Source organism: Rhipicephalus sanguineus, chromosome 3 (genome assembly GCF_013339695.2).
Source record: "Rhipicephalus sanguineus isolate Rsan-2018 chromosome 3, BIME_Rsan_1.4, whole genome shotgun sequence".
Taxonomy (NCBI): Eukaryota; Metazoa; Arthropoda; class Arachnida; order Ixodida; family Ixodidae; genus Rhipicephalus; species Rhipicephalus sanguineus.
Window position 1 is genome coordinate 147,886,277 of NC_051178.1, and position 110,960 is coordinate 147,997,236.

The 110,960-nt window shown below is 45.2% G+C and overlaps 6 protein-coding genes and 1 long non-coding RNA gene across 8 annotated transcripts; 2 read left to right on the forward strand and 5 right to left on the reverse strand.

Annotated features, from left to right (window-relative positions):
• Positions 1 to 5,682: 5,682 nt before the first annotated feature.
• Positions 5,683 to 10,177, reverse strand: LOC119385123 (uncharacterized). The gene is made up of 3 exons (XR_005182096.2): positions 10,041 to 10,177; positions 9,584 to 9,772; positions 5,683 to 6,044 (listed from the first exon to the last, which is right to left on the reverse strand). It is a non-coding gene; the product is annotated as an uncharacterized LOC119385123 (long non-coding RNA).
• A 5,575-nt stretch (positions 10,178 to 15,752) lies between these two features.
• On the forward strand, positions 15,753 to 23,469 carry LOC119385954 (protein ABHD1). The gene is made up of 5 exons (XM_037653313.1): positions 15,753 to 15,971; positions 16,815 to 17,093; positions 19,205 to 19,471; positions 20,551 to 20,673; positions 22,870 to 23,469. The coding sequence occupies exons 1-5, from the start codon at positions 15,753 to 15,755 to the stop codon at positions 23,383 to 23,385; spliced, it is 1,404 nt and encodes a 467-aa protein (XP_037509241.1). The 3' UTR covers positions 23,386 to 23,469.
• Positions 23,470 to 38,028: 14,559 nt separating this feature from the next.
• Positions 38,029 to 70,100, reverse strand: LOC119387417 (transmembrane 6 superfamily member 1). Its single transcript, XM_037654806.2, has 9 exons — positions 69,445 to 70,100; positions 68,860 to 68,931; positions 67,554 to 67,683; positions 65,345 to 65,427; positions 49,952 to 50,052; positions 49,438 to 49,536; positions 48,920 to 49,018; positions 47,142 to 47,261; positions 38,029 to 43,726 (listed from the first exon to the last, which is right to left on the reverse strand). The coding sequence occupies exons 1-9, from the start codon at positions 69,671 to 69,673 to the stop codon at positions 43,523 to 43,525; spliced, it is 1,137 nt and encodes a 378-aa protein (XP_037510734.1). The 5' UTR covers positions 69,674 to 70,100; the 3' UTR covers positions 38,029 to 43,522.
• A 1,822-nt stretch (positions 70,101 to 71,922) lies between these two features.
• On the reverse strand, positions 71,923 to 85,815 carry LOC119387419 (repulsive guidance molecule B). Of its 2 annotated transcripts, none has more exons than XM_037654811.2 (6): positions 85,792 to 85,815; positions 81,509 to 81,730; positions 79,348 to 79,526; positions 76,062 to 76,648; positions 74,450 to 74,531; positions 71,923 to 72,579 (listed from the first exon to the last, which is right to left on the reverse strand). In XM_037654811.2, the coding sequence occupies exons 1-5, from the start codon at positions 85,805 to 85,807 to the stop codon at positions 74,498 to 74,500; spliced, it is 1,038 nt and encodes a 345-aa protein (XP_037510739.1). In that variant the 5' UTR covers positions 85,808 to 85,815; the 3' UTR covers positions 71,923 to 72,579; positions 74,450 to 74,497. The 2 variants fall into 2 exon arrangements, with proteins under 2 accessions (XP_037510739.1, XP_037510738.1); XM_037654810.2 differs by lacking the exon at positions 85,792 to 85,815 and adding an exon at positions 84,323 to 84,537.
• A 46-nt stretch (positions 85,816 to 85,861) lies between these two features.
• On the forward strand, positions 85,862 to 92,006 carry LOC119387418 (protein disulfide-isomerase A3). Its single transcript, XM_037654809.2, has 10 exons — positions 85,862 to 86,149; positions 86,259 to 86,346; positions 86,411 to 86,534; positions 86,601 to 86,708; positions 86,795 to 86,921; positions 87,004 to 87,117; positions 87,197 to 87,297; positions 90,438 to 90,862; positions 91,554 to 91,630; positions 91,740 to 92,006. Exons 1-10 carry the CDS (start codon positions 86,016 to 86,018, stop codon positions 91,903 to 91,905), a joined length of 1,464 nt encoding a protein of 487 aa, XP_037510737.1. The 5' UTR covers positions 85,862 to 86,015; the 3' UTR covers positions 91,906 to 92,006.
• LOC119387420 (14 kDa phosphohistidine phosphatase) lies at positions 91,509 to 103,683 on the reverse strand. The gene is made up of 3 exons (XM_037654812.2): positions 103,396 to 103,683; positions 101,261 to 101,410; positions 91,509 to 92,447 (listed from the first exon to the last, which is right to left on the reverse strand). The coding sequence occupies exons 1-3, from the start codon at positions 103,666 to 103,668 to the stop codon at positions 92,229 to 92,231; spliced, it is 642 nt and encodes a 213-aa protein (XP_037510740.1). The 5' UTR covers positions 103,669 to 103,683; the 3' UTR covers positions 91,509 to 92,228.
• On the reverse strand, positions 101,838 to 102,573 carry LOC119387421 (14 kDa phosphohistidine phosphatase). The gene has a single exon (XM_037654813.2). It carries the CDS (start codon positions 102,501 to 102,503, stop codon positions 101,916 to 101,918), a length of 588 nt encoding a protein of 195 aa, XP_037510741.1. The 5' UTR covers positions 102,504 to 102,573; the 3' UTR covers positions 101,838 to 101,915.
• Positions 103,684 to 110,960: the final 7,277 nt, after the last annotated feature.

A 110,960-nucleotide genomic window follows, 5' to 3' on the forward strand; every position in this document is an offset into this window, starting at 1 on the left:
GATGTCCTAAAGGAGTCGAAAAAGTTGAGGCGCTGACAAGGCCGGAACTGGGGGGGGGGGATGAGGATGTTCTGAGCTCTCCCCCCAGAAAAAAGTCCCTTGGAACGGCCCTGGGCCCTTATCACCCACGATAAGGCTCAACGAAATAAAAAAAATTCATCACAGCACTGGGACTCGAACCTACTGCCGCTCCGAAGGAGAGCGCCTTAACCATTGAGCTAAGCACCGACGCTTTCTCTCCCGTATGCATCTAAACCACATGAATGCGTCCTACCAACAAAGGACAAAAAACTTTCATCGCAGCAACGGGATTCGAACCTACTCCCTACCGCTCCGAAGGCGAGTGCCTTCACCGTTGAGCTAAGTACCGACGATTTCTTGGCCCGTATGCATCTGACCCACATGAATGCGTCCTACCAACAAAGCAGGCCCGTAGCCAGGAGGGGGGGGGGGGGGGCGAGGGGACCCCCCCTCCAAAAAAATTTTTATGATACATGGTGTTTTATCGAAAATAATGAAAATAGGCGTTTTTTCTCAAATACTCAAGGCTTTCAGCAAGCGCCCCACCCCCCCCCCCCCCCCCCCCCCCCCTGAAAAAAATTCCTGGCTATGGGCCTGCAACAAAGGACAAAAAACTTTCATCGCAGCAATGGGATTTGAACCTAGTCCCTCACGCTCCAACACCGATCGCCTTAACCATTGTTATAAGTACCGACGCTTTCTTCTAGCTTTGGCGATCGAACCTTCAAAAATCGAAAAATATTGAATTTCCAAAGGTTATAGGCTGACCTCTTTTGAGAAAAATTCGCCCTAAACTAGTTTCGGCGAATCTTCAAAAATCGAAAAGTATAGAATTTCTAAAAGCTACAGGCTTAGTTTTTGAGAAAAATGCGCCTTAAACTACTTTCGGCGAATCTTCAAAAATCGGAAAATACGGAATTTTCAAAAGCTATAACCTTTGTTTAGAAAAATGCGCCCTAAACTAGTTTCGGCGAATGTTCAAAAATTGGAAAATATAGAATTTTCAAAGGCTATAGGCTTACCTTTTTGGGCATAATGCGCCCTAAAATAGTTTCGGCGAATCTTGAAAAATCGAAAAATATGGTATTTCCAAAGGCCATAGGCTTACCTTTTTTTTTTTTTTGAGAAAAATGCGCCCTGAACTAGTTTTGGCAAATCTTCTAAATGAGAAAAATACGGAATTTCCAAAGGGTACAGGCTTACCTTGTTTGCGAGTCGACAAATGCGCCCTGAACTAGTTTCGCCAAATCTTATAAAATCGAAAAATCTGGAATTTCCAAAGGGTATAGGATTAAGTTTTTGAAAAAAATGTGCCCTAAACTAGTTTCGGCGAATCTTCAAAAATCGAAAAGTATGGAATTTCGAAAGGGTATTACCTATTTTGAGGGTTACCTATTTTGAGAAAAATGCGCCCTAAACTAGTTTCGGCGAATCTTCAGAAATCGAAAAATATGGAGTTTCCAAAGGCTGTAGGCTTACCTATTTTGAGAAAAATGCGCCCTCTACTAGCTCCGGTGAATCTTCAAAAATCGAAAAAATATGCAATTTCCAAAGGCTATAGGCTTATCTTTTTTTGAGAATAATGCTCCCTAAACCAGTTTCGGCAAATCTTCAAAAATAGAAAAATATGGAATTTCCATAGACTATATGTGTGCTTTGAATGCGGTATTTGAATATATTTCAAGTATCCCTTGTCGACACAATGCTTCCAAAGCTGCTGGTACTCAGATGCTTTCTTTATGGTCTACTAAGCTAGGCTGTACAAAGTTTTCGGCTGATTTCTCAATTGATTGTGCGAGGCTGTGATCGATTATAGAGAGCCCCTTCTCGCAATCAGTCTGTTCTCTAGGTTGGTTGAAGTGTTTCTCTTTTCCTAATTAAAGTTTGTAAGCCTGTAAATATTTTGTATAAAGCTGAAGGTGGGCTGATGGGTCTGTAATCCTTGGTCTTTTTAAGTCTCCTTTCTTGCATATTGATATAGTATCTTGTTGTTTTTTCAGTTCACTACTTCCCTGCAAAGTCCACAATGAGCATTCTTTTTTTGTCGTTTCACTGCCCCAAGAAGCAAAGGCCAAAGAGGTTTTCCCTTTTTTACTGCTTCTTGGGTTACAGTGGTTTCAGCAATATTTTACGAGTAGGTGCAGACATCCGTGGTCGATAGCGTTCCTGCCGACAAAATCTGTTCATAAAGTTTTCTACTACTACCTGGAATTTCGCGAAACATAGCATCCTTTCCCTCAGGGTGTAAAAACGTCGTGTACCGACTTACCTGATGAGGAAAAATGATCCCTGCAATGGACTTGCAAAAGTGGTCGTATATTCGAAAGCAATAGAAAAAGGGCGAGCACTACAAATGCATGAGAATTCATGTGCACAGAGTTTAGCCCTGTTTCACGTGTCGTGGTGGTGTGAGCCGTGCACACACATCCATCGGTCGGCGAACTCACTCATGAGTCGACTCACTCAGACACAGATTGAGCCGTGAGTCTGGGTCTGAGTGAGTGTCACTTGTCCCGTTAATCGGGTTGGCAATCGCCGGGCGGATTCCAAGGGCGGACGTATCGGCCCCCCCGAAACGCACCACGAAAGCGCGGATAACTTAGAGTTGGTCCTTTTGGTGCGCCAGCGAACGCCGGTTGTGGTCCAAAGACCGAGTCAGAGCCGAGAGTCAATAACACAAACGAAAACGAAATATATTCTCAGTTAAGGCAATACAAATACTACAAACACATGCACACTCGGCTTGTACCAGTTACAACTTCACAATATAACTCGGACGGTGTTAACACAACGGGAACTAAACAAACAGATCACCTGCCACAAATGCAATCGCATGCATTACAACTATTCAAGGACAGTTAAAGTCCCGAACGTACAACGGCGTATCCAGTCCACAATTCTTGGACGGTAATCGAATGCTTCTCTGCTAGGAAACACTCACGCCAGCTCCAGCGTTGATCGTCGTAGCTCAATCGTCGTCGTAACCTGTCACGGCTCACACGGCGTCGTCCTCCAATTCTTCCAAATCGACGATCGACTGACCGCACCGCATCATAAGCACGCCTTCTTTGGCTAATGAGGCCGCGCTCAGCATAACTTCACCATATCCGGGCCGACTGACTCACTCCTTCTCTCCTTCACTGTCCGTCTGGTCGTCGTTTGCGCGCTTTTATCCCCTCTCTCCCGGTTTCTAGAAGCGTCGGGAGCGTTCTTCGGCGTCTAGTACAGCCAAGGCTAGGGAAAGGGTGAGAGCTTTCTCGTAGGTTCGAATCGCGGCGGCGTCGCTCGGCGATGCGTCATGCTTCTCTTCCAGATGTTTCCAGGCTTTTGCCGGGCGTTAGATCGCGTTGTCTGCGTCTGCCTCGAGTGGGTGAGCAGGATGCGGCGCGTCGGCGTCTTTTGATGCTTGTTTTTTCGTCGTTCGAGCTTCTTGGGCGAACGGCTCGCGCCGTTTTTTTCCCGCTGCCGTTTGAAAGCGGCCGCGCGCGCGCTTTATTAAGCGCTCGTTTGTGACAGTGAGTTAGGCTAAGTAATATTTTTGTTTTGAGTCTGAGTCCGAGTGAGTCCGGTTGAGAAAAATTTCAATGAGTCTTAGTCCGAGTGAGTCCCAATGAGGAAAATTTTGGCGAGTCTGAGTCCGAGTGAGCCCTAAGGGCAAAATATATTTCATGAGTGAGTCTGAGTGAGCTCCACATTTTTCCCGAGCTATGGTCCTATCTACTCAACTTCAGCATTACTATCAGCCTTATGATGACTCACATTTATACTGACGTCTACTCAAGCATACTTCAAAGCACTAGAGTTTATACGCCACTCAATATTTATTGATCAAAGGTGCGAGTCGAGTACGGGGGGGGGGGGGGGGGGGGGGAGGGGGGTTTGACTTCCCTCTGGCAAAATCTTTCATTGGATGTTCTTGATAAAATATGCCGCGTGAGTCATCTCTTTCGATAAAAAATGTTCTTACGGCATGGTAACCATTGATAACTCGTATTTGAAGGTATAAGACGAAAAAGTGCCGATTAGAACACCAGTTATATGAGATACTGATGTTAAAGAGCACTGACACTGTGGTCGAAAAAGTAAATTATAGGCTGATGGACTCATGAGTTGACTCACTCAGACTCAGATCTTGCCGTGAGTCTGAGTCAGAGCGAGTCCGAGCGAGCAATATTTTGGTGAGCTTGAGTCCGAGTGAGGCCGGTTGAGAAAAATTTCTGTCTGAGTCCGAGCGAGTCCGAATGAGGAAAATTTTGGTGAGTCTGAGTCTGAGTGAGTCCTAAAGGCAAGATATATTTCACGAGTGAGTCTGAGTGAGCTACAGATTTTTTGCCGACCTACGATTACATCTGGCCTCCCAGTCGCTCTGAAAATCGAAAATTTTCTTATTTGAAACCACTGTGCTTACTTTACCATCAAATGAAGGATATCAACCGTTGGGCAAATAAAGTTTATACAACGAAGAGCTGGGCCCAGACATACAGTTTAACGACCCCTTACTAACCTTCCACGAAATCACCTCTCACTACCGCAACAACAGATGCCAATACCCATTACCACACACAAAGCTCGAACGTGCGCAAGCGGTAGCCTTTCGAATGCTACAAACAAGATCGTACCTATCACGGGGCCGACTGAGCCATTATAACACAGAAATCACTCCCCAATGCCCAGATTGCAGAGAACTCTATTGTTCACTCTCGCACATGCTATGGCAATGTCCCGCGTTACCTCAGGGACCTCTCACCAGTGAGTCCGACTGGGAAGAGGCACTCAGGAGCTCCGAGCTCCACCAACAACTCAAGGCAGTCCAGAGGGCCCAAGAACTGGCGGAACGCCATCACGTTCCCGCCCCGACTCGGGCGTCGCCTACGGTAGCGGCTGCTAGGGTGTCCCCCCTGGATCCCCCGGCGGCCTAAACTCCTCAGGACCGATGAATAAAGTTCTTGACTGACTGACTGACTCAACTCAACTCAACCTATACAAAATGAGAACGGATGCCAAACACAGCACGTAACTTGTTTCTGTACTGATTCATCTTTACTGATCCTAAAACCAATTTTTACTTTTTTGTTTAGCTGTGTATGGTTAAGTATTACCTCGTTCAATTCATGGCAACGTGCCCCTATGCAATGCCTGCAGGGCTTTTGGGGTGCCTGAATAAATAGGTAAAATCTATGTGACTACTAACGCCCATCCGATGTTTCAAAATAAGGCAGCGCCTCCGACAACCAATATCTACACCAGGCCAATAAGACAGTTTCACACCATTCACACAGTGAAACCTGTATATCTCTGCTGAGAGCGCAGAATGCATGCCATTGTGCCACGCTCTTGTCTCTGGAGACACTAAACTTGCAGACGGGGCATGAGTCTGCGAAAACACAGCAACACTACGACCCTGCAGCTCTGATGAAGCTTAGTGTCTAAGAATGACGAAAATTTTGTATATTAAGCGCAAGATCTGTAGCTCTTCACTGCGAGGACTAGTAGCAGTCGCGAGGAGGCTTTCCTTCCGATGCCCTAATTGCATAGACTGTACACCACTGAGAGAACTGGAGCAGACGATCTGCTGTGTTTGCAAGGCTACTACGTAGCCGACCGTAGCCGACGCAAGTCTTCTCAGTGTCGTCTTTTTTTTCTGCTGGAGAGATTCCAGCGGGTACAGTTCTGCCACCTCACTGAGTTCAGGAGCACCACGCACAGGTCACAGACTGTTCTTGTAGCAAGAGGGCAAAGGCCAGTTCTTGAGGAGCAGAGGCCATCAGAGTTCGCACGCAAAAGACACTTCATCGTGACACAATCAGCCAACTCCGGGTGGCACACGAGTCAAAGCACACACTTGCGGTCGATGTGCACGTAGTGTTCCAGGCCAAGACAAGAACCAAAAGATGTGGTGAAGATGAAGTTTGTCACATGTCACTGTTGACGCCGCTCATGTTCACGATGCTGGGGTCAAAGGGCTGCCCCTTGAACGGCAACCCGTCCTTGCCCCAAGCTTCGCGGAGAAGGTTCTCCACTTTCTAGAAAAAGACGACGTGCGGAATTCGGCTTTCAGCAAAGGCAGGCGACAGAGGGAAGTTACTGTATTATTTGCGTCAACACAGAAACGTTCCAGCCCGCCCATACTTAGAAAATGTGTTGTTCCCAGGGCTCACGGACTGAAAAGCGACAATTTAGGGCTAACACACATACTGTACAGTAGCACATACAGTGGACTGTACAATGCGGATACAGTAGACAACGTACAGTAGACTCTCGTTAAACGGAACCTGGAGGGACCAGGAAAATATCTTCCGCTTAGTGAGAGATGAACAAGGTTGTAGAATTCAAGTACGAAACCAATCTTATTTGAGACAGTTATGTTTTAACAGCGATTCCGTCTCAGATTTCTGTTTATTGAGTGTCTACTCTACTTTTGTTTCCACTGTCTTCAGTTCATGTCACATGGACATGGTTTCGACTTGAACACTTACATCACTTACATAACGGCAAGATTAGTAGCAACATGACTCAGTTATGTTGAGCCGTCGTGCATACCAATCGTTATACGAAAAGCTTTTATGACGTGTTTCAATCCGCGAACATCGTACACATCAGTGTACATGATGCGATCCTTTTTTTTTTCTTTTAAACCAGATATGATGAGCGATATCTTACACTTTGGCTAATTTTGCTTTATTCTCCATTGATATGGTAGGATGAAAGGTGGGGAATGGTTCCAGGGCTCGTTTTCTTTGTTAGACAGAACTAAGGAAGTTTTTAAAAAATGCTGGAGCGGAAGCTCTCGCACGCCTTACTGGCAAACGTGAAGCCAGTTTTCGCCCACCCTTTATCTCAGAAACATGCTCATTTCATGTGGTGCCCGCTTAGAAATCATCAAATTGTTTCACTGTGCTAATCTAAATGCTAGGTTAATTTTAAAATAACAATGAAGTTCCCAATGAAAGTAGCGCACGGGGATGAGCATCGATGACTTCATCTCTAATAATATTTTCCAAGACTTACGTTTCTTGAAGAAACCAGCAACTCAAAAACGCACGTTTAGCAGTGTCTGTCCTGAAAAACTTGCCATATTAAATTTGTAGGGTGTGAGAGGAGAAAGCTCCATTAAATTTTTTTCACTCAAAACTAGTGTTTTATCCTGCCCCTACTAAGATGGTACCAGCAGCCCCCCACGGCCGCCATCTTAGGGTGGGTACGGCTTCACTCTTGAGGCATACTTTCCACTACAGCAATTCTTTTTAAATCTCCTTGGATACAGCCTAATGAAACCAACAGAAAATGAAGCCAAGGAAAGTACAGGGAACATTATTTGTAGTCTTTTAACTGTGGCGTAGTTATTATGATATAACTGTAAAGAAATTAAAGTTTAAGTTTTTAAAGGCGCTACATGTTTCCCAGCTACTGTGGCTTGTTTTTCCACGGTCCTGCGAAAAACGCTTTCCAGGAAATCCTACTTTACACAGGCATGTGTGCACAACGCATGTGAGAGAAAAGTAACTTGGCAGGGTGGTAGTTAGGGCTAGTTGGTGTTGGATTATTAACGAGGCTGAAGAGCTAAAAGGAAGGCGATGACTAGGGCAGGCAAATGACAGCCGCTAACTTGCAACTGAGGCTTATTGCAAAAAACAGAAAAAATATATACACGAAAGGAACAGTGGTGCTGAACGCCAAGATCAACACCTGCAATGACTAGAAGCTTTAAACAACCCACTCGTCATGCAACTCAAATTGTGTGACGCCTGGTTGTTATTTCACTCTTTTACCACACTACATTACATCTGTTAACATGATTCCTTGCCCGACATGATGCCGGTGTAGAGTCTTTTTGCGAAGAAGTTTCAAGCACTGGCGTAGATCTGTGATAGAATATTCGACTGCCACGCAGAGGGCCCAGATTCAAATCACACCCGATTCTGGATATTTTTTTTCATCTCGCGTGATAGTAGTTACGGACACCGACAGCGGCGGACAACTGCACCACCAGAACTGGGTGTTGTTGACATCTCATAACAGCTTTCGCTGTAAAACATTAATTCTTTTGCACTGAGGGGGACAGAAGGTTTGCTCAAAGACTTCCCTCCCGTTTCATCTGCGCAGCTTCCACGATGATGCGGCTGTTGTTTGTCCGCCCAAATCCACGTCGTCCTTTAGCACTTCACCCTCGTTAAAGGGACGCTAAAGTGAAACAACGAATAGGCTTAGATTGTAAAAGTAAACTACGAGAACTGTAATATCGTTAATTTCACCAGCATAGGTGTATTAATAGGGCAGAAAATCAAGATCAAAGCTTAAGCTTTAAATTTCGCACCGAAATCGTCGCACGTGACGTCACGAATTTGAAAGTGTATTTTTCATATTTTGGCGACAATGGCTCAACGAAAATTCCTGAAACTTGGTATGTTAAGTCCATGGCCCCTTCAAAGGGCAGTGTACTTCATTTTTTATTGCGATAGCAATTATATGGACAGTCTCGGCTGATTTTTGCCGTCGCCGGCCGCCGTCATTCACCGTATATATATATATATATATATATATATATATATATATATATATATATATATAAAAGCCACAAAGAAAAATAATTCAGAACTTTCCGACACGCGGAATCGAACGGGCGACCTCTCGCTTTCCAGCGAGCGGCGTTAGACGGTTAAGCCACCAACAGTACCGTCCTTCAGCCTGCTAACGGCGAGCTATTTATATACACCATGTCCGTCAGCATACTTTCTTATTCGCCACATAGATGGCGCGATGTGCGCGCGATGTGCGCGCGTTGCGCGCTTTAAAGATCATCGCCCCACTCCTGCGAACGCCGTTAGTCTTTGCCCTACAGGGCGTGGCCGCCTTCGTGCGTTTATCTCGAGGAAAGAAGGGGGCGGCCGGGGGGGGGGGGGTGCAGTGGGCGGTTGTATGTCTTGTGCTTTCCCCGCGATGTCCGCGCTGAAGCCACAAATCGTACGCAGGTCACTTCGCAGTGGCCGCGTTTGCGAAAGGAGCGCGCTGTTCAAACAGAAGTAAGTAACAACTGTGACAGTTCGTGCTCGTCCTGTGTGTACATGTTCGTTCGTTTCGTGCGTCCTGCTTTATGTTTGAACAGTGCGCTTCAAGTGTCGAGCTGCAATGCATGATAGTGCGCGCTCGTCCTGTGTGCGTTCTTTTCGTGCGTCCTTGGGGCTCGAGCGAAGCGCTGGCAATTTCGAGCTGCTTTCCGTTCTTCGCATTACATTCCAATTTATTGCTATCGCATTCATTGCTTCGCCGTGGCGGCGAAACTGACTTTTTTTTTACTGATTAGGAACTACGTAGGGCCTAGTATATGCCGACAAAATCTATGTCTTCATGACGTTCGGTGAGGGAACTTCAAGGTGGCGTCGCCACGCACATTTTGCTTTGGCGCGTCTTCCCTCTTACCAAGCGTCTTCTTGTGGCAAGCATGGTGATTTTGGAATTGTGAAATAGTGATTTACTAATAGTATGAGAGAAATCGTTTTTTTTTCTTTAGTGTCCCTTTAATAATCAGAAAAATCTAATGAGAATCGAAGGCTTATCGCTCGACCTCTTCTTGTGGCGTCTTGCGTCCGGCCTGCTTGAGCAGGCTGTTGTAAGTCAGCTCCTGGATCTTGGCCTGGGTATCCGAGTCCGGGCTCCCGAAAGGCTTGGTCGGGTCGATGGCGCAGATGTTGATCTTGGGCTCATTCACGAGCAGCCGCTCCCACCACAACTCGGTAGCTTTCTCCAGATTCACCTGGGAACGGACAAGGGTTGGTTACAGAGCACCAAACGGTATGACCTCAACAAAATACAGTAACACTGGTTCGAGCAGCATAACTAAGAACGAGGTCAGGTCTAAAATAAGTTTCCTTGGTAGGCTCGATTTGAACCCGGGCCCCCGCGCTCCGAACGTGAGCGTCTTGACCACCCGGCTACGCACCCATGCTTGCAGAAAGTGAACATATATGAACAATATGAAGAAAACCTCCCATAGACAAACGAATAAACCAAAATTAACTTACTCGCCGGGCTGGAGACGCCGTGCCGATGCTGCCCAAAAACAACGATCCAGAGAAGGCCGCCACCAATATTCGCAATGTCCACAGACTGTCACGTCACCAAGCAGATGACAGGAGAACACCCTGGAGGAGCGTTAGCAGACGACGAACCGGCGACCGCTCCCTTGTTCGGCTGTGCTAGCGTGATTGTTAACGCGTTGGCAGAAAAGAAACACAACGACTTTGCACGTTTCGTGCATCAACGAACAAACCAGGTCTTCACTGACGAGATAAATTTGATTCTGTTGTGCGAGACGCGAACTTCTGTGAAAATATATGTGGTGAAGAATACGTGGTGAAGATATGTGCTGAAGTCGCGCTGCAAACGATGGCCCACAGCGTACACACTTCATCGCCGCTAAGTTTTCTGTATCCACGTAGGTTAGTGAAATGTTCGTGTCTGACCTTTTCTGTTAAAACTTACGCTGTTTCGTTTGTATATGTAGCATCCGTCGGTGTTTTTGTAGTGCATATGAAACCCATAACATTGTACGCGAGGAGTCGCGTGAGCTCGCGATGTCCTCTTCTGTATTGAATAATATCAGGGCCTTCGTAATAAAGAGGTGATACACGAAACAACCCGCTATATATTTTGTCAGAAAAGAGCTGTATGAATCGTGCGAGCGACTTTCAGTCATTCGGGGCTACGGTCGCTCCACGGCTGTCGTGAAGTACGACCAAGTACAGGGCGCATTGCGGGCTCAGACTTGCACTCAGAAGACGCATTTCGATGGATATTAAACGTGAATTGATGGAATCTGTACATATCCACTTTAATGGACCCCAGCTGGCGAAATTCAGCAGTGGTCATTCCCAACGAAAATGGTAAGCCTTTGGAAATATCGACTTTTGATATCGAAGTTGTTAGTCATAATGTTTATAAACAGCAAGGAAGCGATGTAGGAATTCGATAGCATAGTGTGGCTAAGATTTAGAGGGGGAAAAAAAGTGTGGGAAGGCCACATAACAAGTCTCTGTAGCCGACATCTTTACTTCTTGCCTCCTGTATTGTTTGTGTATTAGGGCACCCACCCGCAATGGAACTTATAAATATTTTAAGAAAGGATATCCACATATCAATGGTGTCACGTATTCGGGGTTCTGGGTTATATGTTTGAGCACATATTCAGGGGCCCAAGAATGTTGTATACAGATGTAACAGGCAAGACAACAGCAGTCAGAATTTGCAAAATGTGTGAAAGCGACAAGGAATGCTTCGTCTTGAGCGTCTATGAGTCTAATGGGTAGAGCGTAGGGCTTTTGTACTGGAAACCATGGTTCTATCCCCCATTCTGACACGTATTGGCCTCGAGGAGTTACGGAGTCGCCCTCTATCGGACGCGCCGCGATTGCGTGCTAGGCAGGATGCCGCCGGCGCGCTCCCCATAGGTTTTGCTGTCGGCGCTCTACAAAAACACCTCGCGGAAGCCCTCTAGGGCATTTCTGTAAGTACTTTCGAAATGAACTGTGTTCTTTACTGTCAAGATAATCATTTTCGACGAACTGAAAGCGCAAGATAGTCTACAGTCACTGTCTCTTTGCAGAAAACCGAGCACCCGCTTCACGCTGTCACCGCGTTGGAGACCCCTGAACCGGCTTCTTGCGTGAAAGGTAGTCACTCGCTGAGTGCAAACTATGTGAAATATCTCGTTAGAGTAGACTGCCTGTATAACCAAACGGAGCATAACAGAAAGAAGCCTCAAGCCAGCGATCGCACGGGTTCGCGACGACTGACGGTGCCTCTACATGTATGAGCGTCTGCATGTATGTTCGTACTGATGGTTTCGCTTTTGCTACGAGCGCGTTTTGGCACCGCGCTGTGAACTTTAGGCCGCAAAACATGAGAATTTGTGAGTAAACAAACAACTACTGTTGCGCGGACGCTATCAGAGCAGTTCAAAAACAATTTCCTTACAACTGCGGCTTCGGTGCGCATGACAACTTTGTGATCTGCCGTCCCGACGATTCAGTGTTTTTTTCTTTTTCGGTCTAAATTCGGGTACGTTTCAATGTCATTTGACAAGTTGTCTCGCACTGCGTATTGATCGGTCTTCTCAGAGGGCAAATGCCGCTGCTTCTGTTTCTTTATTCAGCGCATTCGTTTCGTTTGGTGCTCACACAAAACGTGAGCAAATGCGACGCCCTTTTTTAATGCTACTTATTATCATTCCGTTTGCATTCCAGTGAACTTGCCGCTCTCTGTGATCAACAAATTCATAGACCAAAGCTTCACCACTTCGAGATTGCTGGTGGAAGGAGAACCAGTCTACGAGATCGAGCATGTAGTAGCATGCGACGCCTAGGAAAAGAAAGAAAATACAGTAACGCGGGAGAATCAGTACATCGACTGACAAGAAGAAGATGACTTTCGCCTTCTAGTCATCTTTAACGAATGCATAAGGGACCCTGTGCGTTTTACAGCGAAAGCTGTTATGAGATCATTTCACCGGCCGTTTTTGGTGCCGTAGTTGTCCGCCGCCGCCGCCGCCGGTGTCCGTAACCAGTATCGCTCGAAATAAGAAAAAAAACTAAATAAGAAAAAAACTCCAGGATGGAACGAGGTTCGAACCTGGGCCCTCTGCGTGGGAGCCCAGTATTCAACCTCTGAGCCATGCCGGTGCTTGAAACTGCTTTGCAAAAAGGTCCTATACAGGCTTCATGTCGGGAAGGAACCACATTAGCATATGCAATATAGCGTGGTAGAAGAGTAAAATAAGCACCAAGCGTCGCACAGCGCGAATTATGTAACCAGGCGTCATACAATGCGAATTGCGCAACGAGTAGGTTCTTGAATGCTTCCAACCCATTACAAAGAGCTCTGCCATAATTCTTCATCGTCATCACGCACATCATCAACGAAGTACGCATAATGCCTTACATGCGTTTAGCAGGTACCACGGCTGTCTGTAAAATGACGAAAAATGGCACAGTGCCTACTGCCCTACTTCTCAAAAATTACAATGATTTTTAGCGTAGTGGGTTCCTCGCAAGTGCACTTCTGTTGGTTGCCAAGGAAGCCCATAAGGCTCCCATGATCCATTTCCTCAGGGTCTCAATAAAGTCAATTCTCTCTCTCTCTCGCTCTACGTTTCTCCGGTTAAAGTGTGTTATAAAGCGTGGTGGGACAGTTAAATAACGACCGGGCGTCACACAATATGCATTACGTAACTAGTGGGTCGTTTAAAGCTTCCAACCCATTACAAAGGGCGCAACCATAATTATTCATCGTCATCAACCGCCGCATCAACAAACTGCACATAATCGCTTACATATGGTACCTCGCTTCTCCGCAGAACAACGAATAATGTCGCGCTTGGTGCTTCCAAACTTCCCAAAAATTACGCTTTGTGGCGTAGTGGGTACGTTGCTAATGTACCTGCCACAGGAGAGTTTATAACGCGCTCTAGAAAAGCCGCTCTTGCAGCTTTCGCTGTGACTGTGCTGCGCTTTCCGCGCAGGCCTGGCGCTTTTTTAATTCAACGTATCTAAACAATGACTTGTGCATCTGCAGCCGATTTTGTGGACGCTGAGCACGGGGCCGACGATCAAGAGGTCGCATTGGAGGGTTCTGAGATGGCATCGCACGTGGTAAAATGTAGCGTTTTTACCATCCTGTGGCAGATAAGCATCATTTGCCGGCGGGAAGCACGCGCGAGCCATCGTCTCAGTGCGCGCTGTCTGCTACTCACCGAACATCGCAGGCCCGACGAAGTAACAAAAGTCTTCGTCGCGGAAGTGCTTTTTGCACACAAGACTCGTAGCGGATGGCTACTTGCTGGTTCTCACCTTTACAACCCATGCTTCACGCTGTTTCTTGTCCCGCGGTTACCAGTGCAGGCTGACACTGGGCTCCCTTGCGTAAGCGCGGCGCTGCGGCACCGAGCGGTAGAGCCCCATGTTCGTCGCCTTCGGAGGCAGCCACTCTATCAAAATGGTTTCAATTGAGTAGAAAATGAGAGAAAACTTCCGAATTTGAACAGACCGCAGCGCATGTGGGACTTGAAACTCGTTTTCAAAGTACGCGGCAGTGCGCCACAAGCAGCCGACGCGGCCGCGGAGACCACGTGATCCTGCCAAGTACGTCACGCCGACGGTGGCGCCGGCGTTTCCAGTGGTGGGCCTCGAGGCCAATATCCTGCATTGAAAAGGCTCGAAACGAGGTGTTACAGAAACTTTCAAAGCAGATACATGGGCAGACCTATTTAACCATATCGACCCGCCACGGTGGTCTGGTGGTTATGGTGCTCGACTGCTGACCCGAAGGTCGCGGGACAGAATCCCGGCTGCGGCGGCCGCATTTTCGATGGAGGCGAAAATGCTTGAGACCCGTGTACTTACATTTAGGTGCACGTTAAAGAACCCTAGGTGGTCGAAATTTCCGGAGCCCTCCGCTACGGCGTCCCTCATAATCATAACATGGTTTTGGGACGTTAAATCTCAAGATTTATTATTATTTAAAGATACCAACTTAGGAACCTAAAATCAAGGCTTCGAGGGACACCCGTCTGGTCGGGAAGAATCATTAAACAAGGCTGCGTAGACTGTGAACAAGGCCCGTTCTGGGTGCCGAAATGTCAATAAATTGTTTTTCCCTCTTGTGGTCGGCGTCCTCGCCTTTTGCTCAACTTAGGAACCTAGATACACATGAGCAAAAAGAATGTTTTGCTGTTAAAAGCAAATACGGGAAACGAAAACGTATGCCATAGCCATGATTATGTGGCCGTGAACATTGTTGGAGAATGATAATGATGACGATGATGATAATCGCGGTCGCAACTGAGCGCTGTAGCAAGTGCAAGTTAGTTAACGTTTAAGATCTTTCAACACCGTATTGACCTACTAAGCCGTTCTACTTAGCGATATTACAGAGCTTGGCAAACGTCGAAACTGTTGCGAATTCATTTTACTGAAAGGCAGGTGTGCAAAGACGAATTCGAGTATGAACGGAAGGGGCAACACATTACTTATATCTGTACTTTCCTATTATTCTATTTCTTCCATTTATGTTTCATTTTTACTTCTTTCATATTTAAAAAGACAAAAGCTAACTTATAATTTAAGAATTTTCTTTTAATACTTCCCGGTTCTTGGTCAATCCCCAGCAAGGGTGTGTGCCACGGTTTCAAGGGACTACTACGGCTTCTACTACAAGTGTACCTTTGTGTACCTCTAGTGTAGCTCTAGTGCAGGGGCCATAGGCAGAGGCGTAGGCAGAAATTTTTTTCAGGGGGGCACCTCCTTGGTCTAAAGTGGGGGCCGGGCAGGCAGATGTGGTCGAGTGCTCTTTATTTCATGGGAAAAAAATTTCGGGGGGTGGGAGGGCTCGGGCCCGGTGTGCCACCCCCTGGCTACGCCACTGCTCTAGTGTACCTCTAGGTTCAGTACGTGCTTGCTGGCCTGCCTTTCAGACCAACTTGCTCTATACATTAAGTAAATCGCTCTTGCGTATACCTTCGCGGCCGGCCTTTGGGCCTCATTGTATGCGGACAGGCTTGCACCACGTGTTCGCGAGTCCAAGTGTAGAAGAGGAAGGAGAGTTCGAAACCATGCTCGCCTCGCGCCTCTGCCGTTCCATCGAGAGACTTCGGGGCCTCGAAGCCGGCGCCCCGACGCCGCCGCCGTCGGCCGCACCGGCCGCGCCAAAATTGCTCTCCGCGAAAACGAAATCGGTCGACCATGCTGTCCACGCTGCAGCTAGTGTGCCTGGTAGCCTTCGCGATGTACCTGCTGTACTACTATACGTGCGTGGCGCGCAAGCCGTGGGTCATCTGCGGCTCAGCAAACATGCGCACCTTCCTGCGCGTCAACTGCGGCTCGCTGGTCGAGGAACCCTTCTGGCCGCCCATCTGGTGCATCGGATCAAACTTCCAGTGCCTCGTCAGCCTCATCGTACAGGTGGGACGCTTTACTCTGCACTCAACTTATCGAGAGGACGCCACAGTGTACGCTGAAGGTGCAGGCAACGACTTTATAGCCGTGTTGTATCAGTGACTTGAGGGAGTGGATCATAATAAACATCAATTTTGTCAGAAAAGCGCGAGCCATTTCAAGATCAGCTTTCAGAGATTCTGACAAGAAATTGTGATGGTTTTTTTTTCAGATGCTTTTATAAAGAAGGGAAGAATCAGTGCTGGAATTATAGGCTCCAGGACACAGTCATGTGCCACACCGCTATGGGGAGCTTCCGATGAAACTTGGCCACCTGGGGTTACCTAACGGGCACCTAAATTTAACTACACGATGGCTTTTGTATTTAACTACACGAGGGCTTTTGTAAGCTCGCTAATCACTTTCTTCTTTCGTTTCGTTCTACATCGGCTCCTCCCTGCCCGGCTCTTTCAGTTGGTTCAAACTCCGGCATTGTCTTCTCGGATTCACGCTACCACAAGTGGTTGATCATAGTTGGAATTGTATTCGGAGCCTCATCTACAGTGCGTAACGTAGGGTATACCACGACGGGTTAAATGAGCAAAATAACGTGCAAATGTGTTACTTTCTCTATATGCAACCCCTTCCCTTCTTCCTTTAATCACTGCAGTGATGCAAGACAAAGAAACATGGTTAATTTGTCCTCTTGTAGCGGACTCATCTGCATGCTTTCGACAAGTACCACAGATTGGACAAGCTGGTGCATCTCGGCATGCTTTTGTCACTGATAAGCAGCGAAGAGCGAAGTTGTGATCTCTCGGAACCTCGGGAAACTGTCTCTATGAAAGTTTCCGGATTTGCTTCATACAGAACTTTCTGCCGCTGCTGCCTCTGCGGCGGCAGATGCTGACGCTTTCGGACGGCGGTACGGTGGCGTTGGACTGGATCAACGAAGAATATCCGCCACCAGTGGTGCTCTTCCTGACGGGCCTGTCCAGCGGCAGCCAGGTGTACTACATGCGCTCGCTGGTGCCCTTGGTGGCGCAGTTGCGTTGCCCCTGCGTGGTGCTCAACAACCGAGGCCAGAACGGACTGCACCTCAACAACTTCAGGCTCGTCTCGGCGCTAAGCACCGGCGACCTCGCCGAGGTAGGACAACAGGCATGGGCGTCCGGAGGGTGTGTGTGGGAGGGGGAGGGGGCAGCCGCCCCCCCCCCTTCCCCTCCATGGAATTTCGAATATTTTAACACGAAAGTGTTTTATGCCGGGGTCCACCACGGCTCCACTGACGCATTTCCGTCATGGATATGACGTTATAAAATATACAGACTAACGTATGGCAAAGAAAAGCTATAAGAAAAAGTTCCGTCATTGGGAGTCGAACTTACGACCTATCGATCGCCAGCGCGCAGCGCGAAACGACTCCGCCACAGACGGCATGTTCTCTTCTATGCCAACGGCGAGCTATTTATGTACACCATTCGCCGGTGGCGGTACTCAGAGATCGGCGGTACAGCGTGTTTTCGTTATCACTAGCGAGACGGCGCGAAGGGCTCGAAGAGCGCGCTTTAAAAGTCGTCCCCCACGCGGATTAGCGCGCGCCTCGACAGGGCGTGGTCGCCCGTGCGGGCGCTTATCTCGTGATCTCGGTGGTTTGTACGTTTTGCGCTCTGCCTACAAGTTTCCGTTGGGAGCACGAAGGTCACCTTGCTCACTGCAGCGGCCGCTTTTGCGAAAGGAGCGCACTGCTCACACAGAAATAAGGTACAACTGTGACAGTTCGCGTTCATCCTGTGTATGTCCGTTCCGCGCGTCCTTTCTGCTTGAGCAGCGCATTGCAAGTTTCCAGCGGCTTGCCGTTCTTCGCGTAACATTACAATTTGATGCTGTAGCATTCATTCCTTCGCGCTTGGGGCGAAAGAATGCACAACAAACGCTCAACTACGTCTGTGAAGACACGTTTCACTTTCGTGTTATACCGATTCCTATGACAGAGGGATCAGCCATGTTTTTCTGTGCAGTGGCAATAAGCGCCACAGCTTGATTAGCACACTCAGGTCCGCATATCCCTGTGAAACGGCCTTCAGGATTGCGAGCCAACTTTGAAAGTTACACACTATTAACTAATCGTGCCGGTCATGCCACGGCAGTGATAGAGCGGCTGTCTGCCCTCTCCCCACCCTTCCCTCTCCTGCGGATGCTCGTGAAGCGTAGCAAAAGTGTAAAATGCTCAGATCAGTACCCCGTGTAGAACGATATACCGCCCATAGCGAACTACGGTGTGATATGTGTACCCTTGTTGTAACTACCAAAGCAGTCAATCAACTTCGGGTCTTATGCCCTGTGATCTAAGAAACAGGTGGTCATTACAAGTCACTGACAAACGCAAAACAGGGCAACCGTTTCAGCACATGCACAGATCCTAAAACCTAGAGTTTTGTATTGTTTTGCAGATCCTTTTACTTGCCCAGCCCGTGTTCCGATTTCAACGGCTGGGTTATTGGCTTGATTAAAGTAGTTCGAACTTGCTGAAAGTGTGCTTTGGGAGACTACAGAAACCAAAACGAAGCTTCGGACGGGTTAGTGTTTCGTCACTTTAGCTTGCCTCTATATCTTAAACCTGTCACCTTTTAGACCGCTGCGTTAGCTCAGTAGACAGAGCTAGAGCGCTGCGCTGCTGATATAACGGTCTCAATACCGCTCCCGTCACGGCTGCAGCCCGGTGAGCCTTGCCTCATAATAAGATCCTCCTTCCCGAATAGGGAGTTTCCAAGCTGCATGTTTTTAATCGATAGTATATGGCTGAGTATAGCATGTTGGCGTACAATGCAAGAACGCTGCCATGGTAGTAGCCAGCATTTTATTAGGGGTGACCATTCTGTATGTGCGTGTTCGTATTTATTCGCGCACATATACACACATGAAAACTGAACCTTTCGGGGAGGGGACGCGTGAAAGTCCCAGTACCCTCTGACTACGCCTATGAACGCTTCATAATGCTACTGCGAAATGAGCGTATACATGGCGACAGGCCCGTAGCCAGGAATTTGTTTTCAGGGGGGGGGGGGGGCACTTGCTGAAAACCTTGACTTTTTGAGAAAAACACTTATTTTTATTATTTATTTCTGATAAAAACACGTACTTCACCAAAATTTCGGGGGTGGGGGTAGCCCCCCCCCCCCCCCCCCTGGCTACGGGCCTGCATGGCGTCATGAATTGGCGCTCTGATGGTAATGGTGTCATTGGTGTGCATATCGCAGGTGGTGGCGGCGGTGCGGCGGCGCTTCCCGGGAAGCGTGGTGGTGGCTGTGGGCTACTCGATGGGCGGCATGCTGCTCAGCCACTACCTTCTGCAGACGGGCGACGCGTCGCAGATCGACGCCGGCCTGTCCGTATCGGCGCCTTTCTATTTGCCCACCAGCTACGACAACCTGATGAGCTGGTCATCGAACTTCCTCATCAACTTGTACCTCACCAACTGCCTCATGACGCTCATCAGGCGGAACGTCCACGTCATGGGCGCAACCGTAACACTGTTTTTTTATTTATTAAGGCGAAAGCCTTAGAGGCCTCTTCAAACGCGATAATTGACCGTCGGCCAGGGCGGCGTCAACACGAGTGTATGAGTGATGCAAAGAAATTATCATCGCGTGATGACATCACCTCGTGACGTTATCATGACGTCACAGATCGCCCAAATTTGTGACGTCATCATGATGTCACTGTGACGGCACATGATGGTGTCATCACATAACGTCGTCGCTTGGTCGAAGGTGTGCCGATCACGGAGGCAGGGCAAAGCCAAGTGAGGTGCAGAAAGCTTGGAATGCCTCCGATCCTAGAGGCAGTGCTAAACCATGCTAGGTGCAGAAAGCTTTCACAGGGGGCCGTCGTGGGAGGATCAATACAGCGATTGAGAAGAAAAAGATGGCTTTCGCCTTCCAGTCGTCTTGGAGGGACCCTGTGAGTTTTATCATTGGCGAATGGCAGCTATTAGAAAAGGGACGCCCAATGAAAAGGCATTCATATAAACGACACAGGACTGTGATGATTGATGCACCAATGGCGCAAGGTACCACTTTTGACAAAGCCCGAAACACGTGTTAATAGTGAATTGGCAGTGGTAATTGAAATTTGAGTGTATATGGTTGTAAAAAGGCCTAAAGTCAGTCTCTGTATATGTGTGAAATGTCAATAGGCTTTAGGTATTTCATTGTGAATATACCTATCATTGGCGCATCAGGAGGGGAGTGGGTTGGGCGGGGGGGGGGTCTCATACTCTCCCCCCAAAAAAAAAATTTTCAATTTTGCATGTGTATATGTACACGCACACATACAAACGCACGCACGAACATACATTAAGTCTGGTTGAACCCCCCACCCCCGAAAAAAGTATCTGGCTACGCCCCTGAATATACTGCACACGGCACCGCAATGACATCAGAGCACATGTATTCTTCAGTGTGTGTGTGGGGGGGGGGGGGGGGGGGGGGGGAGGGGGGGGGAAGGAAACATTGGCCTGTTCGATCTTTTCACTCCGCTACTTTTAACGAATCGCGAGCGTTAGAATGTCAGTGGCACGTTGAAGATTTAATAATGTGTGCAGGATTTGATCGACGTGAACCAGCTGCAACGGTGCCGCACACTCTACGACTTCGACAACCGCTACACTGCACCGGTGTTTGGGTTCCGGAACGCCATGGATTTCTACGAGTACGCCAGCCTCAACGTGAGTCTATAAACTCGCTTTACAAGCTGTATGCGTGGCTGCACCCGCAGTCACTAACATCGGAAGTCCATCGATTCACTATAATACAAACAGCAGAGATTGTAAAATTACTCAAAAAAAAGTAATAGAATTAATTACAAATTAGTTTTCCAAAATTATTTCAAAATTTAATAAAATTACGTTACAGATTGCAGCTGGCCGGAAGTAATGACACTGCGTTGTTATTACTTTTGAGAAGCAATGAAATTATTTTAAGGAACGCTTATCATTCATGCACAATTCATGTACTGTCGGCCGCAAAAGTTTGCGGGATGTGCAGCGCGTGGCGGAGCGACGGAAAATTGCATTGCTGCGTCACCTACCGTGATGCGGCGGGTGTTGAGGCTATCGGCCTCGGCGATTAGCGACGGCGCGTTTAGCCAACGTGCCGTTGCCGGATCTAATCGCGGAGGCTGCGGCCGATAGCCTCAACACCCGCCGCATCACGGTAGATGACGCAGCAATGCAGTTTTCCGTCGCTCCGCCACGCGCTGCACATCCCGCAAACTTTTGCGGCCGACAGTACACTTTATTTACAGAGCGTGTACATAGAAATCTGAGAGAGCTTTGTTCAACGTCCCGTGCTTGAGGTTTAGCACCTTTTTTTGTCAATTTTTATGCCATAATGGAAGCAAGCATGCTATATATCAGAGTAATTTTCGTGAAATAGTTCGCTTCAAGCAATTAATTACATTACTAAATCACCAGCCCACAAAATTAAAATTACAGCAAGGTTATTTAATTACTGTTATTCACTGCGGCCAAGTCTGACACATAGGCTTGGCAGCGGCGGCCGTATTCCCATGCCAAAATGGGAAAGCATTCGCTTACGTATTAATTTTGAGTGACGCGAGTAAATACATGCGATCGAAACTTACTCATTTTTTTTTCACCATAACGGCAGCTATTTTACCCCAGCGTTGCTTTTAATCTATCAGGCGATCGGTCAGTGAATTTGCTGCGATTATTCCGTCCAGCTGATCCAACCGCCTTCTTAGCGATTACCATGCGTGAGAAGTTTCACTGGTCATGTCGACGTCACCGCTGGGTGACGTCGACATGACCACAGACGTTCAAGGCCTCGCTTGCACAGATGCGCGTGTAGTAAAACGAAACTAAGGGCTCGGAACAACGTAACGCATGTTTATACAGTATGTAAGCAGCGTCCTTCTTGCAAGACAATCTGGGGCCGGGTTCCGTGCTATTTCATGAGTCTCGTCTTCATTCGCACTGCTGTAAAGCCACATCGAGTGACGAAATGAGAAATTCGTGACGGGGTGTCGTTGGAGCCGACGTTCGACGTCGAGTCCGCCGACGTTTCGAGAAGTCCGCGTGTCGAAACGTCGGCTCCGGCAACATCCCGTGTTCACGAATGTTTCATGCGTTCAAGCTTCCGTCGTCCCCTGAACATCCGCTTTTTTTTTTCTTTTTTGGATTTCCACTTCTCGTGACGAACGATAAGGATGCATAACAAAATTTGAACATATGTAATCACGAAATGCACCTCGGTCTTGTGGCGAACATGACAACCGGCTTAGCATGGTGATTTATTTTGAGGGCGATAGCGAAGGGCAAGAAGACGACAAGGAAGCAGCGCCCTCCTGCTTCTTCCCCCCTTTTCTCTTGAGTGCTCTAGACGAGTATCCCATTGCGGTGTATTTTATTATCACATAATGGTTATGGCACGTGAAACCGGAGAGGCTTTTTTTTTTGTTTAGTAGTAGTAGTGGTGGTGGTGGTGGTGGTGGAGGACGTTGCGCGGGTCACGTGACCAGAGGGGAAGTGGATAAAGCAATAAATCAAACGAGATGATGATGGTCGAAATGTACTAAAAAAATAAAAAAAATAATAAAACGATGATGCTCGAAATAATAATAATAACAATAATAATAATAATAATAATAATAATAATAATAATAATAATAATAATAATAATAATAATAATAACGGTGGTGGTGGCCGAAATGTGTAAGCGCACGTATTTCAAATCTAGCCGCGCATTTACGACATCACGTGATCTCGCTAGCCAATCACATACACTCGCGCGCTGACAGCTTCGCTGTCCGGCGGTCTTCACGACGTGGAACTGGCTGAAATTTTTTTTTTTTCATTTTTCACTTTACCTCTTTGACTGTGCTGATGTTTTCACGCGTGCAGGGCAAGCTGTCGACAGTGCGGCGACCGTTGCTCTACCTGCTGGCGGCCGACGACGCCTTCGGCTCACTCGAGACGCTGCCGGTGGCCGAAATCGAGCGGTCTCCCTGGCTGAGCGCGGTCGTCACTCCTCGGGGCGGCCATCTAGGATTCGTCGACGGCTGGCTCTGGCCCAAGATGCCCTTCTACGGAGAGCGCTTCGCGGCTGCCTACGTGCGTGGCCTGCTGGCACTCGCCAGGGGACCACTGGGCCCAAAGGCGCTACACTCGCTCGTGCACAGAAGCACTGATTCGCTATCGCCGTACCAGCCGGCCGTAGAAAAGCTGACGGCCAGCTACACCATGTCGCGACCGGAGGACCGAGAAGTCGCTACGGCAGAGAAGCCGTCCCGCGAGAACAAACGGAACCAAGATATTATACGAGCAATGGTGACCACGCATACGCCACCAGGAGCGGTCAAGCACTCGACTGCGGCTCCTGCTCGAACCGGACATGGCGCCTGCGCTGCAGCATATTGAGTGCGGAAGAGACAGGTCCGAGGGAATTCGCTCGATTGATTCGAATATATCGCGCTCGTGGAGAAATTAAACCGAAATTTGGTATCGGCGCAGCATTGCAAGTGTTTGGTGCAAGATATTTTCGTCGTGACCTGCGTTTAACAACGGATAAGCGATGATACATGTACTAGCTGTCGCTTAGGTTACCCGAACGACGCATATGTAGTTCCATGACATTAATTATATGTCTTGCTGTGTTTTTTTTTTTCTATAGCACTGGAGCGACTGCTCATGAAAACGGCGTTATATATCTCGCAAAATTACCTATTTACCAGGCTTGTCGAGGTGTCTCGATACCAGCAAATAAAATCGAGATATCACCACTATATAATCATAATGTCATGTGCGCGGCAAAATGCGCGCACTGGCACACACAAAGTGCACGAAACAAAATGAAGGCTGCAAATTCAGCAAATACTTAGCTGTCGTGTTGCGTGTGTCTGAAGAGCGCGAGGACATATCGTGGCGCCACCATGCGGAGGCATCCCTGTGACGTGCAAGGTTGGATTGTTCCGCCAGCCCTCTCCCGCACAGCCCGCAGCCGCTTTCGAGTCTCCTTTTTAAATGCGAAGCATTTCTTGGCGAATCCAAGGCACTTTGAGTGTTTCTGTCTACGTATCTATCTAGCCGTCTACGTCTCGGTGCTCTCGTGAACGCCTCCTTAACTTGGTGTAGACCAAAATTGACATGGGAGGGTAAATATGATTTGAAGAACATGACTGTCTGGTCATGCATGAATAACGTGAAAATCCTGTCGCGTACGTCGTCAAACCCTTCCCTCCAGACACCTGTGGCACATACCCGTTTACCAAGGGCGGCGATGTACGGGTATGCGCCACAGGTGATGGAAAGTTTATATCCACGCAACGCAGGAACGGCGAGAACAGACATTGGTAATTTAAATGCGAGAGCATTAAGAAAAACCGACATCGGCAGCGCTGACCCGACGAATAATAAGAATTATGATCCCAGCAGGAACCAAACCCAAGCATTCTGAGAGGCAATCAGGCATTCTACCAGAGAGCTATCCCAGGTCTAGAAACTGCTTTGGAAAAACACCCCATGCAGGCGTAATGTCGGTGCAACGTCAGTTGTGGTTCTGGTGCTTGCTATAATTTTATCACAAAGCAATAAGCACTATATATGTACTCCTACAATACAGGTGTCATGTCAGGTTAACGTCTGTGGTTCCTGCGTTGGCTCCGCTTTTATAGAAGTCTAATAAACATTACATTTGTATTACTATGATTCAGCAAGGAATTCAAGCTTTGCCTGACCCCGCAGGAATACGTTAACAAAATTTACGTATGATATTCACATTATTCCACCGTAAAGCGCACTTCGTTTCGATAATACTGACGTATGTGCTCTGACGTGAGTGCGGAGGTTAGGTTACAAAATCAGTGAAATACTGCGGCGGCTTCGTCACTGACTACGAAATGCTAAATAACTGCTCCGGAAAAATATTACGCTCCTCATAATGCCTTAGACAACGCCCTGACTGCCGACGTCGTGTGCTGCGACCGCCTGTATGGAAGCCACGAAGGCCGAGCGCGCTGCTTTCGTATAAGGTAATGAACCATTTTGTGACGAATTGAAGCACCAAATGGGCTTTAGCGCGTGCTTGTGGCAAATACACATATTTTTGCTCCAAGAAATGCGTGCAATCGCGTGCAGCTTCATTCATTGTAAAGGTTTGCGTCTAAAAACTGGCTGTGGTTGACACGACAAGCATGCGCAAATTTACATTCCTGTTTAGCACACACATCTCTATGAGGCACGACGCAAGCGGATTCTCCGTTTTGTGGGAAGCAACGAAGCATGCTTAGAGCTGCATGCAGCCGCAACCTTTCTACTGACATAATTGGAGGCAAACGCAAGAGAGCCATACGCATGCGCGTGGCTCATTCGGAGTTGTAGCTAGATAACATTTGACATGAGCCCAAGTTTCTCTGCGGCTCGATCTTAATATTACCTGTTCCCCCTTACTGCGCAAATTTTCTACGGTCGTCACAGGGTGCACTTTCGATCGCCATCTAGCCACATTATACATAGGGATGAAAATTTTCGATGGTTGACTCAGTTCTCCAGCTCAAAAGGGCCAATCGCGAACGAAAAATACGGTACCGATCAAGCTCGACTGCGACAGCAAATGCATCGTGTGCCAGCCGGTCGTATTACTTTGTGCACTTGAATGAGCATGCTGCAAGGTGTGGCTTACCGTGGTCTAAATGGCAATATTAAGTTTCAGGGAAAATACCAGCGTCAGTGCGTGGAGGTTACGTCGGCGAGACAGGTAACTTTCAGCAAAGACTCAAGCAGCACATACATGATGTAAGAAAGAAGGTTTCATCGAATGCGCAGGCCGAGCACGTAGAATCAACTGTATATACTGTGTTGTCAGTCAGCGCTTGTTTGTGTACGTGTCTCTCAGTCCTTAGTCCGGGTCGCGCTGCCCTCAGGGCCTCAGCAAATTATGTTTAACTACCAACTCGCCCAACTTGCCGTTTTATAAAGGAAAGGGAAAAAAAAGACTTCTCCGCATAGGCGTGCGCAGGGTTCCCCTTCAGGGGGGGGGGGTGCGAAGGTTCGTCGCAGCACCCCCCCCCCCCCCCCCGAGGCGAAGCGCCCCCCACCCTATTATGTCAATGTGTGGGGCTGACTTTGTTCCCCCCTGTTAGGCGAATATGGGGGGCGGCCGCCCCCCCCCCCCCCCCCCCCCCCCCTGTGCGCACGCCTATGCTTCTCGGCTTTATCTTGAACCTCTAACAATTCAGAGAACGGCGCACACGCTTAAACGTATGACGGCAGCTTCCCACACCTCTACGCATGTTGCTACGTCGTATTAACGCGATAGCGCTAAAGAGCTTGTTTCGCAGAAATTCTCGCGTCGGCATCGGGGTCGGTGACGGCGTCGTTGGTTGTGAGCGAAAAATCATCTTGTCCGTGACCGAAAAATCGCGAAAGATGCAAATAAAATAAATAGGAAATCTTCGGGTTCGAGTGAGAATCGAACCCGGGCCGTCTGCTTAGCAAGCAGGTGTTCTACCACATAGCCACAATATTGCTTTTTTTTTCATGGTATTTGTTGTGTCAGTGCGCGTGCGTCAGTGCGTGCGTGTGAGTGCAGCGCAGTGCGGGTGAAAGTGCGCGTGCGTGTGACTGGACAGACGTCATCACTATCGCGATTACTGCCCTTATAAAAGGCAGCCAACTTATGTTCCCGGTCACTCTTTCTGTTGACCTGTTTCTGTTAATAAACCCTTGTTACTGTGCAAGGAAAGGTGTTGCGTCATGTCTGCTGAGGTCACAACAGTATTTATTACAAATGTGCGTAATTAGCATACATATACCGAACAAAATACTCAAGGCAGCCTCTACCAGCGCACAACAAGCGTTACACAGAAAGAAGTATAAAATAATCCTGTGTCCTAAAACCATTACATTTCATGTAGAGTGGATACCAGTCTGGTTGAAACTAATTGTTGATAAAAGTCTTTTAGCTGAAGAGCCATTTGCATGAAGTGCAACCGCGATAAGGTTCCGCGTGCCTGTCTAGCATGCAAGTTTTCCATAAACTGTGCATACCCATTGAAAGAGCATGTCAACAGGCACTTTTGTGTGGCACGAGGTAAAGTGCTATAAGAGTTTAAATAAAGTTGTTTTTTAAAAGTCCTTTGCAGAACTTCCCAAAAGGGTATAGCGTCTTTACAGCTGATGAAGCAATGTTCTATATCTATAGTTTCCGGAACTTCACGGAGGCGACAATTAACTGAAGACACGAAGATGACGTACGCGCGCCTTGCAGGACCTCAATAAAGTTTTGCAACCAACCAACCAACCAACGAAGATGCCTTTGCTGCCTAACCAGGTCTTTACAGGCAGCATATGTGTATGCACTATGTAGAAGAATGTCTTGGATATTGGTGAAATAGGCATTTTCTTCAACATATAGTGAGCGGTACAAAGGTGCAGGAAATAACATCTAATATGGCATTATCATAGGCGTGCGCAGGGTTCCCCATCAGGGGGGAGGGGGGCGAAGGTTCATCGCCCCCCCCCCCTACTGAGTCAATGTACGAGGCAGATTTATCGCCCCCCCCCTCTTAGATGACTAGGGGGGTCAATGTATGGGGCAGATTTTGCACCCCCTCTTAAGTGACAAGGGGGGGGGGGGGCGCCCCCCTCCCCCCCACCCCCCGTGCGCACGCTATGGGCATTACACAGATCTTTCCTTGAACTAGAGAATAAATAATGCGTTTTTGACAGTCAGATTCTCTGATGACTAATTCATACAATTCACACATGAATCTTTGCAAATATGGAGGCGAGGCACAATTAGCAGACACCACTGAACTTGGTAAAACATCTACGAGATTCACTTGCAAAAATGTTCGAAGCAGCGGATGAGCACAGTACCGAAAATAGAAAAACCGAGACACCAGTTGTCTAATAAAGAGGTGCACCAACCCAAGACCACCTGCACAAACTGGTCTAAAAACATTGCCATGCCTCATCGACTCATAACTTCAAATAAAAGTAGCAAATATCCGGTGAAACTTCCGAACGTAAGCCCTGGAACAATGTAACATTCTCCGTAGAGCTACGATAATTGTTTGAAACTGATTCAGAAAATAACACTATATGAATGTTATGTAGTGAAACGAGTCTCCTTAGCGCATGTAATATTGCGTGGCAGAAGCGTAGAATAGCACCAGGCGTCAAAACACGTGCGCTCAGACATATTTATCATCATCAGTAAACAAAGTGAACACCTGCGATTCGCGTGTTGCCTTACGGACGCGTAGTGGGCCCTTCGCTGAGTCGCAAAAGGAAGAATTGTGGCGTAGTGGGCACTTAACAACTGTACGTGCAGTAGATATTCCAGGAGAGTTTGAGACGGCCAATGTTACGCGCACAGACGTTCGTTTCCTTGCGGCACCGCGGAGGCATGCACCGAGAATCGAAGCGAGGCTAGCAATTGAGAAGGCTACGCGCACGGCCGGGGCGCAACGTAATATGCATTACGTACGCTGTCGCGTTCTACTCTTGAAGGCGAATAAGCTCAAGCGTCCTCCAAGTTTGTTTGTTTTTTAACATACACAACCGGACCGTCTGTGTATTCATTTTTCGTTGTGAACAAGGCTCCCATGCGAAAGCTGAAACGTCTGAAACAGGGGCGTAGCCAGAAATTTTTTTTCGGGGGGGGGGGGGGGTCAACCATACTTTATGTACGTTCGTGCGTGCGTTTGTGTGTGTGCGTGTATATACACACATGCAAAATTGAAAAATTTCGGGGGAGGGGGGGTTTGAACCCCCCCCCCCCTTGGCTACGCCCCTGGTCTGAAACATTCGGCATTCGGGGTCGGTGTCCATTTTAGCCATGGACTTGAAATAACAATAAAAGAAAGACAGGTGACAGCGGCATCGCGCTCTTGCAAAGCAGGGAGGGGTAAAAGTGAAAGCTCACGCCTGGGTCCTTCGCGTACGTAGCGTACTGTGGCACGGAGCAGAAAAGTACCCTGCCGCCGATAACTTTTACTGTCCTTTTCCGCATTGTGTAGCCTCTAGGGGTCCGAACACATGAAGTGAGAGCAAAACAAAGCTCTTCAAAAGGGAAAAATTACACCATCTCCCGCTAAAGGGGACCATGAGGCGATGCGAAGCCGGAGCATTTGCACGATCGCGTTTCGTTGGCGTTCGTTGGGCATGCTACCGACCTCGCGTCGTGGAACGCGAAGAGGGACGCTACGCGCGTCGTATCTTCCATCTAGCCCGGCCGTTAATTCTCATAGGGCGAGCGGGGAACGCGGTCGACAGGCGGGCGAGAGGGGGGCAGCGTAGGAGAGGAGGGAGAAGGGGAGGGGACGCGCATGCGCTCGAGCTCATCGCGGCGTTGCGCAGGAGAGAATTTCGGCATGTCTAGCCCGCGTTTCAGTGGAAGAGTGGAAAGGGGCGAGGAGAGGGGTATGGGAGAGGGGGAGGGGGAGAGGGAAAGTGGAGAGAGGAAGGGGAGAGGAAAGGGAAAGTGGGGAGGGGAGAGGGGGAGGGGAGAGGGAAAGTGGAAAGGGGGAGGGGAGAGGGAAAGCGGAAGGGGGAAGGGGAGAGGGTGAGTGGAGAGGAGGTGTGTGGAGAGGGTATGCGCATGCGCAGTAAGGGTGGTCACGCCGCACACCACCACCACCACCACCACCACCACCGGATTGAGCTCCGCCTTAAGATACTTCGCATCTAAAACGCCGCGAAACCGCGGTTAAAAACAACGCATTCAACCGACCGCTTCCCAATTCTCCAGGGCAAGCAGTGATGTTCCGTCCTACGCCGAAGAATTCCCATTCCAAGACACGAAAATTTCCTATTTCGGGCATTTTTCCCTGCATACTTCGAAAAAAATCCCAGCATATTTCCCTGCACTGTGGCAGTAATGCGTGTGAAACACGAACAAACACACACGCACGCACACACATATATAATGGATGTGTGACATGTTTACGACTGTTCAAATCATGACTGCCTGCGTTCCTGCGCAGCACAGAATCATGGCCTTCGTAACCTCATGTCCTGTACATACATGGGTTTTGAGTCGAACACCCGGAGTGAACAAGAAATCGCTCCGTATACATCTCTTGCACTGACGTCACCATGGCCAACATTTTGGGGTACCAGTTGCTCGAACGCGCCGAGCAAGAAACGTTGAGGCACGCCATGAGATTAGTGCCGGTGCCCCCAACCCCAAGCATCTTTCATACCCAAAGCCTCGCGTGCCCCCTTGGCCAACGCCTCCTAGAACTTTGCCTTGGCGCGGCTGGCGAACAAAAGAAAGCGGGGAGAGCACAAAAGAACGCTGTGACCGAACGACTGGGTGACCCCATCTGCACTGGCACTCTCTAATGAGATAAAGAAATCACGGTGATCGCCATGTTGTGACCCTAGAGCAGAGATATGTGACGTCTCTTGCAAGCTATGTATAATTATCGGAAACAAATTTAAGGACTCTGCCTTTGCGTGCTGCATGCGCCAGAACCGATTGCAGAAATTGATGAAGTAGCGCACAAAATACACAAGCTTGGGTAGCGTAAAGAAGCTTACGTAAAGCGGGCGATTCAAACAGTGAATTAAGAGGGATCCCCAGAAATGGCAGAAAGGTAGACTGGGAGCGACAGAAAAAGACAGCAGAGAGTTAACTTTGTCTACGGTAACCCACGCCGACCAGAGCGGTAGGAACTATAATGACCTGACTTGGCTCAAATAACAAAGAAATGACATAGAAGTAACAGGCAAAACGACTGAAGAGATTTGAAGGGACCGAGTGAAAGGGGGCAACAGCTTCGCTGTCAGACTGCTTTCACGGCGTGGAACTGGCAAAAAAAAAAAAAAAAAATTCCTGCATTCTTTTCTTGATACTCGCAATTCCTCCCAGTGAGCCTGTTTGAAGGCGCCGATTCCCGATATGCGCTGCGGTTTAATCACGTGATATTTTCATATTTCGAGCGCTTCCTTATTCAGCCGGGAAAAAAAATGAGCACTCGATTAGTAAGCTCTTGAAAATAGCGCAGAGAGATGATGTCTGCATATGCCTCATTGACGTTTTAAATATTGTGAGCACCTGTCGAGTTACAAAATTAATTATAATTAAACCTCATTAACGAAAAAATTCGTAGTAATCACACTAATGTGCAGGGAAGAATACGTACTAGGTTTGCCTCGCGTATCACAGTTTTTTTTTCTTTTTTTTTAAATCTTAGTGCTCGATAGTTGGGACACCCTGTATTGCATGTAGGTCAAAAATGCATCCACAATCAACTTCATTAAAATGGGATTTAAATTTCAAAAGTCAGAAGATTACAAGATTTACAAAGGCTTACCTTTTTCGTCAAGAATGCACCCACAAGTACTTTTATGAAAATGGGACGAAAGTTTGAAAAATCAAGAAACGTAAAATTTCCAAAGGTTATAGCAGAGTCCTTCAATTGAAGGACTCTGGCTACAGCTATGCTTGCCTTTTTGGCAAGAAATACAGCCACAATTGAATTGATTAGTAATATGGGTTGAAACTTTCAAAAATAGAAAATTGGCAAGAAATGTTTCACAAGGTAGATTGTGATGGCTCAGTAAAGTTGAGATTCCAGGAATTTTCTGAGCCTTCATTTTCGTTTCACCGCTAAAGCGCACTCACTGATACCACACAAATGTGCGCATGTCTTACAGTAGAAGCGCCAGGTGCATATATGCTGTGCTTCGTGTGTGTCTGGTCTCTGTTCACCGTCACTATGTACCCATGGTGATCTGTTGCTGAGCCCCGTAGAATGCTTTAATCTCATGGCACCAGCATCACAACACCCTACAGCCCGAGGGTGCATGCCATGTGCATCGTGGCACAGTTCTATAGCGTCCGAGTGCTCCGTTTGAGGAACCTGTGTGATCTGTGTTCAAGTATGCCCAGTACCAGAGAATTTGTCACAAATTTTTGAAGGACACTTGACACCAAAATTACAAACCACATACATGGACATTTCCAACCGATTATTAGTGGCGAACGTTGCCTTTAGGATATTTTAATTTGGAGCTAAAGTAAGTGTGGCTGCTCATCTGAGTTGGCAGCACCTCGCAACATCACCACTAATAGGACGTAGATCAGGAACCCCGTGAGACGTTCCACGAGTAAAGCAGGTATTGTCAACGTCAGAAACAAGTTTTGGGGTTTCTTATAATTTTAGGTGGCATTTAGAAGTGATGTCATAATTAAGGATGCTAGCATAAATTATGCAATACATTAGAGCATTTACCATTCAGTTTCTGGATGACCAAACACAAAGCTACTAATTAAAGCATAAAAGTCAGAAACAAGAATTTTGGTGTCGGGGGCCCTTTAAAGTGGTTAGCATTTAACACATTCAAGGCAGGCTGCTTATTTCTATATACCTTTTATTGAATATTACACAACACACTCAAATAACAAGTGATTACACCAGATATCAAGAGTGTCATGAATGTATTGTATATGCTGAAATGACCACATACCCTGAGGCCTGAGGAGAGACTAGAGTTGCAAGGGGCACTAGAATGTGCAAATGTAAACAAGCTGGCTCTTCAATTTCAAAAATTAAGTAGAAGTGGTGGGAGGCATAAGGTGGTTAAATGTGCAGATGCAGTTAAGAATGAAGAACAAGATTTAGATAGTCTGCAAAACTACTCAAGAGGGCCTTTGGTTTGAGAGCTTTCATCTAAACAGATGAGGACAGAAAAATATTTTCACTTGGCTTGTAATGTACTTAATTTTTTCAGGCTTGCTACACTTAAAAGAGTTAAAATCTACCAACTGCAGAAAGCAGATTTGTTTTAATTAGGCCATCAGCATCCACTTCACAATCATTTAATTCAGTCAATAAATAACTAAATCTGGACTCTGTGAACTGCATCTATAGGGATAGCAATATATAAGACACTGATTTATGTAAACGTTGTTCACTTTAGAAATTTTGCAAAACCTTGTGAAAACTGACAATTTCATGCAAGCTGTGGACTAATATAAGAGATTATCCCATTTATAGATGCTTTAACAGATCAAGTTTACTTAAATGTGATATCTACTTTTATTGGAGGCATACTTACCATAATTTCTGAGATTTTACGTACCAGAACCATGATATGATTATGAGTCACACCGTAGGGGAGGGTGCCAGAAATTTCGACCCCCTGGAATTCTTTAACATTTGCTTAAATCTAAGTACACTGGCCCCTAGCATTTCATCTCCATCCAAATGTGACTACCGCAACTAGGAGCAATTTGTGACTTTCGGGTCAGCATCCAAGCACTGCAACCAATGTACCACTGTGGCGGCTATTGTAGGAACATTACACTGAAAATTTATGCTTACATATATATATATGTACATACTGTACATGCACCTCCACCGAATGCAACAGGCGGGTTCTTCTAAAGAGGTTCGGCACGGCGCCTGGCACAAGGGTCACGAATGCGAGACAGCGTCAGCACAGAAAACAGACCGAGCGTGCAACGCACGAACGTCACCGTCTTCACTCTCGCTGGCACAGAGCGGGCGCCGATGCGCACCGGTACAATACATATATTTTAGCTATGAGGACTTGGAAAAGACTGAACAACTTCATAAAAATACAGCTTTCTGCAATCGGCAGAATTTAGCTCTCAATGCAGCAACTTTCATTAGAATTAATTCAACAGTTGCCTAATGAAATAATTTCTTCACTTCACATGTATTCGAATAGGAATATTGGTACAGGCCCCTATTAGTTAATGTTCCATAATGAGCTTGTTTGATGAAGGCATTTCACAAACAGAATTACAACTGTGAAACTCACAGCCAACACATGTACTTAATACAACAATTCTCAAATCTATATCAGCATCAACATCCTACACAAGCCACTGCTGTACATCATTTCGCATTCAATATGCAAAAGTTATTCAAGTGCTGTATACAACATGCGCGTTTTGTAAATGGTACCAAAAAGACTGTACAATATGCTGTACCCAGTTTTAAAAAATGAGCACCAGAATTATTTTCTTCTTTTAGCACTAGCATGTTGTAGGCTGCCTAACAACACTATGGTCGCAGAAATTTAAGGCACTAACTTTACAGTGAAGGTTCAGATAACCTCCACGCAAATGCTATTTGGTTAAAATTCGTTTGAACCCATTAGGATATGTGGTTGAAACTAGTTCGACACATTTTGTATGTTCTATCAACAATTTCTGTGCATTTGTGCATGCGAAATTCTGTGGCATAAAAAGCTAGAAAAAGTTGTTGCTTAGTGCTACGTAGTATATGCCTGGTTGGCTATAACAAATTGTTATATAAAAACTACAGGGTGATTCCACGTAAGATCGAACAAATGATGGCTGGTCGACCTCTCAAATTTATTTGAAAATTTTATATATTATTGCCTGATGAGTGGAAAGAAGAGATCCGCAATTTGTTTTGCCGCCAAAAATTTTTTCGAACCACAGGAAATCAATAATGACGAAGAGGTGGAGTGGAGCGCTCATCCGCTCTGCTGTTTTGGCCAACTTTCGTTATGAACTGCACAAAATATATTAAAGTTAGGTAGCTGAAATTTATTTACCTAAATATATGCATGTTTTTGCTTCTGCTCAGGTATTTTTAGTTTTTATGTGTAGTGTAGATGTTTTTATAAAAAACCTCAAAAATGGCCCAATCGGCAAAATTTTCTTTACTTTGAAGGTCTTTATCTCAAAAAAGCCTTGTAGCAGAGCGACAAAAATTCTGCATTACGTTCTTCGCATGCTTATCTACCAAACTGCCAAATCTTGTATTTATATAACTTTTCAGTAAAGAGATATGATCGGGCTAACTTCAAGAAAACACCGAACAATGAAAACTTCTGACGACAATTAAAAAAAAACCCATTTTTTAAATTTCTTAAACTTTGTCCACTTATTCTCCTCCACATCAGCTTTCACAATCATTAAAAACATGTTGCATAATGTCGTTTCACTAATAGTTACGGCCCCTCCAATGATACCCTTTGGCAAGGATGGGCAATTCCGACTTCTTGCCCAGCAAGTGTATAAAATGCAGGCAGGATTGAATTTCTTTTTATTAAAAGGTCAGCAGGTACCTAAAAAGGTGTCGCCGGCACTGAAGACGTAAAGTTTGAAATTATTTGGTCACTGCAGCGGCCACGAGCTCGGAGCTACCGAGTAGGCGCGCGCGCACCCGAGATGCTCGTTGTAAAAGACGGCGCAGTGAGAGCTCGTTCTCGCGCCCTCAGACCGATTGAGTTCGAAACAGCAACACCTCTCGGGTGACTTGAACGCACGTGCACTGGAGCTTCGCTATTCTATCCGCCCTCTGTTCGCATCTCAGCTAGGCGCTGATAACGCGGCGGAGATGGAAGCAAGATGAAAACTCTATAAGGGAGCTATATGAGCGCTCGCTTCACGCACGCTGCTGCCACAGAAACTGCGCTGCGCCAGTTGCGATCAGTGGAAAGCATGAACGTGGCGCTCCAGTGGCAAAGCAAAGTATGAATTGTCAAAGGAAAGAAAAGCAGAACTATTGGTAACCGGATGCGCTTGTCTATATTAGATGTCGGCAGCAGACGGCGTGAACTGGCCGCGCGTTCGGTGCGCTGTTCACACTTCATTCGGCGCGGATAGTTCTTGTGCTTTGCTCTTACTCTACTCCTCCTGTGCGTCTCATGACGAGAAAGTATAGCTCTGAATGAGTCTATTGTGGAGACTACCTTTCGAAGCACAAGAAGCTTAAAGGAGTACTGACACGAATTTAAAAAAAAATTCGGATTGTTGCTCTAAATAAAAATACTGGTGTCGAGAAACCTAAAACGACTATTGTCGTGCCTGGGGATGCATCCTATATATTTTAATTAGCGCCACCTTAAAAAGACACTTTCGGTTTCGATATCGAGGGGGTGGCTTCTCAGTGTCGTTTCATAGCAGTGTGACGTTACGGAGATACAGAAATTCGCGACGTACTAGCGGGAAATCCGTCATCTGCTCGTGGTGCAATAGACAACGATGAGTGAATTGTCGTCCAGTGACCCCGACAGTGATTTCTACGATTTAGGCTGCATGCAGGACGCAGAACTCGCGAACTCGGAGGAACTGTCTTGACTTGTCGGGATAATGTCCTTGCAGTGTGGCTGGCTTGCATATGCTCAGCGACGAAAACTTCAAAGTCAAATTAAAATATTTTATACGTGTTCTCCGACTCCAGTGTGTGGACAGCGTGGACACTGCATACCAACGAAGCAAAAAATGTCCCTTTTGCGATGTCTCAAAATCGTGTCAGTACTCCTTTAATTATTGCAAAGAAGCCAAAATTTCGCAGAGTTACCGACCTAGACATAAATGCTTTGAAGGGACGTTTAACGCCCGAAAGATCAGTGACTGTCAGTGAGACGGACTACTTGTGCTACGCGTGCTTTTGCTACCACTGCAATGAAAGATCTTCACGGAACGCACAGTTTAACGATGACATTCTTATGCCCCCTGAAAATGAAATCGACGCAATTAACCAGATCACTGCGACTACCGGTGCACGTGCGTCCAAATCACCCGAGAGGTGTTGCTGTTTCGAAAACGAGCTCTCACTGCGCCGTCTCTTACAACGAGCATCTCGGGTGCGCGCGCGCCTGGTCGATAGCCCCGCGCTCGTGGCCGCTGCAGTGACCAAATATTTTCAAAATTAACGTCTTCAGTGCCGGCGACACCTTTTTAGGTACCTGCTGGCCTTTTAATAAAAAGAAATTCAATCCTTTTTCAAAATTGGCTAGCGCGAAAATCGACAAGGACTGAGAAGGAACACTGATGTACGGGACAGGCGCTAGTGTTCATCAGTGTTCCTTCTTAGTCCTTGTCGATTTTCGCGCTAGCCAATTTTGAAGATTATGAACCAAGTAGCCCAACAACGTATACTATTAAAAATTCAATCCTGCCTGCATTTTATACACTTTCTGGGCAAGAAGTCGGAATTGCCCATCCTTGCCAAAGGGTCTAATTGGAGGGGCCGTAACTATTAGTGCAACGACATTATGCAACATGTTTTTAATGATTGTGAAAGCTGATGTGGAGGAGAATAAGTGGACAAAGTTTAAGAAATTTAAAAAATGGGTTTTTTTTTAATTGTCGTCAGAAGTTTTCATTTTTCGGTGTTTTCTTGAAGTTAGCCCGATCATATCTCTTTACTGAAAAGTTATATAAATACAAGATTTGGCAGTTTGGTAGATAAGCATGCGAAGAACGTAATGCAGAATTTTTGTCGCTCTGCTACAAGGCTTTTTTGAGATAAAGACCTTCAAAGTAAAGAAAATTTTGCCGATTGGGCCATTTTTGAGGTTTTTTATAAAAACATCTACACTACACATAAAGACTAAAAATACCTGAGCAGAAGCAAAAACATGCATATATTTAGGTAAATAAATTTCAGCTACCTAACTTTAATATATTTTGTGCAGTTCATAACGAAAGTTGGCCAAAACAGCAGAGCGGATAAGCGCTCCACTCCACCTCTTCGGCATTATTGATTTCCTGTGGTTCGAAAAAATTTTTGGCGGCAAAACAAATTGCGGATCTCTTCTTTCCACTCATCAGGCAATAATATATAAAATTTTCAAATAAATTTGAGAGGTCGACCAGCCATCGTTTGTTCGATCTTACGTGGAATCACCCTACACAGCTAAAGAAAATGTGAAGAAAGCTTAGCCTTCTAGGCTCACTGGGGAAAGGATTACGTCTTTTTGAAACTCTGATGACTCGCTTTGTTTATAAATCTTTGGAATTAACTAATGAAATGAAAGCATTCATGGAGACAGCTCTATGTCTAGAGTTTTAAAGGTAATGGATGTAAATTAACTTCAAACAGTAGAGGGAACATAATGCGCCATTGATGCATCTGTGACATTGTGAAGTGCACAGAGCTCAAATGCTTTTGGTACGCAAGGCAGATAGTGGTTAGAAACTTTGAATCTACCATTTCTGAAGCGTCCTACTGCTATTATCATGCATAAATGTAATTCCAAAAGAAAGAATTAACAGTTTACTAAAAAAGAGGAGTAATATACGACAGGAGAATAAGCAGATGGGCTTGTTCCCAAGTTTATGCAATAAGATGGAGGATGGCTGTCGACATTGCATGAGCTAATGAACACAATTATTGATAAAATCCTGTCTTGAAGTTCGCACTAAAAAAAACAGGCGCAACGCTGTTATAGCACAGACCAGAGTTCATACACGGAGCAAGGCGCAATGCATGCAGTAGTCATGCAAAATGCAAGAATGCCAAAATGCCATCATGTAAGCATAACACAGAAGTGTACGTCATATTGAAGCAACAATTTGGCTTGACTGCACACATAATGCAAACTGCAATAGTTTTGCGGAAAACAAAGGATGTGATCTTTAGGATAAGTGCAACAATAGAACAACAGATTGTAGAACCCCAATGTTCTTTCATGATGACGGCAAACATTTCGAAAAATAATAAAACATCCTGCCTCGGTCTGTCAACAATGAGTCAATCCATAGTGGCAGCCTTTCGTGTTTTCATTTAAGTTTATGAAAGGCACCTGCCGAAAACAATGACACATATGTTAATGCATTGATTTGGTTGCTTGCACTGATTTGCAAGCTAAACTTAGAGATAGAAATACATCACAAGTGATAAATGGAAACAATTAGGCCCATTCAGCTGCTCATAAACAAGCTCAGATGGAATAAGTAGCACATAAACAAAAATATGAATATATAAGAGAATAAGCTACGCAAAACATTTCCCCACTTAAGTGGCTCAAAAGTTCCAATAAAACACGCAGCGAAAATTAACAAAATAAAAACCAACAAAAGTTATTACCATTTTACATGACTATAGTAACTTATAACAAAGTGCACGTGAATGCAAGAGTAGAAATCTTCACTGGGCACTATAATGTGCGACAAAAATTACATCTGATGATATTGTAAACAGTAAGTAGACCTAAGTAATATGACACAGGGTTACACAGCATTAATGAGTATGAACCACGCATAGCTATAACTATTTATTCTGGCTCCATCAACGTATTCTGAGATGGATCAACTTGTTTCAAAAGAGTTGTCAGAATGTTCCATGCCTAATTAACTACAGTACAATTCAAACTTTCAACTAATTCAAATAATTTCAAACTTTTGGTTGGCCTGCTATGTCATCAATGTATTTTAACGCCGCCTAATTCAAACTGCTTCATTGTATTACTTCCGTTGATTCATGCCTGTTGCATGACCATGCTGGAAAATAACTGCTGTCTTTGTAACTTCCAGCTGAACGTTTGTGTTCTTATGTCACTAACAGGCGCAAATAAAGCCAATTTCCTGTCTACACATGTCAAAGCAGCCAAACCACATGCACCAATAAACGCGTGCTGATTGAGGAAGAACGAAAGAAAGTGAGACAGTCTGGCCTTGATCTACTGCGTGCGGAGCAGTTAAGCCATTTTTGCTGCAGCACACAGGTGTCATGCAGAAAAGCGTACTAAGACTGGCAAGAGGCTACCAGCTGTCACGGGACGCAGTGGTCACATTATGTCCCTTAATTACACACCCATGTACGCAGCTTACAATAACGTGTACCAGTATAATCGCTGACGTCCAACTACTTTACTAGCACTTATTAAGAGCTATCTGTGAGGTTACTGCGGTTGAGACCAACAGACAAAAATGCACACCAGTTTTATTGTCATGTTACCCCAATTTAAGAACCTCCAGAATTTTTTAGGTGCACAAGTTGGCAGGTATGTATCTGCGAATGTTTCATTACAACACAAGTTGGTATGTTTCCGCATGCCATATTTATGGAACTTATCATGAATCAAACAAAATTCTAGCGACCCCTCGAGCTTGAATTATTGAGACTACTGTATACAGACGCTAGCCCTTACACAGTTAACTGAAACAGTTCAATGTCAAATAAATACAGGATGCCACATGAAACACGATATTCAATGATTACATCCCCTAATTGTAGCAATAATTTTACTGACCAAAATGACAAAAATCTTGACCTTAGTGGCTAGCTGTGTGGCATAGGCACAGAATGAACTCACCAATTTTAGCAATGAGCCTTGTACAGTTCTCTGGCTACGGGTGATTCAATCACGCTAAAAAGTTTCAGCAGTTACATTGCCTTTTACAAATGAGCCTCAATTTAGATTTCATGCTTAGTGCTAACAACATGGCCAATGATTAAAGCATCTGTGTGCTACAATACATTAGCAATGGAGTAGGTAGTGGTTTTGGTTGGTCTTTAATGCTTCTCCATCTTGCTCATCCCCACTCATCAGATAAGTGCTATGAAAACAAGATATTACTCTCAGTGTTAAAATGAAAAGCCTTATACCAATAAAAGTTTATCTAACAAAGCTTTTGTTGCTGTTAGTAACAAATGTCACTGAATTGAGGCTCAGCTGCACAGTGATGTACAGCGTCAACATTTTGATAAGCCTTGTGCAGTTGGTGGCTAAGTACATGCTAGTTAACCATTAAGAAGAATAGATCACAACAATGTAGAAACTATAATAATAATAATAATAATAATTACTAGTAAAAATCCACAAATATATTATAATGCGGACTCTTATCGGACTTACACAAAATCAAATTTTTCCGAACGCTAGTCTCCAAGCTTTCCGTTTTCTTTTCCTGTTCAATCTGCAACAAGTACTTCAGCTTCAACTTGGTAGCAATTATTGTCACACCTTGTTTGAGTACTTGCAGCTATATATAAAAAAAACTTTCAAAATGCACTTTTAAGTGTTTCATATATACACAATAAATAAATCACAACCACTAACATACCAGAATACTGCACAGTAACAAAGGCAATTTCGCTCAAGTCAATCCACATAAGCATTGACCACACAGTCACTGCAGTGCTCATATGACATACACCAATTTGTTTTGTACAGTAGCATGTGCATAAACATGGGAGCTCGATATCACGGTCTAATTAACATCTGTTCAGAGCCACACCACAGGGTGCTACCGGCACATATATATGAAATGCACGATTCATTGCCTGACATATTCATTGTGGCAACAGTACTCTCAGAATTAGGCTTCGATTCCTGTACATCACAATCAAACCAGCACGTGGGATATTTCTGCATCGCTCTCAAGCTCAAGAAAAATTACAGCAGAGCTTGCATTCAAGAACAACTTTTCATCAGCATAGACCTTTAGCAAAAATACCTCTTCATGAGTGCTGGAAAGACCTGCATTTTCACAGTCGCACAGAGGCAATAACCACTATGACTCGCAGATTACCAACACTGCAGCTAAAGGGACTGACAACTGGCCAGAACGTGCGAGAAGACACTGGTGGAAGTGGAAACACTGAATTATAGTGGCAGAATCGAGCATTTTTTTCAGGATTTGAATCCTTAGCTTCACGGTCTGTTGGTTTCTATAGGTTGTGTCTAACAAAAGAAACAAGCCTTCGATCAATCCCCCTCTTTCGTTCATTCATATCGAGGGTCTTGTTTCGGCAGACTTGATGCATTAGGTAATATTCAAGGGTTTATTGGTCAGCTTCCTGCTCGTAATAAGATTACGTACTACGTGACGCCAGCTGTCAACAAAAGAGTGTTCCACACTCGCCATCAAGGCTGCGAGCGGTGCTACCACTCCCAGGATTACACAAACATAAATACCCAATCAAGTAGATGAGAAAGCGACCACCACTGTAGCTCAATTGGTAGAGCATTGGAAGCATTATCCGAAGGTTGAAGGTCCGGCATCTACATGCGCCAAGTTCATTTTTCATCCACTTTAATTCCATTCCATTTATGTCATAATTACTACACTACAGCTAAACCATACAAGTAATGTCTCCTATAGCTTCCTTGGCTTCACTGTCTGTTGGCTTCGTTAGGTCGCGTCTCATAAAAGAAACGAGCCCTTGATCAATCCCCCTCTTTCGTTCACTCTGTGATTAGACACTCTGACCTGTAAGCTCTCTGTTGCACTCAAGACTACAGATACCATAAATTGTTGGTTGTCAGTCCCTTTATTATCGAGCTGTTAAGTGTGACACATTCAAACCAGCTGGTTCACAATAGCTGATATACAGCAGTTGGTTCACGCAGCTCTGACTAGGAACTCTGCTCAACGAAAGCCTAAGGACAAACACAAAGGCAGATAATCAGCCTAGCCCTGTATTTTCCTCATCGAGGCTACACAGAAGTCGCACTAATAATTCTTACTGCCTCAACAGCAGTCGGAGCAAAAACAGCACTGGGGCCACACAACCATACTGTTCACTCTCATGGCTACATTATGTACAAAAAGGATGCGTAAAATCAAACGGAAGCCATGGCATTCACAGTTGCTCAAACTTGGGATGTCCAATATATTTTTTGCATAATTTTGGAGTGGCATAGCACCAAATATTACTCACCACATGATGCATCATATTGTACTAGGCCGAATAGTATTCATCGAGTTTTATATTATGTGAATCTTATGCATGATAATAGATTACACTGCGTGGTAAAGATGCCATGGCGCTGCACTGATTTGATTGAGATGTGTACTATGTGCGTGGTACTTCAGGGGCCTCTCCGATATGGCCGATTTTCTTTTCAGTGAAAAAAACAATTATAAGAGCAACATTACAACAAACAATGATCGAGAGGACAGTCTAGCTGTCAAGAAAAAACAAGAGACTGCGCAGGTATCCTACAGATCTCATGTATATCTTTAGTGCAAACACGCAGACAATGGCTCGATAAGCCTCAAAATGTCTATAAACAATGGCATAAACCAGAAAACAAAGCAACAGCCGTAATACTACAAAACTGGCGTATGGAACGTACTTAGCGAGTGTGACAAATTCTGATCCATTCTTGCTCCGTCCATTCTACACCATGAACATATGTACTATTGCCACAGGTCCACATATGACCTTATGTTTAAGAATCCTGTTCTTAGAGAACAGTAAACGCTTGCAATGAGAGTGTTTTCCATTTATTATTATTACTCATTCTATGACAGGCAAAACCAGCCTGTATTGACAACTGGAAGCAACATGCATGCACAACTGAAGTCCAACCAAGCACGAGATATTTATGTGCACTTCAATGACAAGCAGTTGATCATGCCGAAATTATGGCTCTTCAAATCACACAAAGCCATTCTGTCTTCCAATGGCATTTAGGCTATTTCAGGAAGTTTATGTTAACTTATGTGATTGCTTTGCATAGAGTAAACCTCTCTACACACGTGGTAGAAAAGTGAAGCAAGTCTCAATTGCACCAGGCCTAAGTAAAACAAGTAGAAGCACCAACTAGGACGGACACTACAAAGCATCTTCCACACTTTTCAGTGCTCAAACAATAGAAAAAACAAAACAAAATATACAACATTGGCTAACCTGTCAACTGTTGCTACGTTTTCTTGATTTCATGCCATCATTTGGAAAGGTTTGTCATTAGCCTGTGCCAAGGGCAGTGGAAAGGGCAAGCACAAAGTTTGGACATGCCACAATTGCCACTAAGATGGCTTGAAATCACCGGGCATAGGAGTATAACATACTACGAAGGGCTAGGACATGCGTCGATCGCTGTGCGAACGTAGAGCAGCAAAAAACTGAGGATCGGTGTTGCACCGGTATGCTAGGAATTGGAACCCCAGGGCCAGAAGGAGGTTCACAATCCAGAAGAAAAGCCATGAGCCAGGCTCGGGAGGAACCCGCATCACGTATGGTGTACGTGGATGAAAAGATGCACCAATGTGTGACACTTGTCCCTGCATCAAAGGTGAGACATTGGTGATCACAGAATATGTGGCAGTTTTGTGGCAAATTAAGGAAAACAAGGGAAAGATTAGTATAAGGAAAAGCTAAAGGCATGAGCAAGAGGCAATAGTGACATGTGTAGTCAAGGTGTCGGAACGAAATGTTTTTCGTTTCGGTTTTGGTTTCGTTCTACCGCAAAAAGTTCCGTTCCGTTTCTGTTCCGGATCGAAAAGAAAAGGTTCCGTAACGGTTCGTAACGTTTTTTTTTTTTTATGCAAAAATTTGAAATAAAGGCAATCATAAAAAACATTCGATTTGTGACGTAGTTACTTGCCCTCCTCTTAAGAAAGTGGGTCAAGGGTAAAACACGTTCTTCAGAGAAGCGGAAGTAACTGTACCACGTATTCCCACCAACTAGCACAAACCAGTATTCATTTCAAAGTCATAGTATTTATTTTCTCACAAGATAAATACGAATTTTTTTTAGTTGGCCTAATTCTTTGTGTCAAGGGAGTGAGCACGATCTCAGAAGCAGCACGTCATTGAGTGTACTCTCTGATGTGCGAGACCGCTGTTCTGATAAAAAGATAGCCAGGCCTGCGCGGAATACACAGCCCCGTCACAGCGAAAGCTGGAAGAGCGGACTTTGTAGAGCCCGTTGTAGAGTCTCTTGGGGCAACTAATACAAGTACACATGAAAGGTACCCACTACGCCATAAATCATGGCAATTTTTCTGAAGCAGCGAAGTTCCCACTATGCCATTCTTCTTCATTCTTCGGAGAATCGTGGTACCCACTACACATCTGTAAGGCATTATGTGCACTTTGTGCTGTGGCTGACGATGATGAAGTATTATGGCTGGGCACTTTGCAGTGGGTGGGAAGCAGTGTTGTGGAATGGGCGTCTCCATTCCATTACAATCCCATTCTGGGGAATTAGAACTTGCTGCAATTTCATCCCTTTCAATTCCTCAGAATGAAAAAACTTAGCCCATTCGGACTCTGGGAATGGCCCGGCAGCTCAATTCCATTCCTGCAATTCTTCAACGTAGGAAAGGCATCTTGATAGTTTTATCGAGTTAAGAATTAACGCCCCATAAAGCTGATGTCATCAGGTGCATTAAGAACTGCAGAAGTACGCAAAACACGTTACCAAGGCCGAGGGATAGTTGTTTGGTGACATATCTCATGCAGTACAACCACCCTACTAATTCCCATAGGGGCAGTTCTCCGCTACCTATAGTATTTGAATAGTCAGCGTGCTTTAACTAATGGTGGCGTTTTAATATTGTTTAAGCTCAAATGTGTTAATGCTAAAATGACAACATAGCGTATTTATTTGCTGACAAAAGTAGTATTCAGGAAGACTAAGCAGTTTTGCCACGAGTCCTGGAGCGGTCGGGAATATCGAGAAAACTAAGATTTGGTTAATGGGGAAGAAAACCCTCTAGATCTTCTGGTATACTAGTTGGAACAGTGCACTGCTCGGGCACCTTGTGCCTTTGCATCGAATACGGAACGCTGGGCCACACTTCTCGTCAGCACTCACGCTTGTCAAGCGCGCCTCGCAAGCATGGATGGGGTGAGAACTTTCTGCGTTCGCCTGTGCGCAGGTATGCAATGTTTTCCTTGTCGCAACGGTAATTTACGTGTGTCAGATACTAAACCGCTCGTGAGATAAAGATCAGGCTGTGCATAGAGTATTCACCACTTTCGTGTGGAGGTATCAATGTGAACCAACGCGCAGAAATAATTTGTTTTCTCCCTTCTGTATCTGCTGGAAACTTATGCCTCGGTTTGTAGTACACACGTTGCTTATAAATGTACCGTGCTTGTAATTAGCCAAACCATTTTAAAAATACTGCTTTATTGTTAATTTCGAGGTTTTGACTTACTAATGTTTGAAGTTTGAAAAACAGGACGTAGACGAAAACGTGCTCTATTTCCGGAAAAAAATGTAATTCTATTCCCATTCCATTCCGTGCAAAAGGCGCTTAATTCCATTCTCATTCCATTTCTCCAAGTGTTTTCCCCATTCCATTCCGGGGTCCCGAAAATGTGGAATGATTCCGGAGTCATTCCAATTCAGGTGGGGCAACTCCGCAACACTGGTGGGAAGCATTAAAGCACACACTCTTTGCGCTATTAGCATTGTCTGATGACTGGATGTTATTTTCCTCTTCTGCCACGCTATATTACATATGTTAACGCGAGTCCTTGCCCGACATGACGCCTGTATAGAGTGTTTTCGTGAAGGAGCTACAAGCACTAGCGCGGCACTCTGGTGGAAGATCCGACTGCCACGCAGAGCGCGCGGGTTAAAATCCCATCCGATCCTAGAAATTTGCTTCTCATTTAATTGTGTCTTATATCACGCGATAGCGGTCACGGACACCTGCGGCGGCGGACAACTATGGTGCCAAAGTCAGCTGTTGTGATCTCATAACAGCTTTCGCTGTAATAAAATTCAGCGCCGACAATGGCCTCTCCACTTTGGCCTGCGTGAGAGGTGCGCGAAAGTCCACTTGCGTTAATATAGACATCTCTGGTTGCCACTGTTCTCATTTTTCGCACAATTTCAACATATCTTTGCTTTGGAATTCCTGCCTGAGGTACGCGCTAATAGAGTATGCATAACTGCTCACGTTGCATGAGCTCGGTTGTTCCAGATTGCCAAGTTTTCTCGTGAACCAAAAAACAATTGAAAAAATTGAAAAACTCCGGAAAACGAAAAAAATCGTTTTTTTCGTTTTTCGTTTTCGGTTTTCGTTTCGTTCCGACACCCTGTGCGTAGTTGTTCATGTTCTTTCCAGTGACTTTTTTCACCAGCTAAACCGAACGTTACGAAGTCATTGCTTGCCACCAGAGGCACTATAAGAAGCTTCTCAAATGCTATCACCAATTGTTATCAGATTGCACTGATGATGTGAATAGAAGTGTGCATTCTACAACTCATGTAAGCATCGGCAACTATGCTAGAATGCATGATGATGCGCGTGTAAAGAGCCCTTCAATTCGCCTGTGCATAAAATTTCAACCAACCGACAACTCTGCTCACCACTTCTGTTATACTGCTACTATTCTTGCTTTGTTGAACACAAGTTTGTCAAACAAAGAGTTAAATGTATAACTTGCGCTTTGGGTTGCCGTATTTGTCACTGTAACAACAATGCAACAACAGGGTGAAGAAATAAAATCATCAGCCCCAATGCTAGAGGACAGCAGGATAACGTCGCTTGAATAAAACCATGGTGAAAGGCACAAATCCACGAGAGACAGAGGAGAGAATAGGCAAGCAGCAAATCGGTGGTGTTGAAAGCAAGCATGCACGGTTGTTATAGCAATACTGGAAGACTCGCACATCTACTCTGTTGGCTGTCTGCTAATCCTAGGAAACCTAGCCTATGAAGCACGTGAGAATCACACCTGTAGTACAGCACCAGCAATGAGAAGGCTGAGATCTGGCATCCACTGGCAGCCGGGCACAAGTAATGCGTAGGCACTGGCAAGTTGCAGAGGAAGATGATGAAACAGATACACAAGCATCTGCAAATAAGAAAGTCGGTAGGGAAACATGCATGAGACCACTGCGACATGTGGTCATTACAGGCCAAACAACAACTAAAAGCACTGAAGGGAGAACATGATACACCAACAGGGGCGGCGCCAGTGGGTGTGCGGGGGGGCAGCTGTCCCTCAAAAATTACCGCCTGCCCCTCCTTTGGCCCCCCCCAAAGATCAAACATACTCAAAACACAACGCATAAGTCCCCAGCCTTGCTGCCCCCTTGAAGGAACTCACTTGTTGTGGGTGCCCCCCAGTAAAATCGTGGCACCGCCCCTGTACTACTATCAGCTACTGTCAGCGACGAAAAGACACAAAGATGGAGTACCCGCAAAAATTAAAGCATGAAAATTTAGGTACACTTGATCGTGTGCACATGAACACATTTGGACAAAAGGAGTGAATGTCAAATTCAAAACGATAGGTTTGTACTGGTTCCTTGCAGAAAAGGGACAACAATGAGCTACAGAGAATTGATGTGCCTATAACAAGGAACAATTTTATAGACACAGAAACCATTTGCAATCAGCAAAGATCAATGAAAAACAATGAAAAATTGAGAAAGCACCTGACAGAATAATAATTTATCAAGTGCCAGAACTTTATTGAAGGGCCAGTAAACAGGCTCCCACTTTTCTTTTACACCCCCCAAACAAGCTCGCCAATTCGTACAGTAGAGCGCGGCAAACACATTTTCCGAATATTACAGCGCTGTGCGCAGCGCAGACCCTCCATTCCGAAAAACAATTTTCGCGCCTGTTTCCTTCGCCTAACCAATACCCCTCGTACGCACAGTGACGCAAACTTGCCCATGGGCAACTAGACGTAGCACTGAGCGCGTCGATTGGTCAAAACCAAGCCTCAAAACCAAGCCTTCCTGTTCCCACCCACCGCTTTGAAACTGCACCTTGTTTCTTGGCCCTGTGGTGATGTGGTTTCAGCCACGCAGTTGTCGGGTTGTCGCGCATATATTCCTCGCTCTGCATAGCACCTGCACGCACTTGGCCTTCGACATGAGCAACGCGTGGAGGAAGCGTTGTTCACTTGTGGGCTGCAAATCGAGCGGAGAGAAGGGGAATAGCTTGGACGGGTTGCACTTGCTTGGGGTTCTCCACGCTTTTCTCTCGCGCCCCTTCGTCGTCTTGGAAAGCAGGCATGCATTCCTGCTGCATTGTGAACTGTCACAAAGGTTTAAAAATACCGAAGAGCCGAAAACTGCCCATCAAGTTACGGAGCACGTGCGACAATGTAAACAATAAACAACCAGGAGCTGCAGCAAGCGGAGTGCACTGTGACTGATCGAGCTCACCGATGACGTCAATTGCTAACGTCGTGTCACGTTGCCGAAGTGGGCGGAGTCACTACAACGGGCTACGCCTTCCCCTCCCTGTGGCAGAGAAGGGTGGCGAGGCCGCGCAAAAGTTTTGAAACCAGCTGAAACGGATGTTCTAACCCCAGTAACTTCCTTATTAAAGCACGTACTCACAAAATTCTTGCAGCAGCATGTTCACATAGCAAAAGTGCGCATATTTCTCTTCATTACAATTTTTGGACCTCAGGGTTGTTTACTGGCCCTTGAATCACGTGTGACGAGAGTATTAGTGTAACAAGAGAAACTGCCAGTTAACCAAACCACTAACCTGCATCTTTGGAAATGGTGCCGGGTCTTTGTGTTGCAGATACGGTTCTACAGTTGCAACATAACGATTGATCCAGCCAATGTTTGTTCCTAACACCGCCTGTTAATAAGATGAAAGCGTATATCAAGTAAATACAAAGTAAGAAAAGATCAAGTAGTCACCACCTCAACATCAGCAGCAAACAAGAAGATTAAACACTGCCATCCCATCATGTATAATATGAAAACATCATATTGAGGGAAAATGTAAGTGGAACGACTCAAAGTGCCAACAGCAAAATTTGAAAATTCCAATTTGGGAAGGTTATAAATAATGGCAAAGACTGCTAGATTTACATTCTTTCTTTCAACGTACCACACCTTCCAAGTAAAAAACAATAGTAATTATGCTACGTTGCTACATAAACAAAACGATACCTGCTTTTGCATTTGTGCTTGATATTTGGATCTGTATTTCGAATGGTCACTGCAGTTCAATTCCATAAGATAAATAGAATGATTATTGTCAAAAATTCTTACCAAGCCTCTGAATATGGTTATAAAGCTTGCAGCGAAAAGGTAAAGAAGAAAGACAATATCTTGCTTGCGAATGAATAGGTGTTCCCTAGGGCCAGACACCTGCAACAGTAAGCCAGAAAGGCAAAATTTCAGGTAGTTAAAAGTTATCAAACAATAGAAGTTCGCCACTGAAGATTATGAAATTTTCGGTATATATCACAATTAGTTTTTAATACTGTTTACGCATTTAATGTCTGTCTCTTTTTGCAAATTTTACCCAGCATAGCCAACCATTTGTGAAGTGTCTTGTACAGCTGTTTATGCAAAACATTAAAGGGGCCCTGCAACACTTTTCCAAGTAATCTTCTAATGGCTTCATTATAAGAGCTTATTGCCTCACGAATTGACTGCCGCAAAAATGTTTAGAATCCGTCAAGTACGAACGGAGTTACAAGGATTTGCCGCACGCTTTAAGCACTTTCTCTCTCCTTTAAAAAAAGGAAAGGACGAAAAGAAAGGCTTTATACACACATACCGAGTAGGTGATCCTCTGATGTCTCAGTTGGTAGAGGAAGCAGAGAGAAGCAATGGCCACCAAAAGGTAGAACACAGCACCCGGCGTGATACCATGTTTTCCTGGCGACAGGAAAGCAACGGGATACAATGCTCAAAGCAAAGTATGTGTTAGGCTGAAATAGGCCCACTAAACCATAACAACTGTTGGGGTTTCATATCCCAAAAGCACGATATGATTATGAGAGAGGCCACAGTGGAGGGCTCTGGAAATTTCAACCACATGGGGTTCTTTTAATTTGCACCTAAATCTAAGCACACGGGCCTCTAGCATTCTGTCTCCAGTGAAATGGGGCCGTCGCAGCTGGTATTCGATCCCGCGGCCTTCAGGTCGCGTCAAACACCATAAACACTAGACCACCTTGGCAGGTGCCCACTAAGCCACATCCATACTAGTAAAGCTATGTAAACAATCAAAATAATATTGTAACACAGCGCTTGAAGAGCACGAAAGAAGAATGAAGAAGTAGAACAGGCGCAAGGGATTTGGTGATCGGCGGCATCTGACCGTCCCTTGTCTTTTGAATGCCACTTCATTGACCTTGTTGTAAATAAACCCATATCATCCGTAACAATATGCATAGAGTAACTTTGTTAAGAGTCAACCTATTTGTATTGGGAGCTTCACCTTTCATTTATTCAACATTATTATGGAGAACGATGACCCCGTGTGAAGAAGCTAACAGAAAAAAAAGCTTTAGAAGATAAACATTGCAGCCAAGATTGCAAGCCGATAAGGATCAAAAGCGTTTTCTATTCTCAGGAAATGTTAAATTGCGACATAGTATGGAATACATGATTATAATAGCCTGGCCACTAAATGAAAAGTAAATTGTTTGTACATAATGCAACTCACACGCTAAGCATCTCAAAGCATTAACTAGCATAGAAAAAGACGTCAAGGGTGTTAATTCTGTCTTTCTATGTATACATCTGTGCATAGAGCATTGGGATACTGCACTGGATGTTATAAGGTCTGTGGAAACCACGCCCACCGGTTTGGCGAGATAGCGCCACATGCTGCGCAGAGGTGGTGCGCGTGGCCCTGCTGCACGGCTTAAAAAGGGACAGCCTGCGCACTGCCGGGGGGAGTGAGGCCGGAGCCGCCAAAGTGAACAGTCGATGCGTAAGCCATGAAAATAAATGTTTTTCTGTTGTTCCTTGAGACCTCTGTCATCCTTGCCATAACTCCGGACGGGTTGCAGCAAGCTCAGTACCCACAGTTGGCGCCCAACGTGGTTTTTGCTCTCGCCCGTAGGAATAGCACGGTGGACGTAGGTCCGGTCCCTTGTCTTGTTCGTTGATTCTCCGTGTAGCGCATTCTCGTGTGTGGTCTTTTGTTGCGCGGTACTTTTTTCCAATGGCACAGGCGGACGGAAAGCAGCTCCGGTCTGGGATGGTTCAGGATTCTTCGCAGGCTGACCAGCTGCTGGCACAACAGCTGAGCACATTTCAGCGTGTCGCTGAGTTGTGCAACACGATCATGGACCGCATGGGCACTCGGGCCGGCGAACCACAGCTCCTACGTCCGGCCATGCTACCCACGTACGCGGGTTACGACGACCCGAAATCAGTGCTTGACCTCCTAGAGGAAATAGACAGGTATGTCAGAGCGACCGGTGCCTCGGATGCGCACGTGATGGCTCGAATCCTGCCGTTGGCTTTACGGGATGCCGCAGGACGGTGGTGGAGGCTACAAACGCCTTTCACCACATGGGCAGAATTTGAACAGCGCTTCCGAGAGGAATTTCTGCCCCCTGGGTACGAGCTGCGAGTCCAGCGTGAGCTCGAACTAAGAACCCAGCATCCGGACGAAAGTTTGCTCGAGTACGTCCGGACGATGCAGAAACTGCATCGCCGAGCAGCACCGACTGCCTCGGAAAGGGACCAAGTAGCTCGGGTCATTCGACAGAGTCATCCCAGATTAAGGCCATTTCTTCATGGGCGCACATTCGAAACCCTTGAGCACCTCGCACGGGAGGCCCGCGGTGTACAAGACGCCCTGTTAGCTGAGAGCACTTAAGTGCCACCGCCAGCGCCGCAATCTGCTCTTGAGCCATCACTGGCTTGGCGCGCCCCCGTAGCCAGTCCCTTATGCGACCTGACGAGCCCAGGCGCATTCACGGCTATCTCCTCCCGCGCCCTGGACCCCTTCGCACATGAGCAAGGGCGGCACGGAGCCCCATTGAATACCGTATCAGGGGTAAGCTGTCCCTGGGAGCAAGTGTCCGCGGAGCAGCATCATAGTGCAGAGCGCTCGCTCCTTACTCGAGCCATACAAGAGCATAGTCGGTCGGACCCCCAGTCCCGATATGCCGGGTTGACAAGTCCTGCGCGAGCCGACTGCGACAGGCGCCCCTGTGATGGGTACTCCGGGGGCTACTCCGCCGAAAGGCGTGATGTCAGTGATAGGTTAACTGGCCAAAGCAGACATACGCATGTCATATGCTACCAGTGCGGTCAAACTGGTCATGTGAGGCGGCAATGCTTTGCGCGCCGTAGCGCGAATGCAGGAGGTTCGAGAAACTGCTTCCGCCGGCGACACTAAACACTGGTGGTGTGTCGCAGCCCATGGCCGTCAATGCCAGGGGTGTGGAACGCAGTCCGGGGCGTGTAATGGAGGAACATCAAGCTGGTGAGTCAGTCATCGTTCCCTCTGTTTGCCGCATAACGCAGGTACAGTCTCCAGAGCCAACGATGAAAGTTAAAGCGCTGGGCATTACCGTACCTGCTCTTCTTCATACCGGTTCAGGAATCTCTCTCGTCAGTGACGTGTTGTTGGAGAAGTGTAAAGCTAAAAAAATGAAGTTTCGTAACACAACTGTTCAATTGCGGATGGCATCAAACCACGCATCAAGTTCTGAAGGTTGTGTTCGGTTACGGATAAGCTTTAATGGCAAAACGAAGTGCCAGCGATTTGTTTGTTTGCCTGGTTTATCAGTGCCAATGCCTCTTGGCCGAGATTTTCTTGCAGACGAGGGGTTCACACTCGACTTTCCTACAAGAGGCTACTGCCTTCACGGACAGTCCGAGACAATACCCTTTGCGGAGAAGATAGACTTCGGGCCTGTACCAAGACGCGCGGAAGGCGTGGCAGCCATGCACACCACTCTGCCGTCAGCAGTCATGCAGTCCCTCAGCGACTTCACGGGAACGAACCACCAACGGAAGCAGCTAGAGGACGTGCTGACACCGTTCTCGGGAATGTTTACGGAACGTCCTGGGAAGACCGACGTCCTAGTGCATCGCATCAATACCGGCGACGCCCGGCCATGGCGTTGCAACCCGAGACCGCTGAGCCAGCACAAGCGAGCCGTTCTCGATAAAGCCCTGGACGAAATGATCGACACAGGAGCCGTACGACCCTCGGACAGTCCGTGGGCCTTCCCTGTGGTATTGGCCCCAAAGAAAGATGGTACGGCACGTCTTTGTGTGGACTACCGCAGGCTCAACGCAGTCACGGTGAGAGAGTCCTACCCTTTGCCAGCAATATCGAGCATAACTTACGCGCTGGGAAACGCAAAGTTCTTCACCACTATCGACTGTTCTCGTGGGTATCTGCAAATCGAGGTTCACCCTGACGATATCCCGAAAACGGCATTCGCATGTCATAGAGGCTTGTTTGAGTTTGTGCGCATACCCTTTGGTCTTTCCAATAGTCCGAGTTCCTATCAGCGCATGATGGATATGGTCTTGGGTGATACAAAGTTTAATTATGCACTTTGGTATCTTGATGATGTGACGGTGTTTTTGCGCACGTTTGAAGAGCATCTTGAACACTTGCATATGGTGCTACAGCGCATGTCAGCAGCCGGTCTAACTGTTCATCCCGGAAAACTGCAGCTCGCTACTAACAAAATCAACCTTTGTGGGTTTGTTGTCGACAACGGCGTACTAAAACCAAACCCAGATAAACTGAAGGCAATTGCAGATTACCCCCCACCCCAGAATACTAAGAGCTTGCAAAGGTTTCTCGGAATGATTGCTTTTTATCGTGACTTCATTTTGCAGTGGGCAGACATCTCCCGACCACTAACTCATTTGCTGAAGAAAGGCGCGAAATGGCTCTGGAGCGGTGAGCAACAAGCAGCTTTCGACACGCTTCTGAAAGCGATCACCAGTAACGCCTCCCTTCAGCTGCCAGATCTTAACAAACCTTTTGTGTTACAGACAGACGCCAGCGATTACGGACTTGGCGCAGTACTTTTACAAGAATGCGCAGGCGCTCTGAGGCCCGTTGCTTTCGCAAGTCACACTCTGACCGGGGCGGAACGCAACTACTCGGTAACAGAAAAAGAGTGCCTGGCTATCATTTTCGCATTAAGGGGATACTGAACAAAATTTTCTCCGCCGAGATAAATGGCCCAATTGAAAGATTGGGTGCTGAAATTTGTTGAAACAACCTTCATTTCAGCCAGAGACTAGCAGAAAATAATGAATTTAATGCATTTTTCGCAAATTGGCGCGTCTAGCGGCCGCGCCGCGAACTAGAGAGGAAGTGACGCGAAACTCGGCGGATACTGACTTGCCAACCGTGCTCGCTGCAAAATCGCTTACCAATCGACATCGCAAGCCGCCACCCGCTGCCGCGCGTCTCTCTCAAAACGTGTTCTCACGGTTGGGAAGGTGTTCATGAGAGGACAGGTGGAGAAAGGGAAGGTGGCACGGCAGGAGAGAGCGTGCCGGTTGCCCCCCTCTTGCTGGAGCATTCGACGTCACGGCCGTCGACAAGCGCACTGGCGTTCAAGCGCCGCGCTCTCACAATCGATTAAAAATACGGCCAACTGCTCGAAATTACGTGAAATAAACGTTGTTTATAGGAACAGTCGTGTCGTCCGACTCGAATGCAAGTGTTTTCGTAGCTTTTTCAAACTTTTGTTCAGTATCCCTTTAAAGAAGTTTGACATGTTTTTGGACGGGGCTCAGTTTGTCATTCAGACTGATCACCAAGCGCTCTCTTGGCTGAAATGATTGCCTAATCCCTCGGGACGATTGGCCCGATGGGCGCTTACCTTGCAGCGCTACGACTATGTCATTGAGTACAAGAAGGGCAACACTAACACAGTTACTGACGCACTTTCACGTGCACCTTTGTCTGTTGAACCCCAGGTCGAGCCGGAAACAGTGTGTGCGGTTACGACACCAGCTGTGACAATGCAGTCACGTTGGGGTACTTTGGTGAGTAAACAGGAGCTCCTTGCAGCACAGCAGGGCAATGGCCTTTGTTGTAAGGTGTCAGAAAAGCTAGCGGCTCGTGATCCAACTGACACCGGAAGCAACGAGGAGACCGACTGCTACCTGCTCGGAGAAGGAGGCCTCTTGTTCCGGTACTTTCCTCAGGTTGACAATGGCAGTATGGAGTCACCGTTTCGAGTTGTTATTCCTCGCAAACTTCGCACATTGTTCATAAAGTACTACCATGACAGTGCTTTAGCTGGTCACTCTACAGAGCAGAAGACTTACGAGAAGCTGTGTCGTACGTTAACCTGGCCAGGGTTGAAACAAGATGTATTACGCTACGCGCGTTCCTGTTCAGTTTGTCAAAAGGCGAGACCACGTGGGGGTTTACCGTTAGGAACAATGCAGTCAGTTGAGAGTACATCGCCATGGCAGATTGTTGCATGTGACGTAATGGGCCCGTTTCCCATGAGTCCGCGGCGAAACCAGTATCCGCTTGTTGTGACTGACCATTTCACGAAATGGGTTGAATTGTTTCCTTTGCGCAAGCTCACTTCGCAGAAAGTATGGGACTGCCTTCTCGAAACCTTCACGAGGTTCGGATTCCCTGCCCAGCTGATCACGGACAACGCGACGTACTTCACCAGCAAGGTGTTCACGAATTCCTGTGATGCCTTGGGAATTCGTCACAAGCGCACGTCTGTGTATCACCCGCAAGCCAACATCACGGAACGGGTAAACCGAAATCTGAAAGCTATGCTTGTCACGCATACTGAGCGTCATAAAGACTGGGATCTGAAACTGGCAGAAATAGCATTCACAACTAGGACGACAGTTAATCGCTCAACAGGTTTCACTCCTGCTCAACTTAACCTGGGCAAAGAATTGAGCTTTCCGCAGGACAGTGCTTTGACATGTGCAACCGCTTCTTCAAGGCCTTATTCAAAGTTTGCAGGCGACCTGAGACAGAGGCTGACCAACGCGGTATAACAAGCCAGAGAGCACCTCGATGTGTCCCGAATGGAACAGGCAGGACAGTATGACAAGCGTCGACAAAACGTTAGCTTTGAGGTTGGGGACTTGGTGTTGAAGCGGACACACCCGCTCAACGACGCCTCGAAAGGTTTTGCCACTTCCTTAGCTAACAGGTGGGACGGACCGTATAGAATCACCCAGAAATCCAGGCTCTCGTACATGCTGAAAGATTGTTTAACTAATCAAGCGTGTGGACCTATTCATGTCTCAGATCTGAAACCATTTTTTGCACGACAACACACAGCAGCTGCGGACCCGGACATCCCCCACCAGAGCTCAGCCAAGCAGTCACAGACACCACCAAGCAAGTGGTACAACCTGCGTCCCCGGTGACGATGCAGAAGGGGGTCGGGGAGCTAACACACATTCCCTCCGCCTGTGATGTCTTTTTTTTCTTCTCCCGAGTTCTAGCTCACCTCAATTTTTCCTGAGGAGGAAGAATTTCGTAAGCCCTCGGAAAGGGCCTGATATTTTGGGACTTTATTGTCGTCTATTTAAACCGTGCCTGCATGGTTCAGTCTGGTGGTTACACAAACGCTAAGCTCATTTTTCTTTTTCCGGGGGGGGTTTGCCTGCTTCGCCTGCAGTATGGATCGCCGCCAACGAGCCCATGGCCGACGACGCCACCCGTATGCCAGGCCTCCGCCCTCAGCTTCTCATCGGGCAGGGTCGCAAAGTACCCGCCCCTATCCGCGAGCCTGCCGGACCTGTGGAATCGTGCGGCCACTCGACAACGTCGCCACGTGGACCGTACTATCGGGGCAAACCTCCGTGGGTTGGGTATCCCGGCTGCCCACGGAGAACCAGCCTGAGGTTCCCCGATCTCTTCATGGCAGAGACGTCCCAGAACCTTTCCGTGGACTGACCCACGGAAAGGTTCTCATTCCCAGCTGGGAATAAAACACAGTCCAGGCTGGAAATGGTATTTGAAGCTTGAGGCTTTCCAATTCCAGTTGGCAAAAGGAATTCCAGCTGCATAAAGATTGCTCTACATACAAGTAAAAGCAGATTAACACTTTCGTGAATGCACCTATTCCCATCGATAGTCTGTTATCAATTACTTCAAGTTCAAACATTGGCGCTCTCTGAGCACTTATGGACAGCTAACGCCATTTAAAGGGTAAAAGAGACCGCATTTTATCAGTTTCACTTTTGAGTTTCTTTTTTTCCACCGCAGGGGGATTTTTAAACCTCCTTCGCAGTCGGGAAGGTGAGCGCTCATGGTTCCAGTTATGGCGTCAACGTCGCTCACAGGTGCTCCATGAAAACGGCAAATTTCGATGGATTCCAATGAAGCTGAGCGTCAATTCCTGGAAGATGGTAGCAGCACAGACACGGAAGACGACTTCAATTCGTCGTACTTCAGTACAGACGGCGACAGTGTTTGAAACCGCCCCGGAACACCAGCAGGTATCCGCCGGCAAGTTTCACTCTCTGCTCGGACCGTTCTATCGCTGCTGCGTGTTGATGTAAATTTATCTAGTGCGTACTAAAAGTCACAGCTCTTATCTGCAAGGTGTCAACGTCGCTTGGGTGGGAGCATCTGGCGCCGGCTGCAAAAGGAGCAGAGTTCTCTCCGCGAAGACGGGGCGGAATGGACCTTGACCTAGTGCTCCAGAGTGCCGCGCGGTGGCTTCTTCGTGTTGTTTTTAACCGCAGGAGTCGTCAGAGAGATATGCAACCACACAAATAAGTATGCATGGATGCATATTTTCGAAAAGTCGAAGCACAGTGAGATGGACGAATCATGGAGGGAGGTCATTGAGGAGGAGACGCGCATGTTTGTCAGACTTCTGGTGTATACGGGAATTGTCCAAGTCCCACGTCTGCATTGCTATTGGAGTAGACGACACGTATTTCCAAGCCTTCTTCCCCCGTCAGTGATGCCACGAAAAAGGTTCGAAGCGTTGCTTGCCTTCTTGAGTGTCTCTGATCTGAAGAAGACGACCGTCGCCTCCCATGGGAAGTTTCTTGTCTTCTCTACTGCAACACATGAACCATTCATTCGCGCTATTTCTTCAATCGCGTCGGAACCCTTCCGTGGATGAGAAAATGGTGAAATCTGGAGGTCAGTCTGGTATTCGGCTGTACATGAGGGACACATAAGTCAAATAGGGATGCAAATTATGGGTTTTGGCAGATTCAAAAACGGGGTACACTGTTCATTTCAACGTATACATCAGAAGGCACCTCAGGGTGCCCAGCACCAACCACAAAAAATTGAAAAATACCAGAACTGCAAATTATGCTACGAAGAAAGGAAAGTTGAGCAGAAAAAAAATGTCTTCTGCGAAACATGTGCAGCCAACCTTTGTTTCACCACGTCGAGAAACTGCTTCGTGCGGTGGCATGATAGGCAATAGTGCTTATATTTTTGTATCTAGGTAAATAAATTTGGTATTTACAGAGCTTATATTTGCAGTATTATTTTATAAGAACCTTGTGTTCAAAATGTATATTTTGATTTCTTTTTATGTTTACCATGTGCCAAGTAGCATTGACATTATGATTTTTTTTTCGTGCTGTTACATTTTTCTTTGTTTTGATAATTATTTGATAATATTCAAAATAAATCTGTTGGTTGAATGTAATACTATTGGAAAGACCAATTCTTCCTTCATCATTTGATACCCTACACTATAGCATTAATTTTTGTGGCAGGAAAAAAATATTTCCTGGACTACCCCAAAACAACCTACTTTTCTGCGGTCACGAAAGTGTTAATTATATAATGCTGGCCATGCATTTAAAGATGACTTGGAATATTCTTCACACAGTAAATAGGACACATTTCATAACTGTTATCTAAAGCGCCCCTTACGGATGGGCTGCAAAATAATAAAAAATAAATTAATGGCTGGGGTAAGACGCACTTTTATTTGACATTTGCAGTAGATGGGCACACAGTAGACAGGGCATTACAAATGTTACTACTGTAGACATCCAACCAGTTGCTTGAATTCTCAGTTGCTCAGTGAGTTTTTGCGTTATTAGCTAGTGTTTAAACAATAGCGGTTACTTCCTTGTGAAAAAGAGCCTTATTTTCAACATTTGCCATTGACTGCCACGATCTTTGCTAGCTTGCTCTCCAATGCCACGAACTTTGCTAGCTTGCTCTCCAATGCCGTGGCCATCAAAAGCTCCGCACTGTCACGAGTTTTTTGGACATCTCACTAGCACTATTCTCGTTTCATTTCTTGGTGCTTGCTGACATTAAAGGGGTACTGAAACAAAATTTCGCGGCCGAGATAGCCTGCTGGATCGATTCCCGTGTACGTGCGTGTACCATCTGCAAAATATCGACAGCGAATAAAGCTTGGAAGGTATTTTATATGAATTTTGAAGTTCGCGAGCACGATCCAGCATTATAGGCCGCACCTAGTGCATTGACACCCTCGGAGGTGACCCGAGGTGACCCCCCTACTTCCCCTACGTAACCGTTGCAGCCGGTACAAGTTACGATGACGTCATAGCCGCCATGTCTGTTTTGACGCGCTTCCCGACGAATCGCTTCTCGCCAGCGGGTCAAACCTGAAGTGATTCACCACGTCGAAAATTCCTTCGATCCCCGCCACAAGAAAATCGTTGCCATCAGACGACGATGAGCCCAACGACGACAGACTGCACGGAAATGCGTCACTGTTCTGTGTGCTCACGTGACGGAGCGTTTCACTCGCTAGGTGGTGATAGTTGCACCCGGCGGCTCGTCGTTTTTGGAGCTCTGTCAAACCGAAACTGAGGCTGTGTCAGTAATGAGGAGCTTGTAATTAATTATCTGTCGCGCGCTGCAGCAAACGATGTGCCGTGTTATGACTAACAGGCCCCCAGCAACACACTGCAGCAAAAAAACGCGCGGCGAAAATTTTTGTGTCAGGACTCCTTTAATGCTGAGATCAGTTTCGATTTTGCCCTTGAAATTTGATGATGAATATCTCGAACTACGTGCAACTTTCGTGATTTTTAAAAAATGGGTGTGCCATCAATTCGCACGCACTACAATTTTCTAATATAAACACCTGCCCTCAAGCCAATAATTAAAAAGTGAATTAACGAGTTTTGGTCAATTAGTGGCAACAGTGTTATTTTAACTGCAGCCAGTGCTGGGCAGTATCGAAGATACATGTATCTTTAGGTACTATCTTAGATACTCTATGGGTATCTTGTATCTGTATCATGATACGTCTCGAAAGACGAGTATCTGTATCTGTATTTCCGATACATTCGATAATGTATCGTGTATCTTAAGATACAAGATACTTCTATCGCAACACAACCGTGCAAAACAATTATCGCTGGCCAAGCTCCGCTTCTCAAGCTGGTACTGGTGTCACTAAGCCATGTGAATAAGTCTAAGGGCAGTGGCGTTATTTTATTTTTACGCCAGAGTCAGCCAGTGAGGGTAGAAAATGAGGAAGACAAGCACGCGGACATCTACGCCCAGCCCACACACCTTTTGTTTTCTAGATTTTTTTTTTCTTTTTATTTGCGCCAATGACATGACACTTACTCTGGGGCACTGTCCTGCGCCACGTACTCCAGTGTGTGCAGCGTCTATCGCGCAAGTTCTGATGTTGCTATAGTGTCGTTGTTAAAGATTCTCTTGCGTTTGCTTCGTAACGAAATATGATGCGCGCAAGAGTGCGGTTGCTTTGCGTCTCGTGACTTTTACATATCAGCGATTTGAAGGATCTCGTGGATGTAAGTTTGACTTGCGAGCAATGAATTAACTTATATGCAAATAAGATTCCAACAGCTTTAGCATCACTGGTACTGATGCTAGATCTAACAGAGCAACCGTTTACCTAACAGAAAATATCTTGGCATACCGTATTTTTCACTTCCATCTACATTTATTCAAAGAATTTATGAAATCATAATATGTTTATCAGCACAAGTGCTTTCTTAGCTGTCATATTGCATCACATACATTACCTAGGTCTTTGCACTGTTTTTCTGGTCTAGTCACTGCAATATGTATTTTGTAACGTGCTCCCAAAATAAGATTTCGGCTTTATTCTTCTGTCTGCTTTATTTCTACTACTGTTTACACATTTAGACGTTGCCAAGGCGATTTCGAAAACAAATATATTATTATGTGGGTGCGCCTTGAGTATACAGTACAAAATATTCTGCTTACCGCTTAAGACAATAGCAAAATTGAGTTTGCATTATAATAATGGAAATCATTAGGAGCCATCTTAAAGATGTTAGGAAGGGGATTCGAGAAACATTGTTTTACTGAATGCTCCGTTTTACTCATGAGCGTCCGAACGAGCCGTTTCAGGCAATTTTCCGTAGGCACTGAATTTTCTATTGTCTCAACAGGTAAGTGTACGAGACTTCATGCTCATAGCTATTAAGGGCACCGTCTGTATTGTGTTTCTGTACTCATTCAATGTGAATGTTTGATACAAAACCACCTCTCTATTTTACTTATATTTGTTTTCCTGTTTTAGGCAGTCTTAAATATTTTTCTTATTACTAATCGCCATGTAATAAGAGAGAGAATAAGAATAAAAGAAAGGCGGGGAGGTTAACCAGGGCTGAGCCCGGTAGGCTACCCTGCACTGGTGAAAGGGGGAGGGGGAAGGAAAGTTAGAGAGGAGGAAATGGGAGCTATGAGCGGCAATAGTGCAAATAGCGGCAGTGTCCTGCGACGCTTTGTGCAACTATACAGTACGTCTGAGACATTTCTGTGTTGCACATGTTCTCTCGTTGAAGAAAAATTGTTAAAAGATTGCAGGTTAGCGAGCATGTCAACAAAGAATCCCTTACGCCAGCAGCTAAGTAGAATCATGGAAATTCATTGCAGTTTTACGTCCATCTACGTATACACCAGGGGTCTCAAACTCAGCTTATAGCCGGCGGGCCGCAGTCGCGAAATTTAGCTCCAAGGGCCGGGACAGTGAAGATGGTGGGGTCGGAGAGAGTTTGAACAAAATGACGTTGCCATTTGAAAGGATCCCATGTGTCATATATAGGTCATTTCTGAAGGGGATTTGGAGTCAGGATTCGAGAAACATCGATACCGATGTACACAACGAGTGAAATCTGGACGCGTATTGAAATGTAGGTTTTTTGTTCCACGGTCATGTTTCACCACATGGTGACCACATGTTCCTCACGAAAGAAATGCTTGAGACCAGTCATGTCTGTGTAGCTCACGAACATACTTATTTAGAAAATAAAAACAAATGGGACGGAGACGGTCATGTGTGCCGGCCGGGCCGCTAGCGAACGGTCTCAAGCCCCGTATACACCATGCGTTCCCACCTCCTTCCCCCTCCAAAAAAAAGCCGCTATCAGCGTTGTTGCTGCTGTACGCCTGTTCGGATATACGGTATTGTGCAAACCTTCTTTTACAGACAAGGTAAAAGTCCACACCGGTATTTGCGCCGTCGTGCGAAGGCTTCCTACTGACGTTATTGTGATTGTATGGCAACCCGCTAGCTGAGCGGCGACTCCCATCAAATGCAAAAATGACAAGCAAGAACCGCTGTCAGCGAAGTGTATAAAGAGTTGTCCTGTGAAGAAGCTAAAACAAGCCCCAATAAGTTGTTTTGGAAGGAAACTAATTCACTTTGAGCAAGAAGGGCAAAACTTTTGAGATAATAACAGACATTTCATTCAAGTGAAACAAAATAGGTCACAGGTAAGAAATTTTCGAGCAGACATTTTCGTGCATAGGCGTTTGCTGCTACATTATATGGATCTATAATAACAAATTTGAGAATGTATCGAAGTATCTTGATACAATTGCCAGGTATCGTATCGGATACAATTATTGCAGCAGTATCTTGTATCTGTATCTCCAATACTTTTTGCCTGAGTATCTTGTATCACATCGCGATACAATTTCAAAGTATCTTTGCCCTGACTGCGGCAAAATTTTTCCGCCTCGACATAGATTTATGTGCAAAAACGGCAAGAGGCTTAGTGTCATAGGATTTTTATAAAATATCTGTATTGTCTTAAAAAAAGACATGTATGCTCAAAGTACACTACACGCTGGTTTGTGTAAGTAGCCTTTTGTCTGCAATAACCCAGTGCCGTGTAATGCTTGTGCCTAATGGTGCGCAAGCGTCTATGCAACAAATGCCAGTAATTAAATATGTGCAAGTGAATTCATTTGATGTTTATTTGGAGTAGTTTAAGGTGGATATAGATAATCGTTAAATATAACCTACAGTATAAACCACAGTGCTCATCAGATCTGGCTAAGGGGCACCTTTGCTTTGCACTGCATTGACTGCAATTAGGTGTATGACAAAAATATATTGTGGTACTGTTTTTGAAAGCTGTATTGATGCCGTTCATGTATTTAGTAAAACTATACATTTGCCAGAATTGCGTTTTATGGGTCATTATGGTTTTAATTTTCACTATCTAGAAATATTTTTTTCAGGTGGTATACAAAGATATGAGCAAACAGATTCCACATCTCAAAATGTATTCCAGAACGTGCTACAAGCAATCAAAATAATCCTGCTAAGTTTTACCACCACGTCGTTTGGCTGTGCGCAATTCACTGTACAAACAGGTCCTGCAGGAACCAGTTAAGATGCATGCGATAGCAGCGAGTTGAAATCTGATAATCATTTCATTTCCAGCTGAAAATATTTCCATTTCTAGCTGGATTATGAAACTGGAAATTTTTCCATTTCCAGCCTGGAAAAATTTCCAGTTTCATAATCCAGCTGGGAATGGGAAACATTTTCACCTGGGAATGGAGGTACACTCATTGGTGGTACTCTTCAGGTTGTCAACCTTCAGTCTTGTACAACGCCCTTAGCTGGGATCAGCATCTAATGTGAAAATAATGTTTATATATCCTACACAATAGATACATCCATGTGCTTATCCTGGAATAACCCCCCAAACAATTGAGATATACAGGGTGTTTGTTTTTTTAGACAATACAGATTTTTTATAAACATCCAATGACAGTAAGGCTCCTGCCGTTTTCGCACACGAACTCCACGTCGAGGCGGAAATACTTTGCCGCAGTGAAAACGATACTGTTGCTACTCATTAACAAAAACTCAACTTTTTAATTATTGATTTGAGGGCAGGCATTTATATTACAAAGTTGCAGTGCGTGCCAATTTATGGCATACCTATTTTTTAGAAATCACGAAAGTTGCACGTAGCTCGAGATATTCATCATAGAATTTCAAGGTCAAAATCGAAACTGATTACGCCCAGCACACATGAAGCGCGACTGTTCTGCTACGTCAGACCGGAACTACCCGTCACATGGGAGTGACGAAATTTGAATGACGGCGCGCTGCGGCCGTATGTTTCCGTGAAAAGCTGCAAGTAATCTCACTTGTGCCCACACATTGCCTTACTTTTGAACATAGTGTTTGATGCTTATCTGTTTCTTTCGAACTGTGCACAAGAAAACCCCAATATCAACCTTTTCTTTGTCTGGGAAGCACAAAACTCAGAGGCAGCCACTGCGGCCCTTCTTCTTGCAGACACGCGAAATAGTTATTCGTGCCTCTTTACAGTTTAAGAAAGAATCACATAAGCACCGCCCATCGCACACAAACATTCAGCTGTCTACTTGTGTATTTCAGAATGCTTGATGATTTTTCTGGCCAGATTCTGCTTCTCCGCGTATTCATTCGAATTTCGTTACTTCCCTGTCACGTGCCGTCCCGGTGTTCCGCCACACTCAGTTTTGATTTCAACCAGGAAATTTGATGATGAATATCTCGAACTACGTGCAACTTTCGTGATTTTTAAAAAAATGGGTGTGCCATAAATTTGCACGCACTACAACTTTGTGAAACACCTGCCCTCAAGCCAATAATTAAAAAGTTAATTAACGAGTTTATGTTAATTAGTCACATCAACGTCTTTTTCGCTGTGGGAAAGTATTTTCACCTCGACACAGAGTTCATGTGCGAAAACGAAAGGAGCCTGACCGTCACAGAATTTTTAGAAAAAAATCTGTATTGTCAAAAAAAAGAACACCTTGTATATATACCCTATAAGACACACGACGTAGGCAACACGCTACTAATAGCGAATAAAGCTACACTTTAAAGATGTGGTCATCTGATTTCATGTTATTCAGACATTTAAATCGCAAGGCACTACAGAACTGTGTATATTCAAAGTCAAACAAACACACCTGTTGCAACTCCAAGCAAAAGCACGAGTGTGCTGTTGACGTTTGAACCGCACCAGAAGAGGGCGACACTGTAGAGGTTACCACTGCACAGATGTAGACAGCAAGATATGCTATTAGGCCAGAGAAAACTGAATGAATTAAGCTTTGCAAAAGATAGACAACATAGTTGAAGCCTCCTGCTCTGAAATGGCTGCCCCTGCACTGAAGGCTATAAGCATAACAGTGTATAACCTTGGTCTTGTCAGTACACCCTTGAAGGTAAACAGAGCAAAAGACAACTGACTGCTCTGTGTTTCCATATGTGCATGCATCTCTAGTATTGCTAGTGATACTAGGAGTGCCCAATAAACTTTGCAAGCTCGCCTCTATGAAGAAGTGCTTCGGGTCTCCCCTCAGGGAAAGGCCTCAAACCATGATTTGGACTGCCCCACGTTCTGTTACTGCCAAGAAAGCTGCAAATTTAGAAAGTAATGTGTTGCAAAGCATATGTTTATTGAAACTGCTGCAAGGTGTGCAAAAAAGAACCCAGCCCAGTGGTTGTAGTCTGCATAAAAAGCTTACTTTCAGTTTATGAAGTGCTGATTTTATTAACTTCATTATGTCGAGTTTTAACTTACATACTTAATCCAACATCTTGTAAAGTCTCATAAATATTGAAACAAACTTCACATTAGCTGCAAGTTCGTATGTCAAATTAGCCTGCTTCAGATGCTATAACAGATGCAGCTTCCATAACTGCAACATCCGTTCTTGGTGCAGAGTTAGAGATTTTTAAGCTTTGCACATGTTTATTTTACATACCAATTTTTGAATGCCGCTGTAAAAAATGGAGCCTTATATAAAAATTTTTGCTTCCTACAGATAGAAGAAGTCACTTTCCTTTTAAAAAAATGCCACACTCAATATAGTTAAATCAGTTCAGCAGTCGCCTACAACAAAAGCACTTCTGTGTTGCCTGTGAATTCAAACGAAATCAGAGTTGGTTCGGCGCATAATGCACAACTCCACCTTAGAGCATTGAAACTAACCAGAACGCCGGCACAAGGGGCTTCTTAAATGGGACCCAGAAATGAAGTTCCGTATGCCTTACAAGCTAAAGCGAAACATCACATGCATGATTCACTGCATTCATCTTGGTGTGGCATTCACAAGACGCTATGCCCACTTGATCGGCTACAGTGACACAGGTCCCAATTGTGGTCGTCATTTACCAGAAACACCTGAACATATATTCTGCACCTGTCCAGCATCAGCACGAGAACGTCAGAAACTGATCTCCTCAATTCGGCAATATCATAGCAGACCATTAACCGATGAGGTTGTGTTAGGTCCTTGGCTTGACGTCAACAGCACAAGTGTGGTTATAGAAGCAGTCGTAGCTTTCTTGCAAGCCAGTGGACTGGATGCAAGTCTTTAGATTTGCCCTAATGTAACAGAACTATATTCTCATCTCCCTACCTTACCATCACCATTCATCACTCTTTCGCTCCCCTGTCCCCCTCCAAAGTGTAGAGTAGCAGGCCAGAGCAAACTATAGCTCAGGCCGACCTCTGTGCCTTTCTGTAAATAAATTCTCTCTCTCTCTCTCAGAGTTTGTTCTGAGCTAAAGCTTTCGTTAATTCTTTAATTGTAGCAAGCACCCTAATGTTGTTAATCATAAAGTTAACTAGCAAAAATGTTATTCATAGTAACGGTTTACACTTTGATGTCCCACAGCTACTATAAAGCTCAATTAATGAAAATTAGAATCTTGTTACAGGTCCCCATTTTTTATAATCATCTTATACTTCTGAAACATCCACACTACTGGTGCTTCCCTATTTTTCTGAATCTATGTTTTGTTGTTCAGGGGTTTTACATTTGCTGTGAACATCTGTACCGGGATTGTTGTATACAGAAAAAAATCTCTTGCGGCAAGACACAAGCTACAAGTGACGAGTCCTATGAAAAGCATTGACTACCTGAGGTTCTTTAAAATGCAACAAAGTATAAGTACTCGAGTGTTGTTGCATTTTTGCTCCATCAAAGTTTCAACTGTTGTGGCTGGCAATTGAACCTGTGCCCCTCTTTCTCACAAGTAAGGCAGCAACGCAGGTTTGTCGTGGATTACCATTACGAATAGTAGGGCAAGACAGCTACGTAAAAAAGGCACTAGAAGCTTCATCGAGAGAAGTGTATTTTTTTTAAAGCAACCACAATGTTTACCTACTCCCAAGTCAGTGCAGCCAGCATCATCAGGTGCATGGCATACATCACAGTCCCATGCCAGTAAGATGCCATGGCTCCATGGCTGCACCGCAGGTATGGTTCCCCAACCTTCAGGTACACGTTGACAAAGCCTGAACCAGAAACAGCAAATATCAAGCGTATTTAATAACAACCTATGCTCAATCAACGTTATCTGCATACAAGAAACAATGAAGTGATCGGTCGCATTTTAAATCTCAAAGCTACACAGCTCACTTTTGGGGTTGCCATAGAATGCCATAGTCACAAAGCCACCAGTAGGTACAGTAAAACTAAGTCGATACATTCCTGATTTCTTAAATTTTCCCAACTCTTGCGCTCCGAGATCCCCTTCTCGTTCAATTCCCATACTTTGTGGTCTGTAAAGGAACAGTTTTCTGGGACCATATATGGACAGCAATGAGATGCAGCAATCTTTTGTGGAAAGTGCATCTTTTGCATCGTTTACCCATCACTGATTGTCACTGTGACAGTAGTTGCTGGTGCTGGAATAGTGCATTGGCTCTACGCAAACATGATTTTACAATGAAGATTTTCAGCGCTCTTAAAGATCTAATAGCATAATGTGATCAAATGATGCAATCATTACGGTAGCGGCATATTGCAGCAGTTACCTGTACTTGCAGTACCGTAATGCAACATGCATTGCTGCTATAGAACCATTTTGGTGCAAAGTGCATTCCTAAAATTTTGGTAGTTCCACAGCTTATTTCACTGCTAGGACTATGTGAAAAAAATATGAAATGGACTAGCAGTCAGTGAAAACAGTATGTGTTTTTCAATTAACACGTATGCAGAAGCTTCAATTTTTCTTTCTGACTTTTTTTTTTCTGGTGTGTCATGCGAATTAAATACAGATTAAATTTATCACAAGTCATGTAAACTTACTTCTTTGCTGTAAACATTCAATGGTTTGCACAGGGCAGCCTGTCAGTGCTGTCAAGTGCGCTGCATGCAGTAAATTGTACTGTGCGACAATGCACAGAAGGCCTACGTATTACAAGAGTATCTGCCACGGATTTGAGCCCAAGCATATTGGCGTTGTGAAGCTGAAGAGACTAGTAACTACATAAGATTTGCTTTCCCAGGCCTACGCAACCAGTTTCGTTTATTTAATGGTTTAATATATTCCACAGTACAATATGCTCGAGTGCTCAAGGCAGGAATGATGGCGACTGTACAGCTTAGTTAGCCAAAAAAAAAAAAACAGAACTAATGATTGTAAACAAAGGTGGCAGCACATAATTGAATTCTATGCAGACACAAACCTGATATGATTCCATCTAGCTCAAGGCCCACTGTAAGGGATGCCACACTCGTAAATGCAGATATCGCCAAGGCTGCGCAGTAAAAAATCGAAAATAAACATTTAGTAATGAAAAGATGGAGTTATTACAGGTACGTGCGCAAGTAGCAAGCAACAAATTGAACGCGAAACGCCAACACGGATGCAACAATTAAGCAAGGAATTACTACGGCGAGCTATCATTGTTTAGGAGTTCCACTTTTGTTATTTCGGATCGCCGTAGCTGTTGGCGTTTTTAATTGCGCCACTGACAATCCAAGGCTTTGTTTTTAAACGTGCAGCAAACATACACGCGAATCACACGCGCGCTAGTTGGCACGCCCAGTGACGCAATCGGCAGGAGCTCGCGTTCTCGCAGGTGTGCTGAAACGGGAAACCCAAACAAGTTGCGCACATGCATCTGTCGCCGTCTAGCTCGCCTGGGCGCGCGCGACAGAGCGTGAAGCTGGATTGAACCAACGTGCAGCTGCCCGCATTGAGAAATGACGCAATGACACGCGGTCAGCACTGGCGCTCAAGTAAAATTACATCGAGACGTCACACTTACCGTAGAACCATATCTGTTCGCGTTTTCGGCCGCCCGCCAAGGGGGCCTTTCTTCCCGTGGCCCAAAATAAGAGGCCGGCTACGGCCACAAGCACCACCACTACGCCCAGACACACGGGCCAGGCGCTGTCCCATTTGAGTAGCTGGGCCACCACATTGAACGAGTACGTCGTTGGCACGGCGAGAAGGGACACGCCGAACACTTTTGTCGCAGAAGAGAACGAAGACATGACCTGGTTTCGCGACGGTTGGCGTGCGGTCTTCTGGTCTTCGATGGTAGCGCGCCCGTAGTGAACGGTGCAAGGCCTGTCCAAAAAAAGCCTTCGACTTCCGCGGCCGCTATGTTTTCCTTGCAGGTCCCGCAACACACACTCATCAGAAAAGGCGGAAGAAAATAAACTCCCCGCAACCGAGAGGAACACAAGCGCAGCAGCCGACGTCGCCTCGAGATCTTGGCAAGGGTTCAACTCGTTCAGCACTCACTTCTCTTCACCGCGTCGCACTGACGGCAGCAACGAAGAACATTATGCCTCCATCGGGGAAGTCACAAAGCGCCCAGCTCAATTACGGAGTTATATATTGTGCCGTTAAATTGTTACGCGTCGCCCACATCAGCCGCCGCCGCGTGACGAGCTGCGCTTTCCTGCACAGCGCGACCCACAGTTACCAGACGCCGAAGTTTTGCCGACTAAATGCACTTCTGTTGCTCAAGGGTTTCGTCGAAACGTTGCAAGCGCAGGAGTTGCAGTGCTGCGCAACGTATTATATATATGTAGATGTAGATCCTGTACTGCTGGCTCACACCCACTCAGGTTGATTGGCCAAGAATCGGGTAGCTTAGAAAAAAAACATGGCTGATCCCTCTGTGAAACGTGTCTTCACAGACGTAGTTGAGCGTTTGTTGCGCATTCTTTCGCCCCAAGGGCGAAGGAATGAATGCTACAGCAACAAATGGTAATGTCACGCGAAGAACGGCAAGCAGCTCGAAACTTGCAACGCGCTGCCCAAGCATGAAGGACGCACGGAACGAACATACACGGGATGAGAGCGAACTAACTGTCACATTTGTAACTTATTCCTGCGTGAGCACCGCGCTCATTTCGCAAAAGCGGCCGCTGCAGTGAGCAAAGTGACCTTCGTGCTCTCAACGCGAGACGTACAAACCACCGCGATCGCTAGATAAGCGCACGCACGAGCGAACACGCCCTGTCGAGGCGCGCGCTAATCCGCGTGGGGGACGACTTCGCGCCATCTCGCTAGTGATAACGAAAACACGCTGTAACACCGATCTCTGAGTACCGCCACCGGCAAATGGTGTGTATAAGTAGCTCGCCGTTAGCATTGTGAGGAACGTACCGTCCGTGGCCGAATCGTTTCGCGCTGCGGGGTGAGGGGTCGTACGTTCGATTCCCGGTGACGGAACTTTTTTTTCTTTGCATACTGTTAGTCTTTATATTTTACAACGTCATATCCGTGACGGAAATACGTCAGTGGAGCCGTGGTGGACCCCGGCATAAAACACTTTCGTGTTAAAATATTTAAAAACTACAAATCAGAATAATTTATTTTGTATAACAAAAAGATTTTTTACAAGTTAATTTTGCTAGAATAATAATTTAAAAAAAAAGGAAAAAGGGTGGGTGGAACTAATTCTTATCAAATAAGAAATAAATTAATATAGAAAAGAATCTTGCTGTATTTTGCTTTTGCTTAACTTTGGAACTGTGGTCATCGTGCAAATCTCTTTGATTGGTCTATGAAATCTCGCATGGCCTCTCATACTTTCCCGCTGCTGTGCCCAAGGGTAAGTGCACCTAGAGATAGTAAATTTGAGGTTGTCAGCTCTAATCCCATGATGCATAACGACGTTTCTAGAGATGTCTTTCGTAATGTAGAAAACTTTTGACAAGAGATCAGAAAGTCTTCTATTGTTTCCTTTTCCCTACAATAAGAACAAAGGTGCCAAGCCGGCTCTATATAAATAAAAATAAAAACATATCAATTGCACAGCACTGCGAGAGTCCTGTTTTCCTCTTCTTTGTCTTTGTGTTTTTAGTGTAGTTTTAGTCCTCATTATGTATTAATTGCAATGTGTGTGCGCCTTTGCACGCATCTCTCGCACCAAGTGCATATGTTATTTCTTGCATATGCATTACTTCGTTATAAAATGTTTCCGTGCTTACCACCCATGTTGCTCAGCAAAAGGGTTGTAACTACCAGTCTGTCATTTTCTTCTGTTGAGCTTCTGTCACTGTGCACGCTGAAAGAAGCATCGCAACAAATCCACAGCATCCAGAGCCTACGCAGCTGTTGGCAGCTCACAAGCAATAAAGTTGTCAGTATCCTTGTATTTGTTGTAATGTTTTGTAGTAACAAGGTTTGACAACTATAAAATAGCTTTTGATCATACACACAAATTCCCTTCCACAAACTTCGGTACAAGAACATAAACGAACAGAGACACATGGTCATAAGTTACATATTTATTGCCTTAAAAATATATACATATACATATATATATATATAGATACATATAAAAAGACTGTCAGCTAAACTAATCCTATCTCAAACACACGATGATTAAAGGAAGTAGATTCAAAAACACTCCGTTGATCGCTTGGCAGGTTAGCTGATCATGGCCTACATTTTTCTACTGATCCATTTCATTTTCCAGCCTTTTTGCCCCACGTCTTTCGCTCGAACAAAATGCCACAGCCATTGTCATCTGGATCAGCCACTTGGCACAACAGATATATAAAGAATGGAAAATGAGATGGGTCAAAACAAAACACAGCCCCATATGGTGCCCTCTTATGGCACATAAATTATCATTGAGTGGATCGTTACTCACCATTGCTACTTCGTTTTGACAGAACGCAAAAAAACAAACCTCCAGAAACACTGATGAGCACACACCTCGCATACTGTGCACAGTGACACACATGACTTCATGCAATGTCAAAAAGTTCCTGAGAACAGCCGGTGCAATGGCTGACAGCTGTAAACGGCAGTCCTTTAGGTGATGTGGAGAGGTTGATTCTGGCTCCAGCTACACTTCCACGATGAATATGCAGGGGTTGTAGGTAGAACTCGTTGTACAGAAATAACTGTCATCTTGCCAGCTTCATACATGTGCCTGAAAGATGAGCATTCGTTTTATGTCCGTGCCTAGTCCAGCTTCTAAACAGCGGCTTTTTCCTGCACCCCTAAAGTTATACGAAGGATTTAGAACATAGTCAAGTGCCTTTCTAACATTTTAACTGTAAAATACACATAGCAAAATTCAATAATAAACACATGCTTGTAACCTTAGCCCTTTGCGGTCTGTTGTCCGCAGTGTCCGACAACACAACACGGCTGCAGCGGTCCGTGATTGGGCACTGCTGCACAAGGTCTTTCATGATTGATTCACGTGCATACTTTTTTCATTACATTATGCACCATCTGTAAAAGAGTAAGTAAACTTCTTTTACTTGAACTTTGAGTCTTTTAGCTTCCGACCAGAATGGACGGAAGGAGGGAAAAGCTTTCGAACCACAAAGAGTTAAAGGAATAGTAGTCCTAAGCTTTCTGGATGATTTGTGAGAATAAATGAACACGACCCATTTCCCTTTCACCTAACTACAACGTGTTGATATACTGATGAGCAATGTCTAGTCATACCTAGCTTGCTTTACTGAAACTGTATTGCAGTTGCAATTGGTAGGTAGGCAGCCAACAGCCTACAGAGCAGAGCCATACTGCATACACATGACATGGTGGACGAAACCACTCCGTTTGAATTCCATGCATCATATTATCAGGGCACTCGTTATTGGAAACACTGCACATTGCAACAGTCGCTGATAATGCTGCTCCTAATTGCTGTGTATTATTTCTAAAGGTGACACAAGAAGGCTGTTATTTGCAAGCTATGCACCTTGTCAACGAAGGCTCCCTGGGCACTGCCATAATCCTCTCTGGGCTGTTGTTAATATGCATGGCCCCCAACAAATGCACTGCTGAATCTCTGATGTCAGCTTTTGTACTCCAGTAGAACAGTCCAGAGAGGAGGTGATCCTTCTCTCCGTTGAAATGTCTATAGGCTATGACTGAACACTTTGCTTAAAGGGACACTAAAAGAGAAAAACGATTTTTCTCACATTAGTAAATTAGTCTTCCAGAATTCTGAAATTACCACACTTGCCGTGAGAAGACGCTTGGTAAGCGAGAAAACGGGAAAAAAAAGAATACAGGTGGCGGCGCCATACTGAAATTCCGACACCAAACGCCGTGACGTCATAGACGTTGATGGCATCTACTAGGTCCTACGCAGTTCCTAATCAGTAAAAATGAAGTACATTGTCCTCTGAAGGAGCCAGAGACTTAACATACCAAGTGCCAGCAAATGTGGTTGAGCCAATGTAGCCAAAATACAAAAAATACGTCTTGAAATCCATGACGTCACGTGCGGTATTAAAAAAATTAAATTTTGTCCTTGATTTCTTCTTCTGCTAATCAACCTACAATAATAAAATTAATGACATTAGAGTTCTCAGATTACAGTTTATCAATCTAAACCGATTCATTGTTTCACTTTAGTGCCCCAGGTCACCTTAAAACTGATGCTATTGCTCCCAGCATGTCTTGAGTCCTGATCAGGTTGAGCTCTTCAACTACGATTAATTCATAGAGGCAATAAATTAAATGTTCATCCGTGAGTCTTTAAAAGAAAAGAAAGCCCCAGTCGCTGAAACATCCCCAACATCTGACAGATTTCAGTTCAATTCAGTAATAAAATATACTACAATTTATTGGCACTTATCCAAGCACAATGTCCAAAGATTTAGGCCAGTGAATGTTATAATTTTATCACAAGTGCCCCATTTTTTATACCCCAAGATAGCTATCATGCATCATGCGTGTCGTTTCATTGTTAATCTCATGCCTATGCATCCATATTGACTATATAAAATTGTTCAAGCACTATGACACAGTGGTTGCTATTCTACAGCATAATGACTTACCTCATGTTTGAAGTCCTTCTCAGAGTGCACGGCAATGTAAACACTGTTTCATCTAACTGCACCCAGCAATTCAGAGCAGCTCCTGCAAAAAAAAAATAGTGAACATACAGTGTGTGCACTTCTGAATTCAACAGCTTCTCTTGGTTAGTAAATGGCTTTGACCACATTATGCTGCAATGCATAGCTTCTCTTTCACACACAACTGTTCTCTCAGCTCTCGACTGTGGCTTACACAAAATGCACCTATAGTCGGATACAACTTTAGAAAGTCTTCGGCATTTCCTCCTCAAAGGCGCATGCGCACAAGCGCCGCACCAATGGGCGTGTATTGCCTGACATCATGAGCCGGACTGCCGGTGGCCTTTGGAGAACATTGCCGAGTGCATGCGCCGGACTATTTCTTTAGCTGCGGAGGCAATTGGCTGCTGTGCTTGGGCCATCTGGGCGGGGCATCCCCAGACTTCTTAAGTTGTATTAAACTATATATAGTTTTATTTTCATGCCAACTCCTTCCAGTGTGGCAAAAGCTTGGAGTTGCTTCAGCCAACGAAATCCATTATCTGCCACTAATATTTTCATGCATGATGTTGCTTGAACGAAACGATTAGAAAAAGTTGAGAATGGGCAAGCTTTTCCATCGCTGAGACACAGCTGGTTTTCACTACAAATTATGTGACTTGGAGCTTTAAGTGTGCTGCACGTGAAACTGGTGAAGAAGAGAGTAAATTTCCTATCAGGTTTCAACAAGACCAAAACAGCCGCTGCCATTCTGTATCTTGAATGAAGCAGGCAGGAACCACTGAAGAGTGCAAGCAGTTTTCATCTCATATTCTTCATACTGCAACACAGTACTGTTTTGAAAAGTGTGGCGCACAACAAAAACATGATCTAAAAATGTTCGCACCGACCTCCTGACTCAAAGTGCCTCCTAACCACTTTCCCTCTCACTCGCACAAACGCATATTCCTGCCAAAAGTCAGAGTGAACGTTCTTATTCTTTCATCCCCTGGGAACAGTGAAATGGTGGGGAAAACAACAAATGCATGCCTTTAACTGCCCTCAAAGGCTCGATTCACCACAGCCACATCCGAAACAGCTCTGAGAGCTTGTCGGTGCACTCATTAGAAGTCTTGATGCACATATTGTGACAGAAGATGGTGGGTGCTATGTGTATGAAGGAACACATAAGTGCTGTATGTCAGTAAAGTAACCCATTTCTGCCCTCTGCATGCTTCACAGCAGTACATTGCATACACTCGGCCGCGTAACACCAACGCCTGACTTTTGAAAAAAAGCCAGTAATGGTCCCACTGATGCACGAGTAAAGACAGATAAGAAAAGAGAGTGAGACTAGATACTACTGTTAACATGCACTCCCTTGCCTCTGACTCTTATTTACACTTTTTCAATGAAGGCTCCCTAGGTGCCACTATAATCCCCTCTTGGATGTGGTAAATATGTGTAACCCTCCAAAAATACGCTGCCCAAGCAGTGATCTCAGTGTGCATCAACCTTTGTACTCCCGCATCGCAGTTCAGAAAGGAGGTGCTCCCCGTCTCCATTGAAAAGGTCTATAGCTGCCCGGTTCAGCACACCTGCTCAGTAAACTCACCCTGAACGAAGCCATGCTATCAGTAACAGGTTGGCCACAACAGCTGCGACTGATGCTCTCCTCTGCACAGCCACGGAGGGCTGCTGAACGACCTGGGGAGCCGCTTCTGCACCCAGTTCCTTCAGGTCGGCCACAGCCGCTCCACTGGCTTCAGCTGCCATGTCCTTCTGTCCCGTTGCCAGCACATCAAACACACACGCATCCCTGTAGGCACCCGTTAAGTTCGCAGCACGACATGCCGCATCTGCTTCCTCTAACCGCCAGGCGGGCTCCCCTTCTGGGACTTGCACGCGCTCCGATGGGGAGCAACCCCGAAGGCATAGCTGCAGTGGCTGGTCACCGGCGAGGGAAGATGGAAGTCGCAGGGCCACCGAGAGGAAGTCACCCTGCTGCCGGATCAGCAGCCGGACTCCTGCGTGGCTCAACACAAGCTCCACCCGGCTTGAACTGAGCGGCGTCAGACGAACTCCTTTGCCTGCCGAAGGTGACCCGTCAACAAAGACAGTTGGCAATGGGTTGTCCTTGATGTCGGCTTCGTAAGTTTTCTCCATTGCACAGCCGCCATGCGCGTGGATCACAACAGTCACCTGGAATGGAGAAGTTCTGTTGCTGAACGATTGCCTCATCTTCTTCTAGAGAAAATACTGTGTGATAAAACTGGCATTCCACGAGACGGTGGTTTTCACAGTGCGACTAGGAGATGGCACGACTGCTGACACGACAAGTACCAGTACACGGCTCATATTAAGAAGCATTTATACCTCAGTAAGGAATTAAAGTATGCAAAATGGGGACATAAAGTGCGCACCAAACAGAAGTAAGAAGACGCCAATTTATTCCAGAGCTGAAAGTAAGTGTAAGCATGAAGCATACGCTCCCTCATCTGTATCCTACTACATACAAGCGCACGTCAATGCAGCAGCAAAGCATTTTATGGCTGCAAAAAGAACAGCCGCTATCACAGCTGCATGCATTATGCAGTGTGGCCTTTTCGTGTATCAGCTGTTGGGACATAACCAAACACATGTTGCAAATGCCGTTATATTTAGTGGCATAAGTTTGCCAAATAAATAGTTAAGATTATTCGCTGACACACTTGGCTGTATTTGTCGTCCTTGCCAGTGCCACGAGAGAAAATCTCGACAGCAATACAGGCTGTTGGACCAATATGTATCATCATTGTCCACAAGCAAGCCCATCTTTTTGTTGTTTGTATTTATTTATCATTGTTATAATCATGTGAGATCCTCTGCCTGCCTTATCTGTAGAAGCTGTCTGTAACAGCCTTTTTGCCTGCGAGACCCCAAACTTATGTCTTGGAAATAAAGTGCATTCCGATTCTGATTCTGACTGCCAGCGTTTTCAAGCTTTTGTTGCACTCTCACTGTATTGTAGACCTACATCTCAGCTTGTACATGCAGCAATGGCTAGAATAATGAATGTTCCACTTCAGGCCCATAACCAGAAATATTTTTCAGGGGGGGAGGGGGGGGGCACTTGCTGAAAGCCTTTAAAAACACCTATTTTTATTATTTTTTTCGGTAAAACACCCCCCTCCATCAGAATTTCGGGGAGGGGGGGCCATTGGGCCCTACGGGCCTGCTCCACTTTATTGCACAAGCAAGCTGTATTAGAATAAAGAAAAAGACTAATTTTATTTTATATTTAGAATATGATTCTGAATAAAGCATTATGCTGTTTTTTCAAGCTGACTACAGCACCCCCCCCCCCCAGAAAATGATATTTTCATTATGCACATATAAACATTGCTCTAAGCCAAAAGTTCTGAGGGCTTTATTTAGATTGATGACTTCCGTTAGCGCTTTCTCTTCTACATGAACATCACAACTTCTCACTTTTCTGATGACTTCATTGTTATTCTGCATGTTATATCAAATATTCATATAGAGCCACAGTTTTTGATGGATATTCTCCTTCCAGTCAATTGTCTCCTTTTTTCTTTTCATTCTTGATGCTGAGATCTCCCACTACACTTTGTTCAGTCATGCCTCCTCAGGTAGTGCCTAGTTTATTTCATTACTATAAAGTTATTTTAGATTGCCTTATTGCCACTGCAGCACTTGTTTCATCTCAGTGCATGACCAAACTACGTTGCTCTATCATGTACCTCCTATTCACTAATTTCCTTATTCATTCATTTCAGTTCCTTCAAAGCATTGTGAGCATAAATTGTGCTCACAATACACAGTTCTAAAAGAAAGCTGGTAGTCAAGGATAGTAAAGGCCCATGACTGCGTACAGTTTGCAGCTGTGAAAGACAAACAAGGACGTCGAAGGGTTATGAAGTTGCCACACGCTAATTCAATACATATGTAAGTGTTAATAATTGTGCAGTGTCCATGACTTCTGACTGCTCCTTGCATGTAGTAGTCATTTAAAACAATGTTCTCAATTAGCATATCTGCCAAGCATGTTCACTTCACCTGCTACCTGTGCCTTTTGATTCTCAGAGTTCTCTTCAGAGGAACCGCTATGGCTCTATGCCACAAAATTGCTAGTTGTATTATGCAACCATGCACAACTGGAAAATAACTTTGGTGCACAATCTTCTGCTTTCACCAATTCAGGCGATGCCCCTTAAAGGCCAACTCCGGCGATTTTTTGGCCATGTCAAAGTAATGGTGCTTTTATGTTCCTGAGACGCTCCTGTTACGGGCCCGATAGCAGAAATACTCGGCAAATTGGAGAATAATTTTAAATAAGCAAAAAAGCGCAACACCGAAACCGAAACCCAACCGAGTGTACTGCCTACGTATGACGTAGACGTTGTTACGAACGAACCGGAAGTCGTGCAAGGCATGCTGGTCACGCCGGCGCGGAGTATGAAAACTGTGACAGCCGGGACGACCAGCGAAGCGCCGGCCAAACCAACGCTGTCTGCCGCCCTGTGCACAGTAGACGCTCGCTGTAGCGGCCGAAGCGCCGAAGTTAGCGGTGCCCTCGGCTGCGTCACTTCCGCCGCTTCCCAATACTGATGTCACAGACGCAATGTTGCCAATAATTGTGGGAAGCCACGAGGGCGTTTGCAGACAATCTTTAAAATTCATTTGCAAACAATCTGCGCATGTCTCAAGCCTGTAATTTGGCATAAATGACGGAAACGTGCAAAGGAACGTACCCAGCGAATTTCATTGAGATCCATCGACCTCGAAAAATCGCCGGAGTTGGCCTTTAAGCTGACATCTGCAAGACCTTCCAACTGAGACTGCAGTCCAATGTACTCCCTAAAAGCAATGCAGAATCATGAATAAGGTCTCGCTCAAACCTTGGAAAGCACTGTTGCCTTGTCGCCGATAGGAGTGTTGGTCACCTGCACCGCCAGGTAGGCATTGTCCACAAGGGGCCGGGCACCAATTGCACGGCAAGTCTGCAGTTCTCCCCCAAAGGTGCGCAGGTGGGTGTCTCCATAAAGGCTGCACTGGCGCCACTCCTCCTTTGGCTCACCTGCTCCAAGGCAAAGCACAACCACAGTTCATACTAAAACAATGAACAATGGGAAGTCTTGCACATTGACAACGCACGTCAAAACTTGGGAACTCCCTATGGTGTTGAGAAACCTTCAGTGAAAAAGAACAACAACAAAAAAAAATGTGCAGCTTGCACTAGTGGTGCAAGGCTGGAGCCATCAGCGGAGCTAGTGTTCGACCTAGCTAAGTTTTGCTAGTAGTACTAAGTATGTCTACAGTTGGCTAGACATGTCACGTGACTACCTGTTATCTGATGTTGTGATTTTAGTCACGTGATTACCTGTTACATGGTTTTTGGTGGCAACATGTCACGTGGCTAGCTGTTACGCAATGTTGCGTGATTTTATTCGCGTGAGAAAATGTTACGTGAATTTTAGCCACACAAGTAGTTACATGATTCTAGTCGCGTGGCTAGTTACGTCATGTTACATGATTTTAGTCACGTGAGTGTTACGTGGTTTTTAGTCACGTGACTGGATGTTACATGATTTTAGTCACGGGACTAGACGTTACATGATTTTTGTCACGTGACCAGTTATTACGTGATGCTTCACACTAGTGCCAAGCCTGAAGGGAGTGCGGAGCTGGGCGGCCTTCTTTGTTTCTCTTTATTTTTCTATTTCTTTCTCCCTCTTCCTTTCTTTTTCATTCATCTCTCTGTTTATTCTATGTCTTTTTTGTCTCTGTTTATTTCTATTTTTTTCTTTCTCTCTCTATGCATTTCTTTGTCTTTCTCACTCTTTTACCTTACTCTTTCTTGCTCTTCTTTCTTTCTCTATTTATCGCTTCCTTTTTCTTGCTATCTCTTTCTCTCTCTTTATATCTGTCTCTATCTTACTTTCTCTTTGTCTTTTTTTTCCCTTTCTCTCTCTCTATGCTATGCTCTAATCTCTCCCCTCCTCATCCTCGTTTCCCTTTCCCACAACCTTGCTATATACTATACTATACAAGTCTATGCCATGCTCTGCTAGCATGCCTGGATAGCCGAGTGGTTAGGACGCTCGCCTTCGGATCGTGCATAACGCAGGTTCGAATCCCTCCGCCTTATCAAAATTTTTTTTTCACTATGATTTTCTCTTTTTTTATATCTTTCCTTCTGTCTTTCTCTCTGTACTCGTTCTCTCTTCTCACCCATCAGGGTTATTACAGGCCACGCCAGAGGAATCGGCGCATGCGTTTTGGGAGCGAAGCAGAAGATGAAGAAGAGGACAAAGCAGCACACGAGTTGTGGAAGCGAAGCAGAAGTTGAAAAAGGTGAAGCAAGTGTATACCGGTTCATGATTATGATAATTACTGTTCGCACTACCTGGTGCAATGAAAAGCTTAAAGAGCTACGCTCTTAATATCCTCAAGGGGAAAAGGAGAACTTGAAAGCCAATATGCATGGTGTTTTGCAAAGTTTTAAAACTATAGGTTCCAGGAAATCCGCTACACAAAGTTTAGACACCTGCTATAAGGGGTCTAGCTGGACACTTTTTTCGGGGGTGTCCAACCCCCATCCATGTATGTTCATACGAGTGTTGTGTGTGTGTGTGTACTCATACATACAAATAAAGTGCAAAATTTACAAGGGGGATGTTGAGTATTGTGCTGTGTGTTCACAGTTTGAGTACTGTGCAAGGAGCGGCAGGGAGAATATATCACATTGACACGTATAGAAGCGTATGTCATAAGAGGTTAAGCAAAAATCTAAAGAAATAGAAAAGGCCATAACTGAACTGAAGGACTCAAATACAATAACTTGTAGAATTTGAAAACTGTACTTCACTCCCCTTAGTGTCAGTTTGTTTTTCTGTTCTCGAGCATGTATCACTACCTGGTCTCATTCACCTGAAGCACTGTGATTTTATCTTTCAGTATGTGCTGGATATGTTTTACGCTATTAGAGAGCATGGAATGGATAGAAGTGGAGCTTGTCTTCTATGCCACTTGCACGCAGGACTTCATCTGATAACTCACCAGACCGCCACAGACAGGTTTCCTTGGTTGGTTTGAGCTTTGATGTCTCTGTGGCCACAGCATCACTGCATTTCAGTTTGCTGTGACGGGTTTGTGTAGCCCTATAGTTGATGTCACCAGCACACTTCTCCGCCAATTGGTTAAGACAGGCACGGAATTCTGCCAAATTGTCACAAGAACCATCCTTGTAGTTGGCATAGCAGCTCGTGATATCACAATCCGCTGCCAAACAAAAAAAGATAGACATCATCAGCATTTTCAAATAACATGGGTCATTTATCCTTGTGAAATTATCACTGCACAAAAATTCAATGATGTCCTTTACTATGGCCACTTCAGAATACCATGATCTCATTACCTACATGAACCCTTTGAACCGTGGCCGAGACTGAATCATTGCAAAGCAATTCATCAACCCATAAGCTCTGTCAGCAAGATCGGTGTAGCTGATTGAAATTCCAACTTGCAAAGTTCTGAATGCAATTTATATGAAATGATCAACTGAAACCAATTTGTTGAGCAATATGGTAGAATATAAAGAATTTACAGTTGTATATCATGGCATATGTTGTTGATGTGCTGTGTAAATTATGCCATAAAGTTTTTTATTCTAGCAGCATTAACCACTAAAACCATACAAAACACATCAAAGCAAGATCAACACACTGTCATTCACTTCGTTTAACAACATTGTTGGATTAGACAAGAATGTTCTTGGAAGGAACTGAACATACAACCGATTATCCCTGCCCCGGTCAAGCAACCCTCGTTTTTACAATGTACAAATGAGCAAGGATGAATAAAAATATTGTTGCAAACAAACGCTTCAAAACTCATTTAAATGCACACAAATTCAACATGAGTTCTGAGCGTCGCAGAAGGTGTTAAAAGGTGAGATGTTTAATTCCGATGTTAAGGCGAATGCTGTTTTTGTAGTGACACTACCGACAGCTCGGGGAACACGTGAGGCAAACATCAGAGAGAAGAGAATAAAGCTTCCTCCAGCTACATCTAGGCACCGTCTCTTATACTAGTTTCCTTGGAGCTTACGCCCTCCCAAAGAACATAACAGTAGACCGCAGACAATGCAATCAGCTTTGCCATCTCTGCATTGCAATTCGCCAGTGGTCTAAAAGCAAGTTTTCTCAATTCTGCATTAATAGCATTCATGCATTAATCACACCAGGCACAAATGCATGGCTGCCCATTAAGACTTCTCAAGAATCAATGCTGTAATGCACTCATCATGGATGTAGTTATCCAGGGTATAAAGAGTAGTTAATTACAATTATTAAAATTTCACATTTTGTATGCAAATAAGTTTCAGCTGATCATTTCTCACGGCTTTAGGAGGCTACACTGTCAAGTAAAATGATCAATTATACTGTTCCCCACGCACACAGTGTCTACTTCATAGTGAGTTGAGAGCACATATTGTAAAGCAGCACAGGTTTCACATCGAATGTCTACAAATAATTATTTGTATAAGGTAGCAGCAGACTAAAAATGGTAATGAAACAAGAAACTTTGAGCCTACCACTTTATACATGGATTCATTGAGGAATCTACATGAATATAAATGTAAAAAGCAGAAGCCTTCATTTCTTGGCAGGTAAACTCTAGAAACCATCTTTAAAATGCAACTATACTTTTCCTTTCCTCAACTTCCTTCTGTCAATGGTATTTCTGCATGCAAATGTGTGGTTTAAAGTTGAAGGCCCTGTAGTGACACAGATGTCAATCAGACCATTGGAATGTCACAGAAGCTAATGGTAGCTGGACAAGTGTCCTTTTTTTTTTTTTGCCTAAACTGCTGCAGGAAACAGTTGGGAGCCTGCCCTTGTGTTTGCAATGAAGCACACGTACTACAACAACATACAACTCAATTTTAAAACTTTCTTTAAAAGCCTTAGACGTCAATGTCCGGCATGCATTTAGTCGGAAGTGCATTCAAGGACCAGTATTATTTCCTGTGAACCTTTATAAGCACTTTAATCCCTTCTAAATGCAGGCGTTGTGCCACAAGCACACAACATGTATTAAAATAATGAAATACATTATCGAAAATCATCAGATAAGTATGTATGGTATCTTATCAGTGTGAGATTAATTCAATTGCAGGGCTTGCATTCCAAAAACCACTACTCGAGTATGAGACACTGGTACTAACAATTTGAACAAGTCTTAACATAAAGCGCATCTCTCACGTAAAAACAGGTACGACGCAACACAACCCAGTACGTTGCAGCTGCAACATAATCTAAAGCTCGACCCTGATACCCTTCACATCGCGACCGCGTTCTGCTGCTTCTCTAACGTCAACTAACGCGTTGCCTTCACAGGTGCGTGTTGTGGGAGCACCCAATAAAAATGCGACAGCAGCAGTGGCACGCTACAGCGCCTGCACGACGTCAAGACCTAGCTCGCGACGATTCGAGACGGCTGAGCGATATTGTTTTGTTTCCTGTCGCGGACAAAACAAGGTGGAATTCCTTGCACCACAGATAAAATATTGAAGACGGACAGAGAGAAGAGAGCCACAACCCGCATCTGACCGCGAAACATGCGATCGTTAAAGCCGGAAGCGCTAGCACGCGCACCGCCCACTCGCAATCTGATGGGCTCGCTGATATTTGCCTTTACCACCCGCTCCTATCGCCTACGCATGCTACCTGTGAGAGCGTTCATCGCGTAGCTGAATCCTCAGGACTCCTTCAATAACGCAGCCCGGGCATTAATAATCACTGGGGTATCGTTCGTCTACGCACCAACGGGATCGCGCGCATGCATGTTCAATAAGCGTGCGCAACTCACAACTCGTCGCAGTGGAAAACAAGGAGAGTGTGAAGAGAAGCCATAGCAGTAGCAGCAGGGCGTGATGTCCCATTACCGGTCATCAAACACAGAAAGGAAGTTTAATCGGCGATCGCTTTGATCACGACAGCAAGAAACACAACGATAATGCCGCCATGTTTGTGTAGGTTTCTCCTTGCACGCTGCTTTGTATTGTTTACTTTTTTTTCGCTTTCTTGTGTTTATTTCTTCGTGTGATGCCGTGATGCCCTCTGGCGGAATTTTGCGCCTCTCCAAACATGGTTTGCGTCGCGCAGGCTGTCCATAAGTATTTGATCACGTCGAAATTTTTAAGTATAATTATATCTAAGTCGCCAACATCGTTTCATATATCTGTTGGTTAATTGTTACGCTAGAACACCAGCGTGAAATGAAAAAAAAACAACCACGTTGTGTTCGCGCGAATGTAGTACGTGAGGTCACTGCCGGTATCAACGATGCATACAAGATTTTCAGATGAATTTAATATATGTGTCACGCGTGCGGTTAGAGTTGCAGCTAGAGTTCCATCCGTGGCCTCTACCGCGGGCTCGACCGCTTGCATTAATATGCGTATTGCACAAACACGTGCACAGATGGGCGTTTCTTCGCTGCTCGTGTAAACAACCCTATCCATCCTAATTTTTATTCCAAACGTTGTAATATACATAACCGTTAGTAGCATTTATATTTTCAACTCAGCACATCGCTAACTTCGCGGTGTTGACAGTTGGCGGTAAGGACAGTAAGGACTTTTATCTGGTGCAGCCGCGATAGCTAGCGCTTACGTTGTAGAAATGGCACACAGCACACGTACGCCTCTTGCATAGGTCAAAGTTAGATGCATTGTTAAATATCCACGGGCTGTGCGAGCAACACTTTTTGGGACCGAACCACATTGTAACCGAACTGTGCGATATGCTTTCGGATAAGAACAATTTTGATTGCAGTAAAAGCAGGTAAAAGTTCACATATCCTTTCGTACTCCCAGCATTGAGAGAACAAAGTTTTGGTGTCATTAAGGAATGTTTATCAGAAACATAAATAAGGGTTCTGAGGAAAGCCGGCTCCACGTTTGCTCGTCCCGACTCTTGATTTAAAATATTCGAAAAACCATCACAAAACATTGCAACTATTCTACTCGAAAGATCATTCACGTGCGCGCCAGCAGACTCGACGCCGAAGCAACTCTTTTGGCAGTAAAAAGAAAATCGAGGAAAATAATACTAAGTAGGTGTTTATGCCAAAATACAAGTAAAAGCTACGAAAAAGCCGCAACTTGCGACAACGAACGCGCGCGGGGAAGTGCAGTGGTCGGGAAGCTAAATATGCACAACTGATGTTCTCAAGAAGGTAACCGCTTGTCACGTCAAGCTTCGTAGTCACTTTTTCACATCCACGAAAGCAACCAAAAAATAACAAATTCACCCTAGTAAGCAAAGAAACGTCACCGATAGGCGAAACCATGGGGCGAAACGGGTAGTTCTAGCTGTCGCTGGCAACTAAGGCAGTTACGTCACCAATTACAATTCCGGTTTCAGCCAATAGGACGTCGACAGCGCAGCTCGCCCGGCGTCGCTGTACGACAGCCACGTTGTTTTTTTAACTTTTAAGTAGCCGGCACTACGGCTCCGCTGCCTTCTTCGCGCGACACGTCTGTAGCTGGGGCCACGCCATGAAGCAAATAGTTTTGTTAGCCGCTTTTGTATCGGCAGTCCTAGGTAGCGATGTTCTCGACTACTCGGGATCTGATTTCGAAGTTCAGATCAAAGAGCACGACACAGCTCTTGTGGAATTCTTCGCTCCATGGTGAGTCACGCTAACCGGAAAACCTGTCCGCTATCGTCTTGGACAGATTTTTCTCAACTCTGCAGGGTTGTCGGTATGCCATCTGCATTATTCGTTGTTTCATTTACAGGTGCGGCCACTGCAAGAGGTTAGCCCCAGAGTATGAAAAGGCGGCCACCGTGCTTAAAACGAACGATCCGCCAGTGCCACTTGTCAAGGTAAAGATGATCATCTCGAGTTTAACGCGTAGGACGTGGCTCACGAAGTGTACTTCACTTTTAGGTTGATTGCACGTCGGATACCGGCAAAGAGACATGCTCAAAGTATGGCGTGAGCGGGTACCCCACCCTGAAGATCTTCAAGCAGGGCGAGTTCTCGTCCGAGTACAATGGCCCCCGAGAGTCGAGTAAGTTAACACGCACCCGGTGTTTGTGCGGCGTGTAGGACTAACAGGTTGAAATGTGTTTAACAGGTGGCATTGTCAAGCACATGCGTTCGCAAGTCGGGCCCAGCTCGAAGGAATGCACGAGTGCCGAAGAGCTTCAGAAATTGCTGGACAAGGACGAAGTCGTCATTGTTGGTAATTACGCCGCCCGTGATGGCGCGCATTGATTTCGTAGCAAAAATATTCGGGTAGGGCAGAACTTTAAACCACCCTCTTTCTAGGCTTCTTCGAAAACAAGGATGTCGATCTTCACGAGCACTTCCTCAAGGTTGCTGACAAGCAAAGGGAGTCCTGGGTGTTCGGCCACACATTCAACAAAGATTTGCTCAAGAAATACGGACACACAAAGTAAACAATAAAAAAGCTGCGCTCGAGCCAGCGTTAACTTTCTCTCTCCACTGCGTTACTAATTTATACTTTCGTTTTTCAGCAAAATTGTGCTGTTCAGGCCCAAGTTACTTAAGAACAAGTTTGAAGACAGTGAGGTGGTCTACGATGGTGCTGCAGACAAGGCAGCACTGGAGAAGTTTGTGAAGGAGAACTAGTGAGTTCCTTACAACACATTACTGTCTGTAACCTTTTAGAAGAACAGATGTTTGATGCTATCTTCCTTTCCCCTCCAGCCACGGCCTTGTTGGTCACAGGACCCAAGACAACTACAACCAGTTCGAGGCCCCACTTTTGGTTGCCTACTACGACGTCGACTACACAAAGAATGCCAAGGGTAGGTAATGCAGCATTTGCCAGTGTGCTTCACCTGGTAGTCGTTAGAGGCTATGTTCTGTAGAACTTGCGCTTCGTCACCCATCCTTTCAATATGGGCAGACGTACTTGTGACCTACTGCATTTAAAAATTTAACACCTGCAACGCTATACTGGCTAAAACGGTCCACGGCCTTCGTTGCCATTGTCATGAATACAGGGGTGTGACCCTAAATAACGTAGCAAAAGTGTGTGGATTGCACATCTAAGACTGTTTTCACACGTGACATCTATTCAAAATTCAGTGCCGTACTCGAGTACTGTGGGTGGGTTTTTATGGCTGCACTACCCAACTGCACCCTCTCTGATGTGGCTGGTATCCCCTGGAGTAGCAATACTTAGTGGTATCTGCTGGGCTTCACTAATCATCTTAAAGCACTTGAATGTTCATGTTTCATTGTCACATGCTTGTTCACTTCACCTCTACTTGTAGCCTGTTGTAGTGGTTTTGCAACATATTGAATCGGAGCTCATTAATCCAAACGGGATGCTCGAGAAAGAAAGATCTTAATTTAGACATCAAGTGTGGCCATCTGGCAGGTCTGTTGGCATGTTGCCATTTCCATAGAGTTCGAAGAAGATATGGTGCTTCCAAAGAATGTGAATGCCTCAAAACTGGTGTGGCTGTATCCATTAAGGTGCATGAAATAAAATCTCAATTTTGCAATATGGACTACTTTCGTAGACTGCTATAAAGTGGGACTGGCCAATAGTAAACTGAATTTGTTTTGTACTAAGAGCCTTATCGCTTGTAGTCGGGTTTTGTGCCAGAAGCCCTGTTTCAGTTCTAAACCCCTTGTGTGGCATGGATAAGCTCATTGATGCTTACCCAGTAAAAACTGCCCAGGATGAGCTCAGCTTGTTGACTGTACTTACCTTTTTCCCATGTGCATAGATCCAGTTAGCCAGTGAAAGCAGGAGAGAGCTCGTTTGTACAGAGGAATCAAAACGATGGCATGAGGAGTCAGCCATGACATAAATTTGGCCATATTTGGTCTGCATTCAGGATAACAGTGGCATGGAAGGGCCTAATCTAGCCTACAAATCTCTCTTGAGGTGGTGAAGTCGGAAGTAACGTCAAATGTTTTTGGCTCGCATGCGAACATTCCTAATTGAAATTCGAATTCAACTTAGGCTAAAAAAGGGAGGCGAAAATGTTGGAGGCCCGTGTACCCTAGGTGGTCGAAATTTCCGGAGCCCTTCACTATGGAGTCTCTCGTAATCGTGTCGTGGCTTTAAGGCGTTAAACTTCAAATATTGTAACCTAGGCTTAAAAATTCAGGCTACAACTATTTAAAGCGCTCCTAAGCCACCCAGAGGTCGAAATTTAGTTGTGGTGTTGCAGCTGTGCACGAGTCTACAATGAACACGTGCCTGTGAGAATTTTCCGAAATGGTGCCGTAATTGCAGAGTTACACGTGTTTGATGATACAAAAGAGGCCCTTGCTCATTTCACTCTTTCCTTCGCTAAGCTCTTTTCGTCGGCTCATCTCTCCTCCTGGCAGAGTGCACCTCCTCACCGTGCGAGGCGGTAGAGCAGCAAGTGCACATACCTGCGAGCGGGCAAACAGGTGTTGTAGATGAAGAGCAGGTGACACGTTGACATCATGGTGAACGTTGAGGGGATGAGGAATACCAAAAGGCACAGGAGAGAAGGGAGTGTTTCTTGGAATTTGCGGGGCGCCGCGTTTGGCACTGTTCATTGTGACTGCATTCTGAACTCGATGCGCGTGTTTACTTGAAATGTTAAAAAATTATCGGATGTAGTTTAGGGGCCCTTTAAGGACACCGTTACTGCAGTTTGAAGAATTGTCCTCCAGACAAGCATTTAAACCGAACTTTTTCACATATGCTCGTTGAGTGTTCTACGCAGATTCTTGGTTGAGTATGGCCAATGCCACTAAATAATGCTTTTCGGCCTTCACTGTTGCCTATTCTTCCAGGTCGTAGTTCTTTTCAGCAAGTGTTAAGATTCATAATGTAGCTTCTCAAAAAGCCTCAATAGCTGCCACTGCAGAAGATGCTACACACACACCTGTTTAAAAGTTCAAAGTTTTTTTTTTTTCTTCAGTATAATCTAGTTTTTCACATTTCAAGAATTGAACCTCGCTGTTTGGACACTACATTAGCCCAGATAGTCGATGCTTTTACCACCGTGTGCACATGTGCTAATGTTGGCAATTTGTTGCTACGTTCATGTGCAGTCTGCTGTACTCTACTCCAGTGATTTCCAAGTAGGCTCTTCAATTTAGGCTCAAGCTTAAATTATTGCTGATTACATGGTGTGGTATTTTAAATATTAATGCGTCTTCAGACATGGTGCAACTATAGCAACTATTGTGGCTTTCTGGGCCATTGTGTGAACAAAACAGCCTTAAGATAAATCAAAAGCAAACAATAAGCTAAAGTGTTGCTGCTTTGCGATGTCCAATCCACCACTTTTATCAAACAAGCTGCTTTTGTATGCAAATGACGATGTGGTTGGATTTGAATACCATGCCTACCAAAATAAACTTTTGTGTCATGCTTAAAATAGAAATTGATTCAAGGTGCTATCCTCCCTGTCACCTTCTAATGCAGGGACCCTGCACATGCCTGTTTATGGTAGCTAAAATAATGCATTAAATTTGTCACAATCAACAGAGTTGTCTTCATTTGTAGTATTGATGCATTGTTGCAACATTGAGTTCTTGATAATTCAATAAGGTCCTTTAGAGGGCACTTTCTCGGCATGTGCAGGGTTACAGCAGTCAAATACAAAAGCATACAAAAGCAACCAAATTAGATGCACTTGTGTTTAAGCGGTAATTCCATTTCAGCGATTTGAGTTGACAGATTCTACTTCATATGAAACTCTGGAATAGGGGCAGTATTGTCAGCAGCATTGAAAGATTGTATAAAAACTTTTTCTTGCGTTAGACCATTCTTATGGTGATGTTAGACCATTCTTATTCTGGATATTTCCCTTCTAACAAAAGGAAAACATCCAGAACTGTACGGTACAACTTCAGTGTTTTCTGAACCTGTAACTTATGCGAAACTAATGCTGGTGTGTAGAGTGTGTGCTACAGAACTTTCAACTTTTTTTGTCTTCTTTTTAAGGAACCAACTACTGGCGCAACAGGATCCTCAAGGTGGCTCAGAACTACAAGGGCAAACTCAACTTCGCCATCAGCAACAAAGACAGCTTTGCGGCCGAGATGGACGACTACGGCCTGTCCTCCCATGGCAACAAGCCAGTTGTCGCCATCCGCAACACCAACAGCGAGAAGTTCCGCATGACCGATGAGTTCAGCATTGAGAACCTGGAGAAGTTCCTCGAGAACTACATTGCCGGCAAAGTTAAGGCGCACCTCAAGTCTGAGCCAGTGCCCGAGAAGAATGACGGACCTGTCAAGGTGGCTGTTGCCGAGAACTTCAAGGAGCTCGTCCTGGAGAACCCCAAGGATGTTCTGGTCGAGTTCTATGCACCGTGGTGTGGTCACTGCAAGAAGTTGGCACCTACTTACGAAGAAGTTGGCAAGACGGTGGGTGTATTGTAAATGTGATGCAACACATTTTCCTTTCTTCCACAGTTGAGGCCGTATTATATTGCGCACTACACTCCACAGTGTGCAATATAATATGAACGGTGTCGCATTTTAAAAGTAGTGTAGCATGTTCTAGCGCCGATGTATACAATGCGGTAGTTTTGAGAAAGACCAACAACCATTTCAAACCACCTTCAGAATGGTGCTGCTTTAGTGTGGTCAGCATTGGTTGCTTTTAGCTGTTTGTCAGGTGTTCTATGGTGTGCTTGATCTTAAAAACATTCCATATGCTTTCGAAATTGAGCTACTGCAGTAGCTCAGTGGTTGCAGTGCTCATCTGTGATCTGAAAGACGTGGGTTCAATACCAGCCATGGCAGTCTGATTTCAGTGGAGGCAAAATGCTAGAGGCCGGTGTACCGTGCAAAGTTGATGCACATTACAGAACACCATGTTGTCAAAATTATGAGCCCTCCGCTATGTCTCTCATAGCCAGTCTTGTGGGACATTCAACCCCATTAACCAACCTGCTTTCGAAATTGTCATAATGTTTAGTTGATGGATTGACGCTTCAAAATAACCTCCAAGGTGGTGTGCATAAATATTACAAACATTATTAATTTGCTAGTTTTGTCACAAGTAACTGTCAAGTGAGCAACTGGTGCCTACAATGATCTCATTCTTTTCCAGCTTGCTGGCGAGGATGTTGAAATTGTCAAGATGGACGCCACTGCCAATGACGTTCATTCAAAGTTCGAAGTCACAGGGTGAGTAATTGGCAATATGCTGGCACGTACAGTACACTATCTGTTCATGGTACTGCTGTTGGACGGGCACTTGGCACATGTTAAAGTATTTCTGCCCACTCATTTTCAGCTTTCCTACTCTGTACTGGCTACCAAAGAATGACAAAGAGAACCCGAAGAGGTATGATGGCGGCCGGGACCATGATGAATTCATCAAGTACATTGCCAAGCATGCCACTGATGAGCTCAAGGGCTTTGACCGTTCTGGTGCAAAGAAGGCCAAGGAAGAATTATGAGGCATTGTGGGGTCAGGAGGGCCATTGTTTCTATCATTTCATTTGGGGTCTCTGGGGCTCTTGTTTGTCATCTCTGTACAATAAACTTATGTTTTTTTTCTATTCACAGACAATAGGCTGATCTCACTTTATTTACCATGTTGTGTTTGTAACACTGTTAACAACCAAGGCAGTCCGTTTGAAGCAAGTCTCGTGTACGAACGTTTAGACACAACAGTGCGACCGAGAAAACTCTTCAGTGGGTGTTGATTTTCTTTTCCCTGTCTGTCTGAATATATTCCAACCAACTATCCAAAACTTGCACCCTGCTTCAACACATACTGTTACACAATGGCATCGTTGCTCCAAGTGACTGAGCTGTAAGTTGGGTATTGCTTCTTCAGTATCTCCGTTGTCTTGGCATGGTCCGCTTGCCCGTAGGTTTGCGAGTTGCCGTAAACTTTAAGCTCCTTCGTGTCTGGGAGGTGGATGATGTATCCGCCGCCAAGGCATTCGCACTCCAGGCCGGCCGCATTCAATACAGCAGTCTCCTTCTCGAGCACCTGTGTGAAATTTTCGTAGTTAGACTTGCAAGGGACCGACAAACTGGTCACAACGTGTGATTAGATCCTGGTAAAAATGAAGACAGTGAAATATAGTGAGAGATTTCAGCATCCTTTTTGCCTTGTGAATAGGGTTTATATGTTTTTAAATAGTGTTTAAAAGTAACAAAAACCGGTATGTGGTGCAGCCTAGCGGAAGAGCCTTGAAGCAGTATTATGAAGATGGTCACTTTGCTGTACGTAGTCTGATGCTTTCATGTGTGCCATAATTGGTACTCGAAGTTAGAGTATGTATATTATTATCTATCCCCGCTCTATTTTGTGCTGCTTACGAGGTAAAAGTTGCACGGTGAGAAGCGGCGCTGCCTTCGCGGTAACCAGTGGACAATGTTGAGCCACGGCGCATGTACGCGGTGTGCACGCATGCGCAGCAAACCACCGCGCTCGAACACGAACCGCTCTTGCGCTCGCTGTTTGCAGCATGGGTTGTCACTTTTGTTTACTACGACTTCATATTCGCTGCAGATTGAAAATTTCTGATTACAAATGTTTCACGACATTTTCCACGTTACCGTTCCGTGATTAGACACTCTCACTGGTAAGCTTTACGTTGCGCTAAAGAAAATGGGCACCATAAAAATTGGTTGTCGGTCCCTTTAATGCTGTATGAACCTGTTTGCACAGTATTGCTCGAGGTCACAAAGGTAGTGTATGACTAAACATGACTACTCTCTGAACAGCATCCGATGTGTATAACCCAATCTGACATAGTGAAAGTAAAACACCCCTGAGAGAAAATTTTTTTACCTTTCAGTTCAGTTCTATATTTAGGTCCAATTTGCCATCCGTCACACCTGTAATCTGCGCTTGAAGTTTCCACTATATTTTGCCCACTCTGCGCGTAAAGTCCTCCTACTGCGGAACAAAAGGTCGGAACATCTGTTATGCAGTCACCAGCATGAAAAGACTACACATTGTGCTCTCAAGCAAGTGTCCTCGCTTATCTGTTTCAGTCCTGCGGGTGCCACGTCAATGGTTTGAGTACCATTGTCGGACAAATTCAAAGGCACTGTGCAACCTTAAGTGAGCATTGGATTTTTAACTGCACAGTAACCACAGCTACATAATTGGCCTCATTACTAGTAGCAAATAGTGAAAAGCCCGTTGTGCAATGCACATATTGGTCTCTTTCGGGCACCAATTGTGCCAAAACGTTGCATACATTCTCAAAAAAGTCACAAACATATATTAGCTTTGCAGATTTTTTCTTCATACTACTGAAACGGCGCCACAAGGGAAGACGAATGCACACGAAAAAAAGGACATGAAACACAAGCGCCGTGAGTTTGAATTGTGTTGGAGTAGTATGAATTCCTACCAACTTGCCCAGTTGTCAGTCCTAAGATTGGTGGACACTGCACATGAAAGATGTCTGTTACTATGATGAATCCACACGGCGTTGTTTTCAAGCAAAACGGCATTCATGGTCAGGGTTGCCAGGTCGGAAAGGCAAAAAATATCCAATAAATTAGAAAAAGTAGCCAACTTAAGCCAAGGGCAGTAAAGGGTGCCACATGTGTGTGAAAACAACTGCGCCGTTTTTACTTAAGCCTTCGGTGGAAATGTAAATAAGTACAGCAATAACCCTTCAAAGTCATAATTGCTGAAATAGAAGCATAAATCGTTCACTTTCGCAATCATTTTGTGACGGATGACGAAGTTTCTAGCGCTACTGCAGAAATGACACTCTCTTCACATGTATTGCACAACTTTTCTTAAAAAGACTGGAAGTACCATCCTTGTGACAAAAAAAATTAGTGCTGCATGAGTGTGCTCAAAATCACAGTTGCCGTTGCTGAAGCAGAAACTGTAGTCGCATTCGCAATCGTTTCTCGCGTTATGACGAACTCCGTGTAGTTAATCTTTCCAAGTTGCAGTTTATACCTAATTCTAAGAAATAACACAGGCAATTAATTGGATATCCGATTTCCAATGTATATGACTTCAGAGCTTCCTGGGTGCGGAGAGCTTTCGATTGTCCTGTTCACTTCCAATTACAGTTTGAAGTCGCATTCAGCAATAGGTTGTCTGCAAAATGAAGCCCCATGCAACAGTGCAAATGTTTTCTCCCAAGTCTCAGCCATGTATTCAAAAGTCTTCTCTTTTGTGTAATGCAAGCACCACATTCAATTTTGGGAGCTGGAAGGACGCCTTGGTCCCCGTGTTGCCATACCGCTTAAATGAAGGCCAGCTTCTGCGACGCCACAAGATATTGCTAATTTGGCTCAAATCGAAGGAACAAGAAAGTAGCCAAAAAATAGCCAAGTAGCCAAGACGTTTTTTCTGTCGCTACTGGCCTAAGAAAGTAGCCAAATTGGCGCAAATTAGCCAAACCTGGCAACCCTGTTCGTGGTGTACTTTCATGGAACAATGAAATACTACGAGCATGTCGTATTTCATGCTTGATTGTGGATCATTTATTCACATTGTAGCATTAACTCTCAACTAGCCCAAACAGGCCTTAAATAGACCAGTCGGATTACACAAGTCATGTCGCACGAATAGTCAGATCTAATTACTCTAATACTGTCTACAGACTTCAAGCTATAAAATGTATAATAGACCAGTCTTCACCCTTCTTGCCCCATAATGAGCTTTTTGCAGTGTTGACTGCCCTTTTCTTTTTTGCACAAAGCAAATAATGAGCTACAAGTTGCCACATTGAGTGCTATAGCCTTTATAGGAACATTGAAGTTTAAGAAAACTATATTTGAAAGGTTACACTCAATATTTAAGTAAAGCTTTGTGACTGCCCACCGTAATCTAGCAGGTCTAGGTGTTTTAGAAAAACTGCAACATTCTTGCACCCCATTCTTGCGTAGCACTGAGCAGCTAGATGTACAAAAAAAAAGGCTTGTGGTTTAACACAGGAATAACCTTGAGAAAATGTTCAACAGAAGCTCTAGATGTCGGCTCTACTAGGCATAGGCGTGCGCAGGGTTCCCCATTAGAGGGGGCAAAGGGTCGTCGCAGCGCCCCCCCCACCCTTCTAAGTCAATGTATAGGGCAGATTTTGCGCCCCCCCCCCCTCTTAGGTGACTGGAAGGGTCAATGTACGGGGCAGATTTTACGCCCCCCCTGTGCGCACGCCTATACTGCTACGCACATGGTTTGCGAATTCAGATGAGCTATTTCAACTGGCGTGAACAAGATAATCAAAATATACGAAATACGAATCAGTTCTTATTTTACAAGTGTTCTGCGAAGATAAAAAAATCTGTTCGTGAAATTTTCACTTGTCGGTCTCAAAGTCGGTCTGATGGTGACAGCGTGCAAAAGGGTATTTGCTTCAAGCAAGTATGTAGACAAGTTTTTGAAGTGGGCAACAATATTGCATATTGTAAAAATGTCAGCGCAAACAAGACGGAACACTCGCCCACCTCTCTACCTTACTGCAACTTTATCAATGCAAAAATTTGCAAATGTAATCCAGACAGAAAACAGGGTGTCCCTTGTCAATACATGGTGAATCAATAGGTTTGTTGCTGCTTGTGTGCTCTGTCTAAAGATCACTGATAATAAAGTGCATATGCAATTCAGAAAATGGCATTCAAGGCAAGCTTTTAAAAAGTATGTGCTATTTCCCTTGTCCCTCCCCCTCCCCTCGGTGTTGTGCACGCGAGATTTCACAAATTCTACAATTCACAGGTTGGCACATATGCACAAGCAATGCACTGAGGAGCCATGCATTCTGTCATGCCCCGCTTCTGTTAAAGGGACCGACAACTGATTTTTTTCGACCCAACGTTTTACGGCGCGACAGGAAGCTTACCCTTCGTAGCGTTTGTAGCTGCAGTGGTTTATCCTAAAAGCACGTAGTTATTTTATAAGCAGTATTTTTCGATCTGAAAAGCTCCAAACACGCATGAAGGCTTGCTCCAGCAACGCTGAGAATTGATAGCAATGCCGCTAGCCCTTGTGAAAGCTGTCGTTGTTCTGCTTTCGCAGGAGTTACTGTAGCTATGCTTAACCACCTTTATTTTGAGCATTCCAACCATTTTTGAAAATAGCAAGCTGTTACAATGAGATGATGTGGCTTTATACACCTTCTCGGTATTTGTACAGCGTTGTGCGCGCCTGCGACCAAGGTTGCCTGCGCCTGTGTCATGGATGGCTTTTCGCGGCATGGGATCATTACGCCAAGCGAAGGCAGCGCCACTTTGTTGCATACAACTAACGCAGGCCTATATGTACATTTTTATGGAGTAATATCTTTTAATATAAAGAAATGAACAATATTTCAGTACTAACAGAAAAGTCATCGAACGCATACACCAATCAATGGTCACGTGACCGGCTTCATCGGATCGTATATGATTTTGCCGCCAGAGGCGCCAAAGGTCATTTTTCCCGACTTTCAATGAAGAAATAAAAATATAAATCCTCCTCTCACGAGATAAACAGGGTTGGTTTGAGTCAATGCGACGGACAATCTGTCCATCAGTGCAGTCATCTCATTTCATGTTCTGGGCAGTTGTCGGTCCCTTTAAGCAGTAATAGGAACATTTTTTATTGTTTTTTTGTCAGAAATCCATGCTTTTACTAGCCTTACGTGACACACTCACTCGTACTTCAAGTGAAAAATCTGGCATGGAGGCCTTCCACACAAAGTAATGAAAATATTCATTTAGGAAAACCGTAGCTCTTAGCTTGAGACGTGCTGCTATTTTCATGAATGGAATAAACAGATTAAATTGAGTCTGACAAAATTCCGTATAGTCACGGCCACTGGTGGACACTGGCCACTAGACCTAAGGATGTTATTGTTTCGGCTCCCACACAAAAATCATGTATTAATAATACCTCCAGGCTTTGGTGCAAATCCTGCGTTGAGAACAATGCAGCTGTAAGTTAACTCTTACTCCTGTTGCTTATGGTGCTTGAGCACTTTGTTGTTGCATGCAGCCATATCTAGTGTAGAGTAAAATTGAACATGCTTTTTTTTTTTTGCTTAGAGGACTACATTTCATGTCATGAAAAGGAACACTCAGGATACCTAGCATTATATACTGATATGAAACAACACTTTTTAAGCAATTACAAAGCTTTATAGCATTAAAATAAAAAAGCAGCATTGCAGCACGTGCAAATAAATGCTAGCATATTTTAAGTAATAGTTACATGAAGTTATTTTGCGCAAAAATAATAAAAATGTTTAGAATAATAAATATGGATTTTAATAAAATACTTCAAAGTACAAATACTTTCCTTTCAGGCTACTACAGCCTTGAGAGCACAGGGTCAAATTTTGGCCTGCGCGCAAAATAACATGGTGTGCGCTTGAACAATGCAGCTAAGTAAATTGGCTGAGACGCAAGGATCGCTCAGTCTATATAGTGTCCACTGCCAGCATTTCCCAGAAAACAAAAGTATACACATCTTGGTAACAGCAACACATTTTTCATTGTTCAGTTTAGACAATGTGAAATTCATTATAAACAAAATGTTTGCATTGATAGTATTTATAGTGATTTGGCAGTTTGATACAGGTCTGGCATATCTATCTTGCCGAAACTAACAAAATGAAAAGGGAGAACTGTCGTCCACCTAAAAGAACGAAGCTACAAACTGCTACGCCAAACACCAGGTCAAATTTTTCAAGTGTGAAACTTGCACTCCGAGAAATCTGCAATAGATTCCTGTGTAAGAATGTGCTACTCTGAGCTGAACAACAATTTTACCTTTCGACCACTGTGGGGCTGGGGTTCCCCCCCCCCCCCTTGAAGCTTTAACGCCACGGTCAAAGTGTGCATATCCATCTTCATCATAAGCTAGTTTCACGTAAATGCACAGAATTGTTCAATACAACACTGCCTTATTGCCCATCCTCTCATTATATAGCATTGACCCGATCTGCACATTAAAATTTACAAGACTTTATTACTATTCATTATACGCTCCTACATTGCTCTTGTACCTTCAACGTTCCACTCCTGTTGCATGCTTAGAAAAACCAACAACCAATCTTTATGGTAGCCTTTTTCTGTAGCGCAACAGAAAGCTTACCAGCCAGGGTGTCTAATCACGGAATGGTAACGCGGAAAACACCATGAAACATTTATAAGCAAATTTTTCTGTCTGAAATATGAAGCCGTATACACACAACACATGCTGTAAAAAGTGGGAGGTCAGTGCGAGAGCGGTTTGCTACACATGCATGCAGTTCGCACACATGCGGCACGGCTCGCGTGTTCGACTAGTTGCCACAAAGGCAGCGCACTACTTTTTTTACCTCGTAAGCCGCACAGGATAGAGCGGGGATGGAAATAATATACATATTCTAATTATGAGCACTAATTATGGTGCGCATGAAAGCATCAGACGACGTAGTACGTACAGCAAAGTGAATTACTCCACAATCCAGCTTCAAGGCTCTTTCGGTAGGCTGCGTGACATACTGGTTTTTTGTGACTTCTTAACGCCATTCTAAAATATAAGTCCTACTCTGATCATGAAAAGGATGCTTGAATATGTCACTATAATACACGGTCTTTTCATTTCCACCAGGATCTGATCCAATCTTCTGGCCATTTGTCGGCCCCCTTGAAAGCCTGTGTTCCAATATCAAAGCCTTGACCAGATATATGCTACTATAATAATGCAGGACTGCAAAGCCCTAGCAAGAGTTTGCTAGACTGAATGCAGAGAGCCCATCAAACCTACTAGGCATGTGGTTGCCAAATGTGGTTATTTAAGTTGAGCATGCAGAAAAGGCATTTCATTGTCACTGTTTTTCACCTTCTACAAAAATAAAGTAAGAAAGTAAGAAAATAATTAACAAACCATGCATTATATTCTCATCTAATTATAAGAGAGAACTCGACTACTAGCATATGTCAAATTACACCCTGTGCAGAAAATCACCACTGTGAAATGACATTGTCAGTGGTGCAAGGTTTCTCAACCAGGGCAAAATAACACTCCCAAAGGATTCTGATGGGTACAAGTGTCAGAAAAATATGTGTATAACATGTTCCTGTGCAACTCAAACATGTATTTGGGATTTCCTTAAACTTCTTGAAGAGAATGGCAAACTATGTGCACGTTCATTTATACTGCCCCAACACTTGAAGAGAATGGCAAACTATGTGCACGCTCACTTATACTACCCCAACACTTGTGACCCATATGTAAAACCCAATATACCTTCTTGCAGTATCCTTACACCAGTGTGGTGCACCTTAAACTTTCGAAAACATGCCCAAGAACACAAGGAGAGTAGTAGGATATTTCTGCTTACGTTTGCAACGTATCGAATGGTGTTTGCTCACGTCGCAGCACTGACGTACAAAACATTTTGCATATTGTGAATGAGAACCACTTCATTTCTTTCCTACTGCACTAGATTAATGCAGGCCGTAGCTTTCAGCTGGCTAATGAGCAGTGGCATAAATGATGGGGGGGTCAGGGGGGTCCTGACCCCCCTTGTATTCAGGCTGGGGGAGACACACCTTGCAGGTGTCCCCCCTTGAGACTTACCTTGCAAACATCATATTTGAATTGCTTGACAGTTCAGCATAGCGCACTCTCCTTAAGACCAACTCCGAAATCTGAAGCCCTTCCAATGATAAGAAACGAAGTACAAGAGTGAAAGCTATATTTGGTTTCAAAAGGCACTTTAGAGATCGTGCTTTCTGAAATTCTATGGGTGACTTCAGACGTGCCGCAAGTGTTTATTATGCTGGCCTTTGAAGCGCAGACTAAATAATCCCGGATAATCTACCATTTATTTATGTAGACGATTTGGTGGAAGCCATTGACAATGAAGTATGAGTACGATTACTGGAATATAATTGTGTTATTAAAAAATGACTGGTGAATATAAACACGCTTCACAGAAATATTCCAGGGGTAAATCGTGGGAGGCTAACAATATACACAGAGCTGAAGTTAAAGAAGAGCTGTTCGTTTATGCGTTATAGCAATAAAAAAATGCTAGCATTTTCATTTGCTGGTTTAACCCGAACGACATATTAGGTGAAAACTTGCTAGGGTCTATACCTATTAGGTACACTTAGAAACTAACTTTGCAAATATTGGCCGTTCTGGCCCATGCTCGTTTTCTGTTTAATTTATTTGAAAACACGATTTTAATTTTTATATAATTAAAACTAAAATGTATATTTATGAAAAACAAAATGACCACCATGGCATCAAGATGCGTGTCCCCCCTAGAGATTTTTCTAGATTTACGCCACTGCTAATGAGTCAGCTGTTAAAGTTTCTTTCAGCATTAAATCAACAAGTACAGGACTGGGCAATTTATATACAATGCTTGAATTGCATGGCTGCCGACACAATTTTATGCTACTCGTTGATGCTGGTGACACCAAGCTAGTGCAGTATGGTATACCATGGAAGTAAAAACATTTGTGATGCCCTGCAATTGCCATTTGGACTCTCAGCAATGACGCAGTGCTCATCGTTAGCGCATAAACCAGTGGTTGTCACACAGTCCAGTTATCGTATGGATTGCCAAGCACTGCACTTAAAACGCAACAAGAATGGTACAGCAGACAGCACATAAATTAAAATGTGAATAGAAGCAGTAGGAGCTAGTTATTTGTAGATGTATTAGCTTTTCTAGCTGTGAGGAGCGCAACCACTGATGCACTGTGTGTTGGTTAAGCTTTGATTACCCGCTGTGGTTACCTTGATGGATCAGCAAAAGCAAATGTTATGCTAAAAAGGCGAGATCCTTTGTGGGCGATAATCTGATACAGCCAGGATTGAAGTATGTCCACTGTCCTTACCTCTGTATGGTTAGCGGCTAGTACAGAGCCACGGACGACGTACTTGTAGGTTTCTTCGTCATCCTTTAAGTACACTTTCAGCAGTATATACCGGCTGCGTCCAACCTCCAAGGCCACATCTGGAACTCCACTTAAGGCTGACATGATTGGCTGAAAGCAGCGTTATTAAGCATGGTGTCAACACACAAATGCTCATGGTCTAGCACCTATGAAGACAGTTTGGCATACTGGAGCCCTATATTAAAAGATCACTTATAGCCAGGAGCAAGAACTACAACTACACTATATCTAATGCAATGCCAGATGCATGTCTAAGTGACCGAAACCGCAATGTTTCGTTTTATTTTCATACTGTTAACCGAGCCAATATTCTATACAGTGAAGTCACTTTTGATCATACTGGCAGCTAAATACACACATACTGCGGTTAAATTCAATATATTTACCATCCAAACCACTGGCTACTTGCCCTAACAGAGGTCACGGCAACCAAATATGCGCTTTCGCTTTAGAACAGTGCACGAAACAACGCACAGTGCAGCCCAGTCGGACAGCTTCTTTTGAATAAGACGCAGAGAACGGTGTCGTGGCTACTTTATTTTAAATTACTAAGTGGGCTATACAATTGACAATACAGTGCGAAGTATTGTCACGGTTAGTATCCCTCGTTGGACCACGTAATGGACGTGTACTCCGGGAAGTTGCGTTTCAGTATTTCCACGGCCTTGCTGTGATCCGCCTGGCCGTATCCCTGGGAGTATCCGAACACCTTGATCTCACCGCAGTCCGGATTGTGGATGATCCTGCCGCCACCCAAGCACTCCGTCTCCAATTCAGCGTTGCTTTCTATCTTGCTCATCTCCCTCTCGTAGATATCCGCATGGTATGTAGCCGATGCGGATCCCCGCACCAGCAGCTTGGTACGGTCGGGGTCACTCTTGTCGTGCACTTTGATGAGAACGTACTTGAAACGTCCGTTGTCGAGCTTCACTTCGGGAATGCTTTCGAGGCTACTGCACTCCGACATTGTTTGGCTCGCGCTGGAACGGGATCCTGACAGGAACGGGTGACGGAATGCAACACAGCGCCCGAAACTGCTGCTAGCCGATGGCGATCGCGCGTGCAGAGCTCGAGTTCCTTTCTGACGTTGGACCAATGACCCTACAGATATTCTCGCGCTGCTTTTGGTCGAAAGACCCTTAGTAAGCACCGACAAAGTGCGCTGCACGACAACTACAGGCATAAAAAATCGTCCGCAACCCGCCGCACTAGCGTCACTCGGCTTGCGACTGGCTTGTCTCGGTTTCCGAGCGGCTAAATAAGGAATATGTAAATATGAGCAGGCCACTGTATAGCCACTGTGTCCCCGCCGGAGTATTTTTGCTCGGGGGACTTGTTATGCTTCCTCTTTTTGTTTTCCCATCAGCTGCATAGTTGGAGGGTCTGCGGTTTATATCTCGTGGAGAGGCAGAATTTACAACTATATGATTCGTGAATGCTATTTTAAAAGTAGAGAGCTTAATTCGGGGCCTTGCGAAAGGCATATCGGTCAAGAGAAGCGGTTAAACAAAGCAAAGCAAAAAGTTGCTGTTCCTGAAAGTGCACAGAAAAAACGGTTCATACACGCACGAAATTCTATTCTCTAAAATTGCGAGCAGTAACGAAACCGAAACTGCGCTCTTCACAACGCCGCTGGTCATCCGCGCGACTATTAATGGTATCGGGAACCGCGAAAGAACGCCGAGTGCAGCTAGTCGATATATAATCAAAGCTAAACAACTGCACCCACTTACCTGTGGCGCTTCAAGAACGATCTGAGCCGGAGACAAGAGAGACAACAATAGACCTCGGCCCGAAATAGAATTGGCCCAGAAGCTTCGCAGAGGACGCTGCGAGAGGCCGATTCCCACCCAAAACTAAAAGACTGGGCTGCTTGCTTTCTTCTTTTGCGGCTGGGAACGACTCGTCACGGAAAGGTTTCAAGTGACGCTGACGGAAGGCCAGCGAGCACCAAAGCAAGTGACGATGAAACCACTCTTTTTTGCCGTCGACGACTCGTGTGCCTGCGCAAGAACCTAGACACGGACGCGGTGCGGTCCCGTGGGTCCGCAGTCGCGCAGAGTTTGCATACTCACCGGAAAACTGCAACACTGTGATGCGCTTGAGCTGGCAGTGGCCTCTTCCGCCTGCTCGCAAGGACGCCCTGCGCTATATTTGTAGGAAGAGAAAAACAAACACCGACGGGCGGGCGGGCGCGGATCACAGGGAGGGAGGTCTGCTTTAAAGATTGGCAACTCGGATGCGGGGACTTCCAGGGAGCACCCGACGGGAAACCATAACACTCGGGATTTTTTTGAAGGGACGTGCGGCGCTCGGCCGTGAATGAAGCACGATTCTGGCACGACCATCGCTCGCGGAGAGTATTTTCAGGTCATATCCTCGCATGTAAACGCGCTCACGCTCCATGAAACGGTCAGCGCGGCGACTTCCGCCGCCCGAGGGATATATCGAGCCTCCGGTGTCATCTGAGCAGGAGCTCCGACAGCTGGGAAGGATGGGACTGACGCTCTGTCCGGCCTTGCGGTCGACGTAAACAGGTAGACGTACGTTAACGAAGGGAAATCAAAGAAAAAGAAAAAAAAACACGGCGCACGTCACCCGTGCTCGTTTTTCCTTGGCGACCAAGATAACCAGATCTTTACAAACCAGCATCAAACACAACATGTAATGCAACCATTCTGCTTCGTAGTTTGCCAGTGCACTCTTGAATCAAATGCGTTTTGTGCTAACATAAGGATGCCGCGGCGAGGTCTCAGTATGAATGGGTACGCTGTCGCTGTGTCATATAAATGAATAAAGCCGCATCTTCTGGGCTGACATTAGCGCACAATGCAGACATTCCAAGATACCGACGAGTAAAGTAAGCGCACTATATCCCTTTCCTGCATTTTTTTTTTTTTGAAGAGTTATACTTACGGTATAATATGGAGATGCGTACATATATAGACATCTGCTTATTTGACGTTCCAGAAAACAAAACATCGACTAAAGACACCGCCTGCCAGGACCACCTCGGCAAAGAAATGTGAAGTCTATGTCGAAGGTTTGGAAGTGACAGCGCGAGTGTACGCTATATATGGCATCACCCTTTAATTAACTAATTGTTGGAGTGTCTGCACTTATCCGAAAACAAGACGAAGACGGTGTGGTGAAAATATCCAGATTACTTTTGACAGCCTATAAAAAAGAATAGGTTTCCTTTATATACATGCACCGATCATGTAAGCGCAGAAGAGTTTTTACGTTCCTCGCCAACTGAAATGCGCTCGCTGCAGCGGAACATTGACCCCGCGCGAGATTACGACACAATATTTTATATTTAAGGGCTGGTGGTTCAAAGCACACTCCTCGAAATGAAAGAGCGAATATGTAGAGCAGCGTAGTCCCAGGTGAAAATGTGTAATTGGGAATCCAACTGGTTTCAAGTGGGGTCAACTGGCTCCAGTTACAGACCTGCAGCTGGCCACAGTTGCTGGGATCCAACTGGGAAGCAGGTGGTTCCAGTTACAAGACAACTGGACACCAACTGGAAACATAAGTTCAACTGGAAGTTGGAACCTATAACCACTGTCAGTCAGTTTCCCACCCCACACCAACTGCGCTCCAGACAGCGAAGCGTAGCAGCCATTTTCTTCTAGAGATATAGTATACCTCTGGAATGGAGCTTGAGCAACTAAACCTTCAAGTTTTGGTATAACAATGACGGACTCATTTTTTGTGCACCCCTCTATGCGAGTTAGTTCGGCTTTATCCATCCATCAATCCCCCCCCCCCCCGTCCCTCTTCCCGGGATTTCCCGAAAATAGGGAGTTGCGCCGTTGTTGCAAAGTCTACATCAATGAAGCCGCTTCAAAGTCATAGTGCACGCAGAGTGGGATACACCCGTTTAAACGAATAAAAGAAGTTCTATGTATGTTTTTCGCTCGACATGCGTGCTTCATTATCAGTCCCCACCCGCCGACTCCGTCCTCGCCATCTCCGGTTTCCGTTTCCTGTTTCACGCAATATGTTGCGCGGTCAGGGAGATTCTAATTAAATTAAATTTCTTGACGCCCAATACATGCGAAGCGAATACTGCGCCGCGCATACTGCAATGCACGGCTGTAATACTGAATCTTGAATTTACGTTTACATATATAAGTATATATTCGATTGTCACGATTTTTTCTGTGAATTTAATATTTTCACGCGCGCCAGCTAGTCTCCAGAGGGTTACACCCAAAAAAGTAAAGGAAGTGTGTGTGTGTGTGGGGGGGGGGGGGGTTATTTTCTGGCGTTATCGCTAATAGCGATAACGCCCAAGCCCCTGACGGTAGGACCCATTCCCAACACTTCCCTTTCCACGCGGAACTACAGAGAACTATACCTAACCTGACCTAGCCTAGCAAGAGGCTGCTCTTCGGGCCACTGGATCGGATGACCAGCTGTGGCTAGTGGATCAGGACTGTCTAGAGACCGGGCCTGCCTATAGTCCAGAAAATTGTTGTTTCACAACAGAAACACACCCTAAATTTCCGGAGCCCTCCACTACGGCGTCTCTCATAATCATATCGTGGTTTTGGGACGTTAAACCCCAGATATTATTATTAACAGAAACACACCCCAAAGGGTACAAGTGCTCTTGAATTCTGAGCCAAAAAGATGTATTTGGATCTGGCTTCCTTAAGACTGCGTTCTGTGCGCTCTCTCCCATCAAGAGTATATATGTGATGCTGATTGCCGCACGCCGCTCGTGATAGGGAAGTACAGGGCGTGCAGCGATAACGCAAGGAAAGCACGCGATATAGATGACTATTGTCGTTGCGTGGCAGAAATGCACTCCAAATACGACGTTTTTGGCTTAGAGTGTAAAATGTTAACGAAAGGGGCAATTCACATTACATCCTAGGTAACGTCAGCCTTACTCAGTTTTCTTACAGCCGTTCAAAAAATGAAATGCAGTCTTAAAAGTTTAATTCCAACAAAGTGATAACTCGTTCATTGTTGAGATTATTGTTGTGCGGCAGAAAGACACGTACCTCAAGTACGCCCATTTGGCTTAGTGTAAAATGGTAAGTTACACTCTTTTAAAAAGGTGTAATTCACATTACACACTCGGTAACATTAGCTTTACACACCGTCTTCTTTCTTTTCTTTTTTCTTGCGTTATAGCCGTGCAAAAAATGCAATGTAGTCTTAAAAGATTCATCCTAACAAGTTGTTCAGACGTGTACTTCCAAGTGTCGTCTGCCACACGTGGGAATGTGGAAATACTGTACAATGAAAATGAGAGGACCGCGCGCCACACTTCGTGCATGAGTACGAGTTTGAGAATGAAGCTGAAGATGGCTGACGCGCTGCCTCTTTTTATTTACGAAACCTATCTCTGCATCTCGCCGCCCGAAGACGCCGCCAGGATTCAAGGTTGGCCGCCGGCTGATGAGGAGGGGTTACGGAGGTGTTTTGTCTCCCGGCCCCCCCCCACCACCCTTGACCCCATGGCAAGGACGTTTATCTCTATCTCTGCATCTCCTATTCCAATTTTATTTGATTTCTAGACCCAGCCTGCATGCCCGACTTCACATCGATATTCCGCGAAGAATTAATGACAATCATTCTAGCACTACACGCAAAGTACCCACACACAGTATTTATTCAGCGGTTATATCGACTGTCTCCCTGTCCGTTTGAGCAGCTTTGGCAGTACCAAGGCTATCGAGCTGCCTCTGCAGAGTAATTTATGCTTATATGCGCGACCAAGTACGTCTTGTTTGCTTGGTTACCACCTACCAGCATGGTCGCCAGCTAGCAGCTGACGGCAATGTCGATCAAAGGCCTAGTAGACTACCTGTCGGAACAGCGATCCTGCGAGATCTACATAAACGAATACTCGGTCATCGACGAACGCTCACTCGACTTCCTGGAAGTATGGATTCTTGCAAGTGATATATATTGAGAAAATTACCGGCGTTGTGGATCGGGTGGACGCTGCGTGGGATGGGGGCGACGTAAATCTTGTCCCCGATTTCCGCGGGGATCTGGGCGTAGCTCGGCTTGTGAACGCTTCCTACAACCGGAAGAAGTATATAATTAGCACGAGAAATTGGCCGGACACAGGTGGTTTACAATACGAAGCGCATGCGGCGCAACGCGCTTTGGGGGGTTAGTGTGCCTCGATGTAAGCGGACAAAACGCGCATCAAGGCACCCTATGGGGGGTTTGGGGGGTTGGCTCGCAACGCCCTCACGCGGAGCACGCCGTCGTGAGTGTATAGAAAAAATCAAAGCATATCCACGTGGTTATGGTGGCTACGTGGTGAATGATGATGAGTGGGGCGAAGCGAACTCGCGCTGCAGCACGGCGATGGCATTGGCGCGAGCGTGGTCCTTCTTGATGGAAGATATTGTGACTAGATTGTTTGAGAACCACAATCTGTTGCACACACCGCAACTATGACCGAAACTGTTATAAGGAAGTCCCGCTGGAAGCGCGCGTCGGCGCCTTCGGGCAGAGCCCGCCTGATGCGTTTTGCAGCCACTTCACGAGCTCGCACAGCCTCGGGCTCAGCCTGCTGCGCGCTTTCTCGCCGCTTCACGGTCCTTCACATTTTGAAGATCCGATTCGCGCCGCAGCCGTGCAGCTTCGGCCTCGCGGGCTCGAACGGAGGGGTCTTCGCGCCGCAGCCGTGCAGCTTGTCGAGCAGCTTCGGCCTCGTAGGCTCGAACGGCGGGGTCTTCGCGCCGCAGCCGTGCAGCTTGTCGAGCAGCTTCGGCCTCGCGGGCTCGAACGGCGGGGTCTTCTCGCCGCAGCCGAGCAGCTTCGGCTTCGCGGGCTCGAACGGCGGAATCTGCTTCGCGGCGTCGACGTGCAGCTTCGGCCTCGCGGGCTCTCACCTCAGGATTCTGTCTGCGACTGCGCGCCGCCGCCGCCTTCCGTGCCCTCCGTTCCGCAGCCTTGTCTTCCATCTGGCGACTCCGAGCTAAAGAGAAAGCGTGCCAAGAGGAAGCCTCATGGCGCGTTACTTCTGAAATGTTGTCTTCGGGTGTCGTTGAAAACACGAGACGTAGTAAAGAAGAAAGAACGCCACACAGGCGAACACGCAACGAGAGTGTTTGTTTGTTTGTTTGTTTGTAGCCTGCTAATTCTGGCACATACCCACTCTGGGGGATTGGCCAAGAAAAATTATTGTAGCAACGGATGATAATTACGGTAATTTTTTTACCTCCCTATTACTAAAGTAGAAAAAAAAACGCGTAGATACAGAGCAATCTAATTACAAAAGGTAATATACCCTATGAAGGATAATTATATTAATTACAATTTTGAGCCGACCAGACAGCTGAGTTTACCTGACCCGACCAATTTTGGCTCTATGACTTACTTTTAATCACATTTTATAATTATGTCGCGAGTACTTTTCCAGTATTTCTTAGACCTTATATTGGAATACGTTTAGTTGCTAAGATGAAATTACACACAGCATCAAAAATTTCTCTATGACAATTTCCCAAAACAGAGGCACCAAAATTCAGAACATTTTCTGCGGTTAAATTTAAACCAATCGTTGAAAATGGTATAACCAGAAGTCTTTTCCTAATTATTGAATAGTTGCGGCATGATATAAAATAATGTTCAATAGATTCTGTTTCTTCGCAAAATGGGCAAAGGGGTGATATCGCCAAACCAGCTCTGTGCAAATATAAGTTTAATGGGGGGACACGGCATCTAAATTTGGAAATAATAACATCAAACTTTCTAGATTGACTCCACTTAGGTTGCCATGGAAATTTAAGGTGTTGATATTCTGTCCATTTAGTTATCGTTTCCATCATATCTGTACAAATTGCTAATTTTCTATATCTGATCGCTGTGATGTATTCTACTTCTGGGAGTACCGAAATTATTGGTCCATCGAGGGAAGCCCGGGCTAAAGAATCGGCCAATTCATTTAATTGTATCCCGCAGTGACCTGGTACCCACAATAATTTCAGAAGTTTCAGCTGTGGCGGAACTAATGTGCGCAAAGTCATGAGGGCTCGTGAGTGTTCTGAAGCTGTAAGTGATGTACATACCGAAAGAGAATCTGTTATTATGATTGCACTATTTTCAGTTGAAGGCAGTTTTCGAAGCGCCAAAATAATAGCCAAGAGCTCAGCCTCAAAAACAGGCGTAAAATCTGGCAGCCTCACTGAGAATGACCAGCCAAGCAAATCGGAAGCAATTCCTACGCCTGCCTTTTGATTATTCACAGAAGCATCTGTGGCTATTATGTTTTTTGTTTCTACATGAACCAAGTAATCTTTTAACCTGTTATTCAAAAATCGGAGTGATTGGAACTTAGATTTTGGGGGGAAAATTTCATCATATTCTATCGTAAGATTGCTATGTGAGCCATTAGTTTCAATTATCGTTCTAATATCTACCTTAATGCTGTCCAGTTTCTTTTGTACAAAAATTATTTGGGGTGTATGAAATCGTGGCCAATGGGCAAGAAAGAAGGAGTCGGGGTCTCTGATAAAGGCGTATTCAGATCTTCTAGCTGGTAAGCTGTAAAATTTTAAAAAAGTTTGCACCGTTAAGATGTGGAATCGACAAAGAAGCGTTGGAAGGCGTGCTTCTTGATACATAACATTAATGGCCACAAACTTTGGGAGTCCCAGACACATTCGCAGCGCTTCACGCTCCAATAAAACTAAAGGCTTTGTTTTATAAGCAGGGCCGCCCGAAAATAATATGCACCCAAATTCACTCGTCAACGTCGTCTTCTTCTACTACTGCATACCAGAACGCGCGCAGTAAAGAAGAAAGAATGCCACACAGGCGAACACGCACGAGAGTCTCACTCGTCAACGTCGTCGTCTTCTGCTGCTGCATACCAGAACGCGCGCTTCTCACGAGCTAGCGGTGGCTACTACAACACTACAAACAAACGGAGGATGGACAGACCCACGGCATAAGGAGCTTCGCCCCTAAAAATCGAATCGGGACGATATAGCACTCTCGAGCTCGAAAGGATAGAACCTTTTAGGGGGTGTTTACCGCAAGAGCGATGTGCTGGTGGAAGGAATTACGAAAAAATTCGGCAGATCCCACATACCATGGGAGTCGATGTTATGCGAAGCATGCGGGGGGAAGGTGACAGTGGCGTAATTTTTTTACTGAGCGAAACGTTGCAAAAGGACGCTAAAGATTTGTATAAATTTTATACGCACACGTATATCTTGAAGAGCCGCATATGTGTTTTATAACCAGTCGTTTACAGTTGGGTAACGTTGCCAACTGCAACGTGGGTATTACCAACACCAGAAGCGATAAGCTGATATGTAGTGCTTATACTTGTCCCTTATGACGGAGAATGCACGCACGTTTCACGAGCCCGTGTGCATGTGTGAAAGAAGTTCTTGACAGTTCTTGAACAAGGTCGTCATCACCGTGATCAGTGCGCAACAGTAGCTGGTCATGACTTGTTGTCGGATCCGGTCGGGATTGCAGTGACGAGGGGCCCATGTGTAGTGAATCATGAGGTATAGTACAGCTGTTGGAATTTGGGGATGCCTCGATCATTTCATCGACAAATTGTCTGTCGATAGAGCCGGCGACATGTTGGAACCTGAAGTCATCCTTCTCGTTGGTGAGGTATAGGCTGTCGAGGCTGGAAGGC

Excerpts from the sequence above, each read along its gene's own strand:
- LOC119385954 (XM_037653313.1), top strand. The coding sequence starts at position 15,753 with ATGCTGTCCACGCTGCAGCTAGTGTGCCTGGTAGCCTTCGCGATGTAC. Across the intron at positions 19,472-20,550 it reads TCCACGTCATGGGCGCAACC|GATTTGATCGACGTGAACCA; the intron begins GTAACACTGTTT and ends TAATGTGTGCAG. Across the intron at positions 20,674-22,869 it reads ACGAGTACGCCAGCCTCAAC|GGCAAGCTGTCGACAGTGCG; the intron begins GTGAGTCTATAA and ends TCACGCGTGCAG.
- LOC119387421 (XM_037654813.2), bottom strand. The coding sequence starts at position 102,503 with ATGCCTGTAGTTGTCGTGCAGCGCACTTTGTCGGTGCTTACTAAGGGT.
- LOC119387417 (XM_037654806.2), bottom strand. The coding sequence starts at position 69,673 with ATGTCTTCGTTCTCTTCTGCGACAAAAGTGTTCGGCGTGTCCCTTCTC. Across the intron at positions 67,684-68,859 it reads GCTAGATGGAATCATATCAG|GCTTTGTCAACGTGTACCTG; the intron begins GTTTGTGTCTGC and ends TTTCTGGTTCAG. Across the intron at positions 50,053-65,344 it reads TTTGCTTGGAGTTGCAACAG|GAAAACATGGTATCACGCCG; the intron begins GTGTGTTTGTTT and ends TCCTGTCGCCAG.
- LOC119387419 (XM_037654810.2), bottom strand. The coding sequence starts at position 84,395 with ATGGGACATCACGCCCTGCTGCTACTGCTATGGCTTCTCTTCACACTC. Across the intron at positions 76,649-79,347 it reads AGGCAACAGTGCTTTCCAAG|GTGACTGTTGTGATCCACGC; the intron begins GTTTGAGCGAGA and ends TCTCCATTCCAG. Across the intron at positions 74,532-76,061 it reads ATAGCATGGCTTCGTTCAGG|GAGCTGCTCTGAATTGCTGG; the intron begins GTGAGTTTACTG and ends TTTTTTTTGCAG.
- LOC119387420 (XM_037654812.2), bottom strand. The coding sequence starts at position 103,668 with ATGGTCGTGCCAGAATCGTGCTTCATTCACGGCCGAGCGCCGCACGTC. Across the intron at positions 101,411-103,395 it reads CACAGTGTTGCAGTTTTCCG|CCAATCATGTCAGCCTTAAG; the intron begins GTGAGTATGCAA and ends CGCTGCTTTCAG. Across the intron at positions 92,448-101,260 it reads TAGCCGCTAACCATACAGAG|GTGCTCGAGAAGGAGACTGC; the intron begins GTAAGGACAGTG and ends AATTTCACACAG.
- LOC119387418 (XM_037654809.2), top strand. The coding sequence starts at position 86,016 with ATGAAGCAAATAGTTTTGTTAGCCGCTTTTGTATCGGCAGTCCTAGGT. Across the intron at positions 86,347-86,410 it reads CGCCAGTGCCACTTGTCAAG|GTTGATTGCACGTCGGATAC; the intron begins GTAAAGATGATC and ends CTTCACTTTTAG. Across the intron at positions 87,118-87,196 it reads AAGTTTGTGAAGGAGAACTA|CCACGGCCTTGTTGGTCACA; the intron begins GTGAGTTCCTTA and ends TTTCCCCTCCAG.